General features: G+C 35.3%; 1 protein-coding gene across 1 annotated transcript; it reads left to right on the top strand.

Annotated features, from left to right (window-relative positions):
• The first annotated feature begins 39526 nt into the window (after positions 1-39526).
• LOC149537903 (nicotinamide adenine dinucleotide transporter 1, chloroplastic-like) lies at positions 39527-130334 on the top strand. Its single transcript, XM_089799315.1, has 9 exons — positions 39527-40209; positions 71740-71832; positions 74471-74577; positions 95512-95563; positions 95735-95844; positions 128800-128894; positions 128998-129086; positions 129198-129292; positions 129505-130334. The coding sequence occupies exons 1-9, from the start codon at positions 40134-40136 to the stop codon at positions 129868-129870; spliced, it is 1083 nt and encodes a 360-aa protein (XP_089655441.1). The 5' UTR covers positions 39527-40133; the 3' UTR covers positions 129871-130334.
• Positions 130335-144179: the final 13845 nt, after the last annotated feature.

The following is a 144179-nucleotide window of genomic DNA, read 5'->3' as shown; positions in this document are numbered from 1 at the left end:
CTCTTCCAGTGTCGTACGACACTTCTCTAGTAATGCGTGTGACACTTTTTAGTTTCGTGTGACATTATTTCTATGGGCGTGCGATACTTTATCAGTGTCGCACAATGCTGAACAAATGTCGCCCATAGAAAATAAAAACACTTAAAGAAACTCAAAAATGGGAAAAAATTGACACAAGAACCTCCACACCGGGGAGTACCGGATCCACATCTCGAGGCCAGAACACTTGAACTAGAATTGAGTAACTAAAATACAGAAAATGAAATCTAACCATCTATCAAACAAGGAAGGGAAAGTACAGAAAGGAAACATCACATTCAACTAAAATAAACATCGCAATAACATAGATAACATTGCAATGAGCAAAAATAACCAACTAAGTACGCGATTCCTCCCAACCGTCAATGGCATCATAGGACCATCGTGGGCCCTAGCCATCTCCCGCACATAACATCCCAAGCCACCGATCAAATCATTGGTGTTGTCGTAATAGGGACATCACTACTAAACATGCTACAATGTAAGTAAATAAAATCTAACATGCTAGTAGTAGGCATAAGATAAAATTGTAATCAGATAACACCATCTACTACATGCTAATCATCATAATGAGGAATGCATTAAAACTAACATCATCTAAACATGATAACATCATAATGAGAGCATAAATCACAAGAAGCATACTCCGTATATCGAAGTACCAAGTAACACATCCAGCTACAGTTGTACTAGGACAATAGACCGTATCTGTACACCGGTCCCTAGCAGTGGTGAGGGTAGCTACGCCTCCCAACCACGTGGCACCTGTAGGTCCACACCCGTCGTGCTGATGGAGATAGTGATCCAACCGCAAACACACAAAAACACAACAACCATGGCTAACACTCACGCCAAGCAGTATGATGACTGAAACCAAGACATAGACAATGCATAAACTACAGGTCCTGGTCAGACATCTCAATGGGCTTACTATGTAGGGGCTGACATCATGGAGAGTCGCTTGGCATCGACAAGCCCAAGCTCGGATCGTGTGTCCTCAAACTTAATTGGGTGTTCACACATTGTGTCCTCGAACTTAATCGGGTGCTCACACATTTTATTATCTTAAATTTTATTACCTCCCAGTGTTTTCTTTAGTTATCACTTATATAAAACTTCCTTTGCCAACCCATGACATCATGATCGTCGGGCTACAAAATAGAAGCCCCCTCCATATGCTACCCTACCCTACCCATGCTCATCCAATGATGAGTGCTCGTAGGCATGCAAATTCCCAACCCAACCCCAATGATCATAACTTTCGAAAGTGCTACGGAAGGTCGGGGCTCGCAAGACATCCGACTATGTACACGCACGTACTCGTGTGTGGCGCACCACCATCATGAAGATCAAAATAAAAGGACTGGAAGAGAACACAAAGCAAAAAGTCCCTCAACTATAAACAAAATCGAGAGGACGGATGCAACACGCATCCCAATGCAAAAAAAGATGCAAAAGTGGTCTAACTGGTATCCAAACAGATCACCTAGGTCCACGAGCCATAATGTGCCAAGAAAACTTGATAAAACAGGTCGGCACACAAAATGAGGTAAAAACCCCAAATTTTGGAAAAATTCCAAAATTAAAACCCATTTGGCCCTTGGGTTCGAAAACCCCAAAAATCCAAAAATAAATGAAAACGGACACCGTATGCAAAAACGGCCAGCATAACGGCCCAAAAACCCAAAACCCCATTTCAAAAACAGGGAAAAAAATTCATGCCCGACCAACCAAGCAAAACTAGCAACCAGAAACGGAGGGGAACACTAGTTCTCAGCCTCCTAACATATTGCTACAAGAAACGAAAGCTGAAATGAAGCAAAAACTATAAAACGGGAAGGCCCTACCTGAAGGAAAAAGAGGCAGAAACTGAAACCCACACAATAAAATAAACCACCCACCAAAACAGTTGAAAACGACAGCAAAGCATAAACTCCTTGAGCCGAATCCAACGAGACCAACCTCGTGCAGATCCCACGCTCACAGCTCCCAGAACGAGCAAAACAAGAATCCTCCAGAAGAGGATTTCCAAATTTGCTCTACAATTCTATTTTCAAATTGTGAAAAGTGATTTATGAAATCACTTTTTTCCAATACTTATTCACTTTTTGGGTGAATAGTCAATTCTGGAAAATAGCTAGCTGGAGTAGTTAAACTTCGAATTGATCCAAATGAAAATAGGTTATTATCCACAACGAGATTTCACCTAAGGCAAAGCTGCCAGAAATTAAATCAAAAAAGATTAAAATTCGAAAACCCCAAAAACATAGAAAAACACTTAACACTTTCGCGACAAATGCGAACTTCTAAATGCACAGACACACTCACTGGTCTAATCACATAATGCAAATGAGTTCGGATTTACTAATCACCGAAAGGTTTTGATCTAAACAATAACAATAAGGGTACGTCGACCATATAGGAATGACATGGGTAAATATGAATAGCTGAATCACTAACTCCATGTGCCACTGCCAGGGATATAATTCCTGCACACTAAAACACACGATCCAGTGCAATGGCAAATAATATCATAGCCGAAGCAACATGTATTAAAATACCTATTTAATCCATTTACATCACTCACATTCGTAGAAAGTGTGAAGATACAAGAATGAAGTAAATAACCAAAGCATAGAATCCATCTCATAACATAATCAACAAATAGGTCCAATACATCATATAACTAGATATCATCATAGATCTACTGTCATCTCAAAATGGCATCCACATGCAAATGTGATAAACTGAACAGTATAGTAGTAAAGCATCTATGGTACTGAATCCAAGTATAACATCCGACCCTCGAGTCATCATAAGGTACAAAATAATAAGAGTATCAAGTATCTCTCGAATCAAAATAGACAAGACATAGACTGCAAACATGAGAGGCACTACACAAATGACCACGTGTTAGATAAAGTGAGTTTTGAGTGTGATCTTTCCTTTGCAAGTTCGCTCTCCCACAAAGATTCTCCTTCAAACTCACAGTCGTAGGTTTGCAAAAATAAAATGTTTTTTAGGTTTTGTTGTGTGAAAATAGATGAGATGGTTGGGAGTATGTTGCCTATATTGGGATTGATAAACTTACAAACAAGGTTAAAAACCTAACACGCAAAGCTAAAGACACAATATGTCAATTTTTAGACTAATGAGCATAAGTGCAAATGATTAAGAATGACCCAAATGTGGGGTCCCACTAGGCATTCCAAAATGTATGGTGTAATATCCTAGAATGTAAAGAACATTAAAATTAATCTAACATTCACAAACTATAGAAATACAACAAACATATGAGAGGATGAAGGAGACACGTGAGGAGAAAGTAAACCAAGTATGGTGAGCTCCCCAAGTGTGACCTTGGTACTTAGATATGTCCAAAATGATGGTGGATGTGTGCTTAAGCTTTCCTCGAGCCTTCAATGGATGAGAACCTTCAATGGATAAAAATATGGTGTGTAGGGTGAGTGAGGATTACTTCATGGTAAGGGTGTGATTTAGTGGTTTTTTCTTCAAAAGGGCATTATAAGTTTGTATATGAGTTGATGATAATTGTGAGAGGGGAAGGATTAAATTCATATGCTAAAGGGTGGTGAGATGTATGGCTAGGATGCAAGAATGGATGAAAGATGAGGGAAGGCTAGGACTGAAGGAAGTGGGAGCACATGGATTTTGCTTTCTCAAATCCGATTGGATGAGGGAAGAGGGTAAAAAATGGGTGATCAAAGGGACTTATGAGGTGGAAGGAGTGTGGAAGAGGGATTTAGGAGGCTTTAAAGAGTCATTGATGCTTTATAAGAGTATTAAAGTCTCTTGGATAAGAATGCAAGAAGGATGGGATGGAGGTTTGACTTTGGTTTGGTTTAGGAAGTCTTAACCCTTGTTTAAAGTTGTGCACATGTTTACGAAGGGGATTAGGATGCAAGTGGATCAACATTAATGAGATAGGTTAATTAGTTGGTTAAGTGAGGTTAGAATGGCCTGGATTTGGCTAATGATAGGGTAGGGGTTGGGAGTTGATTTATTAAATGATTTATTTAATAAAAGGGGATGTGGATTTAAATTTAATAGGCATGGTGCATTTATTTAATTTAATAGAAGAATAGGGATTTAATTGATAATAAGACTTTCAGTTGTCATTTGATTTTATCAATTGGACTATAGTTAATTAAATTAATTAACTAATTAGGGGATGGTGATTAAATAATTAAATATTAAATACTTAATCAATAATGTCCTAGAAGATTACTAAATAATATTATTTAATGATGTAATTAGATTTAGGTGTCTACTTTCGTGGATTTGTATTGCCCAAAGCCTTCAATAGTCTTTACAGGATTTTGTAATCCTCGCATATCATCAACATTCAAAATTAGATGTGTTCTTAGAAAGAACATCTGTAGTCTTTGATCGAGCACCATTTTATATGTAGTAAAGGTTAATGGGTATATTACTCCCACCTTGGTTTCCATCCTCACACTGGGGGTTTCCACATATAAAATCCACGTGTCATTAATGTATACTTTCCTACGTGAGTTTATTTGGTTCTACAATGTTTCCTTCATTGTTATTTTGTTGATTAATCATCTAGTAGTTAAAGTGATTAAAGGGGTAGTTTAGCAAATCAATTTGAAAGCTAGTACCTGTTCACCCCCCTCTCACTATTGGTTTAGGACAGTAAATTACCATTAATGAGAAAAATATTATAGGGATTAGAAAGGCATGTTTGATTCACAAATTCATTTGTGTCTACAAGGACTTCCTATCATCCAGGTAACAAGAACATTGTTTTTATTTAATGTGTTCAATTTCTAGTTTGGTTACACAATTTAGACAATAAGGAAATTGAACGCAAAGTATAAAACATGAATGATAAGTGGTATGAAAGAACAAAGACTTTGTGGTGCTTACATAATTGTCTTAACACATTAAAATATGCAAGATTCATATTACATAAAAAATATTCATGTTACATAAGAATTGACCCCATACTATTTTTTATATTTAAATTGATCAAAAGAGGATTAATTTTTTTAGAATTGGTTATGTGTAAAAAATGGTTGAAAGCAATTTCTTTTTTAGATCTGTTTAATTAAACCAAAAATATAAAGTTGATCCATATTATTTAATCACCAAGGTTTGATGTTATTGAGAATGCATACCACTAAATATTAAGTACATTCCAAGAAAAATCTTCAAATAAGTTTTTGAAAGAGGAATCAATTTTTCTTCAAGATGGTGACTAGCAACTAAAATGGATTCCATGTGAGTTTTTTTCATGATTGGCATTTGTTTCAAATATATGTGAAACATTCATGAATATCAAGGATATCAATATTTTCAGGAAAATAGATTTGTTTAAAGTAATCACAATCAACTTTTGGTGAGTGGTTTCAAATGATTATTGGCTTGTATAATGTTGGTTCTTTAAACATGGTTTGAAGGAATAAACATGTTGAATGGTTTTATAATCAAAAGAGATGAATATTGACATGCTAGAAAATTAACCGAAAAGGTTTTCCATGATTAATTGTTCATTTGATTAAAGATATCGTCTTCTTCTTTTTTCCCGTAAGATGATGAGAGGAGGTATATATGAGAAACAAGATCAAGTTGATCTAAATGATAATTGTCAAACCTAATTTTGGGATCATTATCAAGTTGTTAATTTTTTTGATGAATATTCCTTTTCATTTAATAAAATTTACTAAGATTACAATTCACAAAAAAGGGCCGAGGGATACAGGATCACCCCGCGAATGAGTTCAATCAGCCGAAGCCAGAATAAACAACATGGCCGCAGCCAGAAACTATAAACTATTCATCAAAAAAATAAAAAATTAAACAACCTCAAGCTGCCAAGGCAGTACCAGCAGAGGGAGGAGGATCATCTTTATCAGGAAATCCCCGCGCATCAGTGGGATTGTGAGGTGGACTAGGAACAGTCTAGCCATCAGCAGCATTTGCAGGATCTGGGGTAGTTGCAGTCTCCACATCCTTCTTATCTGGCCATGGAGGAGAAATTGCCAAGGCCAGCCAGGGAAACTTGCCAGAGTGCGCCCATCCAGGGGGAGGAGCCAAAGGCCGGCCAGAAGCCCGCCCAGGGGGGGAGCCGGGACCAGCCAGAACCACCATGCAGTGGGGAAGCGGAGCGGCACCTCCAACCGCCATGACCACCACTGGGAGAGCGGTGGCGGGGACCCTGGGAGCGCGGCGTGTGTGAATGGTGGCTAGAGGACTGGCGTCTGGAATGATGACCGCGAGACGAGGAGGCATCAGCCGAGGCATCCGAAGGCACTCTGGCAATGGTACAAGGAGCATTGCCCTAGTGATTTAACAATTTCTGTAAGTGGGCAACCTCCAGGGCAACTTTATTAGCTTGCACTTGTATCTGCATAATGACATTGTTACAAATGCATGCCTTAGTGTACATTCCAATGTTAACATCCAAAAAACTATGAGTGAATAAAACTGCATTCCTATCTTTCCATAGAGAAAACAAAATTTTCATCCTGAAAGTGTGCCAAATCTGGGAAAACTTTCGAGGAAATCTGGGGGAATCACCCAGCAGGATCATGTGCCATGAAAAAGGTTCAGGCTTGAAAGGCTTGAAAAAATCATGAATCCAGTGCCAATAATTCTGAGCACGCTTGCAAAACCAAAAAATATGCAAAAAGGACTCAGGTTGGCCACAGAAGGGGCATCTGGGATCAAGAACCCCAATGTGCTTAAGCCGAGGCCCCAGGGGAAGGCCTTGGAAGGCAAGGCACCAAGAAAAGTGAGCAATCTTAGGTTCTGTGATAGAGGGCCACACCACCCTACCAACTCACAACCAAGAATGCAACAATATTAATACAATTTTATTATAATTGAAAAATTCTTACAACATCCACAAGTTGATATCATAGATATGACTTCTTCAACATAAGAGAAATCCTAAATAAGAGTCTTCACACCAAGAGCTTCTACTTGAAGAGCTACACCTTTAGAGCTTTCGCACCTTGAAGTCTTCACGCCTTCTAGCTTCTACTTCTCGAGCTTCTCCTTGAGCTTCTATTTCTTGAACTTGATTACAAATGATAATAAGCCTTTCTTAAATAGGCACTTCTAACCCAAGACATTACAAACACAACCAATGTGGGATAAAAGGTAAATACAACTACCTTTAAATAAATATTAAATTCCCACCCAAATACAACTAAGCACCCAACAAATATTAAATACATGATTTAAGGAACTTTTCACAAACTTCTAAAATGCCACCTACACACCTCGATTAATGGAATGACAACTATTTTTATTATTTTCTATTTATGCCACCCATGCACCTTGAAAATAGAAATTCCTCTTTTCTCCATTTTTCCTATTTTCAAATTTTTAAATTATTTTCTTTCTATTTTCGTCACTTTCTCTCTCCTCCACAATTTTTAGTATTATTATTATTATTTTTCAAAAAAAAAATTTCAACTTTTTTTTTTTTTTCCCAATAATTTTCCCATGCAAGATGCTCCTGCATCAGACTCCCCCGGTAGATAGAAAAGTGTGTCCCACACTTTGATGCCAAAAAGAAAGATCTACCACCATCTTCACCTTCACCAAAGGTTTCCACCTCAATAGGGATAACAAAACCACCATGCAAATCTTCCACATCTGCAGTACTCTATCAAACACCAGAATCTGAACCATCCAATCAACATGCTCACTCCCAGGAACAAACTGAACATAATGCTTCATTACTAAACTCCCATTCACATCAACAACTAGTGAATCCATACCAGCAATAACAAGCTCCACATCAGCAGCCACATGTAGATTTCCATCAACACATGCCAAACTCTCAACACCAACAACCTCATTTCTCACAACAAGATGCTCTGCAAAACATAACTCACCTCCAACAATTGGATCATCCACAACCAAGTGCTCCACAATCTCCATGTCAGATTCAACCAATTGATCATGAAAACCAACCTCTGTTCCAACATCAACAACATTAGGAATATCTTCACCAACAACCTCTAGTTGCTCTGCAGGTTCTGCATCAGGCTCCACAAACTGATCAGCAAAACCATCCTCTTCCACCTTGACCTTCTTAGCTTGATCAGCCAATCTAGCATCCAACCGAGAAATCATCTTAGAAAAATTCCTCTCCACTATATCATGGATTTTGGCAATCATCTTAGGGTCCAATCCTCTCAGGGCCATCTCCCAAGATCTTCATAAACCCTCTGCAACAAATCCTTCCCACGCTCCTTGTGACAACCAAATTGTTTGCAAGTCAGATCACAACCTGCCACCTCGCATGAACAATTAGGAACCACATCAAAAGTCTAGGACAACGGATTTTCAATCCACCAGCTCGCCACAATCATGCCTCAACAAGTTAGTCATCCATCTCTGCATCCATCGATCAATCTGCATGTCCTCCCAAGGTCCTGGTGCAAACTGCCTCACACTTCGGCGATCTGTTTACACGCTCAAGAACTCCTACTATGATAAACTTCACCCAACCAAGGTCCTGGTACAAACCGCCTCACACGTCAGCGATCTGCTTGTACACTCAGGATCTCCTGCTCTGATACCACTTGATAGAGGGCCACACCACCCTACCAACTCACAACCAAGAATGCAAAAATATGAATACAATTTTATTATACTTGAAAAATTCTTACAACATCCACAAGTTGATATCATAGATATGACTTCTTCAACATAAGAGAAATCCTAAATAAGAGTCTTCACACCAAGAGCTTCTACTTGAAGAGCTACACCTTTAGAGCTTTTGCACCTTGAAGTCTTCACGCCTTCTAGCTTCTACTTCTCAAGCTTCTCCTTGAGCTTCTATTTCTTGAACTTGATTACAAATGATAATAGGCCTTTCTTAAATAGGCACTTCTAACCCAAGACATTACAAACACAACCAATGTGAGATAAAAGGTAAATACAACTACCTTTAAATAAATATTAAATTCCCACCCAAATACAACTAAGCACCCAATAAATATTAAATACATGATTTAAGGAACTTTCCACAAACTTCTAAAATGCCACCTACACACCTCGATTAATGGAATGACAACTATTTTTATTATTTTCTATTTATGCCACCCATGCACCTTGAAAATAGAAATTTCTCTTTTCTCCATTTTTCCTATTTTCAATTTTTTAAATTATTTTCTTTCTATTTTCGTCACTTTCTCTCTCCTCCACAATTATTATTATTATTATTTTTATTTTTTTTCAACTTTTTTTTTTTCCCAATAATTTTCCCATGCAAGATGCTGCTGCATCATTCTGTAATGGCACTCCAAATGGTGTCGAACCATTTTCTCCATTGAGAAAGCGAAGAATGCAAACGCCACCATTGATTAAGCATGTCCACCATCGGAAGGTGGGGCAAAAGCCATCTGTATCCCATATTGGGCTTATAATTGGTAAATGGAGTGGCAGGAAACCACTTCCAATCATACCACCAAGGACAAACAGACTGAATCCCCACTTTATGAAGTAAGTGCACAGGGATGGAAGACAATAGAAGGTCATAAGTCTGGCGATCGACACGAACAAGGCGGTATTAAACTAGCATATCCTCCCATGACCTGAAATTCATGGTGACTCTTGAAAAAATGTCCTTGGTAGTGTGGATGCCACGTTTAAAGAAACACAGAGCACTGGCACCTTGAGTCTTGGCAAGAGGAATACCCTGGAAGGCAAACAGGGGAGACCACCAAATGTTCTATTGATTTAAGGACAGCCCATTGCGAAACTCATCACTAGCCCAACAAAGCCAAGGTTTAACAGCTTTCCAGATGCTCTTTATAATAAAAGAGCCCTATATGACCACTCGTTCACGCATAGTAAGAAGGGTCTGAAAACCAATCCCCTTCCACGCCAGTCTATTAATAGGGAAGCCTGAAGAGATGCAATGCCTGACAAGAATTTTCTAAGCTTCATCTCCAGAAATAGCTCTGATAATCCATTTAGCACAGAGGGCAAGGCCCTGCTTTCAAGTGGAAAGCAGGCCGAGACCCCCAGATTCCCTTGGGAGACAACAGAAATCCCAAGCAACTCTGTGAAAACCATGATGGTCAAAACCAGAGGCCCAAAGAAAATCTCTGAGCAAACATTCTAATTTGACATAGGAAGCTTTGGAGGGAGCCCAACAAGAAGAATAATACACATGGGTGGCAGCCAAAATCTTAGAACAATTCTGAAATTTACCAGCAAGAGAAAGCGGCTTAGTGATCCAATAATCAAGCTTTTTGCTAATCTTTGTAAGCACAGCATTCCAAAGTTCCACAGGGGAAGCCTAGAAAGCAAAGGGAATGCTAAGAAAGCAAAAAAATTCTCCATGGGTAACCCATTTCCATTGGAATTGGCTGAGCCAAGGTGGAGCTGGCAAAAAGACTGTCGGTAGCAAAGCGTTTTATGCCATTGAATGGCAGAGCCAGAGGCTTGACAAAAAGTGTCAAGACAATTTAAAGCATTTTTGATATTTTCTTCATCTTCAAGAAGAGTAAGAAAAGAATCATCAGCAAAATGACCATTGACTAACTGGGAGGAAGAATCAGGCAAGGAAATGCCATGGACTAGTCTTGAAGACACAGAGTGAGCAAGTAAATAACCAAAACCTTCAGCAACAAGGACATAAAGAGTTGGAGCTAACGGACAACCTTATCTGATGGAACGAAAAAGTCCAAAAGCTTCAGATTGCAAATTATTGATGGTGATGCAAGCATGAGCGTCACCAAAGAGCATCTCCACGGACTGAAGGAAATTGGGACCAAAACCCAGAGCTTGAAGCATAGCCAAAATGAAAGGCCATTCAATGTGATCATAGGCTTTAGCAAAATCTATCTTTAAAAAGATAGCCTGCTGCTTGGACTTACGGGCCCATTCCATACCTTCCCAGACATCAATGATGTTGTCAAGAATATACCTGGATTTGATGAAGCTAGTTTGTTCAGGTCGCACAATTAGAGGAAGCATATGGTATATTTTGAGAGAGAGCGCCTTAGTAATGATCTTATAAGACACATTCAGGAGGGTGATGGGCCTCCAGTTGCAGATGTCCTCAGGATCACCAGCTTTAGGTATGAATTTAATATTGCCTTTATTTATGATCGCTCCTAAGCTTTTAGAATGGTATGCTTCAAGATAGACTTTGTGCAGATCAGGACCAATTTGCTCCCAAAGATGTTTGTAAAATTCACAGGGAAATCCATCACACCCAGGGGATTTGTCATCCACCATGGAGTAAACTGCCTCTTTAAGGTCTCAGAGGGAAAGAAGTTGCTCACAAAAAGCGCGTTGCTCAATCGTGAGGTGGTTTGGAGTAACAGTTATACACTTTCTGAGAGCCTCCTCCTGAGCAACCGAATGACCCTGCGAAGCAAAAACGTTCTCATAGTGAAGAACAAAAGCTTGTAGGATGTTAGGTAGACTAGAAAGAACATCAGTTCCCTATTTTATCTTTTTAATCCCAACATTGGTATGATGAGGTCGGAGAGCCTGGAAGAACTCCTTCGAGGCTTTGTCACCAACCTCCAACCAGTGGAGATGGGCTTTGATTTGAGCTCCTCAGGCAACATAGTTATTAGCAATTTTCTTTTCATGGCGAAGCTTGGCAAGTTGAAGTTGAAGATCCACATCAAAGGGGTTGAAGGTGAGTGCTTCAGAGGCTTTTTTGAGGGCAAGGGTGTTGGCTTCATAAGACCGTTTTCTAAAAATTGCCAGCTGACGCCCGTAGATGCGCAAAAAATGAGTCGTTCTGGTAATGGCGTCATTCCACCATTGAATCCAACCTCGATGGGAATGTGGACGTGGTTCCAAATTCCAAACACGTTGTATGTGGGAGATGGTGGAGGTATACAATAGCACATACGTGTTGAGGAAGAATTGAGACTTGGCCACTTTGGGGACAACTGTTTGCCAAAAAATGCCAAAATAAATGGGATAGTGGTCTGACAACATCACATCTGTTAGGGGAATAACAAGTAGATCACGATCTTTAGAAAAGGAAAAAAAAAAATTGCACCGAGATCATAGCATGATCAAGACGTTTCAATATGCGATCAGGACTAGCTCGAAAATTGGACCAAGTGTGCCAGGCCCCATTATCATGACGGCGGCTAGTATTAGGATAAAAAAGGCCCAATTTATGACACATGTAAAACCAAGCTTCTCTTTCCCCAGCTGTCCAACGGAAAGGCAGAATGCCATCTTTGTCAGAGGCCACTTCAACCATATTGAAGTCCCCACACAGGACCTAAGTAGTTGGCGGCAGGTTGTCAGCAAGCCAAACCCACATTTGTGCCCTTTCCACAACATCATTGGAGGCATAAACATTAATGACTCCAAAAGAATGATTGGTAATGGAAAGCAAAAGCCAAATAATATGATGTGTGGGGTCAGAACTGTGCGAAATAATAGCAGAATGAAGGCGAGGTGATAGGAGAGTAACTACACCACCTCGGCCAACTTCATGTTGAGAAGAAAACATGACGCTATCCTACCAAATGATGCGACATGCAGCAGAAAGCATAAAACCAAAAATCTTAACTTCTTGCAGGCAAAGAAAATCTAAATTCCCAAGTCTATGACGGGTATCCCGGACATAGAATTTTCTGGGGAGGTCTGTAAGACCTCGAATATTCCAAGAGAGGAAGTTCATGAGAACTCTTCCATATCATCCTCATCCTCTAGAGAGGAGTAACTATTCTGCAAAAAGGTAGAAATCGGGTGAAAGTCAAACGGGAAATCCTCTGGACTTACAGCCTGTCGTTTGACCCCTGATATCTTCGCATGTCCACAAGGACTGCGAGAATGCCTTGTTGCTGGTGGTACTATGGAAGAGACTACAAGAGGAGAACAAGCCCTAGCCAAGGATGAGGCCCTGGTGGCCGCCTTAATCCCCTACGAACTAGCAGGGTTTGAAACCTGCGAAATCGAAACAAGTGCAACAAAAGCTGTTGGCGTCTCCACGCTAGCAGGTGCTAACACTTCAGTGGAAGTAGGAGGAATCGCAGTAACTATCGCATAGGATGGCTTGGGGGCCAAACGATTCAAGGCAGGCTTACCTTTGCGCCCAACAGTAACCCATTCTTCTTTTTTTCCTTCAACTTGTTTGACAAGCGTTGCTTTAGGCTGGGGTTTGACCCTAGGCATAGCCAAAGGGCAATCCCTAATCTTGTGTTCCGCAGACTGGCACCTATAACAGGTGTTAGGTAGGTTCAAGTAAAGCACCTTCTGTGCGAAGGTTTGAGCGCCAATCTAGATTTCCACAGAATCCTTGAGATCTTTAGAAAGATCAACTTCAATGCAAACACGCCACTGAGGGCGAGCATTAAAAAATTTCTCTGGCTCCTTGATAACAACTTTGCCAAGGGCTTGGGCAATAGACTCAATAAAAGGCCAGCAGGGCAAGGGTAGACTTGGGAATTCGACCCAAACAGGAACCCTAAGCTTTTTATCATCCAAGACAGAGAAGTCTTGGGACCATTTTTGAAAAACAAGCAGAGAGGAACGCATAGACCAAGGGTTGTTGGTAAACACCACATCTGCTTGCGACGGGTTAGCAAAGTGAAATAAAAAAGAACTTTTGGTAAGGTTTTGCACAGCGTCAAAGTGGACTCCATGAGGAGTCTAGCTTTTGTTGACCCATTCTCTGAGCATAGCTTCAGGGGGAGTCCTACCAAAAAAATACCCTATCAAGGTATGTTGCTCTAACCAGTCACATGCAACATCAAATTCTTGCAAAGGAAGGACAATATCAGGATTACCTTATGGAAAACCTTTGGGAAAAACTTGAGCGGGTGTTTGTTCGGTGGCGGCGCCATGGCAGTCTGAAGCAATAGCGTGAACACCAGAAACAATTGGTTCACCACTGGCCGGAGCCATTATATCCTAACCTAAAGCTCCTGCAGTAAATGCGGTATGACAAGTGCAGACAAAAGGGGAGTGCAAGCGAAAGGCCGTACGCAAAAAAAACTGAAAGTTCACATGAAGCAAGAAAACCCTAGCAGAGCGAAAAACTCTTCTCTTCTAGTTGTTAATTTTCAAAGATAAATGAACTTTGTAAATTATAAAGATGGTGTTGTATGCAATGCAGTGTTGAATGGAAGGTGGAGAAGTATATGATGGATTTGGTGCTAATAGATTACTTATAAAATGAAAAGTACTAGTGTTTGTGCAAGGCGAAGAAATGATCAAATTACAGATTTGAGTTTAATAACAAGTCAATTTGAAGAATGGTTATGGTCATAAAAAATGACAGTAAGACGAAATGAATATTAGGTTGCCAAGTCAATCAGGTTTATCCGATTTGAGATTTTTGTTTTAGATGTTTATAATAGATTTGATTTATTTTTTTAGTGACTAACTATTCAAATGCATTTAATGTTTTTATATAGTTATTTCAATACATAATCAATTGAATGTATTGCTTTGAAGAATGGGCAATTTGTTCAATTTTGATCAGCTTGGCTATGCTTAATTTTTTTTGAGAATCAATGGTTCAAATTTTGGTTGGGAGTTGGGAGTTGGATTCAACAAAAATACAAATCGGTATAAAGCAGGAATTCTAAATTTTATTTTTGTAGACTATTTATGTTTTTTTGGTGATGGGAAGTACAAATTGATGAGAAAATTTTGATATATTTTAAGTTGAAGTGTAGATTTAAAGATTTGAAGATTTTATGTTTTTTAGCTACAAGAACTTCAAAGAATACATATGCATACTTTTGATGTATGGATTGCAAATTGGTTTGTGAATAAAATGTGCATTTGAATGTTTTGATTTTGTGCATGTTTGTGAATGTAGATGAAGAACAAAAGAAATGAAGAGTGTATGTGTTAGATTTCTATTATGATACTTTAAAGTTAATGTTATGTATGCAAAATAAAATATTCTTCTTTATTAAAACCTATTTTCATTGTAATTTTGGGAAGTGGGTTTGTCTAAAATGCTATGTGAGGCAATATGTGTTATGTGAGGCATTACCTTGAATATGTGAGGCCATTATGAGATGTATGCTATGTGAGGTACAAGTTTTGTTAAGTGAGGTTTAATAATAAAAAAATGCGAGAAAGTGGTTTTTGACCCATAGAGAATTTACACTATAGAATGGTGTCAATGTGTGCATATGTTTTGTTATTTACACTCCCTTATGTTTTTGATACATGAACACCTTGTGTTTCTAAAAGTGACCATACATTATTTGATTGGTTCAAAATAAACATCTAACATTGTTTCATAGATCATTGATTCACCCCCCTTTCAGTGGTCCTGGTATTCCAATAGGTTAATCAATTGTGAGAAGATAAAAAAATTTAAACCATTCAACACATATCACATATAATCCAATTCAAAACAAGATAAACCATTATGCATAACACCAATATTTTTTTTTTTATCCTTTTATGTTAGGATCGATCGCTATTACATGTGAATGTTAATTATTACAAAAGTTTTTATAGAGGTCTTAAAAACATATTCAAAATAAATAAATGAAACTATAATTAACATAACACAATAATAAGTTGATGGAACTAGGAAAAAGAGAAGAGGAGGAACACAGAAAACATGAAAATGGATTACATAGTTCACCAACATGGCTATGTCTCCTAGTCCTCTAAGAAGAGTGATTTCTCCTTTGCTCAATTCCCAAAATAATTACAATAGCTTGACATCAATTTCTCAACATTTGGTTGCATTGAGCTTTAAGCTCTCTCCTAAAAAAGATTATAATCTTCAAAAGCCTAGAAGAGCACTCAGACAAATTTCTCTCCAAATCCAACACTAACTTTTTACAATCCCATACCCCTTTTTATACATGAAGTTTACTCAATTTGGTGTTTAACCGAATGATTTTACAATCTCCCATTTTTAACAACAAATTCCCTCAAAATAACATACAGCTTGAAAATACCACAAAAATAACCCTTAGAATATTTTGTGGTTAAATTTCAAATTTCATAGTTATTGGATATGAATTTGTTAAAGATAAAATCCATCAAAAAATAGCTACCACCAATTTTTTTGACTTGTTTCCAATCATGAGATCTTTGGGAATGGCCCACCATTTATAGTTATAGTAGCCACCATTGTTGTTTAAATGAAGTGAGTGCACTAAACATCTTGAAATGTGCTAGTGGTAAGTTGGTTAGAGGAACTTGCTAAGTGTGCATGGTGGGAGAAGGTCATGAGCTCAATTCATCACTACTCCCACTTTTTCAAGTATACAAAGCACCTGTTCCATATCAAGGTTAGAGAATGGCTCATTAGCATAGGTGCTAGAAACAAAAATTTAAATTCTTCTAGAGTCACTTCCATCATCAAACGAGTGTGTGTTGTAGTGGTGTAGTGGTGAGGAAGGTGGATTGGAACGAGTAGATCTAAGGCCAAAATCCTTTAAACAAATATTTGCACCAAATTTGCAAAATTCAACTAGATTTAGTCAATCTTAACCTTTTTTTCAAACTTCAACTGTCAATAACTTGGACAAATGAACTTTGATTGACTTCATTTAAGTTGTGTTAGGTTTGATTCATTGAGCACTTTGTTTTGGCACTATTTTTGGAAGCATTATGAACCTTCAAATTCTTAGTGGAGAAATCCACCTAGATCAATTCTCGAGAAAAATCTAGTTAAGGGAAAAAACTTTGATGGGTATCAAACCAACAAGATGATGTAATAGCACATATCAAATCTTATTAGAGGTGTAATGAGAATACACATGTTTTTAACCACTTGCTTAGAGTTTACTGCTCAAACAAAACACAAGACAACAATCATGATTTGACAATAATCTAATTACAAAAGGGCAACAATATGAAGATGGGATACAACCCAAGAAAAGGGACAAAAATCCAATATGGGCAATAATATACTAAAAATATGAACTAACTAAAAGCATGAATTGTGCCAATAGAGTTCCTTTGAAGCAAAACTAAAAGTGTAGTTACAGTCACTGTCCCGAGACTTTGATATTTGGCTCTTTTGGGTATAGGTCACCTCAAGTTTGATGCATTCCTCAAACATTCAAATTTTCATGGGAGAAAACTCTAGCTCTTAGGTTTCCAAATATCAATCTATTTCTAGTTTCAGTACAGTCTAGCAGGGTTTCTACAGTTCTAATGTTGCTTCCTCTACAAACTCTTAAGGTGATTCCACATTTCTCCTTCTCTCATAGCATTTACTTTTGGTACACTAGATCCACTACCTTATGTTTATCATTGCATAAGTATATATTATTATTTTCTTGCATACAAACCTCATTTCCATCTCTACATTCTTACATAGATGGAAAGGACCATAGAATTCACATTGATTTTTGCACTAGATCCTAAATTAGCACCCCTTCCTCTACTTGGGTTGTACTAATGAGATTTAGTGTAAAGGGGTTATAATTTAGGCCCCCATTCAATGCATGTGTAAAGTGGTGGTATACCATTGATTTGCATTTTCCATTATATTTTAAGTAACCATGACATCAATAAAGTAAGCATCTATGATATAAAGTAAGCATTGATGATATCAAGCAAGAAATAATTCAAGATCACAACATAAGAATTCAAGATCTCTCATACAAATTCACATCCCAAACATCAAAGGAATCTTTTCAGGGCAATCTTTCGCATTGTAACAAGTGTGTTTCCCTCATTGAAGGTGTTAGTGTAGTTTTTTATTTTTCCTATTTTGCTAGGTTTTTCCTACACTTTTAATAATCTCGCTTAGGTTAATAAAGCATGTCTTATTAGGTGAATGGTTGTGAGGTGTCACCTTCCTACATGTGAGCATCCATTAGCTATCTTGAGAAGATACTTTGCTATCTTTAGTCTGATAGATGGTTGCTCCTCATTGGTTGGTGTTGCCACCTCCTCCCTCTTCCTAGCCTATATAAGCATGCTACCTGGCTTGTATTTGCATCTCTTGTTTTTGCATCCTCTTAATGCTATTTTACTTCTAACATTTGCATTACTCTCTTGGAGACTAACTCTATGATGCTATTTTGATTTTGTATCATTTGCATTCATAGTTTAGACATTTACTCTTTGCACTAGTTTTCTGGGTTGTTAATCTTTTTAGATTCTAACATGGTATCAGAGCTTTTCTATGTGCAAGAGTAGATTTTAGTTTCCTTATTTGAGAGATTCGGGGAGGGGGGCTAATAAAATTTTTTGTTATTTTTTGAAAAATGAAGTATGCTCTTCTCTTGCATCTTTGGATGATCCTGAGAATCAAAAAAGTTTTGACAAAAACGATTTTTCTTTGGGGTTCCAATCTCAAATCTGACAACCAACTTGCATATTTGGAGTTTTCAATCAGTATTGCAGGTTCCAACATGCCATTGATGGACTTAGGAAGCTGATCCAACATTTGCATGTCATGTTTTGGTTGCTGGGGTCATTTTTTGATTTTTTGAGCCATTTTTTACTATTAAAGGCGTCTAATTTACACTATAGCAGTATCTTTTGTACATCAACAAGAAAAATGCTTTCTAAAGTTTTGTTCGCAGCCCCGAAAAACCATCTGGGTATCTTTTAGATTTTGCATGCAAGCTGTATATTTTGCAAAATCAAGCATGAAAGGCTACAACCATACCTCTCTCTGTTGGCAGTCGCAAATTTGAACGCAATTTTCAAATGTCTCATTCTTGCTCATACGGACTCCGATTTTGATGATTCTTGTTATGAACTTGGATTTTTTTTGTGCTCTATCCACTAGTGGAGTTGTTTTTTGATTTTCATGCATGAATTCTTTAGAAATTGTAGGTTCTCTACCGTGACTATGCACAGTTCTCATTTTGGAAACTTTGAAGGATCATAACTTTCTCATACGACCTCGTATCAAGGCGATTCTTTTTTTGAAAGTGCATGATTTTTTGAGTAGATCGCAATGGTGCTATTTGTTTCCTTGATTATTGTGCCCAAATTTCACTTCTAGCATATGCTCTTCACGAGGGTTTGTAATATATTGAAATCAAGACCACTAAGTATTTCTTTCTAGTGGTAGTTGTAAACGCACTAAAATAAAGTGCCAAATCATATTTCTTTGGGGGGGGGGGGGGGCATTGTCGTAGCTGGGTTCTTTGATTGAGTAAAAAGGGGGGGGCATTGTCGTAGCTGGGTTCTCTTCTTTTTAGCATTTATTCTCTGCATTTCTTCATCATGGATCAAACAAATATGCCCATCCTAACTCCATACAATTACTTTGAGTGGAAATCACGCATGACAATTCACTTAAAGAAAGCTGGATTAAACAGGATAACTATGGGACTTGAAACTGAACCTACTAAAGATGAAGACAAGCCTAAGTGGTTTAACAAATGTGATGAGGCATATGGAACATTGTGTTTGTCTGTTTCTCCTGACTTGCTATTTCACATTGAGTCTTTGGATACACCAAATGAAGTATGGACAAAGCTAGAGACACTATTTGGCACACAAGATTCAATGAGGGGTCATATGTTGGAAAATGAATTAATTAGTTTAAGTCCAGAAAATTTCAACACAATCCAAGATTTCTTCACCAAATTAAAATCACTAAGGCTGCAGTTAAAACAATGTGGAATTGAAAAGAAAGATGAACAATTGATTCTTAGTATTCTCTCTAAGCTAAGTTCAGAATATTCTGTGTTTGTCTCTACCTTCTATGCTACTAAGGGTGCACTTGGTACTCAATTCACCATGCCATCTTTAGATGATTTTGTTGTCAATCTCACTCAAGAACAGGACAAGCTAATCTAGATGGGCACTCTTAAGTCCTCTAAGTCGCATGCCTTGGTTGCTAACCAAGGCACAAAAGAACAACAAGGACAAAGTAGTAACAAGAATAGTAAGGACAAGAAACAAAAGAATAGCGAGGAGAAGAAGGATCAGATATCAATTTCTTCAAAAGCAACTATTGATACACCATCTTCCAAGGACAATAAGCCTAAGAAAGAAAAGGTCAAATGTGCCTATTGTGAAAGACCTGGTCATGATGAACATAAATGTTTGCAGAAACAACTTGATCACTTGACATACATTCTTGAGAAGAATAATATCAATGTTCCTGAGTCTATCAAACAAAGTTCTAATGAAGGGTCTAACAAGGAAAAAGAAAACAGCAAGGGGAAAGGAAAGGGCAAGGCCCTTTTTGCAGTTGCTTCCTCACCATCCACTTGGGTTCTTGATTCGGGTGCTTCACACCACATGGCTTCATCTAAGGAAGAACTTGCATCCTTGGAGCCGTGTACTATGCCTTCTATTTTGATGGGTGATAACACTCTTGTTGAGGTGTGTGGGAGAGGGTCTGTTGATGTCGGGGATGGCACATTCCATGATGTTCCTTGTGTACCCTCATTGTCAACTAATCTCCTATCGGTACACCAGATCACTCACACAGGTTTAGGCAAGCGGGTTGAGTTCACTCCTAATTCAGTGGAGATACATAAGTTGCACAATGATTCTACAGTTGCAGTTGGGAGAGCAGATCATCAGTCACGACTCTATATGTTTTCTCACTTTGTTCTTGATCCTCCTTTGATTGTTTCACTCACTCACTCTAATGATGTGAGTAGATTATGGCATGAGTGGTTTGGCCATCTTAACTTCTACTACTTGCATCAGCTTAACCAGCAGAGCATGGTCATAGGGTTGCCTTCTACTTTGACATTGGAGTCACTTGGAATACATGATAGATCTTCTAATGGGTCAGATTCACTTGAGCAGTCTTCTACCTCCACTTCTGATGCAGAGAGTGATTCAGAGGACTCACCTCCTTCCTCTCCTAGTCATCATTTATAGGTTGATGATTCTCCTCTAGATTCTCCATCTTCTGGTCCACTTTGGGCTAGACAGACCTTGCAGTTTGCAGGTGATTTGGTTGGGGATCCATCAGACACCAAGCAGACTCGTTCACAATTCCAGGATGCTCTACATATCTTCATTGCTACTACCTCAAATCCACAGTCCTTTCATGAGGCTTCTGGTATTTCTGAGTGGGATACAGCTATGCAGGAAGAGTATAGTTCCTTGATGAGGAACCACACTTGGGATCTTGTCCCTTTTCCTAAGGGAAGAAAACTTGTTCGATGTAAGTGGATCTACCAGACAAAATTTGCAAGCTTTGTTGGAGATACGGGATGCTTCATCTTTTGGGGGGCCCTCTTCCTCTCACTTGGAGTCCTAATTTTCTTTGGGGAGTCTCTTTTCTCTCTCTTTTGGGGGAATTTTATGTACATGGGTACCTCATCAGGCTTGACTTGCTGGGACCCATTTCTACATCCACCTAAGCTTCGCTTATGGGGGAGTGTTAGTGTAGTTTTTTATTTTTCCTATTTTGCTAGGTTTTTCCTACACTTTTAATAATTTCGCTTAGGTTAATAAAGCATGTCTTATTAGGTGAATGGTTGTGAGGTGTCACCTTCCTACATGTGAGCATCCATTAGCTATCTTGAGAAGATACTTTGCTATCTTTAGTCCGATAGATGGTTGCTCCTCATTGGTTGGTGTTGCCACCTCCTCCCTCTTCCTAGCCTATATAAGCATGCTACCTGGCTTGTATTTGCATCTCTTGTTTTTGCATCCTCTTAATGCTATTTTACTTCCAACATTTGCATTACTCTCTTGGAGACTAACTCTATGATGCTATTTTGATTTTGTATCATTTGCATTCATAGTTTAGACATTTACTCTTTCCACTAGTTTTTTGGGTTGTTAATCTTTTCAGATTCTAATAGAAGGATAAGAAGAGGAGACCTCAATCATGCAAGAAGACCGTTTTCTAATTACATGATTATCAATGCAAAGTTATTCCTTCTTAAGGCAAGAAACATAAAGCATAGCAACATTAGAGATTTGTAGAATATTTTTAGACCTAAGCATTTATGACAGGTGTTCTTAATTATTCCCTATAATCCAAGATCCAACAAGCACATTCGAGACTCTATCAATAATATCCATAAACTCTGTGACACCGTATTTTCTTGCGAAAGTATAATTATTACATTTTCAAATCTAGCCTTCGCTTCACATTAGCTCACTTTCCATTTATGGATATTTCATTTCTATTTGAAGTTTGATTCCTCAATTGGGGTTTGTTGAGGCAAACTAATCTCTACCACACATTTCCTCTCCTTTTTATGTGTAGGAATAGGTGGTAGCAATTATGGGATCAAATATGAAAAATACAAAATTTAAACTATAGTTTGCATCTAAAATCATTGGAAAGTGCAAGGAAGAAGTTGACCTAGTCAAACTAGTCTAAAGAAAAAGTTGAACAAGTGACCATATTCCCTCTAAAGTAACAAAAAAGTGAATCTATAGGTTGGTTACAATGTTTAGACTCTATTTCAAGTTTCAAATTTGATCTTTTTTCTCTTTGTTAATCTATGCATTCTTATATCTATCTTTTAGCCTTAAACCTTTCATTGTTCACTCATACTTACTTAGGAACACTCCATTGTAGTAAAGGATCATTGCACATGTTCAATGCTTAGGCCTCTTTGAACCTAGTGGGTCATCTTCCTTCCATTGCAATAAAGAGGATGGGACCTAAGTTCACTAGGTTGCCTAACAACCCCATAATGTTACACAAGTGGACTTCATAGTCCCCCTTATCCAAATTATTTCCACAACAAAACTCGTATCAATTCCTTTTCATAGACCCGAACATTCTACCATCACATTCTAATCCTTTCCGTAGCTATGATAATAAAGCCTCATTTGGTCCTTGAAATATTTATTTGTAGAAAATGACTTGATTTTACTACATAACAAATACATGCTAAATCATTAGAATTGCATGTTTCAAAATACAATACAAAAAAATTAAGGGGGATATTATGCTAAAATCTAGAGGTCAAATAACTTTATGTAATGGTCCTCGTGTGTAATGGTCAACAAGATGTGCTGATTTCAAACTTGTGGGTATGAGAAAATATCATTATATATACATTGATCTAAGTTGAAGCAATTGTATTCAAGAGTGAGAACAAACTACACGATATTCTTTTATTTCCAAATATATAATTCAAACATTACATAAGACAAGATTGGGACTCCACCAAACTACAATACATATTAATCTTCTTGATAAATCAAGATGGGGGCTGTCAACTTCCCCTTAATAATGACAAAGACTAACAATATGTAATTCATAAGTATTGATGATTCAAAGAGAAATACTTGGCATACCATCATTAATTAGCAAAGAATAATATTCATTATTGTATGAAGGGCATATATTCTTGGGGTTTTTGTACATGCCCCACATTCACATGCTAAAAATATACATGCATGTAGGATCATTCATATTTTTTACTACAAAAGTAAGAAGATGGACACTTAGATGCATTTTCAATTGAATCTAACTATCAAACTAGTAAGTATGGTAGTTATTCTGACATTTTATCTTCTCAAGTTTCCCTTATAAGGTGAATCTTAATCTCAATAGCTATACATTGCACACTATTTAGATTATCCAAGAAACAACATAAAGGAAACATGAGAGAAAGGGTAATATAATGATACCCACACTTACGTAATCATGACTAATGATCATGATGGGTGTTGGGGCAATGGGGAAGGGAAAATGCCTACTTCTTTTATTAGCTTAGATTGGTGAAATAAAGAGTGGGGATTGCACTTCCTCTCAAGATTGGTGTCAATCTTACTTCATTCCAAATATAGGGATCTTTAGAGTAGAAGCCAACCCCTCCCTTTGCTTACTTCAATCTCATGGCATTCTCACTTTCTTCCAAGTCATTTATATGAAGGATCGACATGCATATGTATATTTATTTTCTATTGATATATAAATGAATTTAAAAATATTTGCTATCATTTAGATGAAATAGTTGTACTAAATGAAAGTTAAACTATAAATAAAAGAACAAATCTTTCAAATAAATTTTATCAAATACTTTGCATCAAATTTACTTTAAAAAGGATTAATTCATAAAATTGAAAAAATATTTTTGTTTATTTATTCAAATTTGTTCTACATGTAAATTTGCCTTTGGTCTAGTGATGAAGTTGAATGGTTCTAAATGAGCCCACAGATCAAGTCTCGTAGAGTGTGTGGCTCTAACATCAAAAAGTAATGATCGAGGGATAGCGCCCCGAATGGATTATGTAGGAATGGATATTCCGTCAATCCTTAGCTCTTAGTTAAAGAATAGAAGTAACCTTCAACAACAACAACAAAAATGTTCTACCTATTTAATTTCATGAAAATTAAATTTCCTTTAAGAAAATTACTCACAAAATTATAATAAAACCTTGAACTTCTAAATTTTAATGATTTTATAAACCCATGGATATTTTATGATCTAGATAAGCTCATCTTAAAACAATTTATACAAATTCAAAACCATTAAATTAAATAGAAAAAACCTACAAAATCGATTGTAGATATTAAATACATGATAATATTGTTTTTTCCCCCAAATGATAAAATGAATCGTGATTTTCCTATTTAACTAGTCAACATTTGTCTTTTACTAGAATTCCATTTCCACCAATTATTTGCATCTTATTGATGGGGACGTCGCCTTCAATTTATAGTTGTACTAAATGAAAGTTAAACTATAAATAAAAGAAAGAATCTTTCCAATAAATTTCATCAAATACTTTGCATCAAATTTACTAAAAAATATTAATTCATAAAATTGAAAAAATAAATGTTTATTTATTCAAATTTGTTCTACATGTCGATTTGCCTTTGGTCTAGTGGTGAAGTTGAATGGTTCTAAATGAGCCCACAGATCAAGTCTCGCAGAATGTGTGGCTCTAACATCAAAAAGTAATTATTGAGGGATAGTGCCCCAAATGGATTATGCAGGAATGTATATTCCCTCAATCCTTAGCTCTTAGTTAAAGAAGTGAAGTAACATTCAACAACAACAAAAAAATGTTCTACCTATTTAATTTCATGAAAATTAAATTTCCTTTAAAAAAATTATTAACAAAATTATAATAAAACCTCAAACTTCTAAATTTTAATGATTTTATACACCCATGGATATGTTACGATCTAGAGAAGCTCGTCTTAAAATAATTAATACAAATTCAAAACCATTAAATTAAATAGAAAAATCCTATAAAATCGATTGCAGAAATTAAATACATGAAAATCTTGTTTTTTCCCCCAAATGATAAAATGAATCATGATTTTCCTATTTAACTATTCAATGTTTGTCTTTTATGATAATTCCATTCCCACCAATTATTAGTTCCTGCCATGGCATGATACTATTGCATCCATTAGATGCCATATTAGTTGCTATAACTTTTTAACTAGCCAATGAGAGTCAAGAATTTTTAACATATATGTCTATCAACTATAGTTTGAAATTTTCCATCTATTTAAATGATTTAAACAAAATAATTTATCTCTTCTTTGATTGGCTCAGAGCAAAAATAGTAGGGACTAAAATTAATTTTCTTCATAGAAAATTAGCATATTTTTTGTACACTCTACTTTTCATATATTAATTATAGCTTATGTCATCTTTGCATTAATGATAGTTTATGTTATCTTTGCATTAATTATTCATACAAATCTTCTTTTACCATAGAAAATCATTTTTACAACTATTTTAAACATAAAGTAATTATATCAATGACACGACATGTTGACTATTTTCTTTATATAAGAAATAAAACTTAAATCTTAATATTTTTCAATATAGCTTTTATTTTATTTTTAGTATTTTATATTATTATGTTCAATTTTCTATTTTACTTTTTCAATTATTGATTGTGAACTAGAATACTTATATAAATATTTAATCACAATAATTTAATATAAATATATGAGATTTTATTTTATTCATAATTATTTATTTATTAAATTTTATTTAAGAACATTATAAAAACTTGAATTTGGTGCTAATATACTAGGGCACCATCTTATCTCAAGCTAGATTTTCTATCTAATGCAAATAAGCTATTTTACACTGTTCAAACCATAGCAAGTAATTATCAATGTTTCAATGGGAACATTGCTTCTTCTATTTTGTTTAAACTAAAAATTCAAATGGCAGGAACTATGACGCTTGCGTCACTTGTTTGCATCTTATTGATGGGGATATCGCTTTCAATTTATAGTTATCACACAGATTTATTCTATTTCAAACTTTTGAGCAGTTATGGATTAATAATATGAGAGAGTTAAGCTTTAGAGTAAGGGCCAAAAAGCTCTCGTACAAGAACCATAACTTATTTTATTTTACTTTAAATGACATGGTTTTTATAAATGGGTTGGTATCTCTATCTATATATTCAAAGTAATATAGTATTTAAAATTAATTTAAAATAAGAATAGAAAATTGCCATTCTTAGTCCATGCCGTAAAGACAGGAGACTAAAGTTTTCAGTTGCATTTTCTATATTAGTTTAGATTTTTAAAGTCGTGCAACAACCATTTAACCTAAGTTTCTTTTCCATTCTATTATTAAAATGAATTTTGATTCTTTTATTTCTATTTTTTGATTGGCTAAGTTTATTTTTTCTAGTGGTATTTTTATTTTCTCCACTAAGAAATTGAAGAAAAACATAGAAATGACAAATGTCTTAAAAGGTTGCAATACTAAGCAATGTGTGTACAAGCACAGGTGCAGTTGAAATACTAAGCAACGTATAAGAAAACACACGTGCTTGGAGTGTGTTGTGTCATCCATGTGAAGAGGAACATGTCGATATTTTTGACAATTCTAGAATGATATACTTTTTAGTTTGTCTTGATGTTATGGACAATTGCTCATCGGGAAGGAGGGGACTTGCCTCTCTAGTATGTGTGTTTGGTGGGAAGAGGCTTTCTACACAACATGCATATAGGTTCAATGCATTCACTTGTTGAATTTTAGGACAAATTCATTCATTTATTTTTTCTCCCTCCGCTACTCTTGTAGGTATTTCCCATGGTCTTATTTTTTTCGTAGAAATAATTGCAAAGCCACCAAAATATTTTCCTCTTTGATAGGTAGTCTTCTTCCTTCACCTTAAACTACTTTGTAGGTCCTTTATATTCAAAGTTGAGATTTTTTACTTTCAAACATATTTTTCTGTTTAAAAAATATTATTACTTCTTTCAACACTCTTTAATTTTTAGAAAATGGTGTGCAAAAGTCATAGAACATCTATCATTCCTTGTCAACAGTAGAAAATTCTCAGTCTTCTTTTACTAGATTGTTTCATGATAGTAAATAGAACTATAACTACATCTACAAAGTAGTATCGACCTCTCAACAAGGTATTATTGAAGAGGAACTCTTAGGTTTTAATCTTTCAAATTTGCAATATTTATTGTGTACCTATTTGAAACTTGTATTTTACACTACTTGTAAGTAGTGGTAGATTATTTTAAAATATTTAGGCTTTGCTGACATTCATTTTTAGAGTTAAAGCCCTTCACACTTGTGTCTAGTTCCACAAAAAAACTCAAGCATGATGTAGTTCTACACAAACAATGAAGACAAAGTAAAAACACACAATATCTACAACTAAAAGAGAATTTCAATCATGTCCAATAATTGGTGGAATGGGGATGGTTAAAATCAATTGTAAGGATGAATTTCATTGCAATCATTCTCTAAATAGACAAGAATGTGGCCCTTTGAACATCTCTTGGAATTTCTTCTCTACCTTCTCCAAATTAAATGCTAGCCTGTAGTAGCTTCTCATAATTTTATTCAAAAGAATATTTTTTGGCTATTATAATATTCTTATACATGTTTTAATACACTTCCAACATAATGTGGGTTGTATTAGTACATCAACAGGTATAGAAGCATCATGAATGGGATGACCTCTATTAAATAATATAGCTAGAAACAAGAAAATATACCTATGAAGTTACAATGAATAAGAAAGTTATAAGAATAGTTTGATTAGATGCCATAGAGAGATGGAGTCTCATAGGAGAAATCCACAAGAACTACAGACTATGAATGTGTTTATAACAACTGTTGAAACTCTTATCAAATACAATTTCCATGTGTATCTTATTTTCTTGTGCCAAAATGGTAGCCTCAAAACATATAATGAGACATCCAATTAAGGCATTTTTGTCACATATTATGGTTCAAAATGCTTCAGATATGTGCACCGAAAATGTGGATTCATAGACAATGCACAAAAGATTTAACAACGTGGAAGCTTTTGACATTATTTTTAAAGATCCCCAAAACAAAAACCAAATAAATTTTAGGCAAAAAAGTTTGATGGAAATAAAACTTAAAAATGGAAACTTGAAATGGTGCCAAATCCCCAAATTGAAATTGCATACCAAGATTTATTTGTTTGAATTTGATTTATCTTTATCTACATTGTTGAATCAATTGAGTGTGAGTTCTTCAAACCTTTAGAAATAGAAGAAAGTCCTCATCCAAAGGGTAACAATATTTGCATTTTGAGAGACAAAGGAGGCAAATATTTAGAGTGAGTCTCTGAACCGAAGCAATAGAGGAGCAAAATCTTTGAAGGTGCAAAATATGTAAGACAGTCAAACTTTATGTTAGTACAACATAAAGGTGTCTAATGAGTCACTACAAGTGTGTCAATTAGTATAAAAATCTAATTGTCATCTATATGGACAAAACCATGTGTATGGGCAGCTAATGGCCAGCTATAAAAATAAACTCATTATATTTCTCTATATTATGCACTGGCTCTCTCAAGACCTCAACAAATGTAAATCCTATTTTAGTTGTATTCAAAATAGAACTACAAAAAATGAATCAATTAGTTCTTAATTATTATAAGTTGTTTTTCATACAAAATTTCCCTATAAGTTCCCTAACTAATTTATATTTTGCATATTCCTCAGTGTCCTGGATTATACAAATCTTATTTGCCACTATTTTATGTGTTTATCAAACATGACATTTGCTTTTTATTTCTTAATTATCTATTGAGTTTTATATGTTTATGGTGCTATTTATGATTATTTTGTATTCATTTGTGAATATTTTACATCAATTCCCTCTTGAATTGGTCTACCTAATAGGGGTCCATATGGAGGTTGTGACTTTAATCCATGCTAAATAAATTTAGATTGTTAACATGGCAATGAGAATGATGTAAAAGTCATCTCTACATTTGAGTCCCAAAACTACAATTTTGGTAGCAAACTATGTTTCCACATTGCCAAATCTACAACTCTTTTTTTGATATCCCCTTTTCCAAAAGAATACTTCTTTATGCAAGAAGAGAAATAGTCTATGCAACTGACTTAATTTACCAAAATCAGTTTGTGGAACTATCAATTTTACACTTTTATCAAACTTAATTTTCCCATCTACTTATTCATTCTCCTGTCTACTCATTCATTCTTCCATTTCTCAGTAGCAAGCTGACCCACTTCCAATTTTTATCCTCACACCATGGAAGGCAGGGACTACAGCTGCCCGCAACACTTGTTATAATGTAGAGATAAAACGTGTTTATCTTATATTTTATGTGTTTCTAAGTATTACTTTAAAATTAGTTTGGATTGATTTTTTATTATATATATTTACTATAATATTTTATTGATGAAGAGGATTTGGTGTTGTGGAGATGACATTTGTGTGTTCCTTCTCTAATAGTACAATTTTTTTTTTATGTGACATCTTTGGATGATCTATTACAAGAAGTTTGTTTGAAGAAGCCATGCTTTGAAAAACAAAAAAATATAGGATCTTGTCAAATGCAAAATATTTGGTGAATACAACAAATGCAAATAAATAGAGAACATTGTATTAAAAAATTGTTTAAATTCCCACTAAATTTGAGTTGATTTTAATAAAGGTGATATAAGTGTATGAACCCTAAATTAAACATTTATTAATAAATCATGCACCATCATATCTAGATTACATTTATTGTCTGGCCATTTGATTAAGGATTTTAGTTTATCAGGTAATGTGCATGAGTTAAGGTCATTCTTAACTTAGCTACTTTCAATACGGATCTACATTGTGTGAGGTTTCGTTAGGGTGCTATGTTTACTAATAGACATAATTCATTTATTTAACATTGTATTCGTCAAACTCCCAATTATTAGTCTTTGCTTATATAGGCAAGGTCGTATTTTTGTTGGGTTTTTTTAATAGTTTTTCTATTAATAAAATATAGAGAATAATCTCTAGGCAAACAAAGAATGAACAACGGAAATTTTTATTTATTTTAAATATAGTTTTTTTTATTTTTTTTATTTTTTAACCTTTCACATTTTTGTCCACATGCTTGCATCCACACAAGGATGATGCCTTACGTATCATCCTAAGATTGCATCTCTATGAAATTTGCATTTAGCTTGGCCCCATTTTAGCATTTATGGGCTCCCACATTGACTTTTAGTATTCTAGATTCCACTTTTCATTTAGCATCTCCTCCTTGATTGGGAAACAAGTAAAATTTTATAAGTTTTTTTGGGGGTTATAGGTTGACCTAGTAGACCTATTCCCCCATAAATCCTCTAAAATGTGAATAAAAGGTTTCTCTCAATAATTAAGTTGGAAAGCCAAATTTTTGCCTACCATCTTTGAGTTTTGTGCTTTGACATATTTATGAGGAGTATATAAACAACTTACCTCTCCTTTTATGAATCAACACATAAAAGGGAATTCAAGTCTCTACTACAAATTTTCATATCAAGCTTCCTACAATGGATCTCAAGCGTTCCAAGGCATCTCTTCAAGATAATCTTCTCCATGGATCAAGCTTCTTTCCTTCGACGTAGGCCAAGTGAAGGAGTACACTATCAAGAAGAACATCTTTGCATAAGTTTCTATTCAAAAACATCCAAACATTCAAGTCTTCAATGCATTCACCCTCTCTCCATCAAGCATTTTGGTAAACTACAATATCCATGGTGCAAGGCTTATATTTTCATGATTTCCTTCTAGGTTTTTGTGTAGAGTCAAATCTATTGCATTAATGCTTCTTATCACATTCAAATAAGCATTGTGTCATCAAGTTATAAGGTAATATATGTTTCAAATATTTAACTTATATTTCATACCAATAAAATTTCCTTTCAAGCATATTTCATTTTATTTCAAGATTAATTCTTTAACTAGAATTTGACTAAGGCAAGCCCTATTCTACATAATAGTTTCTCTCTTTTATGTATGCAAGGATAAGTGACGCTGATACTATGATTAGATATGGAAAATTTAGGAGCTTAGTTATAATTTGCAACTTGAACTGTCATAAAGTGAAAGGAACACACTGACCTAATCAACCTAGCCCCGGGAAGATGTTCAAAGTTACCATATTCCCAATATTACCATCATCCCTCCAAAATAATATCAAATTAATTTTGCAAGTCAATTACAACTTTTAGACTCTATTTCTAGTAACATAATTGGTTTGTCTACTTGATTTCAACCTATGCATTCTAAAATCCATCTTATCTTTCTTTCCAGTCTTTAATCTCACATTGTTTAATAAAATTTACATGATTAGCCCTCCATTAAAGTGAAGGATCACTACACCCACTTAATGCTTAACTCCTCTTAGGCCTAGAGAGTCATATTGCTTTCAATGCATATAGGAAACAAGATATAGGATCATAAATTTACCTATTTGACCTAGTGATTCCTATTTCTTATGTTACAACTTCATGCTTTCTCTTCAATGCAAATAATAGATTGCTTCAATCCGCCTTTAGACATTATCTTCAACTAGGCTTTTTATCCATCTCCTTGTCTTGATTGTTGCTTTTTTTAAAATTTCATTGTATGGTGGGTGGAATGACATATGACTCACTTACATCTATGCTTCTGCATTTTGTATTCCCATACACTAGGGTAGTTACATTGATGTCCAATATTTTGAAAAGAAATGGTTTGAAGGTGATTGAGGTGATTTGCTTGCCACAGTTTCAAGAAGTTTTTAAAATGAAGATGAATTATGTTTTATTTATTTCCATGTCTTACTTTGAACGTATGTTGAATAATTTGACAATGTTATTTACCTCCCAATTATCCACTTCCTCTCATTGTGATTTGTATACGATTTTCTTACAAATGTCATTTTTTTTATGGGCTTTATGTTTTAGGTTCTCTATAATTTTAGAACTATTATTTGAAAAAATATTTTCCCATTTAAAGTATCAAGAGGACCCCAAAAGTTCATGATATATGATGCTATAAAATGTCTTCCATAAAAAATCCCAAGTGCTCTTCATTTAAGGCTCTTCTTCTAGGTTTGGTTAATGTATTTCCCCTTACCTCTTAAGATAAACCTATCTAGGAATGAAAAACATTTTTTCTTGTTTATCTAGATCCCTTTGGCTTTTAGTTAAAAATAATTTTATTTTCCATTATATTGGACATGCAAAGGCCTCCAAGATGGAGCAAGATTTTGGTCATTGAAGCCTTTTGTTAAAGTTTATAGTTAGATAACTTTGGATGTGGAAGTCTTTTCTAGGGTGCTTTGATTTTGACATCATTGAAACTTTTCAAAGCATACTATGATCAAATGATTGGTTATCTTGATCTATTAGTAATTGCCTTATATGCCAAGTACATGTATACAACTTGTGTAATGCCCCGCCATGTGACCCAAAAGAAGTTAACTTAAAGTTTTACTAAGTTTGCCAAACTTTTTTTTTTAAAAAGTTAAAGAAATAACATAACAACAATAGTTGTAACATGGCAGAAGCAATTAACATTCTCATAAACACATACCATAAAAAAAATTATAATTCTTAAGGGTCCCACGATGTTGAATCACATTTAAGTTTAATTTAATAATAAATCTAATATATAATAAATCCACGTCAAATAATAATATACCAGTATGAAATCATTTACATAATATACAATTATATATGATGCCACTTGGCAATAAACATAATGCACAATCATCCACTATACAGGTCACAGGGTATGAAAGGCTGAAATAATATACATCATGAAATAAATTACATCATCTCTTAAGATCTTATGAAATCAAATACAATACAATAGTACAACCATCCATCATAGAAACACAAGAACATATAGAAAGGAACATCTGCACAAACACATCCAACAGTGGCATCTGACGGTCAAATCTCAATGGTATAAGAAAAAGCACTACCACCCAACCTCGTGGAACCTAAATGGCCCACACCCATTGTGTTGAGGAGATAGTCTCAGGTTCGAAACATGATAACAAACTCAAAAGTCAAAAACCAACATCTAGGTTCAAGGAATCACTTGAAAGCAAACTATCTCAAAGGGTACCAAGACATAAGTATCAAGTAATCCTAGAGGCAACACAAACACGTAGAAAATCTACTATGCAAGTGGGCAAGTGGCATCACACGAATCAATGGTAGAGTTACCCTGGCAGTCTAACTTAATCCCGACCCCCTAGTGACTCTATGTGGCACTAGTATCCTTTTGTACTAACAAGGCATACTAACGATGCATGGTCACAACCAAGCATCCTCTCTACTCCCATCCTCGTATGTACTAGCACTCGAGGCATGGGCGAGGAAATACAAAGACTCTTATTAAGTTCATTTTATTCCCATTTAGTGTAATTTTTTCACTTATTAAACAACTTACAATGGGTTACCTTGACAACCACTTTGGGCTCTGACCTCCATTGCAAGCCACTTCTCGACATGACATATAGATAACCTACCCTAAGCTCAATAAAATCAAAAGATCACAAAAGACCACAAACCATATATCAGTTCTTAAACAAGCAACTGACAAGTATTGAATAACACTGATAATAATCACATATTCCACCAATACAATCATCCTAACATGACTGATCCCAAAATCAAGTATACATAAACCAATCCATGTCATAACATGACATCACCAAGAACAAATCATACAAACACCTCAGTCCTATACAAGCGACTGAAAAGTAATCCAAATACAATTGATCGATGACTCAGAGGTTATATCAGATAGGTCACACCATTCACCTCAATTTCATACAAGAACATTGGAAAGCAATAACAATCAATGCATCAAAAATCTCATAGAGCATACCAGACACATTACCGTGGTTGAGTATAAAAGATCGAGATCAAAACATCATCATGACATCACAAGACATAACTCTTGAGCCTCTGGTAAACATCCTGATAGGCCAAAGCTAAGTCAAACCCGAAGACCCCAACACTAGTAAATCACATGTTACATAAAGTGCATACAAAAGTAAATCTCATAATTCATTAGGTTTTGAAAACCCTAAAGTTCAACATTTACTAAAAGTTTTCAGATTAAATCACAGACAATTCTATAATGGAAATCAATTTTCTCAAACAAGAGTTTCAACCCATAGAACTTCTAAAAACAGGAACACAACTGACATGAAGAAGACATGAATTCAAAGAACGAGCAACTACTAAACAAACCAACAAGATCCTACCTGGATATGATGCTAAAACAATGAATGCACGAACATGCAAGAATCTTCCTTTTCTTTCGAAAACCCTCTTTTTGAAAATTGGCTCTTCCAAACCTGTGTATCTAGAAATGAGCTCTAATTTCCTTAATAAAGAGTTTTTCCCCCAAATCAAGGCTTTGATCATGCAATCATGTGAATACCCTTTGTCTTTAATTACTATATTTTAAATTTCATACACACTTTATGGAATTTAATCAAAATAAACTTTATTAAATTAAAGCTTTCTCTCCCTTATTAAATCATGCGACATTTTTAATATAATATTTATTAATTTAAATAATAATATTATTTAGAGTTTATTAAAAATAAAACTCTTAAATAAATTATTATTAAATAAAATAAATATAAATACGCCTAAATTATAACTTTGATCAAATCTTTTAAATTTAATTCTTTCATGCACATTTAAAGAACTTTTTAATTAAAATATTCTTCTATATTTTCTTTTCCTCCACTTATTAATTAGTGTAAGTACTATTTAAAGCATAGTTTATTATTTAAATAAATAAGAATAATTAAAACTCATTATTTAAATGCAACTCTAATTTAATAATTATTAATTAAATAATCATAATAAAACAATATTAAATCTTTAATCTTTTAATATTTTAATTCTATATTTATCCAACTTCTTAAATTAGACTTTTAAAATAAATATTTTAAAAGTACATATTTAATTAATTTCTAATTAATCAAATAACATCATATTCTAATCTAGGCAAGAGCCTACAACACAACAGTGAATTGTGAGCCTCTTAATTAGGAGATCTTAGGTTGAACCTACTCAAGATTAACTAATAATTAAAATAATTAATCACAATTAATATTAATAATTAACCTTGGCTTTGGCCTCTTACTAATAATTTTTTTTTATCATATTCTAATCTTTCTTTAACCAATTTTCTAAATTTAGACCTCTACTTTAGACTTTTTATTTAAATCATAAATTTAATTAGTTTTTAATAAATCAAATATTCACATATTTTAATATTTTCTTTTTAATTAAATAATATTTATTTAGAGTTTATTATCGAAATAAAACTCTTAAATAATAATTATTAAATTAAATATATATAAATATGCTAAAATTAGAACTTTAATTTAATCTTTTAAATTTAATTCTTTTATTTAATTATTTTTTAATTAATTAAATATAATTAAATATTGAATTTTCTATATACAATTTTCATGCAACAACTTTAAGCAATTTAAATTAAAATATCTTTATTGAATTAATTTTCTTTCTCACTTTAATTAATCATGAGACATTTTTAATATCATATTTATTAATTTAACTAATAATATCATTTACAGTTTATTAATTAAAATAAAACTCCTAAATAAATTATTATTAAATTAAATACTTATAAATATGTAAAAATTAGAACTAGAACTCTATCTTTAAATTTTATTCATTTATTTAAATAATTCAGGAGACATTTTTAATAATATATTTATTAACTTAATTAATAATATTATTTAGAGTTTATTATTAAAATAACACTCCTTATCATTAAATTAAATAAATATAAATACGTCAAAAATAGAACTTTAATAAAATCTTTAAATTTAATTCTTTTTTCAATTAATTAAATATAATTAAATATCAAATTTCTTTATAAAATTTCCATTAAATTATTTTTTAATTTGATTTAATTATAACAGAAAATCACCACATACACACAAAACAAAAAATGACAACTCAATTGAAGACAAAGAACATAATCAAACTCCAGGGTCAAAATCATGAATTCACGTCACTTGACAAATTTGGATGGGTAAACTAACTCAGATACTTGTCCTATTTTCTAGGACAATTGGCTTACGATTTAGGATTTGGACTCAAGAGCCCCACTTATACCATTGAAATATTGCGATAGGGTACGCTCATCCTGGCAATTCAGGGAAGTTGATACTCAGTACCTACAATCTACATAAAATCCATGCATGTACAAACACAATATTCTAAACTAAATGAGCAATGGCAGGGAGTGGTTCATCGTGTAGATCCCGACTAGCAGGTGACTACGACTCCCTTCCTCAACCGCATTAGAAATGTCAAACATAGAGAAAACATATACGCACACCATACACATGTGGGTATGGAGTAAGTATCCCTAAAAACTGCATAAAAATCATTAGTCTAACTAACATTATTCAATAACTGAAATAATTGGCACTAAGTACCTCAACACACACACACACACACACACACACACACACACACACACACACACACACAATATATATATACACACACACACACACACACACACACATATACATATACATATATGTATATATATGTATATATACATATATGTATATAAATAAATATGTATAGATACATATGTATATACATATACATATATGTATGTATGTATATACATACATATACATGTATATGTATATATATCTATACATATACATATATGTATGTATATAGATATACATACATATACATGTATATGTATATGTGTATATATCTATACACATACATATGTATGTATATGTATATGCATATACATATGTACATATATATGTGTGTATATATATCTATACATATACATATGTATGTATATGTATATGTATATACATATGTACATATATATGTGTATATACACACATATGTACATATATGTATGTATATACATCTACATATACATATACATATGTATGTATATGTACATATATATACATACATAAATACATACATATATATATCAATTGAATATGAAATACAATTAATCAATTCCGGTAATCCAACACCGCTAATCATAAAAGATAACAATAGAATAGGCCTAAAAGAATGCAGTCAAAACAAATTAAAAAAGTCAAGTAGTGGTAGTCATTACAACTTGTCTAATTTAACTAAATCTAGAAAAAAATTAAATGTTAATTCTTAATTTTGATTTATTTTTCATTATATTAAGGTGCTTACTAATTGTTAATGCAGTGTGAATTTACTCTCTCTCTCTCTCTCTCTCTCTCACACACACACACACACACACACACACATCCCATATCTTTATCTCCCCCTCTTTCATTGTTGCCCTATTTCTATCTCCCCCCACTCTCTCCCTTACACACACCCTTTTCTATTTTACAAGTTATATCAATTCCATCTCTCCTTTATGTCCTTATTTCATCCTCTTTACATCCTCCCCCCCCTCTCCCTCTCTCTTTAAACCACTATCTTGCATTCTATCCCCATCACTCCCTCCTCTTCTCCTCTATCTTTAACACACACACACATACAAACACTTGCATGCATTGTATGTTTTTTCTGCCTATCTCTCCTTCTCTCTACCTTCTCCTTGTTCATCTCTCTTCCTCTATCCAAACCTTTTTTCCTTATCACATTTCTCTCCCTTTATCTCTCCCTGTCTCTTCCTCTCCCCCTCCTTTCGTGCTCCTTTCCATTTCTCCCCATACCCCTTATCTCTCCCCCCTCCCCCCTCTTATTCGCTTCTAAAATATGTCTATTTCTCTCTCTATTGACCTCTATTCTCACCCTCTTTTCATCTTTATCTGTCTTTTTCTAATTCTTTTTTCCCTTTTATATCGTTTTACCTCCCTCCCTCTCTCCATATCACATAATACTCTCTACCACAATATATCCCCTCTCCTTTATAGATCTCTCTATTAATTCGTCTATATCATCCCCACTCTCTCCCCCAAACATATCTATATCTATCTCTCCATATTTCTTCTTTCATCTATCTCTTTATCTCTATATTTCTCTCTAGTACTATATCTCTCCCTCTCTCCGTTTCTCTATCATTTCCTCTCTTTGTTTCTATTTTTATATTTCCATCTCTCCCTCCCCCTTCTCTAGCTCTCACTTTATTCATTTTTCTCTTCCATCTCCATCTACTCCTCTCTCGATAAGTATGATATATTTTCCAGTACAAGTCAAACTATGATATTGCTATTGGGATTTAACTGTGTAGTTTTTGAGTCAAACTCATTGACTCATATTTAATGAGTAGTGATTCACACATGAATCCATCTCTCATGAGAATAAATGGAGCACTTAACACTCATTGGATCTAGGGGATGCTCACAGAGGTGAAACACCAAGACTTCTTGGGAAGTCACCCATCTCAATACTACTCTAGCTCAAGCATGCTTAACTACAGAGTTTCTACCATGATTAAACCCACTTTGCTTGTAGCCCCATTAGAAAAACCTTCACCAAGCATTGTGCCTTATGAACCATTCATTAGAAAGCCTCTTAAGCTCATCAATTGATAAGTAGGAGATATTTTCCACAACAAGTCAATTTGTGATATTGCTATCATGATATAACTATGTAGTTTTTGAGTCAACCTCATTGACTCATATTTCATGAGTAGTGATTCACACATGAATCCATCTCTCATGAGATTAAATGTAACACTTAACACTCATTGGATCTAGGTGATGCTCACAGAGGTGAAGCATCGGGACTTCTTGGGTGGTCACCCATCCCAGTACTACTCCAACTCAAGCGCACTTAACTACAAAGTTTCTTACATGGTTAAACCCACTTTTCTTGCAACCCCATTTGCAAAACCTTCACCAAGTGTTGTGCCTTATGAACCATTAATTAGAAACCCTGTTAAACTCATCAATCGATAAGTAGTAGTTTTTTTCCATAGCAAGTCAAATTGTGATATTACTATCATGATTGAACTCTTGCTCCTCCCCCTCTGTCTCTCTCCTAAACATAACATGGGCATGTTGGTAATGAAACTTGAATATCTTATCATTTCAAAGATTTTATTTTAGTTATGATTGAATCCTTGCAAATGGATGCATAATTAATTAGAGACAATCACTTTTCCATTGAAGCCATTATTGTGCAATCAACATCATGACCTATCAATTGACATGCACTTTACACATTTATGCAAAAATAGACCATACTTTTCCATAATTAACTTTCCATACTTCTTCGACCATACCCATTACACACTCATATACAATTGCTGATTTAATATCTACTATTATAATATAGATAAACGTGGAAAAATGGGTACTAACTAAATATAAATCACAACAACGTGTGAAGATAGCTACAAATGACACTTGATCCCTTTTTCAAACTAATTAAAAAGTGAACAAATGAAATGTGTGGCATTTATATTTATTCTTCTTTAATTTAAAAGAAAGGGATCAGTCGACTTCGCGGATTCTGTCCATAACAAATTCCACGTTTATTTGACTAGAACGGCAAAATTGGACTTTTCTCATCACACCTGAGAAAGAAACCCGACGCCGTTAACGCTAACGCCGTCACATGACATCACCGTCTGTTCACGTTGGTTTCAACGGCACCATAGGATTTTGTTATCGAATAATAGTAATTACAGTACATTAGAGGAACAAGGAAGCGGAAGCAGAGAGCAATTTGGACAAGGAAGTCTGAAAATAAAGTATTCACATATAGTTCAGATTTCCTGTCCTTTTCATTTTTTATGGGTTGCAAGATTGTGAAAGTTCATGGTCACGACACCCTAATTTGACTCTCCCACTTTATGACCGCCGATTGTTCTTGAATTCATCTCAGAGGTGCTGCTTTCGAGTACCCAGAAGGCGCGCCTTGGCCATGCTACGCCAGATCGGCGTGACGTTCCTCTGGAGAGAGGCGCCTGTAGTTTCTCATTTCCATTGTTTTCAAGATTTAGAGAGATTGTTTTATTCTTTCGTAGTATATGAAAATGACGGGACAAAATCATGCGCACGGTAGCAGAGAGCTCCTTTGCAATGCCACCGCTGGGGCTGCTGCAGGTTAGTTTGAATGTTTACCCCTTATCTCTAATTTAATTTAATTTAATTTTGCTGTATTCCTTCAATGAGTTGTAGAACAATCGTAAATTATAAGGTTTTAATGCTATTTTCGCTTGGTGTGCATTGTTGGAAACCTTGCAGAATCTATTTATAAAATTATCTCCCATTTTTAGTTGAATTCGCGTTTCTCAGGTTTAATTTGTATATGCTAGGTTTGTTTCTGATTGATGAATTTTCACTGCCGTCCTTACGTCGGCTTAGATGCCCGAACCATATGATATATCTTTCCTCAAATTCAATCAGGTTGTTTGGTGTATACCACACCCAGAACACCCAGAATTGGATTGACCCAGGACTGTTCCCTTCAAATTTGTCCAGGTCTTATGCAGTATAGGCCTGCTCTGGTACACTGCACCGAAAATTGTATGTGGTAGTCTACCCGATTCAATGTTTAATGTCTGTGTAGACAAGCATGTAGCACGGGGACTAGGGATTTGAATGCGTCTCTCTACTAGAGAATCCCCATTAAGTTAGTACTTCGAGACAAATATTTACTTGTTAAATTCGCAGAAGAATAGGAAAATATTATCTTTAATGTAATTTTCTTAAGGTCAATTTTTATGTGTTAAACTAGAAGGGCAAGAAATCGTAAGACTTTGAGTTTGTGCTAATAGTGCTGGAATACTGGAAGAGTTCCAAGAATTATGAATACAGTAATTTTGTTTACCAACATTACTTGCAACAAGTTTTAGGAATTAAACCCTGGCGCTGCAAACTGTCTGTCTATTTGAGAATATGACGATGACAATAAATGTCATCTTTATGGGTAGGATTGTGTAGAATATATCATTAATGTGTTGTTCACTTGGTTATAGAAAATCTTAAATGTGTTGTTCACTTGATTATAGAAAATCTTATTAGGAATCAAACCCTAAGTGTTAGAAATTGTCTGAATGCTGCAAAAATGATGATGATCATATCTTTTACCATACCCAATAAGACTTATTGGAAATTTTGTGAACATCTAGTTCGTTTTATTGTAACAGATTCAAGGAGTTAAGCTTTTAAATCTTGAAATTATTTCTTCACTTGTGAAAATGACGACGACAATGGTTTGTAACTGTTGGATGAGACCTTGTAGAAAATTTTGGCAACACCTTGTTCCCTTAATTGTAGTGAATTTCAGAAATTAAATTCAGTACTCAAATTGTCCATCCATTGTTAAAAATGATGACAATCACTTCTTTTCAATGTCCTCTAAACGAAGTTGTTGTGTAAGACCTATCAAAGCATTTGAACAATGCAATTTGTCTTTAGTCTTGTAATAATGTTGGATCTAGACCTGTCATTGTTGATGCCAATCATCATAATTTTCTTATAATTGAGCCTCTCTGAGCTGAATTGTCGTGGCAAGGTAATGAGTTGTAAAGATTATATATCATTAAATTCTGCTGATTTCCCAATAATAGAGATGATTTCTTTTCTTCAAATTCCCTTCCCTAAATCCTCAATTGACTTAAGTTCCTCAACAGTAGAAGAATTGACCAGAGATTCTGCTGGTTCATTTTTTAGAGGAACAAAAAAATGGTTTACCTAGTTATTGTTCTCAGGATAGAAAATTGTTTCTATTTGTTATAATATTTTTATTTTTATTGTTGTTGATGATGGTGGATCTAAACATGTTGTTGTGATGAGCTAGGAGATTGAGTAACATCAAAGAGAAACCTTTATTCAATTTCTTGTAATTCCTTTAACACATAATTACTTTTGTTTTGTTACAAGAAGTCAAGGGTGATGATTTTTTGTAGAATGTGTACTGAAATTTATTTAGACTTTGTTGAGTCTGGATGTTCTCCATGTATTAGTCTTGCTTGGGTTAGGTATAATTTGTGCATGCCTTGGTGGACTTGAATTTTGGAATTGGATGGCCAGTCATTTGAAATAAAAATCTTCAGCTAAGTTGCTAGTATGGGAATGGGCATGGGCACAGGTACAAGAACTTGGTATGTGAGTGAGGGTAATTTTTTTGGGGTATATATACATTTTTTTAAAAGAAATGTAAACAAATTGTTTGATAGTATGCTACTTCATCATTGATCTGTGCCAAATGCCAAAAATAAATGTTAAATGCGAATTGATAGTTCAGTATTTCAGTAAGTCCTATATGCCATATCATATATGTCTAGGTTCATGATTCAATTGAAAATCATTATAATTTCAAAATTGACAATCAAAAATAGCATTTGTCTTTTATTGTCAATGTAGTTCACTAATTGTCAAAAGAATTATAAAAAATACTCTATCCCTTGCATATTCAGCTGCTGAAAGTACAAGATCAGTTGAACCCAAAACAGTGCCACTTTCACTAGCTGCATCATTGTAGATATGTCATCGCCACCACCCATAGTGACTCTAGCAAGATGTTCAATGGTTGCATCCAAGTTGGTACACTCATGGGCTACATCCCAAAGCTTTGTTGGCCCATCCTTGTATTGGGGTTCCTGACGTCATAGAAAACACAAATTGGGATGAACATAGACCAAGTTTTCTGCCCTTTTTGCAGCCAGCTGGCTACACTTCACTAGTGGATAAAGGAGTGCACACTCCAATTCCGTTCAGCAGAGAAGAACCTGCAAACCGTTGAAATTGGAGAGAAAACCAACAAAATTTTAAAATAAAAAATGTAAAACAAATAAAATAATGTAAGTACTAAATTTTAAAGTAGAAATGGTAAAATAAAAATGTTAAAAAACTTACTTGTGATAGAATCTTGTTTGCAAGAGGTTGGAGGAACATAAAATCTTGACCACGGAGGTACCGCCACGTAGTAGAATCTATATTGGACTTGTCATTAACAATACAAGGAACAATACTTCTTCTTGAGATGAACAAGCCAAGTTCACTCTTAACGATGTCCTCCATTTTTGGATCTGAAAAAGTCTAGCAAATGCCCGCTTATACCCAATACTTTTGCTTGCAGTCTCCATGGCAAAGAAAATACTTTGGAGCTATAGTACCTAGGACATAGTGCATATGCAAGGAGGTGCAATGGCGTGGTTATCTTGTTCCAATGACAAAGAATGATTGACTCCACCCTTTTGAAAAGAGTTTCTTTGGGGCAATTATCACTTTCTCTTATTGAGTTTTATTTTCTCTATCATTGTGTCTATGCTGTCATAGACATCCTCCAAACATGGTGCATTTGAATCAATAAAATTGATAGGCCCGATGAAATTTTATGCATACTCCACATGAGTCCACGAATTGTCATCCAGGATCAATGACTTGACCTTTTGGGCCGTCTTTGAATGACTGCTTCCAAAACATCCTATTGATTTCTAATAACCATTGCACTTGATGCCTTCACCATTAGAAGTCGTCTCATAAAAATTATATGAGACACCAATTGGTTATGAGAAGCCAATTGGGTCTCAACAACCTAGGATCATGTTAGTAACACATTAAAAATACATAAATAACACATTGAAAATATGTAAACAACACATTAAAAATATTATAAAACTATATACATGCTGAAAATGCCATAAATAAAATAAAATAAATAAATTAAACTTACCTTCAACAATTCCAACCTTGAGAAAGTCCTGAAAATCGCTTGTGACATTTGGTGATTCGTCACGAACATTTGGATCTTCAACTTCTTGGTACATTTCTTTAATCCACACTATTTGAGTGCCAATTACTTGCAACAATGAGTTAAGGGAGTGTATGGTATCCCAAAAATGTGCTCATATCTTTGCTCAACTAAAGCACGTGCAGCCTTACGATTCTTTTGCATTATCCATAATGAGTTGGACCACATTGTCATGACCCACCATCTCTATGGACTCAATGAGGATCTTGGAAACGATCTTTGCATCTTTGATGTGCGCCTCACAATCAACCACCCTAAAAAACAATGCCCTTTTGTGGGATGCTGCAATAGCATTTATAAATGGATGGTTTTTGCAATCTTTCTATCCAAGAGAAGAGATTTCCACAATCCATGATTCTCAACATTAAGAGTTTTTGGATTTGATTGTGTTGTTATGCTCATCTTGATGATGAATTACATAGTGTGAATTGAAACGTTGATGATTTTTTTTTAAACACAATCGATTTCAGAAACTCTTAATGTTGATCTTTGTATCCATAAGAAATGATAGAAACTCACGATTCAATCCAAGAATCTCTTAATGGTTTTAGTGACGTCTCTACAAAATTCTTCTCTCTTCTTGATAAGGTGGGTACGCCTTTTCATACTTAACACTTGTGAAATCTAGATGTGCGCTATTGGTTGCCAACACCATTTCCCGCCAATATGGTGATCTCACCAAGTTGAAAAGAAGACCATTGGCATAGATGCAACATGCAATATTTTGTTCTCAAATATCTCTTGCTTTTATTTTAAGTGCCTTGCACAATGGACCTCTTTTGTGGGTGTCAATTTCTACTTCATTTTTGTTGAGGGTATTTGCAAGAAGGGATGTTGGGAGGCCATTACTAAGGCAATGGGTAAATTTATTATTATTTTTTGCAGAAGGATGGGCTCTTAATATTGCTCTTGCAACCATTTTATAAACTTCTTGTTCTCGTCTATCTTGCTATTTGTTGAACAAGTATCCCCTTCCATTCTGGGTTTGGGCCTTCATACATTCTAATCCCTTTCCCAGAAGGATGAATAAAGGGAAGTTTCACTTGATAATATGAGCCTTCAAAATTGATTTTTTTGATTGATAGCTTTTAAAGTTGATTTTACACTCATTGCAATTCCAAAAATGTCTCGCCCCAATCATTTTGGTATGCTCCCATTAGACAAGACACTTTATAATTTTTGAATCTTTGGTTTCCTTCCACACCCTTAGAACCTAAACTAGTGGGCATTTGTGCAATTTGATTTTTTTCTATTATAAGAAATTATACAATTTTAAATTAGAAAGTAATAAATAAATGCAAGCATGCAAGTGCAAAATAAATACCAAACAACATTATAACAAAGAGTTAAACTTGTTTCTTATTTTTTGTTTTCTTTTTGTTTTGGAAAAAAATCATCAGAGACTTGAAAATTTCTTTAAAAGACTAAAGAATAGGGTTAAGTGCTTACCTTCGATGCTAAAATCTCCTTTTTGCAAGCTATCTGACACTCCATGATCAATCCCCTTCAGAAAAAATAAGTTGCCCTTCAAAATGCCAAAATGGAGACAAAGTTGAGAGCAAAGAGAAAAAAAAATTAATATGTTGTAGGTCGTAATGGCCTCATATGGGCTAAATTGTGTTAAATTATGTTTTTGTTCACTTTGTTGCCCCTCTCCCCCCTTCCCTCTCCCCCCATTCCCTTCGTGGGTACCTTGTGGGTATGCCTGAATATTGCTTGGTTACACATAGGGTGCATCCCTAGTGCCCTAGGTGTGCTCTAGGTATGCTGGTGTATACCAATAGAGCACTTGGGATGCACCCTGTATGTAACCATAGCGTAATGGGTGTGTGAACCTGCACACTGTGAGTCCTCTGCATGTACTTTGTATCTGTCTTTTGTATGCAGGCAATTTTAACATTATCAATGGCATGGAGGATGGATTTGGAGGCTTTCAATAATGACTGGAACGGTGGTGAACATTTTTTTGGTACAAATTGGAGGAGGTTTTGGGTGTGACTAATTCCATTTGCAGAGGAAAAAGGACATGATAATTGTTTTGATTTTTTTATAAGTAAGGTATTTATTTAATCACAGAATATATTACATGCTGATATAGAGCTCAAGATACAGAAATAGATAAAGATGTTAGGCCATGATGGGCCCACAACAATAAAGATTGTCAACAAGACCAACCGAGAACAGAGGCCTCAGATACAAAGGTTTTTGATGTGGGCTGAATGAGGATAAATTATGCTTTCATTGGTCATTTTGTAATTGGTCATTTTGTAAGCAAAGTGTTAAATCTACTAAGAACTTGTTGCGAGCTTATCCGGTCAAAATCTTGGAGAGTCCTAGAGACTTTTTTGCAGAAGCTGTAATTGGACTGATTTAAACTTATTTACTAGAGAGGCATTGAACTATCAACTTGAAATCTCCATATATACTAAGGCTCAAAGTTATTGGTTTGGATCCAGGTATGGATGTGGGTGCAAAAACCTAGTAAGGGGAATTTTTTGGTGGGTTTGGATGCATTTGAGTGCATCTGTATATATATATATATACACACACACAAAAAAAAAAAAAGTTATAGAAATATACATAAATAAGTTATTTGATAGTATGATACTTTATCATTGATCAATGCCAAATGCCAAAGATAAATATTTAATGCCAATTGATAGTTCAAAAACATTCAAACAAGCCATATCATATTTGTGTATGTTCACAATTCCAATGAAAAACAATACAATTCCAAAATGTAGTTCATGACTTATCAATCATCAAAAGGATTACTAAAAAATCACCATTTATTGGATGTACATTTCAGCTGCTCTAAGTTCAAGATCGTTTGAACCCAAAGTGGGTCCACTCACACTAGATGCACCATGTGTAGGGATGTCATCATCATCATAAGCCATAGTGAGTCTAGTAATTATTATAAAGGGCTGTTTTAGGGTTTTATGGGGAAAAAATATAAAAACTGAAATCTGTTTTGTACGTGAAAAGTGCTAATGGGACCTAGATGCATATTTGGGTGCATCCACAGACTGTGGATGTGCATCTGGACCAAATCCGGCTGTGCATCCACATTGGAGGGGGGGGTTGTCGGTGCGAATCTGGTAACACAGGCTTGTAATATTTTCCTTGATTGAAAGAATGAGACTAAAGTTCAGCAACGTTGTTGGAGGCCCGTCCAAAATTTATGTACAAGTCTAAAATTCTTCCAAAGGGTTTAGCCACAACACTCCAATAGCCAACAGTGCTATGATTGCCTTTAGAGGGAACATTGAAGTAGAGAGTATGATAGTTGAAGTGGGGAAGATGATTGGAGCTTTGCTAATGAAGTCCAAAAGATTCCATTTTTGATAAAGTGAATCTTGGCACTGCTTGGATTCAGGATTTGTTTCACTTCGAAAAAAATGTCAGCAATTTCCACCACGACCATTGGAATTTTCTGGATCAAGGTGCTTTGGCAAAGTATCTTCAATTTGTTTTTATTGATATCAAGCTAAACAAATGGCATGCAAAAGAAAGGAAGAGCAGAGCACAATGTTTTTATAAGTAGGTTGTTTGAGAGTGGGCTAGAGTAGCAACAATTCCAATGTTGGGTACTAATTGCAAGACTCAAATGATTTTGAAAGTGTAACAACCACTTTTCTCGGGTGTTAACTAACAACTAACATATCAAAGAAATACAGTTATTACTTCTTTTTCATAGGAAGATAGTTATATCAGTTACGTTCATGTGAATGAGATTAATGGTTACAATCAGTTAAACGGAAATTTCATAATTGACAATTGAAAACACCATCAATGAATTTACTATGAAAATTAAAATTTACATACCTTGGAATTTGAAACCGAAATCAATCTAGGGATGCTTTTGCAAAACTCAGGTTAGTCCACAAATACCACTTAGGATTAAATGACAATTACTATCAAATACCACTATATCAATTAGGGCATCAATTACCATTGGATCATTTAGGGCATCACATACCATTGTATCAATTAGGGCATCAATTACCATTGGATCATCTAGGGCTTCTAATACCACTATGTCATTTAGGACATCAAATACCACTGTATCATTTAGGTTATTAATTACAATTGGATCCTCTAGGGCAATAACATTCGGTTAGGAAAATATGCTCTTATTCATTATTCAAATAAATGAAGATAGAGATAACAATCCATCTTATCTTCTACTCGTATAAACATCATAAAGGTAAAATACTTGTTTTCATCAAATGTTTGAATGCTTTTTTTTTCTTTGTCTGATGCACGCCCTAACATCTTGCGGAGAGGGGAAACATTGTCAGGGGCTTAACCTCCCAACCACAGACCTTAGACTTATCCCCACACTTTCTCTAACTAGAAAGGCCCTCCCTACTTGGAATAGACATGAAACACCTTGTCAGTCACTAAACATTCTGGTATTGAATCACACCACTCGACTTGACAATAGAGAATGAATTGGACATGCATGAGCTACTAAATGATTCCTTTAAAATAATAAATAATTGTTATGTCACAATTGATTCTGTTTCATGTTATTGCAGATCTCTCTCTCTCTCTCTCTCTCTCTCTCTCTCTCTCTCCACTTCACAGTCTTCCTTGGCCATACAGCCGGGTGAGTCCCAAGTGTTAGAGTAATCCAATTCTTTTGCTGAATCTCAGTTGGTGTAAGAATATCACATATTCCAGTATCTCACAGTTTTTATGACTTGAGGAAAGTAATCTTAAGGCTTGCAAAATACCATTCGATTCTGACATACAGCAGTATGTCAAAATCGAATGGTATTTTGCAAGCAGTAAAATAAAGATGTGTAATTATATCATGAACAGTTGGTCTTGACTCAGCACGGGAAGTTCTGACTTATTGAGAGCCTATTCAATGATATCAAACAAAGGTGAAGTACAACATTTCATGGAAATGTACCTTACTGCTGTAAATACAAATGCAGTAGTAATTGATAAAATAAATTATATGTCAATCAGATATGGGAAGCCGACCACATAACTTGGTAAGTTTTAAAGATAAAAGAGCCTTGGCTGGATGCTATCAACTAGTTCCTTCACGGGAGAAATTTCGAACACAAATCTCAGAGTGATTATCAATCACGACTTTCAGCAAACGTAATAATGAAAAGGAAATAACGTGATAAAATTTGCAGAGGTAAATTGTGAGGAAGGAGAATTCAATTCCCGTGTTCTTGGTTTCTCATGGCTTTTATAAATAAGAGGCATTTGATATATTGAAGGCTTCCAAGAAGTCGTAACTCATAAAGATTTAAAAGATTTGTCTTCTTGAATCACTGATATCATTTGCCAAGTGTACATTTCATCCTCTCAAAGAAAATAAATAAATATGGAAAAGAACTTGAAGGTTATAAATCAAAAGGATAATTTATAAGCATATTTATTTACTTGCACGTAAATATATTTATTAAGATGACATCATGTTAAATGTTTATCCGAAGTCGTACCTTTTAAATATGTATATCTGGAAGATTATTTTACCTTCTTGTACATGTATTTAAATGTATGTATTAAATAGATAAAATCTTGTATAAAATAATACCATGGTGTCACCTTATTTTTATATTTGTGTACGTACATAAATATTTATTGTATTGAAGTGATGAGAATGTCAACCATAAATTATTAAATGTATGTACCTTGATTAAGATAAAGTGTTTAATGTTTTAAAGATTATCCAATAGCTCATGTGTGTCTAATGTGTGTATCATGTTATGCAGTCGCTAGGTCCTCAACCATGGTGATTCACGATTCATACCCATTTGCCTAGTGATGGTGATGCTCCTGTGCCCAATTCTTTTTTGACAATTCTTCCACCCCTTTGATGTGCTCCCTACAAGGAAATTCTCTGCAGTTAAATCATATTACCATAGCAAGTTATTAATCATAAATAATCATAACGGTTAACCGCCTTTTCAATTCCATGAATTCATGATAAATAATCAACTAGTATGTTATCTTCGTATGAAATTATAATGACTAACCATCTTACCATTTCGCAGGATTATAACAAATTTAAATGTCAATTGACTTCATGTGAACCTCAACAGCTATATGAACATTTTAAATTGGGTCAAAAATTTGGATGCAACACAGAGGGAAGGGGAGATTCTTATAGAAGAAGCTTCTTCATAGTTGAAGAACAAACATGATTGAGTTTCACAAGTCTTGAACCATTTGTAGCAAGTACGGGGTCCTATGATTTTCCTTTTGATGAGATTTTCACTAGTAAGAATGTTTTGGAATTGGGAGTAATGTTGTATTGCTAGATGCTACAGAGATATATCAATCAAGAGGTTCATCTTCAAGAAGAAAGAGAGCATCTTCTTGTCCAAATAATGGCTTGAGGAACATATATTTCCCCAAATGAGAAAATCAGCAGTAAGTAGATTAGTTGGTATAAGATCCATTTTTTTCCTTGATCCGAGTCCACTCTTTTCAATAGTCTTTAGTAAGGCCAAACCAGTGAGCCCACACATTTTTACCCTGCTCAATGAGCTGATATAATATTTGAGTCTCTAATTCCTTCACGGTGAATCTCTTGGCATAAGAAAACATGAAGGCTCGTGGTCCAGAATGAGATTCTTCCCACAGTTCATGCTAATACCATTACAAGGATACTGAGATGTTCTTCTCAATCAAATAAACAACTCTTAACAATTAAAGACCGAATTTCAGAGGCATCAGGTTTTTGCTTAAAAGAGTTGAACAAGTGCATACCTTCACTGTCACCTTTGTATTTATGAGCCAAGATTTGCTTCAAAAAGGTGGAAGGGAGGGCTCAGGAGAATGGAGACAAGCTCAGCACCCAAATTCTACTTGTTATCATGGCATATTTGATTACCAGGCTGTCACTTTGTTTACTTTGGCGATTTTAATAACAATCAACAAAGTGGGTTTTTTCCTTGGTGCTCCCTTGCCAAATATTGATGCAGGAGCATCTGGATGCATGAACAATCCTTCATCAACCAAACACTTTGCTTTACTTTTTTCTTGTTTCTTTCTTTCTTTGTTCAATTTTTGGAGTATTCTAAGAGGTTCATGAGCAAGTGATGACTTCATCTTGAAGGAGGACCAAATGGGTGTCTACATTCCAAATTTAGTGAATATCTGAATAAAATTAAGCTACATTCACTTTGTTTTGTATCTCTTGCTCTGTTTCATTCTGATGATGGATCACGTTGTGTGATTCAAAACTTTGATGGTAAAAATGTTTACACAATCGAATCAGAAACAAGTCACTGTAATACAATGGATTGTGGAAATTTGATCTCTTTAAAATTGAGCAAGTTATTTAACTATGAAGCTTTTGCCCACTACAAAGATGTGGAACTTTTGCTTACTGTGACATCCTACAGGATGTGGCAGAACTTTGCTTGCTACAAGATGTTGTGGGGATTTTGTGTGCTATAGGATATTGCAGACTTTTTGCCTGCTACTGGATATATCTTGTTTATCCTCAATTTTTTTGAATTGTCCTTGATTTTGATTTTTCTGTTAGAATGTCTAAAGGCACCAAAAAACTGACAAGAACCGGTTATAAGGTGTAATAATGACCCTTGATTTTTTTATAATACTACAATTCAAAATGAAATACAAGCAAATTCTTTTCCATTTTCTGATCACCCATATCATAATGGGCAAGGTGAGAGCATACAGTATTTAGAATTACAATTAACTGAAATGCGAGTAGTGAATGAAATGAAAAGCACCAGGTGATAAGCCAGCCAAAACCACTTATTCAGTGGAGTGCGTACGATTTATAAGAAAAGAAAATAAAGCATCTTCCACTTAATCCAGTGGTGACTTGTTGAGTGAAATTTGTGTACCCACTTATTAAGTGGAAAGCTTGATAAGCACTTCCACTTATCGGTAGGAAAGCTTATTACAAATGAACAACTTTATTAGTGGGGTTAGTACATCAGCAAATAACAAGAGCATCTCATTGGTGGTATTGCTATCCTGTGTTACAATTATGAATGCATAAAAGTGGTAAATGTTTGGCAATATAAACATGCAAAGGAATAACTTTAAATAGATAAGAAGCAATATTATTATAACAAGCCCTTGTAAATGCAATGGATTTGTACATGCTAGTTTTGAAGGTTATGACTAGCCAAATGTTGTCTTCAAGTCTTTTCAATCACACATAAATGAAACTATGAAATTAAAAGCACTGCACCATAAATCAGCAAATTCAAAACACTGCAAAAATCTTCTTCTTGGAAACCCATAATCTGAAACTTCGATTTGAAACACAAAAGTTTGAAATCATTTTAGTTAGCTAGAGGGTTTGCCTTTGAAATAATTTTAGTTAGCTAGAGGGTTTGTCTTTGAAATCAGCTACTCCAGGAGGATTTTCTTCCTCAAAATGCTTTGGAAGTACTCAGGTTCATTCTAGCAGCAGAGCAATATCATCCACAAGTCTAATTGTTCAAATGAGCCCACATCCTCCTTATGTGGTTTTTTGGAGAGAAATACTTAATATACAAATAAAATAATTTGTTCCCCTTCAGATTGACCTTGTAGGAGAATAATATCATTTTCACACAGTCCCCCAAGTTCAGGCATCTATCATGAAACATATTCTGATACCTTTCCAACGAGTTATTAGTCCAAGTAGATTAACTAAATAATAAATTAGTGACTTACTGAAGCTGCATAAAGTATTCAAATGACATAATTATTTAATTTTTATCTTGCCAAATTAATATCGGAGTTATAGGACGATGAATTGAAGCAACTAGACAACTTATAAAAAATAGCCTGTAACAACAAGTTTGGAGAGCTCTTGAAAAGTTGGAAATTGATTTCAAACATCATTAGTACTGATTGAGCTCACTGCCAACAACATTTCTGCGAGACCAATCACGAGCATTCCAAGAACTTTGGAGTTCTCCCCAACTCATGGAGTAGCTTATGGGAAAACCTGGAACCTGGGCTAAATGCTCATTAAACTGTTTTTTTTTTCAAATTTGGACATTGCATAATATTTTGGGAGTTGGATCAAGGGTGCCAATAAGTGCTTGACATGTGTCCCGACATCCCAGATTGTGGGGTGGTCGTGCCAAATCCTTTATGCTTCTTATTGTAGTGGGTATTTCTATTGATTTTTGAAGGAGTCTATTCAAGAGTTGAACTAGAGAAAATTAATGAAAGGCTAAGAAAGCTCTTTGGTTTCAATGTTTCAATGTTGTAAGGATTGAGAGCCGAGGCATCTATGAAGGCATGGTAGATTATTGAGTTGTGACTTCATTTTATCATCAATTCACTTCTACTGTAATAAGTTTATTGCAAATTTAACAAGAGCGTCCTTCAGCATTGTGTTTTTAAGCTCAAATTTGCTGCATGGCTTAGTAGTGTGTCAATATCTCTAGACCTTGACCTATATTAAATGGTATCAAAGAGGTTCAATCTCGAAGATTGTAGAAGGTTGAGCTCAGAGTGTTAAAGAGATTGTTGTAGGAAGAGTGAAGAGTGAAGAAATTGCAATGGCACAGGATCTAAGTAAACATGGCACAAAGAGGAAGGGTAGAAGAGTGGTCACACAAGCTAGAGACATGGCTATTGTAGAGATGCTAAGAGCAATCACAGCTAGGCTAAATGTGATGGAGAGAACACAACATAGAGGATGTGAGTGATAATGAGGAAGAAATCAATGTAGTAGTAAAAGAAGGGGAGATGAAGATGAAAGGACATTTTAGAATGCAATCACTAGAATTGCCAACAAACCTTGTATAGACACACCACAGTGGTAAATCTGGAGCCGTTGATAGACTAGATTTCAAGTCGGACAAGTAGTTTAAATTGGAATCCATTGACGATCCTAAGATGGTAACACTCGCAACCTAAGTCACAAGGTTCGAGTTTGAGTTCAAGTTCGACAACTATGAAGTTTGGATGAAATTCAACAAGTCAAACAAATCGAAAAAAATCGACATTAAAATTGTCTTATGTAATTTTTTTTTTCGATAGGTAATGGGCCGGAGCCTAGATTAATTATTATTATTTATTGAAATTAATTATTAGTATGTGTGAAGTTTAAGAAGACTTGAACCCAAGACCTCCCAGACAAGAGACTCATAAGTTACCATTATGTTGTAGGCTCTTGCCTTTGCCTTATGTAATTTTCAAAAAATAGAAGTATATGCTATTTATTTTTATATGTTTATGAGTTTCATGCAAATAAATTATCAGTTCAAAACTACAAAACAATTATAACGTTTAATATCTGAAAAGTTAACAATTTTAAAGTTTACAAAATTAAAAAAATATGAAATTTGTATTATATATAACATTTTAAAGTTTACAAAATTTTAAAAAATATATAAAATTTGTATTATAGCAAATCAAATTGTAGTAACATAATTAAACATAACAATAATTCAAATTAACATGTCTATCAACAGGATGAAAATATTTTTATTGTATTAATATCCTAAATATAATAGCAATAATATAAATTAAACTAAATTATAATAAACTAAAAAATAAATAAATGAAACTCTTATTAAAATAAACTGAATCCTAAAAACACAAAATTAAAATCTTATAACTATTCAAATTTTAGAGCCCAGCTAGTAGCCATCGGTGGAAGATAGAGTTGGAGAGACGATTAATGACAAACGAAAGTCAGGGGTTGTAGAGACAACGAACAAGTGTTTTGGATGTCTGCACAACAGAGTCTGCGATTTGAAGCCAAAAACGAGTCAGAAGGTCCATGATTTTGGCAGACAACTAGATATAGATGAAAGAGTTGCCATTGATGCTCATAAACTTTTAATGCATTCTCAGGTATGTAGATGGATTCATTTATAATAATAAAGAATTGGTTGAAAACTCTACAAAATAGGGTGATAAATTATTATTTCTGCAAAATGACAACTTTTTAACTTTTTGTACGAATTTCAGACAAACATTAATGGTTTTATTTGTTTTTTATGTTTTTGCCGAAATTCGAATGTAAAGCCACAAACTCGGCGAACCTTGTGACAACTTGCAACTACAAGATTGAAGGGGCATGCATCTCTATGGTGGAATCATGTGCAAGTTGAAAGATAGAGGAAAGGAAAGAACAAAATCAAAATGTGAGAGAGAATGGTCACAAAAGTGAAAGCAAAGTTCTTAGTAGTAGATCACCAAATCACCATGCCCAAAAATTTGCAAAGTGAAGGGAAAGAGAGTGCAAAGTTTTATAGGAACACATTAAAGATAATGTTGAGGTCTCTAGTTACGTTATATTCAAGGTAAGATTAGCATGGTAAGAGTTGCCAATGTAGATAAGATAAAATAAATTTATTAATGTTCAACAAGAGACCAGCAAAAGGGTCTAAAGGATTGAAAGCATACAACCAAGGAGACAACCAACAACAGGACCACTAAGCGGTGTCCAAGAAAGAGAAAGCAATAAAGCAAAAGAAAGACCGTCAAGGCAAGGACATGGGGTCCTTCCTTGGCGGGAAGAAGTCTAGCATTGATGGGTACCTTCCAAGGTGACGGAGAGCCCCAAATTGTCTTTTGAGTACTGTTAGAGGAGTGGCACTGTTGAGTGAACTCGATGCGAGGTCTCATGGATTTGGAGTGGCAGGTGGTAGGATCATTGGGCATCTGCTTCATGCCCCAGGCCAAAGATGTGGGCAAGAAAAAGACAGTGATGAATTGATTCGAGGCCTGGCTTTGGGGGGAATAAAAGTTGCAGAGTGTAGTTGCAGCATATTAATTTGCAAGAAAACAAAATAAAAGATCTTTAGAAGAAAAATAAAATAATAAGAGGAGGTAAATCCATAAGAGGTACAAGAAAGTACTTATGAAACTAATACCCAAGGATGTAGAAGAAAGATTGATTATTGTAGAGGTAGAGGGAATACTGTAAGAGGAAGAAGATTAAGTGGAACATGTTTTTAGTGTGAATAGATTGGACATAGGACATTTGAATGTCCTCAAATACAAGATAGCAGTGGGAAAGGAAATGAAACAAGGGTTCACATCATATTGTTAAGGAATAGAGTATATTTTCACCAAGATGTGGAGCAAAACCCAAATATGGAAAATCCACGGCCTTGAGAAGATTTCTAAAACATCAAAAGGTGCAAGGAGAATCAAAAGAGAGAACAAATTTGTTTAGAACAAGATGTAAATCTAGAGGGAAATGTTGCAAAGTCATTGTGGATAATGCTATCATTGATAATTTAGTGCCACAAAAGATGGTGGGCAAATTAAAGCAGTCAAGGCTGAAATATCCAACTCCATACAAGCTTCGCTAGCTGCAAAAGGGACATCAATTGTTGGTGAATGAACAATGCTTGATTAATTTTCATAGTGGGACTTATAGAGCTAAGATAATGTTATCAATTGTAAATTCAAGAAAGATGGGGAGGAATATATCTTGAATCCTTTGATGAGGTGGTTGAGAAAATTGATATAGTTTGTTGAGTGGTTGGAAAGCAATTATAAGGGGAGCATGTGGTTTCCCTTCTTTCCTAAGCATGTAGAGTTTAAGGATAGTAAAGGATAGGGGAGAAGGTCCCATGGAATTCCAAGAAACTTTGGATAACCATGAAGGTCGAACTTGATGGATTATCAACCATATGGAGCATAAGTCATTTCATGAATTAGGCGCAAGCCTGCCAAATAAGGTACCATACAAAATGACACTCATGGAGAATGGAGAGGTGAATAGACAAGTGCAATTCTTATTAAACAAGGGGGCGATTAGGGAGGGTCTCAGTCTAGGTGTTGAATTAGCTGTATTGGCTCCAAAGAAGAGTGTAGAATGGAGACTATGCATTAATTCAAGGGCTATAAATAAGATCACCATTAAGTATTGGTGTTTATTGCTTTATTGTTGCCAATGGATGACCTTATTGATTGTTTGAGTGGAGCAAAGTACTTCACAAAGATTGACTTGAAGAGTGGGTATGATCAAATTTAAGATTAGAGAACGTGATGAAGGAGAAACAATATTAAAGACCAAGGGTGGAAAGCAAGAGTGGATAGTGATGCTGTTTGGGTTGTCAAATGTACCCGACAACTTCATGAGACTTGTGAATTATATACTAAAACCTTTTCTTGGCAAATTAGTTATTGTGCATGTTGATGACATTTTAGTTTTTAGCAAAACAAAATAGGAACACTTGTTTCACATTAAGGTAGTGTTGCAAAGGTTGGAGAGGGAAAGTTAATCGTAAACTAAAGAAGTGTAGTTTCATGAAGATTGAATTAGTGTATGCAAGCTCTTTTGGTTTTAGAGGAAGGGTTGAATATGGACTTAGAGAAGGTCAAGGCAATTATAGATTGGTCCTCATCTAAGAGCATGTCTAAGGCTCGAAGTTTTCATGCTCTAGCGAGCTTCTATAGGAAGTTCATAAGAAATTTCAGTGGGATAAGTTTACCCATTATGAAGATGATGAAAGGTTCTAGGATAGAATTTCAGTGGATAGCTATAGTATAAACGAGTTTTTAGATTTTGAAGAAGTTGACAAAACAACCAATGTTGGCATTGCTAGACTTTGACAATGTTTTTCAAGTTGATTGTGATGCAACTTGACATGCAATAATAGGAGGGGATTTAACACAAGGAGGAAGATACATCTCTTAAGCAAGGAGAAAGTGCTTATTCCATGATCAAGAATTCCATGATATAATGCAAGCCTTGAAGGAGTGGAGACATTACTTGCTGCCTAAGTTATTTGTAGTGTACACATACCACTATATTGATATTCTAGGGAAGCTGAACTAGAAATATATGAAGTGGGTGAAATTCCTAGAGAGTTATTCTTTTGTTTTGAAAAGTAGAAGTTGTAGATCAAACAAGTTAACAAATGCACTTAGCAAGATATGCTTATTATTGAATGAGTTAAGAGTCAACGTTGTTGGCTTTGATGGAATGGAGTTGTATCTAGACATTCTTGCTTTTGTGAAATTATGGACAACTAGTAGAAGTCTAGTGGAAAATGCCAAGACTTCTTTTTTTGGAGTATTTCATTTTGGATGGCTTATTTTTCAAGGGTAAACATTTTGCATACGGGGTTTAATGAGAGAGGATCTCATAGTGTACTGTATAATGGGCAGTTTGGAATGGATAAGATGTTGGCACAACCAAGCAAACAATATTTGTGGCTTTGAGTATAGATGTGAAGAGGTTGCTTAATGGATGAAAAGTTTGCCAACATGCAAAATGAGTAAGACAAAATTCAAGGTTGTATTAGTGATTGCCTATACCAAAGAGACATGGGAGCCATAAGAATGGATTTGTTTTGGAATTGCTTCAAATATGTAGAGATAATGATTTCATTTTTGTTGTAGTGGATTGGTTTTCAAAGATGGTTCATCTCATACTATATTGAAAGACTAATGATGCATCCCACAGAGTTATACTCTTTTTTCAAAGAGGTAGTTAGGTTGCATGGATTGCTCAAGTGTATTGTCATAGATGCTTACCACATTTGCTGGTTGTTTTTGGTGTACATTATGGAAGAAGATGGGTGTTGAGTTAGGGTTCAACTTAACCTGTCATCCCTAAATTGAGGGGCAAATAGTAGTTTGTGAAATTTATTGAGATATTTAATGGGAGACAAACTATATTAGTAGGACCTTCTTGACACAAGTAAAAATTGTTTACAACAAGACAATGAGCAAAATGTAGGAAGGAACCTATTCCAAATAGTCTATGGGTGTTATTGAGTCAAGGAGTAGTGCAAATTTGAATATTAGTAATGTTGTGATAAAAGGTTTTGTTAAATACATTCATGAGTTATATAAGGAGGAGATAGAAAGTTGGAGAAAAGTGTCATCAAGCGCAAAGATTTTTCCAATATTCATACAAGGGAACAATAGTTCCACTTAGGCTACTTGGTTTGAAAGATAGAGAAAGATATTTGGTTTGATTATTTGAATGTTATAAGGCTTGAAAACCAAGGCATCTCAAAATTTTGAAGTGTAATTTTATTGTATCATCCTTTTACTCTTGCTTTAACAAGTTTATTTCAAATTAATAAGAGGATATTTCAACATTTTGTATTCAAGTTCAATTTTGTTTCCTGGTTTGGAAGTTTGTCAAAAACCTTGGACCTTGACTTGTATTATAAAAACTTCTTGTATTTTGAACTAGGAAATGAAGAATAGAATCTAGGGCATGGTTGGTAAATGGGAACACTGAAGATGACTAGTTTGGTCAAGATTGATTGGCTTGTGAGACTTAGTCACCCATTGTAAAGACTTTGGAGGCCATTGTGAAACTTTTAGAAGATTGAGCCAACAATCTCGTTAGCTTGAAACTCATTGAAGTTCCCAATTGATCGAAGATACTACAAATTGAAAAGTGTCTTTGAAACCTTTCTTTTGAGGAGCAAAAGTAGTTCAAATAATCCTTTAGTTTTCTACCATTTAGTTGGGAAGTTCCCTTAGCAAGATGGTAACATTTGCAAATTGCACATGAGTGATTTTCTTAACTATGTTGGCCACCTTGATTACCATTATTTTGAATCCCTGCTTTCAAGAACAAGAGATCTCTCATGTTTTCAACCTTATCTTAATTAAAGATAGTGGAGAGTGGATAACCTTATCTTAAAACTTTGTCGGCTTTGAAAAAACAAGCTAGGGACCCATTAATCATTGTGGCAATTGAAGGATTTGTAATGAATACAAAAATCCATTTTCTAAATGACACATGGAACACAAAGGCTTGTGCCAAAAAGTCGAGATCAGCTTTGTCAAAAGTTTTAGCCATGTCCCGATTCAACAACAATCCTTTTTCTTATTTCCTTTGTTGCTATTGTGCATAAAACATGATATTCTCATAATTTTGTTTGCCAATTTTAGATACACCTTTTCCCTCAAAGTTAACTAGACTTAAAGATTTGTTAATTTTGTTGGCTATTTTCTTTTATGATAATCTTGTTAGAGGAGTGGCCCAAACCTATTAAAGGAGGCATCATTCTTTTTTTGGGTATCAAAGCAAAGGAAGTAGAGTTGATGGATATCTTCAATCAAGTTGTGAAGGTCATAAAAAATTTGGTGGTAAAAAGAGTTAGAGAACCCATCAAATCTGGGTGTCTTGTCCTTGGTAGAGTTGAATATAGTCCTTGGTAGAGTTGAATATAAGCCTTGGAGCTTCTCCATGGGAACTGCTTGACAAAGATGATGTTTAATGTCCTTAGAGATGCCATTAGGAATGTTATTGAGGAAAAGCAGATTTCTTAGAGACTTTTGATAACAAGCTGCATAATGAGCATGGACTTGCCTTAATATCCTCATTGTTAGTAAGAGGGTTGTTATAACTCAATTTGAAATATCCTACTTAAAATTTACAGATTTATATGCCCAGATTCCCAATTGCTTTTCAAGTTGTAGACATAAAACAATAATGATCTTTAATAATAATTCCATTATCACCATATAAACCCAGTTCTTAGAGTTCAAAAGAATAGGGTCAAATAAGGGTGCAGATTGACATCTTTTCTCAAATCCTTGAACACATTATTAGACTACTTTTAGTACTTTAGATTCTTGCTATTTGTAGCCCGTTATTTAGAATCATAGTTAATGGTCACTTAGGCTTTATTTGTAGTTGTGTTAATCTATTCTATTTTTAGACATTGTCTTTATTTAAACAACTTTGCTTTTTAGTTAGCATTTTTTATGGTGTTTGTAAACTCTATATGTTTAGTGTATTGTGGATACAAATTAATTTTGTTTTTTAGAGTTTGATGATATCTGAGCGGGTGTTGGTTTTGATGTGACTCCCTCATGAGAGGGCCCATGATTATGAAAAAAATCATTTAAGTTTTTTTTAAAAAATAGTAAGAATTTCATAGGTCTTTGGTAGCTGTTTCTTTGCTATCCAGATAATTTTTTTTGAAGAAATTCAAAGGATTTTGTAAGAGCATTAAATTTTTTTGGGCAATTTTTTGTGGTGAAATTTGGAATTAATTTTTCCTTTTTTGCAGTATGTTCCTAACCCTTCTAGTGTTTATTGGAAATCCATCGGTGTTGGTTTCGACACATTTTGAAGAATTAATCTTGTCAAAATTGCATCTAGGATTTTAGATGCTGGTTCGAGAAACTCACATTAATTTTTTTATTTTTCCAAGATTTAAAAATTTCAATTTATAATCCACAACCTTGTCTTTGTATTTCTGGGGCTTAATATTGCCGCTAAAAATTGTGGCACTTGGGTTTATGCATTTTGGCACACTTTTTTGACCTTTTTTTTGTGTTTTTTTTAATTAGTAAAAGGTTGAAGCCAATATTTAATTCATTTTGGTAAAGTTTTACGTTGTTCTTTCGTTCAAAGTTGGCACTGGTAGGAAAGAGCGGAGTCGAGAAAATCTCTACTCTTGCTTAGGGACGTACGTTCACAGAAATACAAACAATAATATAGGGGCATTCCCCTAATTACAAATTTAAGAGATTGCGTGGATTAATCCTCACTTCACAATATTATATTTCTTAAATTCCTTCTCTTTGGTATATGCTATTGATTTCCTTAAAATTGGTGTTTTGCTTGCTCCTTTGCCTCCTTGTTATAGATCCTATTTAAATTTAGCTTTCACGCATATACCTTTTGGCCAAGATATTTGCTAGCTTTATAAGATTAAAACAATGAAAATTATTCAACTTTACTGAGCATACAAATATTTATATTCATCAAGATAAATGACTTCTATTCTTAAGATGAAATTTTAGAATAAACCTTCTTCGAATTGAATTGGCAATTATCTTATGAATGGGTTTTTGCAATAGCTTGAAATAAGAATAAACAAAATGCATTTAAGACAGAAAGGGGAAGTCTTCTTAATATATTGATTAATTTGATCGCTAAAGAGCCTAAACCTAGTAAGATTCCTTAGTAAACATGTCCAATTGGAGGGGTTATAAATTTTCTAAATTGGCTTAATAAGTTCAAACTTGGCTTAGCTTACTTATAAAATCCTCCACATATATAAGCAATAGATTCTATGGTTTCTCTTTGACTAAAAATAGTATCTCCAATGGTTGTAGTGCATATTATCACTTTCTGTATACTTCCTTAAATCTTTGTTGCCCATTATTCACATACACGTAGTTGTTTTTCAAAGATGTTTTAATAGAAGGTCTTGTTAAACAGTTATTGTGTCCATAAACTCAACATTACCTACTGAGGCAGATTCAAGTTTCGCGCACACTATTCATTAAACAAATTATTTTGACTCTTTCCTTGAATAGTATAATATGGTGATCTTTTATCGATTTGATCAAAATCTGCTATGAATTCCATGCTTAGTGATTATGTCCTAATGTTTATTAGACAGAGGGTATTCTATTTTATGACAATTTAGGTGTAAACAAACCATTCTCCTTATAGGTTTATTTTTAGATTAAAAATTTTTTTTTTTTTGGGTCCATCTATTTTTGTTCATTATCCTCCATTTTTGGCAGATGAAGATCTTTTTTTCAGCCCGTACAAGCACAGGTTTACCTTTGAAGTCTAGTTGCATATTTGGGTGCAATAATTGTGTTTTTTTTTGTGAGCCTCAAGAAGTGTTTTGATTATCTACTACTTGCTTGATTTTTTTCTTAGCCCTATGCAGATGAGCTTTTCATTTTTGAACGATTTTTCAGTAAAAATCATGGCTTGATCTTGTGCCTCCAAATCCATGTAGCTTGGGTTTTTATATTCTTTGTTCCTTTAAAAAATATTATTTCTAGGGTTTTTATAATTTTTCCAAAAAAAATCATCTTATGGGTTTCTATTTTTTTCCCTTGGAAGATTAGGCGAGTTTTTTAATAATTTTTTCTCCAAAATTTTACCATGTGGATTTTTTTTTTGGGCATATTTATAATTTTTAACCAAAAAATTAAGGGTTTACTCTTGTAAGACTTGTTTAGGGTTTCCATAGTTCTGGAGGGCTCTTTGTTTTCTGCAAAGGTTTTATTGTTTTTCCTTAAAATTGATGTTTTGTATGCTAATCTATGCCTCAGATTTTGTGCCAGTTATCTGTTTGGTTTTTTTGATTTTCTCATTAGAAATCGGTTATGGGATTTGTAATTTGTGAAGTTGTTTGTTTATGTGGTATTTTATGCAAGAGTTCTTGTTTTAGGGTTTACCTTTTTTTTCCAAGAAAAAGTGATGCTTTGTAAACTTTTGTTTTAAGGTTTTGTCAACTTTTCCACAAAAGTTAATAGCTTTTTGTGGGCGGTTTTGAGTCATACTGCACATTAGCAAAAGGTTTTTGGCAAATCATGGTATCTTGCAGTCTTTTGGGGCATCTTGCTCATCTGCAAAATTTTGAAGGGTTTCGTCAATTCTTCCTTTAAATTGTGGTATATGTTCTTGATGAGTCTTTAGCTATAGGGAGGGACATCTTTGTTATTCAACATTAGGTTGGATGTTTTGTGATGATTTTTGGTCATAAGTTTTGCAAATGCTAGTAGGGATAGTAACAGATGGCAGAGTCAGTGGAAAGCTCTTGTCTCTTGTTGCAAAGCATTCTGCATAAAGGAACACTCTTCTTTGTTCTTTTTTGGACGGATTTTAGTCCTCTCAGTCATTGACATGTTGCAGATCCAGGGAGGGTCTCAACGACAACAAGATGTTATATGGCCACATGATATGTGCAGTCTTTTGCAGGGTAGTTGATAGAATGACCATTAAGGGAGGGTATTAGATTGTTTTTAGTATCATAGATTCTTACAATTTTTAGCTTGTAATTTAGAATCTTATATAATGTTCATTTAGGCCTTTTTTTAGTTGTCTTAATTTGTTCTAATGTTTGACGTTGTCTTTATTTCAAAGTCGCTAAATTGGTCAAAAATCGAGTTATTTTGGCAAGTTGGTGAGTTGGGTTGGCCCAACCAAGTAATGTCAACCCAACTCACCAAGTTTTGGGGGATGACTTGCCCAAATCGTTGAGTTGGCATATCTTGCCCAACTCGTCGAGTTCGAGCATGTATAACTTTGCCGGTTTCAAGCATATGCTTGCAAGTTTACTCTTCAATTCGACACTTCGCTAAGGGGGCAGGAGGACTTATACAAGTATAACATTTAAGTTACATTCTTATACTTTAAGTTATAGGATTTATACAAGTATAACATTTAAGTTACATTCTTATACTTTAAGTTATATTTGTATAAATTCTGTCAAGATGTTGGAGACAGGTTTCAACTTCATAGGAGTTAAGATGCAAAATCTAGACTTTGAGGTTTTTCGAAAAATTCCAGACTCAGCCAAATTCCAAGATTCAAAATAGCTTCAACACTCTAACCCCCCATAACCTATCAGGTCTTTCTAAGGTCAAATGGAAGGTAGAACAAGGATTGTCTAAAGGTTTTAAGTTTGCAACTCATTTCATCCAAAATTCCTTTGCTTTCAATTCCATAGTCTTGGTAGACTTACCTACTATTTACATTTTACGTTTATGTATGTGATGACATATTAGCTTCTTTTTGATGATGTTATAGTGTCTTTTATTTATATTCAATAAAGGGTGCATGAAACAAGTTTTAAATTGTTAAAAATCTCTAAATTTCAAGGGTTTTTTCATTTTGCCGAGTCGTAGCCTTGTGGAGTCATAGCTAAGTTACGAGTTGAGTCGGCTTTGCCAAGTCTGAGTTTTGGAACTATTCTTTAATTTAGACAACTTTGCTTTTTAGCTAACAATTTTTACATTGCTTGTAAACTCTATGTATTTGGTATGTTGTCACCTTGGAAGTGGCACAACCAATCACCTTGTAGCGATTCTGTTGTGCAACTCAGCTTTCCAAGAAATACTTGTTCCTAACTAATATCACAAAGATTGAAACTTTTTTAACTCCCATGACTGGTGTGTTATGTTTGAGGCATTGCCTTCACAGCTGTTGTCTATCCTTTGTTGCATTGGTAGACTAGATTGGTTTGCTGCAGCTGGCTTAGACACAACAAACCAACAGTCTGACTCAACCTCCCTAATGCAGCCACACTTTCCGACCTAAATGATAGTGCGAATCAGTAAATAGTTTTGGCAACAACATAAAAAACTATGGAAACTGAATAATATATCAATGTGATTTCGTCCTATCAATGGGATATCTCCTAGGTTTGTGTCTGGAAAGAAGATTGCATTCATTTAATGTAGTTAATGACTAAATTCTTCGATGGATTCTCATGCAAAAATTTATGTGTGTGTGTGTGTGTGTGAAACCTTTCCAATGACTAAATTTTTCGATGGATTCTCATGCAAAAATTTAAAAATAAAATTATATGTGCGTGTGTGTGAAACCTATCCAAGGTTAGCCTCAAGAAAAACTGTCACAGAGATCGCTGAAGGGAAACTGTCACAACCTGACCAAGGTTGTGTATATATATATATATGGAAACTGTCCAAGATCGGCCTTAGGAAAAACTGTCACAAAGTTGGCCTAAGCAAATTACTGAATGATTTCATTTATTCATAAATTGGATTTAATTTTTATTTAAAACCTATTTATTTATACAAGAGAAACACACTAGAAAATAAAGGGACAAGACCATTCCAACCAGGGTCATTAAATTTCTTTGATTGTATTCCTTTGAAAGTGGAAGAATTTAGTCATTGCTAGTAGGTTTTTACAATCCATAATAGTATTCTTAATGCTTCTGGATTTTGATTGTATGTCCATTTTTGAGTCAATGTCTCGGGTCACACTCAGTGAACCATCATCATGGCAAGCAAGAGAGAGCACAAAGGAAGAATTTTTGTGTTAAATCCCCTTCATGAGGTCAATTCATACAAGATTTGAGTCTTTAGTGTTGCTCTTCCCATTGAGCTTCTTGATATAGGTGAGAGAAAAAAGATTCTCTTTCAAGCTTGAGAGAATTCATAAAGGGCTTCAGTTTCAATGATCTCTTTGATTTTTCCAAAGCTTACACAAAAGGGTGCATTTTGGTATAATAGAAGAAGAGCAGTCTTCTGACCATTTTCTGAGGTCAAATTTAGTTTGGAGATCTTAAGTTTCCAAATGTCATGGGCATGATTAGGCAGGCCCTTAGAATTCTAGCTATGTGCCAGCTCTAAAGAGAAACTAGGCAAATTAGTCTAAGCATTAAATTTTAAGGGAATAGGGCCTTAAATATTGCTGCACCCAGTGCTAAAAGAATTGGGTTGTGTATAGCCACCATGCTTTGAATTATTTTATTGGTGATAGTATTACAAAAAGCAATGACACAGAATGATTCACAAAATATTTGATCTTAACAAAGGAGTGAAAGGCTCCTTAAATAAGAGCTACAAATGATTTATGTGATGAGCATAAGATTGACAACTAAGAAAAGCAGATGACAACTAAAAGAATAAATAATATTTCTAAATTCTATTTTAAGAACTTAATATACCATTATATAACTATTTCTAAAATTTTACATATTTGTATGACTCAAAGACTTCGTAAGAATGTCTATAGTTGGGTCCTTGGTTGGAGTGTAATACAACATCAGTTATCCATCTTCTATGAACTACCATATGAAATGACAATAAAGCTCCACAGGTTTTGTATGCTTGTGGAAGATTGGATACTTGGCCAGCTTGAGCATGCTTTGATTTGTCACAATACAAGGGTGATGGCCCTACTTGAGTCAATGATATGTCTCAAAGCATCCTCTACAGCCATAATGCTTCACAAGTTTGAGTTAACAATTTCTTCACACTCTTGTCAAATGATTAGTGTCCAAATCAGTCAGCGTCTAAGCTTTATGTTTGTAATCGTACTCCGTGATCAACAACTTCCAGATCTTGGAATAAATTTGGCTCCCTTGGCATCTAGAATTTAGACATAAAACATTTAACTAAAAAACTTCAGATGACTCAGTCTTGGTGTCCTCCCAAGCCATGCTTGCTCTGGGGTCTTCTCCTACACAACTTGTGTTGGAGACTTGTTGAGAAGGTGAATTTTAGTATAAGCTACCTCTATGCAAAACGTTTTTGGAACACTTCGGGTTGCCAACACGCACCTGTTGATCTTCATAATTTTATGGTTACTCCTCTCAACTATGCCCTTCTACTAAGGTTTATAGGGTGTTGTGAATCAACACTTGATACTGTGTTTAATATAGAAGTTAGAGAATTCATTGGAAAAATATTCCTCCCCCATTATCAGATTGTTATGATTGCACATCTTGATTCTTTTTCGACTGAGGACTTGAACTTTCGAAATTCTTTAAGCACTTCTGATTTTGCTTTTAGGAAAAAAACCCACATTTTCATTCTATAATCATCTGCAATTAAAAGAAATACTTGGGTACCATCAATTCATGTTGTATGTGTTGGACAGCATACATTTGCACGAACTAGCTAAAGGAACTTTTGTGCTCTCTAAATCTTGTCATTGTGAAAATGGATTTCTATGCCGCTTCTTTGCTTGGCAAGCTCCACAAGCATTTGTATTTGTTGCCGAATCTTAATGTGTCAGCCATTTTATCTCAAGACAACTAAGATAGATAAAAGATTAAGACAACTCTCTATAGCCAAAGCATGCTCCTGATCCTTACTGTTGTCAACAAGTCGATACAAACCATGATCTCATATGCTGATGTGATGGCAAAGTGTGATGGTATTCTTAGACTCCTTGTCAACAATATGGCACTTGTGTGTCCTAAAGATGTCATCCAACTTGGGATGGTGGTGCATAATCTGATTCACCTAGAGTAGATTGAACTCCATTCTTGGAGCGTAGCATACATTAAGAAAAAACAAATATTTCCCTCTGAAGTGTATTTGATTATTGCCTTTTTTGGCAATTGTACACTCTTCACGACCATCGAAGATCACTCAAAAAAAAGCAGGTAGTATTCTCAATGAACCAATCCTTGTGCAAAAAATGGTTAAATGCTTTAGAATCAATGTACACGCAAACACTTGGAGTGATTTGCTAGTCATTTGGCCACGATGTCAGAGAACACATGAAACCCACGATTTTAATCAATAAAAAAATCAAACGAAAAATTGTGAAGCCTATTGCGTTTGCAAAAATCTGTTATTATGAGTCAAAATTCCTAAAAACCCTCATGATTTGATTAGAACTCTTGTGCAAACTAGTAAAAGTCACTTGTTGCACAATGTAGCACCAAAAATGCCACATGAATGTTTATTTAAATCTAGGATCACAATAGAAAAACCCTCACTAGTTTTTTAACAAATGATGTTTTTACCCCAAAAAATTGGCTCAATTGAAAAATGCACACAACTTGCTAGAAACCCTTGTGCAATATGCCAGGAAAAATGAAACCCACTAATATATATGGAAAAATCATTAGAAAAACTCCAAAAAAATTACCCATGAATCTATTGAAAGAATTTGCCAAAACCCTTGAGTGAATTTGTACAACTTCCTTTGGTTAATTCTCATTCACAAAGTCAACCTTGCATTCATGGATCCTGAGGTTTTCAAAACTTGATCTTTGATACTATATTGCAAAAATTAATGACAAAGAATGATTACGAAGATATTCAAGACAAACAAAGGAGTGAAATAATCCTTAAATAATAGCTATACATGTCTTATTTGATAAGATTAAGATTGACAACTAAGAAAAGTAGATGACATATAAAAGAATAAAGAATATTCCAATAGTCTTTTGTGATTGGTAACAAACTAATTGATCATTATAACTAAATACTACAATATTATTCTAATAGATGAAGGGGAAAAGGCTAATGTTTTTTTGAATTAAAAAATCTATCTAGACACTTAACAACAAAGCTATCCCAAACTCTTCTATTGGACTATGCAAATTTTTCTCTTGTTTGTTGGATATCATGAAGCCGTACCAACAAAAGAATGTCTTCAACATACTTTCTACACAGGTCATTGATATTCAATTTGCTTGTAAAAACAAGGTTGAAATCACTAGCCAAAACCAAATTGCAAGGCTTTGATCTTCAATTTAAGAGAGGATAGAGGCCCAATGTTATCTCTTGTTTATGAGAAAAATCCTCTCCGAACTGCGAGAGATAGTTGCCCATCATACGGCTCACCAACTTCACTTGCTCCTGAAGAATGGGTCGGCTCGGGCCCCGCCAACCACTACAAAGGTAGGGGTGCCCTTTTTTCTATAATTTGGGTATGCCCTAAGGGCTATGCAGGGTGGGAGGACCCCCCACCCTGCAAGGTGTTCATAGTAAGGAACATAACGGGTGGGAAGCAATAATCTGCCTATAGCCCATACCATACCTAAAATTATAGGGGGCATGAACATTGAAAAGTTTGAAGGAGAAAACCCCTTTCTTGAAAATTATAAGAAAGATAATAATGACTTTGATATCTATTGGTGTTATACTATCATCCTAAATGTTTCAAAGGCCTTAGAGGCTCAATTAGCATCCCCTTCAAAATTGTTCCAAATGGATTAACATGAATTGTCAACACTAGATTGGTTTCTTGAATGCATGTCATAAGAGAAGAGGGATCTTGATTGAGACCTTTGAGGTAATTTATCTTTAGGGAACCACCCAAACCTCAACAATTCCAAGGGTGCCAAAAGAGTCTGATAAAATGAGCCATAGTTGCATTAGGAACCTCCATCAATGGTGTGGAATCAAACTTAGACACAAAAGTGTATGGAGCCATTACAATGGATTTGCTGATTGTTGGAGCATCGATATAACTTGCTTTAGGAGGGAGCTTCCTTTTAGGATTGTCAATGAAAAAAAGAGGAGGGGTATAATAAAGATGAAGACCTACTTACCATAAAGATGAAGACCTACTTACCATGGCAATGGCCTAGGCACAACTAGGGCATGTAGGTAAAGTAGATGCAACGCTCCGCCATGTGACCCAAAAGAAGTTAACCTAAAGTTTTACTAAGTTTGTCAAACATTTAAAAAAAAAAGTTAAACATAATAACTAACAACAACAGTTATAACATAGCAGAAGCAATTATCATTCACATAAACACATACCATAAAATAGATTACAATTCTTAAGGGTCCCATGACATTGAATCACATTTAAGTTTAATTAATAATAAATCTACTATATAATAAATCCACATCAAATAATAATATACTAGTATGAATCCATTTAAATAATATACAATTATATATGATGCCACTTGGCAATAAACAGGATGCACAATCATCCACTGTACAGGTCACAGGTTATGAAAGGCTGAAATAATATACATCATGAAATAGATAATATCATCTCGTAAGATCTATGAAATCAAATACAATATAATAAGTATAACCATCCATCATAGAAATACAAGATCAAATAGAAAGGAACATCTGCACAAACACATCCAACAACGACATCCGACAGTCAGATCTCAAGGGTATAAGAAAAAGCACTATCACCCGAGCTCGTGGAACCTAAATGGTCCATGCCCACCGTGTTGAGGAGATAGTCTCAAGTCTTAAACAGATAACAAACTCAAAAGTCAAAACCAACATCTAGGTTCAAGGAATCACTTGAAAGCAAACTATCTTAAAAGGTACCAAGACACAAGTATCAACTAATCCTAGAGGCAACACAGACACGTAGGAAATCTATTATGCATGTGGGTAAGTGTCATCACACGAACCAACTCTAAGGTTACCCAACTAGTCTTTTAATCCTCCGGCCGCCTAGTGACTCTATGCGGCACTAGTATCCTTTGGTACTGACAAGGCATACTAACGAGTCAGCTTTAAGGTTACCCGACTAGTCCTTTAATCCTCTGGCCCCCTAGTGACTTTCTGTGGTACCAATATCATATTAATTCATTTAAAACCCATTTAATGAAATGTTATCACTTATTAAACAACCTACAATGGGTTAATCGTCAGCCTCTTTAGGGCCTCGGCCTCCATTGCAAGCCACTTCCCAACATGACATATAGATAACCTACCTTAAGCTCAGTAAAGCAAAAAGAGCACAAAAGACCACATACCATGCATCAATTCTTAAACAAGCAATTGACAAGTACCGAAAATCATTGATCATAATCACGGATTCCACCAAAATGATCATCCTAATAGGACTGATCCCAAAATCAAGTATACATAAACCAATCCATGTCATAACATGACATCACGAAGAACAAATCATACAAACACCTCAGTCCTATACAAGAGACTGGAAAGCAATCCGAAAACAATTGATCGAAGACTCAAAGGTTATATTAGATGGGTTATATCTTATAGAATATTAAGATATCAGCAGGAGATCCATTGATTAAAACAGAGAATTTTGAACTTTTGTAGCCCTCATTCTCATAGGGTTTTTAGTCTCCCCAAATTTTAACTTGTCTAACAATTTTTGTTTCAAGAATTGGTAGTTTACTTTTTCATATGCTTTATTAGGGTCTAGTTATCATAAAATTTACTAGCAAGAACTTTAATGTGGGCAAAATCTAACCTATACTTATTACATTTTTTTATCACAACTGAGATCCTTTTTCTGATGTGCTAATTTGCAATATAATAGTTAATTTAAATTCCTTTTACATGAGTAAAATGCCCATTATAGTCTTAATTCATTGCAGAAATTTAGTTCATAGCGATCAACATTTTTCACAAATTATACCCATCTCATATATTTTACAGTAGCCCATTTGTATGTACTGTGATTAATTGACCTTTTTTCAGGCTTATGCTACTAGAGGTATTGTAGAAATTAAATAGGGATCCATTTTTGTTGCCTTTAAAACCAGAACACTATCTACAAGCATCCTCTATGCAAACCACCTTTATTTCGAATTTACTTTGCACTCCCTATTGATCATATTAGAATTTTTTCATTGTTCTTAAGTTACTATTTCGCCATCTTCATTGTGTATTTCTTCTGAATCATATTTGCTATGTATCTTTTATTTATTTTTAAATAGTGCAGATAAACGTTCTAACATTTAGGTGAATTGTTGAAATGATAAATAATGCAGGAGCTATTGCTGCAACATTTGTGTGTCCACTGGATGTCATTAAGACAAGGCTGCAAGTCCATGGATTACCTAAACAGAGTCAGGCTGGTAAAGGTATGATGGTTAGTTATTTTCTCAGAATTGGTAAATTAGTTTTATTCTATCTGCAAAGGATGCCAATCTGTTCTAAGGAATCTGCTAGTCTGCTTGTTTGTCACTGCTGGTTTCCTCCCTGCAGGTGCTAATACAGTTAAATACTCATGGTTAAAATTTCAATCATAGAAGAAATTCGGACAATGTTTTGTTTGACTGTCCTTGTGCTAACACAAGTCTCACCTTTCAGATAGGATTTGGACTTGAGTTTGAGAAGCATTGCAAAAGTTAGGGCATATGACCAAAAAAATGAGAACTTTTCTCATCACTGCATGAAAGCTTTATCCAGCAAGATGAAGAATGACCTTACAGAGTGTAATCTAAAATCGACATTTGGCCTGAACCAGATTACACTTTTATTCAAGTGATCTATATGGCCGTAAAATATTGCACATACTGAAAGAAAAACAGGCATGGAATTACATTATCAGTTTTTATGCTAGCCCATGTGTTGCCAAATATTAAAAAATTATGTGTCACTGGATGGAATAAGTTGTTCCATAGTGTGGACTGACTGTTTTATATGAAAATGGTGCATATGAAGATTTGATTTTACTATTTTAGTAACTTACCAGCAACAGCTTTCATTTTCTAGTTTTGGGAGCTGATTGTTGTGGTGGCAATCACTGGCGGTGGGCTCAAATGCATTCTATCTAAAACCGCTTTCTCGCTTTAACATTTTCTAGGGTTATTGGTCAAATTATAAATGCTCAAAAATAACCAACCTGCCTTGTTTCTACTATTGGAGTGTTTCCTTCTCCTTATTGAATTAGGGTGTTCAAACTTTTGAATTATACTATTCACAAGTGGTAATTTCTGCAAATGATATATATGCCAACATCATCTGATGCTTGGACTTGTTTTTCCACAATGCTTTGTAGCACCAGAGATTCTTATCTTTCCTCACACTGAAAGAATGCACAGCTGAAAACGTATATGTTATAAAAGTTGACAAGATGCTTGTTTTGATGACACATGTGCAGGCTATTTTTTGATTTTAATCTATGTCACATGAAATAGGACCCCACTAAATGGTATCATGCCTTAATTTTTGCTAGGTACTATTCTATCTGCGAGGCAGGGTAACGGAAGCATTATGGTGGTGGGCCCCACTGGGCTCCATTAAAAATCAATTTCCCCCTTAACATTTTCTAGGGTTACTGGTCAAATTATGCATATTCAAAAATAACCAACCTGCCTTGTGTTACTACTATTAGAGCATTGTCCTCCTTTTGGATTGGGTGTTCAAACATTTGAATTATAGTGTTCACAAGTGGTAATTCCTTCGAATGATAAGTATGCCAACATCATCTGATGCTTGGATTTGTTTTTCTATTATAGCTGTGGCCCCAAAAGTCTTATTTAATGTTATTTTGCCTCCATTGATAGAATGCACAGCTGCAAAACATATATTTTACAAAAGTCGACAAGAAGCTTATTTCGTTGACACATGCATAGGCTTTTGACTACAATATATATCAAATGAAATAGGGCTCCACTATATGGTGTCATGCCTTAATTTTGGCTAGGGAGCTATTCTATCTGTCAGGCCAGGGTAAAGGGGGCACTTTTGTCAAAGTCAAGTGGAGAATTCCCCACTTCATTACTAGTTAGCATTCCATAAACCAAAAAATCCAGGTCTGCTTCTCATTCAATTTGAGGAGAAAAGGTGTTTTGCTGGGCATACTAAGCGTCAATATATTGCTTTTTGAAATTCTATGACCCATGATGGACAGAAAGTTTGAAGTTTTTTAAATGTTGCTAATAGAGGAGTCTCTCTCTTGTATTTGACAATCAATGCATTACACAGGCAGTCCATTGGTTCTCTATGCCATCATATAATAGGATATAGCTTTGAAATATGTTTAAGTGCAGTTTTGTGCTGACTGCTTAATTGTGGGATGATTTGCACATCAACTACCCTAGCTATTGCCTAATGATCTTGGTTTTCATATCATAATCACCGCTTCCTCGCACTAGTTGACGTTTAATCATGGCATATTGAATTTACAGGTGCTACTATGTATGTCATGCTTGTGACTGTTGATCCCTTTATACACAAATTATTACTCGTAGCAATGTTGTTCTGTATTCTTTAGTGTAACCTTTTAGTTTGCATTCCTTTTCTCATTCCTTATATCCATTTGTATTTTTGTTTATACTGCTTTCAAAATTTATCAGTTACCTCCATAAATGGAGTCTACCTGTCAAGTTTCTAAAATGATGTCTTGCATGCTTGTTGCAAAATGCCGTGTACATTGTCCTTGGTACGATGTGAAAAGTTTTTTCGCACTCCACTATGCACTATCTCTACTAGCAAGCTTTGCACTTCTAAGAAGCTTTGCATTTGAGCTGTATTTACCAGAATTTTAGGAGGAAACTCTGCACACAATTTTAGACTGACCTTAATAATTTGTATTCCCACCAAGGTTCTGTTACAGTAACTTTTACAGATAATGTGCACCAATACAGTTGAAACTTAAACTTCAATACATGTATTCAGATTTATTATTTGATCTTGCTAAAGCAATTATTTCTGTCTCTCTCTGTTTGAACTATGAAGTTGTATTGAATCTTTTTTTCCAATGGATGGAAGCAGGCAGCCTTGTTCTTAACAGTCTGCAGAAAATATTCCGAAACGAAGGTTTCCGGGGTATGTACCGAGGGCTTTCACCAACAGTTCTTGCACTGCTCCCAAATTGGGCGGTGAGTTTACTTGGCATGTTTATTGTCATACCTTTCATTTCTATTTTGCATATAACATCACATAAGTACTGTTATGCACTGGAGAGCCTCATAATTGAATCTGCTGATTTCTCATTTATATAGATACTTGGAAAAGAAAGTGCAATGTAAAATTTCATAGCTTCATGGAAGACAGTGATGCTTATTATGGTAAATGGATGTTGTTTTAATTTTTATTAAACAAAGGAGATCAAAGCTCTTTACATAGATTTACAAAGGTGATGTTTCAAAAAGAAACAATCGTATACTAAAGACAAAAATAGAAACTGCCCATTAAAATAAAGATTAACTAAGATGACCACCAAAGAAATATTATAATATTCTAAATTCTAATACCCTTCCTTAATTGTCATTGTCTAACTGTTGTCTTTTGGTTACAAATTCTTAAAAACATTCTGCTGTTGTTGAGACCCTCCCTAGATTTGCAAAATGTAAATGACTAGGAAGCCAAAATCCATCTAGAATAGAACAAAGAAGGGCACCCCCTTCTTTAGAAGGCTTTACAAAAATAGACAAGAGCCCACCATAGACTCTACCACTGAAATGAGTTTGCCATTAACCCTCCTAGAATAAGCAATTTTTTTGATCAGAAATTATCACAAAATCCCGACTTGATGTTGGAGCTGCCCTTCCCTGTAGCCAAAGACATACTAAGATAAGATAAGATTATGATATTAATGTCCAACAAGAGACCAACAAAGGGTATAAGAGACTGAAAGATACAACAGGGGAGAAAAATAACCCAACAAGAGCACCAAACGGTATCTAAAAAAAAAACGAACACGAGAGAAAAGGAAGGGAAGACCATCAAACAAGAGAAGAACTAAATATCCTTTCTCGATACAAAGAAATCTAGCATTGAAGGATAAAGCCCAGGGCGACTAGGGGTCTGGGCCTGTCCTTGAGTAACATTGGAGAAAGGATGTCACTGTTTGGTGAAACTGCAACAAGCTCCAATAGATTTGATGTGCTTGGAGATGGGTGTATCAAGCGACCGCTTCATGCCCCTGGAGCGGGACATGGGCAGGAAGAAGGCGATGATGAGCTGATTGAGGCCTGTCTTCGAGGAAACATATGTTGAAGAGTGAGGTCGCGGAGCTGTGAAGTCTCACGGAGGTAAAGCGCTAAACACTGCTAGTCAGAATAGCTGAAAAAGGCTGAGAGGGATCTACAGTCTCCGAATAAGCACTGGAATCTGCCTAAGAACAATTGCCGCGAGTTTGAGGAAAAATCTGCAAACCCTCCAAACTTTATAGATGATTAGGATGCCCCAAAACAGATTGCAAGATATTGTAATTTGATATTTACAAAGCATCATTTTGAGGAGAAAAATTGACGAAAGCCCAACACAATTTTTGAGGTGAAAAATTGATCAAAAGCCAACATATATTTGAGGTGAAAAATCATTAAAAATAAAACAGACTCAGAGACATAGATAACAAAATACAAAACTTTATTTTTGAGGAAAAATAATAAACCCAACTAATAAATTTTGAGGATAACATTATAAACCCAACAGATAAATTTTGAGAAAAATAAAAATAAATCCACTCGATAATTTTTGAGGAAAAAATTATAAAACCACTTTGATAATTTTTTCCCAACAGAAAATTTTTAAGGGGTAAAAATATGAAACTTGGGAAACCCATCAGATAATTTTGAGGGCAAAATTATAAACCCAAAAGAGAAACCTTCATGGGAAAAACACAAGACTTTGCGTGTTAAAACAACACATGCAAGAACATGCAACTTATAAAAAACAGATGCATTTAATGTGCAACCCTTGAAAATTAGAGACTTTTTCTCAAACCAAGAAATTAAGTGATCAAAACTTTCGACTGGGTCTGCAATTTTCAGCAAAAATCTTCGAAGAGAAACCACTATTTTCATAGAATACCTCGAATGATTTTTATTTTAAAAAATAGAAAAATAAATTTCTGGAAAAAAAAACTTGATCAAAAGAGGCTCATTTGTTTTTTGAAAATTTTGCCAAATTTTATGATATCCCATCGGCCTGCTCTGATATCATGCAATGGTAAACTAATGTTGTTGTTAAACAAAGAAAATGTAAGTGTTTAATCTAGATTTACAAAGACAATGTAAATGGTGAACTAAAGACGAAATAGAAACTACCTAATAAAATTAAGATAAACTAAGATGCCCATAAAAGAAATATTATAATATTCTAATTGTACTGACCTCATGTATAGATAGATGACTTTACTTAAGCAGGGTGATTTGATCTAGGCCTATATAAACTTCAGTCTCCAAAATTATTACAAAGTTTTTTCACTATAATTTTGAAAACCGAACATACTTTAAAGGAAAATGTGAATGTAATATTTTTAGCCATGAATCTCTAATTTCAGAAACTGACACTGTCCGCTGAACGATTTTCAATTCATATCTTGAGTCAAGTGGTTAACTTTTAGTTAAGACTAAAATTGAAATGGACTTTGACTTTGAGAGTCTTTTCTTGAATCCTAATTTTGCTGTGTTTTTTATGCCATTGTCAAATATAAATTTTTGTACTTGTATGCATCATTGGTCTTGTTTTATTTGTGTTCAAAATCAATTAGGAGCACTAGTAGTCAGCAGTTTTTAAGTGTTGATCTTTGTTATGTTGAGGCTTCTAAGATATCTATTATAAAAGTAGCTAGTAAAATATTGAATGAATTAAAGAATGAACGAATGTTCATTTATAGATTACAAAAGATGATGTTTCTATTATAAAACAATCAAATAATTAGAAACTATTTAATATTTATAGAATCTACAATATTGACTATTGAACAAGGAATAATAAAGATATTATTCTAATACCCACCCTTGATGTTCAGTCTATCAACTACACCAAGTTACCTCTTGAATGTTGCAAACTTGTTTGGGCTCATAGACGTGGTGAGAATGTTTGCTGTTTGGTCCACAACCACATTCGGAACATGCATCAAGTAAACTGATTTATCTTCAACCTTTGGATGAAATGACAATGAAGGTCAACATACTTGGTTCTTTCATGGAAGATCGGATTCTTGACCAATTTAGCACTATTACGATAATAGATAAGCTTCTATTATTAGTTAATGGTTATCTATTTGTAATCTATTGTAAATATGAGAATGTTTCTAATATTAGTTAGTTTCTAGTTATCTATTAGCTTTCTTTGCTTTCTTTAGCTTTCATTTAGCTAGAATAGAATGTTTCTACTCTTGACAATTTTTTCCTAAGGAAACATCGTTTCATTCTTTTGTATATATAGACTTCTCGGTCTCTGTTAATAACAAGCAAGTATTTTACCAATTACATCGTAATAAACACCCCATAATTGTGAAGTTAAGGGGAGTAGGACTTGCTTGAGACATTTGCATGTCTAAAAGTATCCTTCAAAGCCAAAATGCCTTGCAATTTACGTTAATTGTTCTTCAATACTCAACTCTTGTCAAGGAAAAAACCACCACCTACTACTTCTTGCTAGTCTATGTGAGTGTACTAGATCCCAAACTGAAAAGATACCCAAATGTTTATTTTTTGTCATCAATGAAACTTCCTCAAACAAAGTCTGTAAAACCAAAAGTTTAGGATCATGACTTTTGTTGTACAAAAGACCAAAATCAGAAGTGCCCTTCACATACTAGAGCACTTTCTTTGCTGCTACCCAGTGATCATTCTTGGGTGTGTCATAAAGCGTGAAATGTAGCTCATTGTAAAATTGAGACCGGGCTTGATAACAATAAGGTAGATGCGACTGCTCACCAATTGGCTGAATGCTTATTTGTTCACCATAGGTGAATCTGATTTGGTTGTCAACTTCATCCTTTTCTCCATAGGCATGGATGTAAGTTTGGAATCTTGCATCGGAAACTTGTTTAGTAGACTGCAGGCATACTTAGACTGAGATAGATAAGATAAGATAAGATGATGATATTAATGTCCAACAAAAGACCACCAAAAGGTCTATGGGACTGGAGGGTTACAACAATGAGGCTGACAACAAAAGGAGCACCAAAAGGTGCTAAAAAATAAAAGCATACAACAAAACAAGAAGAAGAAAAGAAACAGAGAGAGGCCAATAGAAACGACTAGGAATCCTTCAATCTGCCAAACTTCAACACCTAAACAATAGCGTGAAAGGCCCAAGTTTTTTATGTCAAAAAATCAATTTTTGTTTGATCTAATCAAAGGAAAGTGCGAAAGTACTAGTGATAATGAGGTTGTGTGTTACATCCCAAATTTTGGCTTAATTTTAAATGTTCCTTTATAACCATTGGAGCTTCATGCAAAGTTGAGTGATTGCTTAAATTTGTGTTTCGTTATGGTCTCATATGAAAATGAAGTAAATTACTAATTTATAAATATATATGTTGTTAGTAATAGGCATGAGGTAAATTACTAATATCCTAATTAATGCTAACATTCTTATTTGTATTTCTATATGTACTATGAGAGCTATTTGCCTTGATCTTTTTTTGAGGATGTTCTTGCAGGAAAAGAAAGATTGATATCAAATTTAGAGGGACTCTAACACTTCATTAGAGGCAATATTGAGTTAGGAGCTAAAAGATTAAAATTCAAAGGGAGTTTGAAAATCCATATGTGTGACTACATGATTTTAATGGGCCTGCCCCCTGTGTACATCATGATGAAGTGACGACTTCCAAATGATTATCACTTGTATTTGTAGAAGTTATTGAAAGATGACGATCTTACAATAACTTAATCATTTATTATGATGGATGTCTTATGATGTCTAAGTAGATCATGATAGATTATATCTTGCATGGTGGATTGAGCTCCTTAAATAGACCATGAATGTTCCTATTGTAAGTACCATTGAGGATACATGTGCACATACCTTATGAACATTTTTTGAGTACTTGGTGAATGTCTTGCAATTTAATGTTGAGGAGGCCATTGCTCAAGTGTACTTGGTGAATATCATGTGACTTGATGTTCAGGAGGCCATTACTTAAGAGTACTTGGTGGATATCTTGCAAAATCAACATTCGAGAGGCCATTACGTAGATACTTGGTGAATGTGATGCAACTTGATGTTCAGGAGGCCATTACTCAAAGTACTTGGTGAGTATCATGTGACTTGATGCTTAAGAGGTCATTACTCAGAGCACTGTAATGTTCCGGTCATAAAACAAATAATTAATCAAACCTTTGTTTATGGGTCGATTGATTTAGTATATCTCAGACCCATTTTTATTTTATTCTTTCCGTAGGTGTGGCCATCAACTATATTTGTAAACCCTCGGGAAGCTCCTGCGAAGGTTACTTAAGCACGACATGTAGGTAGTAGTTGGGATGCGATTTGGATTATTTTTCTTTGTATTGTGAATTTCAGTTGGGATTCTCTGTTGTTCACCATTTCGGAAGTGAAAGATCTTCCCCACTTGGCTATCTCGGTTTTGGTGGGATTCAACCCTCACCCTATTCTGTTGTGTTCTACTTTGCTTCAGGTCTGGCACATCTGGAGCGCCATCTTCGTTTGCTAATATACATTCCGTGTGTAATTATTGGTACTGGCATTTTGTCTATCATCTATATCTAGCAAATCACCTGCAGTATAATTGTTATTGGTAGCGATTTATCTTTCTTGCGTGGATGCATGCAATACCCCAGCAAAGTTATTACATCCCATCACCCTTCATTCATACACGCCACTGTATGGCCTCTAACATCCCATCACCCTTCGCTCATACACACAATTGTACGACCTCCACCAAATATTGGATTTACACCTTACGGATCCCCCTTCTTTGCTGAAGTCCCTCCCTACTTGCTCCAACATCATTGTACGACTCCCACATACCACCTTACGGAATAGTGCCTCCACTGTACGGTTGAGACACATCATTGTACGACATCCAGGCCATATGGCCTCCAGGCCAACACAACCATATGACATCCAAGACTATTTCTTCACCCCTGCGGTTACACTTTCTGTCCACTGTACGGACTTCTAGTGTCCATTGCGTAGGCTTTACAAACTAACATTTAATTGAGGGAATTGTTGAATCTGGAACCTTTGCTTACAAACGGGAAAGAAACATTACAGTGGTATCAGAGCTATTGATCTTGCCAGCTTGTGGACAGTGAATGAAAGTTTATAGCTAGAAAAGGAGGAGATTGATAGAATGGCAGATCAAGAACCCACTCTTGCCGAACTCATGGTGCTACTAAGGGATCTTTCGAGGAATCAGACTTAGATAAATGATACTCAACGACTTATGGAAGAAACTCTCAAGAAACTGGCAGACAATAAGATATCTGGTGAACAAAATGGTCATAGCACGAACTCGATGTCAGGTAAGGCAAACCCTCATTCAACACATTCTCGACCTTCCATGCTGACCTTCCCTCCATGGACGGAGGTGCCGCAAAGAGAAATGGAACCAACTTTCGCAAAAATACAAAAACAACTGAGAGAAGATTGGAGGAATGCCAATTTGGAAGGAGACATTTCATATAAAGATTACACGAAATTGAGAACGCTTTATTCTGGAATTGGAAATAGAGGATATTTTAATGATGATCTCAAAAAGAAGTTGAGTAAAGTAAAGCTATCGTCATTTGATGTATTGGGATCTATGAGTGCACAACCTAGGTAATGAAAGCGGACACTTACTTCCAGCGTAATCCAATGCCAGAAGAAGAAGTAGTTAAGTTTTCCGCTCTCCATTTAGAAGGAACAATGCACGAATGGTGGCAATACGGTAGAATCACACTCAGACATGACCAGATCAACACGTATGTAAAATTTACGGAAAGATTAATAGAGAGGCTTGATAACCAAGATTCAAAACTCAAATTCAAGGAATTGGCACAATTGAGGCAAAGAGGATCGATGGATCAATACATCATTGAATTTCAAAAACTTTCTTTAGTAGTCACTGATATTTCTGAACGGCGTCAGGTGGTACTGTTCATGGACGGATTGATGGAACCATTAAGGGATGGGTTAAAGGTTTGAATCCAACGACCCTTTTGGAAGCAATAAAAGGCTTGAAGCATGGCACTTTCGTCATCTTCTTCCGTCCAAAGCCACTTTCACTCCAAGCCTTCATTAACACCAAAAGAAAGTTGACCTCTACCAATGAAGCCCTCGATGCAAGAAGCCACTAGGCAGGATCTACGAAGGAAGATATTATGTTTTAGTTGCAAAGAAATGTGGGAGCCAGGACACAGATGTCTTGGAAAGGGGAAGGTACAGTACATTGAGGTCATGCCAGAAGACGAGCAAAAGGACTCTTCCACCGAAGATGAACACCAACAAGAGGTCAATGAAGACATCAGTCTCAACCGTACAGAGAGAGTAGTAGCATTGGTGAAACGTAGAGGAACCATCACCCTTGCCAACAACCCAAGATATACAGTTTTAAGGTACGAGGAACTCTCCAAGGTCAAAGGGTGATTGTAATGCTGGATAGTGGAGCTACCTTGAATTTCATAAGCTCATCACTCGTGAAGCGAAGGGGATTTCCCATCGAAGCTCACACAGTGTTCCAAGTCAGAGTTGCTGGGGGTCAATGTTATCATGCACACACCTTGTTCCCTAGTTAAGCATCACCATGGGTAACCACACAAGAACAAAATACTTCTTTGTAGTAGACTTGGCAGATATGGAAGTCATTTTAGGCATAAAATGGATGGAATCTTTGGACGAGTACACAGTTTCAAGTGAATAGATTTCACTTTTGTTGTCGATGGAGAAAAGGTGGTCCTGAGAGGGATGACGAATGAAGGTTTGAAAGAAGTATTCGCATGGAAAATGGAAGCTATTTTCCAACATGATGACATTGTGTGGGCTGCATGGTGCTTCGTGTCTACAGAGCTAATCAAGGGTCAACAAGTGTACCATCCAGATAATAAACTTTAAAACATTTTGGATAAGTATAAGTGAGTTTTTTCTGACATTCCGTTAGGAATACCCCCCTATTGAGGTTTTGAGCATACCATCAAACTAGAAATAGGAACGAAGCCGATTATCACCATTCCTTTCCGCCATCCAAAAAAATATTCAAAGATGAGATCGAGAAGACATTTTAGGAACTGCTCGAGAAAGGATGGATCCGTCCTTGCTCTAGTTCTTTTGCATCATCAGTAGTATTGGTTAAAATGGACGGAATGATGTGCATGTGTGTGGACCACCGTGCGCTCAATAAGAAAGCAATAAAAAATAGATACCCTATTCCTAGGATCGATGAATTGTTGGATGAATTGCATGGTGCGGTTTATTTTTCTAAAATAGATGTTCGTTTCGAATACCATCAGATCCGCATGAGGAAAGAACATGTGGAGAAGATGGCTTTTCGTTGTCACTACAGGCATTACGAGTTCGTGGTCATGCCGTTCGGATTAACAAATGCACCAACTACCTTCTTCCAATCTTGCATGAATTGCATCTTCAACAAACAATTGCGTAAGTACTTGTTGGTATTCTTTGATGATATCCTTATTTATGGCGAAACTTGGGAAGAACACTTGAGACATCTAGATGAAGTCCTAGGGATCATGAAGGCTCAGTCCTTGTTCGCCAAGCATTCCAAGTGTGAATTCAGGATGACAGAAATAGTGTACCTAGGGCAAGTTGTCAGTAAATTTGGGGTGCAGGTTCGTCAAGAGAAGATTCAAGCTATCCTTGATTGGCCCCCACCAAAATCGCTCTCTAAGTTGCAAGGGTTCTTTGGATTGTGCAATTATTAGCAGAGATTTGTAAAAGGGTTCTCTTAGCTTAGTCCACCATTAACAGATCTTACGAAGAAAGGCTATTTACAGTGGAATGAAAGAGTGCAACTCACTTTTGATAAGTTACAAAAAAGCAATGAGCACTTGCTCGGTTCTCACATTACCTTATTCCACTCGAACATTCATTCTAGAGTGTGATGCATCCAGAGAAGGCATTGACACAGTATTAATGCAAAATAGACACTTTAAAGCCTATGAAAGTTGGAAGCGTACACAAGCGGAGCATTTATATTACATTTATGACAGAGATGTTGGCCATTGTGTATGCACTCACCAAATTCCATCAGTATTTGGTAGGTACCAACTTTTTTGTCCATATCGATCATAATAGTTTGAGATATTTTTTGGAGCAACAGGATCTGAATGAGAGGCAACAAAAATGGGTAAGTAAGATTTAGGCTTTTGATTTCGACATTGAGTATGTGAAGGGAAAGAACAATGTGGTTGCAGATGCTTTGTCAACAAAACCACCATTTTCTTATTGTCTCAGATTTCAGTTGACTAGAAAGCACACTTATTGATGGAATATTCTAAAAATAGCTTTGCATGTAAACTAATGGATGACGACACTCAAGATGATCGATACAAGGTGGTGGATGACATCATTTACTATAAGGATCAGATATACTTATTACCTAAATCCAAATCGAAGTAGAAAATCTTGAAGGAAATACATGCCTTACCCTTGGCCGAGCACTCGGGGTTTCTCAAAACCTATAGATAGCTCAGGGAGAGGTTTTCGTGGAAAGGACTTAAGGAAGATGTATTGTAGTACGTATGGGAATGTGTAGTCTGTCAGCAAAACAAATCCGAACACATTTTACTTGTCGTGTTACTGCAACCCTTGCCTATACTAGAACAAAAGTGGGAAAGCATCTGCATGGACTTCATCACCGGAGTTCCTAAAGTAAACGGGAAGGATTGTATCTTGGTCGACAGACTGACGAAGTATGCACACTTTTTCACCATCTTAGATTTCTAGGCCGCACAGGTAGTTGACTTATTTTTCAGAGTAGTTTTCCGTCTGCATGGGTTACCTTGAAACATTGTCAGTGATAGGGATGGTCGGTTTCTCAGTACTTTTTGGACATAATTGTTTCGATTGGTAGGAACATAATTATCGCCAAGTACTAGCTACCACCCTCAAACAGACGAACATACGAAGATTGTGAACAAGTGGCTAGAGAGCCACCTCCGGAACTACGTTTCGACACAACAACGGGCATGAGTGAAATGGATGCATTTGGGGAAATACTTTTACAATACCACTTATCACATGGCCATTAGGATGGCACCCTTCAAAGCACTATATGGGTATGAACCCCTTTTATTTATCGACATGGTACTAGGTGACAGTCGTGCACCAAGGGCAAGGGACTGGCTTCAAGAAGGGCAAGACATCCTGAGATTCTTGAAGGAGAACTTATGAAGGGCGCATAATTAACAAAAAATCTACACTGACAAACATCGGATCGAGAGAAGTTTTGAAGTGGGAGACTTGGTCTATCTTAGACTCTAGCCATAGAGGTAGTCCTCATTGAAGGCAAAGGGGAAAGAAAAGTTGAAGGCACGTTTTTATGGTTCTTATCGTGTAGCTCGCCTCATTGATGATGTGTATGAATTGGAACTTCTTGAAGGAAGCCGCATCCATAACGTCTTTCATGTCTCTTGCCTGAAGAAAGCCGTGGGACAGAACATTGCTGTAACCACTGATCTTCTGTTGCTCCATGAAGAAGGGAAGCTTGTGTTAGAACCGACCGAGATACTTGATGTATGTGAGAAGACTCTATGGAACCACACCTTGAGAGAATAATTGGTATGTTAGAAACATTTGTTGTTGGACGATGCAACTTGGGAAGGTGAACACATTTTGTAGCATCCGACACTGCATTTGCTTGAGGACAAGCAAATTTTGGGACAGGAGGATTGTAATGTTCCTGTCACAAAATAAATAATTAATCAAACCTTTATTTATGGGACAATTGATTTAGTATATCGTAGACCCATTTTTATTTTATTGTTTTCGTAGGTGTGGCCGTCTGCTATATTTCTAAACCCTTGGGATCTCCTCCGAAGGGTATTTAAGCACGACATGTAGGTAGTAGTTGGGATGTGATTTGGATTATTTTTTTTTGTATTGCGAATTCTAGTTGGGATTTTCAGTTGTTCGCCATTTCGGAAATGAAAGATCTTCCCTACTTGGCTATTTCGGTTTCGGTGGGATTCAACCCTCACCCTATTCCATTGTGTTCTACTTTGCTTCGGGTCTGGCCCATCTGGAGCGCCATCTACGTTTGTGAATATACATTCTATGTGAAATTATTTGTGCTGGCATTTTATCTATCATCTGTATCTAGCAAATCTAAAGTGCTATTGTTATTTTTCTATGTGCAATCACCTATTGTTATTTTTCTATTGTTATTGGTAGCTATTTACCTTTCTTGCATGGATGCACACAATACCCTGACAAAGTTATTACATCCCATCACCCTTCGCTCATACACACCGTCGTACGACCTCCATCGAATATTGGATTTACACCATACAGACCCCCCTTCTCTGTTGGATACCCTCCCTACTTGCACCGTACAGACTGCTCAACCATCATTGTATGGCTCCCACAAACCACAATACGAAATAGTGCCTCTACTGTACAACTGACACATCATTGTATGACATCCAAGGTGTACGACCTCTAGGCCAACATTACTGTATGATGTCCAAGATTGTTTCTTCACCCCTGCAGTTGCACTTTTTGTCCACCGTACGGACGTCTAGTGCCCATTGTGCAAGCTTTACAATTGACATTTAACTGAGGGAATTGTCGAATTCGGAAACTTCACCTACAAACGGGAACAAAACATTACAAGCACTTGGTGAAAATCATGCATCGTAACATGCAGGAGACCATTACTCAGAGTACTTGGTGAATGTCATGTGACTTGATATTCAGGAGGCCATTACTCTTGATATCATGAGATGATATCTAAATGGTGGATATCTTCTGGTCAAAGATATTCTTAAAACTTGCCATTCTTGATTTTACAGAGGTAATATAATATCTTATGTTTATTCTCCCTAGCTAAGAGGGAGTGTTGATATTTGGTAGCTTGAGTCAGATAAACCTATGAGATAATACCATTATATATATATATATATATTCATTATATATGAGGTATAAGTTATATATATCTAAGTATTATTATTATGTTAGAGAGAGAAATTAATATAATAAGACTAAAGAAATACTATATATATATATATATATATATATATATATATATATATATATATATATATATATATGTCATTATACCCTGAAGGGACATGTCTCTCCATGTCTCATACACAATATAAATAAGAGAGAGATTGCTGCCTTTGAAAAATGCATACCGTATAGGCAGTGCTAATACATTTGCAGCAATCCTTATAAATCAACACAAGTGATAACAAAAAAAGAATACATAGAATTGCTATTGGCTAAAGTGCTGATTTAGATTTTCACGCTAAATATAAAAATTAAAATGCAGAAAAACAAAGTACATTGCTGCTCTGATTTTGCATCTGCCAACATTTCATCGAAATTAGTTGTTGCCACTTTCATGCTCCATTTCAATGCTTCTTTATCCAACGGAACCCTAACCAATCTCGGTGGTGTATCTTCCTCATCAATGTGGGCCATATTTTTAGAATCGACATCCCATAGTAAAGCTGGAGTGTGCCCATACTATCGAGTTTGACCCTTGAAGTCAAAGACCAATAAGCACAACCATTAGCATGTTTGCTTGTCTAGAGATAAGTCTATTCCTCTTAAGGGAGTGGATAAAGGTTTATCTAGACCATTTCCTCTCTGTGGTAGAAGAACTAGCAATTTGTGCAAGAGGGCAAGATGCAAGCACCTTCAGCTATGGTGTATCCCTCACATACTCTGTCTGCTAGCGAATATGATCTCATTGTGCTAAGGTGACTCTATCCAACCTCATGTGTGGTTTACTCAATGTTTGGCCTTAAGGTTTTGTGAGGTCAAGGAATTGTGTACGAAGTATGGAAGCCTCCTCCTCTGGAAACATCTTATTAATGGCTTGTGTGGACCCATCTAATACCTCTAGATCATCATATGGATGCACCCATCCATCCTTATTTTCATACTATTTTGGATTTAGAGCATAGGCTGCCATATGAAGCAAGCCATTCATTATTTTCCACCTTCATGGCATAATGACCCTACTATGTTGTTCATGTAACCCCAAAGTAGGATCCCTGCTAAAATTATTTTCTTTATCTTCCCAAGCATATTTGTCAAATTCTCACATATTTCTCCAAGACTACGAGAGTCTGTATTAGATAGATGAGATGATAGAGCAAAGATATCTGCAAAATGCTGCAAAATGCTTGAAAGAATTATAAATTTATAATGATTTTTGATATGAAAGTCAACAATCTAATGACTAATGTTTAATTTTAAATAAAGTCAACAACTTACCTCAATGTGATCACCAATTTATAATCAAGGACCTTTTGCTTGACCAATTTTACCTGAGAGCTAGAATTAGGTCATTGGGTCCACTTTGGATGCACCACCATCAATTGTCGAGGCTCATGCACCTCAAGCATCCTCTCTATTAAAATGTAGTGAGTGACATACCTATTATATATAATTATAAAGCTCAATGTAACTTGAAAACACATCTAACAATAATTTAAATAATTTATCAATTTGATAAAATGAAGTAATTATCTTACCTTGTCTCAATTGGTTGGAGGAACTCCTTTCAAAAGGACTTAGAAAGAGCAAGTGACGTGTGGTGGTTGCAAATGAACATTCAAACCTCTTTAGCTTTAGATACCACTTGCTTAACCCAATCTATCTTTCCCATGTCTTCCAATGCTTTGTTCAATGCATGCACACAAGGGGTCCAAATGATGTTCTTGTAGGCTGTAAGCATCCTCCATCATCAAACTAGCTGATTAGCAACCATGTGTTGAATTTGTGATCACTTGTACAATATTAGCAGGTCCAATCTCCTCTATGGTATCTCTCAAAATAGTGAATTGAACTTCACACCCTTACGCTTCCTTGAATGATTGACGACTTTTAGAAAATAAAAACTAGCAGGGGATGTGACCATGATGTTGATGAGTGGCTGATGTCTAACATCAGTCCATACAACCATCACAATAGAGCGGTCTATCCTCACTCAAGTTCGTCTCATTTCCTCCAACAACACATCAACCTTGGAGTACTCCTTGTCTAGATGGGTAGTTCACATCTTATGATCACCAAAGCTTATGAATGAGGGCCCCATAGTGACATCTTCCACCATTTGTTTGAAATAAGAGGAACAATCCATATGAAATGGGATAGCATTAGCGAATAAGAATTTAGCAATGGGTGACTTTGTAGCTTCTTGAGCTTGCGTATTAAACATTTTCACCTATTTCTCCCTTCACACCACCACTCACCTTCCTTTTTCCTGATCTCAATAAGATTACTACCAATAGTGGATGACATAGGCCTAGATGAGTGTGCACTTGAAAAGGAAGGTGCCGACATTTCCAAACCTTGTTTCCTATTTCAGCCTCCATGTGCAATCTATGGCACAATATTCTCTCCTCTTAAGTTAAATCCATACAAGCTATAACCCCATGTCATGCAATACCCAAAGAATGAGACTTCACTCTTGTATAGCTACCCCTAAAGTCATCCAAACAAACATGACAATTCCAATACCCTTGTCTCCCTTAAATTTGTTTCTTTTGACCCCTAGGTGTAACATTTCGGAGAAGAGGTTTTTTCTTGTTGAAGGGCCCTTTGCATATTTACCTATGATTTTTGAAGGGCTCATAAACAAGTCTGGTTGCTGCCCAACACTAGCTTGAACACCTAAGTTGTCGTATTTGCTCTGGCAGCTGAAAAATCACTTGTCGGTTTGTTGGAAATTTGAAGTCGGCTCGAAATCGATTCCAAATTCGAAATTTCCCTATGTAATTCGTTGTAAATTTCTACATGTGAACCTCGGTCGAATTTCCATCCATTTTGAGTGATTATCAAAATACATGTGCCAAATCAAGAGAAATTTCAGATGAATTAGAGTGAATTTTGAATTTGGTTGACTTTCAATGACAACATTGTTACTTTATTTTATTAATATTCTAATGTAAACCTAAAAGTAAAACACGATATTTGTCATTTTGTAAAACTAAAAACATGGACCATGATTTTGTCTTCCACGACATTTGGCTTCCATAGTTCCACGATGTCTTTAATTTATTGATTTATCGCTTAGCGCTCTCTTCCACGGTTGTTTGGCATTTGTCTCTCAGTGTGATTGGTTGGCATTATCTCTGAGGATGGCTACTTCCTCAATGTGGGTTCTTTCTTGGCGTAGGTTTTTTTTCCTTGCCTCATCCTGTGGTTCCTCACAACAAGTTTTTGTGTTGCATCAGCAACGTTTTTAAGCCTGTGGATTTTGAGCACTAGTGCCATCTCCCTCTCTATAGGTTAGCATTTTCATATTTTTTTAAGTGAACTATTTTTAAATTTTATTTAAAAATTTATACAGGTAAGTGAATCACAAATACATGCTCCATTTTAATTACTAATTCACTACCAATACATGATTAGCCCGTATTGTCATTTAGCCTTCATACATATTGATACATACATCAAATACCATGTATTATTATTGGTATATATCAGGAGTCATTTTTCTTTTTAAATTTTTTTCCCCTTGTTTTGTTCTTTCTAGATTCAAGAAATGGCTGCAAGTGGTTTTGGAGACGGAGACCCTCACTTCAAAATTGACAGATGCTCCCCATTATGGAAATATGTGGAAATGATTCAACCAATGTAGGGTGGAGGAGGTTATGTGTGGATTTGCGACTATTGCAAAGAGGAATCTAGTAGCTCCTATAGTAAGTAAAAGCACATTTGTGCTTTATTCCTCAGAAAGACATTAAATTTTGTACACGGAAGCCGAAGTAAACATAGTGCTATTTAAAACCTTCCTTCCAAACCACATTGTGACAAATACATTCACAAACAAAATCAAATAGATGAAGCTGCTGGGAGGGCAAATGCTTCTCATCCGTTGCAAAGTGGCAAGCCTTCAAAGAAAGGAAAATTGTCATCTATGTCTTCAACTTCCACTACCAATGAACCACGGGCAGAGGGCCATCCATTATTGCATTCTCCTAAACAACATACTGTAAGTAAGAGAGAAATGAGAGCCTTGGAAACATCATTTCAAAATGAAGCTAGAGACATTGCCAATCAAGCAATAGCGAGAAGTAACTATGTAAATAGATTATCATTTAATGTTGTTGTATTGGCAATTAATGATTAGAGCAGTTAATGAGGTTTCAAATGTGTTCAAGGGCCCTAGTTTTGAGAAGATACACACTACTGTACTATTTGATGAGGTGGCCCATGTAGAGGCTGCTATGCTGCCCATCAAGGATTCATTGACTGAAACAGGTGTGACAATAGTGTCAAATAGATGGAAAGATGCGAGCAACCGTCCTTTAGTGAATTTTATTGCAGTGTCTACAAGAGGTCAATGCTCTTAAGAGTTGTGGATTGTGAAGGACATGTAAAAAATGATGCTTTCATTGCAAAAATTCTCATACAAGCCATTGAGCAAGTTGGCCCTCAAAATTTTATTCAAGTAGTAACTGACAATGCCAAGAATTGTAGGGTTGCTGGCTTATTGGTTGAGGAATGATACAAACAAATTTTTTGGACACCTTGTGCTTTGCACTCACTCAACCTAATGCTGCAAAAAATTGGCACTAAGGTTGAATGGATAAAAAAATATGAAGAGGCACAAGATATCCAAATGTTTGTCACGAACCACCATATGACGCAAGCAATATTTAGACAATTCTCAAAATTGGAGCTCTTGAAGATAAGTTCAATTGTTTAAAGTTTAAACATGTTGAAAATCTAGTTACATTAGTTTAGTGAACTTTTTATGTTTTTAAACTTAAATAGATTACTTTTTAATTTTTTTAAATCTATTATTGTTTTGATCTTAAAATAGGTTGGTGAGACCCTTTTTGCCTACAACACTATTGTTTTGAGATGCCTTGTCAAGTTTAAAGAGGCATTGTCTAGAATGGTAACCAATGTTAATTGGATCATATGGAGGCCATCTAATAGTGCCAAGGAAATTGCCATTAAGGCATTGATGCTAGATGACTCTTGGTGGGATCGAGCCAAGTTCCTTTTGAAGTTCATCGAGCCTATAATGAGCATCACCCGATATACTGATATGGATAAGCCTTGCTTGGGTGAGGTATATAATGGCATTGACTCAATGATTGCGGATATTAGAACCATCATAAATGAGAAAGAGCAAGATCTTGATGAAAAATTATTCAAGGAGCTATGGGTAATCATGGTAGAGAGATGGAACAAAATGACTACCCCTTTGCATCTACTTGCCTTTGCATTGAGACCCAGGTTCTACAACCCATCAATCGTCAAGTGGAGTACCACTAGAGTTGCCCCATACTGAGATTCTAAATTTGCTCAAGGGTACAAGGTAGCCCTTTGAAGACTCTTTCCCGATCACCTACAATGTGCAATAAGGTCTGAATTTATGAGTTTCATGAGCACTAATGATTGTGGTTTTGAAGCTCTTGAAGACAAGAACAATGCTGATGCTCATACATGGTGGTACTTCCATGGACAAAGGTACCAACACTTGCAACCATCACCATCAAGATTTTATCATAGGTAAGTTCTTTAATCTTAAGATTCTAATTTCTAGTTTCTTTTTGATAAATATTCAAAACTCTTCACCCTATAATTTCAAATTTGTAAGTCTTGATAGGTTGCTAGTTCATCATCATTTGAGAGGAATTAGAGCACATACTTCATCCCTTGAATAAAATGCAACTTACTAAACTCCAAGATGGGAGAGAACTTGGTCTTTGTGCATTCAAACTTGAGGCTCACAACTCGCACACAATACCTACAAAAAAGGGGTGGCAAAACATTGGTTTGTTGAACTAGAGTTTGCAGAGTTGGAAGCCCACTTTGATGCACTTGCAATTGATGATGGTGAACGTGATGATGAGATACATAGTGATGTTGAAGTTGACCTTGAGGCTATGGTTGATATTATGATATTAGTGGCACTAATTGTGCTTCTAATCTACAACTGCCTAATGGTGATGAATTGTTTGGTGATTTTTTATGACATTTGATTATATGACTGATTAGTAATGTTGACATTACTGTTTTTGAACTGAAACATTGGTATAATGGTGTATTTTGACATTTTGTCATGCCATTAGAACTAAATCGTTAATATATATGGTGGTGTATGTTGCTAAATTGCTTTAATTTTAGGATAGTGGTGTATGAATTTATTTGCTATAGTATATTTTCACATATATATAATTTAAAAAAAAACAATTTCTTGTATGGACGAACCTGAATCCAACCCAAATTTTTTTTGAGCGAATGTCGAGCCTGCACATGAACCAGAATCCGAACCAGCAACTTAGCTCAACATCCATTTCCAATTCATCCTCATTACTACTACCCTCATGGCTGCTCATTTTGATTTTCTTTGAGATTGAACAATGAATAATAATACTGAAATAATGCAAAAGAATAAATAAATCAGATTTTTCAAGCTTTATGCTTTGAAAGAAATCGAAAAATAAAAGAATGGAAGAATCATAGTATGTGACTTACTTCTCTTCCTTCTATCACTTGCACAGTTGCAGCCTTCTCTTCTTTCAATTACACTTTGCTCCTGTTGCTTCAATGTTTCAAACCTTACAATATTAACTAATAGTAATGAGCCCCAAAACAACAAATAATACTTTTTTGTGTGAATTAGGGATGAGGGGCCCACATTGGAATTTTAAAAAAATTGCATTAAAAAAGTTCCTTTTTTGCCTACCATCACACATTTCTGTTGAGGATGGTCGAGGGATGGCTAAGCCATTGTCGGCTGTTCCTAGGATTTACGACAATCCCTGAAAATATTTTGTGATGTTCTTGGGTTTCCAGGATGCCCATTGCCAATTTTTGTAAAAAGGGGATAGGGTGGGGGCGTCCCTTGGCTGTCCCTGCATCCCAGAAATGTCTCCATACCATGGATGTGGGTTGTAAGGCTGGGGACCTGTCCTCGGGTAACACTGTAAAAATTAGATGAATAGCTCACACAGTAACAAACCCTCAGTAATGGGCATTGGTGTACTACATAATGTGTTCACAGCTTCATTAATTTCAAGAACTCAAGTTAAAACTTTCTATAACATTAAGTATAATTCCAGGGCCTCTTCATATGTAATCCAAAGGTTGCGGTATGTAGGCATGGTTGGTGAAAAAGACACTTGTGTGATACAAGTTCATAGGTTATCAGCAGAGATAAGGTTGGTTATTGGATGTCATTATTACATGAGAAGTGTTACACTTCCATTATCCAACTTGTCTACAGATTTTGCTTTAAGCTGTATCATGTATTATGCATTGTTGACTTGGAGCTTTTGTAAAATATGAGCCCAAACACTGATCAGATAGAGAAAATATTATTAGAATCAAGATTGACTCTACTGAGAAGCTTTCTCATTCAGCATTCACGAAATTGGTGTATGAAATCAAGTTTTTTTGAGTATCTGTAGAATCACCTTTCCTGTTACACTGATCTGGCATAGAATTAGGCATTCAATTTTCATGGTAACAAAAGTAGGCACTCGTCACCAACTCTTATTTTTTTGGTAGAATGTCTCCATCTGTCTATGGAAGAGCACAAGGTAAATATTTTGACAATGTCCAATGTCACCATTCTAATGGGTGATAGAAGATGCCTACCAACCATTGCTTAGTTCTTACAAAATCAGCCAGATTCTCTTGTTGACAAAAAAGATGCCTAAGTCTCGTGTATAACATTAATTTCTTCCTGGAAAATGAACAACTGGGCTTCCTGGGCACTACTGGCAACCTGCTGCACCTTTGTGCCTGAAGACAAAGGGCACTTGACATCATTGATCTAGTGCCTGATCAGTTTGGATGATAATTTTTCCGTTAGCTTCACTTGTAATATATGACAATTGTAGCCTGAGAGCAAAACATGTGCAAGTTTCTAGCCTTGCAGGTCTAAGGATGAATTTTCTGAATATCATCACCTCAGCATCTGGACGGAAGAAATGTTTATATAACCTCCTGATTGACACTGTCATTTATACTGAGAGTCTCAAACTCATAAACATGGTAGTCAGTCCGCGATAAAGTAATGGCTGGGGAATTACTAGAATTTGTAGATGGTACAATAGGTATTGCTCTATCCAAATTTGATAGATCAAATCTATGAAGAGAAAGTAATTTCTATCATTATTCAAGGAGGTTTTACACATTTTCTCCATGGTAACTGGGTTTATGAATTATAATCATAATTATATGTATGTATCTATGTATGTGTGTGTGTATGTGTATGTGTATGTGTATATGTGTATGTGTATGCGTATGCGTATGAGTATGCAATAATCAAATTGAAATTACACAACTCGAGTTAAGAACGATAATCATTGCATTATTCCTTTTACAATACCTGAACTACTTTTCCATGAAAGCAGGAAATGAAACCAACTACCATCCAGGGCATCAATTAATCAAAACCACTGTTTATTAAACCCAAATACCATCTAGGGCATCAATATAAACAAAACCATTGTTTACGAAAACCAAATTCCTTTGAGGTATCAATCTAAACAAAATCATTGTTTACAGAAACCAGATATCATTTAGGGCAATTTAAACAAAACATCAGAGTTTTAGTGGTCAGGTGGGATGTGATTCATGTTTATTCTTAGCCACATGATAGTAGAAATGACTCACAAATTGTTTTATTTACAATAGTTAAGGTAGAGAATCCAGAATTTCTTAGTCTTGTTTATTATTCAAAGTTGCATGTACTTCATTTTTGTTTATATCTTAATGTTTCATGGCTTTTTAGCTTGACAATCGTGACTATTAGGTGTGAAACAAACTGATAGGCAAGAATTTATTTGTGGAAAAAAAAGAAAAAAAAGAAAAAAATCATGAGGTGATGCCATGATGAGTGTATTATTGCATTTTAGTTTTAAATGGCTTCCAATTAATGTATATTTTTCCAATTACAGGTGTACTTCACAATCTATGAACAATTGAAAAAATTACAACACCCTCAAAATGGTAACATATATGCTTCCATCTGATTATATTTTGTTTATATTGAGATTTATGAATCATTTGCACTATAGATAACTAATATTTCCTTGAGCTGAGATAATGACAGTGAGTTTTTTGTAGTACATTTTATTATTTAGTCTTACATAATTGTTAATATGATTGTCATTTATTCAGATCCACATCATGAATTTTCAGTGGGAGCCAATATGGTATCTGCATCAGGTGCTGGTGCTGCTACAGCTATTGTTACCAATCCTTTATGGGTTGTAAAGACAAGACTTCAGGTATGTCCAATTACATGTGACTCACATAATTTGATGATTAATAATTGTCAATTCTTTTATTGACCAAATGTTCTGAAACTGAATCTATTATGAAGCATTAAAATCAATAGTTCTATATAAAACTTGAGTAAAATTTAGGAGAGATATATATCTCCATATATTTTTGTCCTGAAACAACTCCTCTGGTACATGCTTGTTATCTTGGGCAGCAGATCTTTATCAAAGAAATTCATATAAGCAGAACATTTAAAACCAATCATATTCATAGTCTGCATTTAAAATACAACAGTTAGGTTTGACCGCTTTAGCATGACTCCATTCACAATTTAAGTATATAGTATTTGAAGCTCTTCACAGGCTTGAGTTTGTTTTGATCTAGAACAACCCTATTGTAACTAAATGTACCTTCAAGTTCTTTTAACTGACATTAGTCACTTGCAGGAATTAATATAACGCTGTCCACCTTTCTATGAATGTAGTTTCCTTGAAGATAATATTTCTTAGGCGGTTCTCTTATGAACCTCCTTTTCTCATTGTTTGTTTGGGACTCATCTTAATTTTTTATAATTGTACTTGTTGGATCTTTTAGATTTAGATTTACTAGCTGTTGTTTTTGTTAGGAAAACAAATAAGAAATAAGTAGAAGTTAATATGTCACATCCATAGAAAAGGTTACCATAAGGGAAAGTAGCTTGTATGTCCTAGATTTCTGTTGGGCTTGGCTAGCCTATGATAAATAAAATAAATAAAAATGAATAATAAATGAAATTATTAGTTAAATATGGTAAGGAGACGTGTTGTATTGTAAACACATGCCCCATTTTAATTGGGTACTCCTGTTTTTTGGCTTTTTAGCTTAATTATCCTTTGGTTTGCAACATTTTTTTGGCTTTATTAGTGCCCTAGCTGTTAAGGAATGGGTGAGTCAAGTCAGAAGTTCCTAGATCAAAATTGGGAATGAGTAAATTGTCGGAGGATTGGATCCCAACTCTAAAATCCAGGTTTGAGGTGGGCGTATTTCCTTCAGGAAACTTGCCTATAGGTCAAGTTTCCTCTTCAATGCTTGCATAAGTTGATGTGATCAAAATTTGAAAATGTACTGCAGTTGGAGGTTTTTTAATTAATTGTTTTGAAGGTTTTTTCCTGAAAAACTGTGGTGAGATTTTATTTTAATTTGGCAAAGGCTGCAGTAGCTTTTTTCTGTCTGGACCAGAGAACCAAAAATCACGGCAATTCATCCGCTTTAGGCGATTCGATTCGGCTGGGCAATTTTTGCTGATCCAGTGATCGGATCAGTGATTTCTAGTCATGAATCGCCATGAATCACCATGAATTGCCATGAATCAGCTTGGAAAATTGGGCAACTTAAAAACATAAAAAAATACTTTTTTTAATGATTTTTTTTTCACATTTCCCTTTCTTATAACCCTAAAAGACTTTCTATTTGTTGAGTTTGCCAAAAAGAGAGGAAAGTTGAGAGATAGACTTGAGCTAGAGCTATACCAGATAGACTTGTTTTTTCATTTTGTTTATAGATAGACATACGTTTCATGGATTTTCATCTTACATACATTTATGATTTGATGTCATTGGTTTTATGGATCTTCATCTTACATACGTTTATGATTTGACAACATTTATAATTTTATATGTCTATGTCATATGATCCTAAGTTTTCTTTCTACTTCAGCTACAAATTATAGTTTACATTGTACGTATGTGATGGATTTATCATTTATGTTCTTTGTTTATGTCTGTTAGCTTTTATTTGATGTGTTCAAGTTAAATTCAATAAAAGGTGCATAAAATAAGTTTTAAATCATTAAAATTTCTAAATTTCAAGGGTTTTTTTCACTTTGCCGATTTGTAGCCGATTCATGAGCGATTCATAGCCGATTCACGAGTTGAGGAGGCCTTGTTAATTCCGAGCCAATTCTGAGTTTTGGTTCTTTGGTCTGTACCATTTTCTCTCAGCAGCTAGGGTCACTGCAGCGTGACCCTTGCATTGTGGGATTTTTCTGGCGGTCTTTTTGTGACAGCCTGTCTTTTCACAACTTGACAAGCAATGTTTTCTGTGTTTTTCAGTTTTCTGAGAATTACAAAATCTCAAAATTGCGGCAGTCCCACTGTTTTCCAGTCCACATTCGTCGGTTTCTGCATATGATCGTGCCCTCTTTTGAAGAAAAAAAACATGATTTTTGACTGTCTTCTTTGCTAGGGTTTCACGGGATGTACCTGTCTTTTTTAGCTCAACAAGAAAAAAAGTCAATGTTTATTTCTGCGTCTGTTATTTTTTAGACCCACACAAGAGTTTTTGTTGGCAGTTTTTCTGCTCACGATCTACAAAATTTGTGGCAGTGGGTTTTTTTCTGCTAGTGTGATATTGTTTTTTGAAGTCGACCCTTATTTTCTTTGCCTCATGTGTTCAATTTAAATTCAATAAAAGGTGCATAAAATAAGTTTTAAATCATTAAACTCTCTAAATTTCAAGGGTTTTTTTCACTTTGCCAATTTGTAGCTGATTCATGAGCGATTCATAGCCGATTCACGAGTTGAGGAGGCCTTGTCAATTCCAAGCCAATTCCGAGTTTTGGTTCTTTGGTCTGTACCATTTGCTCTCAGCAGCTAGGGTCACTGCAGCGCGACCCTTGCATTGTGGGATTTTTCTGGCAGTCTTTTTGTGACAGCCTGTCTTTTCACAACTTGACAAGCAATGTTTTCTGTGTTTTCCAGTTTTCTGAGAATTACAAAATCTCAAAATTGCAGCAGTCCCACTGTTTTCCAGTCCACATTCGTCGGTTTCTGCATATGATCGTGCCCTCTTTTGAAGAAAAAAAACATGATTTTTGACTGTCTTCTTTGCTAGGGTTTCACGGGATGTACCTGTCTTTTTTAGCTCAACAAGAAAAAAAGTCAATGTTTATTTCTGCGTCTGTTATTTTTTAGACCCACACAAAAGTTTTTGTTGGCAGTTTTTCTGCTCACGATCTACAAAATTTGTGGCAGTGGGTTTTTTTCTGCTAGTGTGATAGTGTTTTTTGAAGTCGACCCTTGTTTTCTTTGCCTCATAGGAAGTTTTTTGCGCTATGGAGATGGGTGTTCCAAAAGGTTTTGGACACTGACAAGGCCTTTTTGGCCCTGTTTAAGGGCTGCAACTAAATGTTTTTTGTATGGTTTTTTTTTTCCAAAAAAATATGTTTTAAGCTGCAAACCTGAGATTTCAGAATCTGAGAGCATTGGGGTTTCAGCATTGGCATCTAGGGTTATGGCTGATTTTTCCCCCAAAATTTGTGGTGGGTTTTCATGATTTTTTCCAAAAAAACCATGAAGCATTTTTCTATGTTATTTTTCTAATAATTGTGGTTTTATTTCGCTCTTTTTGGCAATTTTTCAAAACAAAATTGTTGGTTTTTTTTTTCCTTGCCTAGTTTTTTGACGATTTTCCTCAAAAGCGTGAGTGCTTGCTGTTGTTTCGAGTCTATGACAATATTCTGACAATTGTGGGTTTTTGCAGTTGTTCCCACAAAATTGTGCTGCAATGAGGGTTTGATGATTTTCAACAAAATTGTGGCATGGTTTTGCAGCCAGCTTTTTGACATTTTTGTCCAAATCATGGGTTTCTATTCTTTGCCTATTCTTTATCAACAAATATCAAAGTTTTTGGAGAAGCTGATTTTAGTTTCTGCACCTCTGGACAGTGGAAGGGATATCTTTATTACCCAACATCATGTTGGAAGGCACTTAAGAGATTCAATGACAAGTACTAGAATGCCTGGAAGGAGTGAATGCTCACATTTTTTGATTATTAGTGCCTAGGTAAGATTATTTTGGGTAATCTACTTGTCCCACAAGGGTAGGTAAAGACCGAGACTAGTTTGAGATGCTTCTAAAAGTGTTGCAAGCAAGAATGCTACAAGGATCTTGAGTCACCTAAAGAATTCTCACAAAACATGAGATAAAGGCAAAGCTTTCTTTCTTAAGAATATGTTGTTCTTGATTCTGATGAATGAAAAGACATCTTTACAGGTTCATCTCATGAAGATCAAAAACATTTACAATCAATTGAAGGCCATTGGTTGCAATATTGAATAAGAGGATATGATGGCTATCACATTGAAGAGCTTACCACGATCATCAAAATTTTCAATACTACTACAAATGTTGACTTGTGATTTGTGCAATAAGCTCTTACAACAAGCTAGGCGGAAACAATAGTTTGGTAGCAGCAATGAAATCACTATTATGAAAAATAGGCATTTATTGCCAAGGACAAAGGGAAAGGCAAGGCAAGGCAAGTCAACTCAAGAAAAAGGACAGCAAAAACTGTTCAAAGAATTTGAAACCTATCACATGTCGTTATTGTCGTGAATTTGGTCATTATAAGTTCTATAGAAAGTAGTTGGCTAAGAAGAAGTTCAACCAGGGAGGGTCTCAATGATGAGCTCTTGTTGCAAAGCATTTGGAAGAGGAGTCAGCCATCAATGTATTTGCCACCAAGTGACTAGCATGTTATCTCAAGTGTTTTGCAAGATTACCATTAAGAAAGGGTATTAATATTGTAATTTTTAGCTTATAATGGTCATTTAAGTCATTGAAGTTGTTTAGTTAGTAACTTTCTATTTTGCCTTTATTTCTTGATCGTTTTCATTATGGAAAGATTTTGTAACCGTCTATATAATGACTATTCCTCTCTATAATTTAATATGATGACATTCAATTATAATATCAATAATGTGATGTGGTGTGTACAACAAGAAGAGTAACCATGCACTCATTGGGAATCATGTCCTATATTTGTAAGACAAGGCATCACATGTAGTATTAGGACTTGTTATCCACTATAAGGATACATACACATGCATTGTAAACTCTCAAATAGAAGACATAAAATTTTTGTCTAGGTGGAGAGTTAGAGAACCGTCTAAGTTTACATCCCTTACATTAATTAAAAACTAGGAAAAATAGTTGTGTTACCACATAAAATGCATGTGTTTTTTAAAGAAATTTGACTTTGGGGATTTGGGACGACCGAAAATGTTTCCAAACTGTCCTTTGACATGCCAGAATATCAAATATAGTTAAGGAAACACAAAAACAGTCAATAGGAGTTTTGGAAATGTATGATGAAAGCTATTAAGCAAAGGACGATCTTGATACTCAATATCCTTCTTTGATTTGACAATTGAGAATATGCTATAATAGTCTTAATGCCTATAATGCTGAATGTTATTTCTGATCCAATATTTGAGTATATGCACTATATATGTATGTATGTATGTATGTAGCTAATATTATTGGTAGCGATACATTGCCGAGTCAATGTGGAGTAATATTCTTGTGAATGATGTTTTCAATGTAGACGATTTGCATTTGCAGCAATGCTGCTGTCTCTAATATTGGCTTTTGAACTATGCAACCGAAACAGGTCAAATATGCTTAGCAAACATGAAAACTTCAAAGCATTCAAAGAACACATCATAAAAATTTGGCTCCATTAAATTCAATATTCGGGAGGTTGTTGCTGAGAATGAGGAAGAGCCAAGTCAAGGCTGGCTTGATGAACATTACTAACTAATAAAAAATGAAGTCTATGAACTCTCTGCTCTGTTAAGGCTTCTTGATGAAATTGTAGCAAAAGCTTCTAGCCTTTCTGGTACTTAAGGAATTTCATGTAGAGAAACTTCTCTCTAAAAGAAGGGTAAAGTTTATTCAAAACAAAGAGAAAAACAAAGAAAGAAGGGCCAATTGCTCAATAGAGAAGAGATCACTACATAACCTTACATTTGTCCACTAACTAATCCAACATGTGAGACAATTCCAAAGATAATTGTCCCCTATCCACAATATTCCAACCTTGTATTTGATCAGAAATCCATTTGGCCAAATAGTTTGGTACTCCATTCCACTCCCTGTGAATGTGAATAAAAGTAACAGATTCCAAAGAGCCACACAATTTGAGAATTTGCTTAATAACCAAAACTAAGTGCCAACTAACAGCATCTAACTGTTGCTCATTCAACATAGTTACAACCACTTGAGAATTAGATATACTAATAATTCTTTTCTAGCTAAGAAAACGTTGCTCCACATTATATGACATGGTGAGGTTCTATGTAATTATTTGTACGAAGATCCTTATAAATAGAAAAAAATAAACTAAACATTTGTAAGACTATCAGGCTTGACTCTGCCAATACTAACATGACCAGGATTCTGACTGGGATTCCCCCGAGAAGAGTCATCAATTTTAATTTTCAAAACATCTTGATAGGAGGGATCTGTCAACCCTCCTGATTTATTTTCTGCAAAAGATGTTTGCATCTATTGCTCATGACCTGCTTGCCACTCCTCACTCCTCACACCAAGAGAAGGATCATCTCTATGAAGAGGAAAATTGAACTGATTGCAAATATTAACATCTCTAGGATTCACACCTCCAACAAATATACACTTTGCTAAGACAAGCTTATGAAAAGAGTATAATTTTTCATAGACGCTGACCAACCATCCTAGCATCGTGAAAAATCCTACGATTCCTATCCAACCAAATATGCCAAATAGTGAAAGTGGGTCCAAGGAACCAAGCAACATGAAGATAAAAAGGTCTTGATTAGAGGTATAATCCAATAGGCTCTAAACTTGGCCAAAGAGGAGAAATGGCAACAAGCATGATTCCAAACTCTCCACCAGAATCGCCAAGTTTCCCTAGAGAAAGAGCATTGAAAGAAAAGACGGGAAAAACTTAAAAATGATAAATTTAATTGCTTTATTTAATTGTCTTTGAATTTTCAATTATATTTTATTATTCAGTGCTCCAAGTCCTTAAATGATAGGATATTTAAATTAATGTTAATTATTTTTTATTTTATTTTTTGATCAATAAAAGGCTGAGGGCAATAATTTTTATTAATAATTAATAAGTTTTTTACATTGTTCGTTTGTTCAAATGGACACTGGTAGGAAATAACGGAGTCAAGAAACCTTAGTCTTGGCCAAGGACTTGTGTCCGCTATAAATATAGATAATAATATAGGGGCATTCACCTATTTATAATGCAATTGTGAGAATTGTTCCTTGTTTTACACAATATTTACTTCTTGATCTATCCTTCTTTTGACAACCCTTGTAGTTTCACTTTAATTAGTGTAATACTTGCTGCTTTACCTTCTTGTTTGAGTTCTTGTTTTATTTAGCTTGCAAACAATTACCTCTTGACCAAGATCATTGTTAGTATTAATCTAAGTAGCACTATAATAGTGAGCCTATTTACAACAAATAGAAATCATAAAACACTATAGTAAGGACATCCAACTGAAGTGTTAGGATTATTTCGATCCTTAGGGTAGTTATCTTATACTATCATACCATGAGCTGGATAATTGAGAATTATTCTTCAAGTATTAGATTAATTTTTTCGAGGTTATGAGTCTCAAATTACGTGACCTAGTTATTCCTTTGGAGAAAATCCTCACTATCTACTCCTTTGTTTGCTAATGTATTTGCTTCTTTGTTTCCTTCTCGATTTATATGTTTAATACTAATATCTTTGAATTTGTCGATTATCTTTAATGTGTTTTCAAGTTTGAAATTTAAAATCCAATTAGGAGTGCTTCTTTTCCTTAATGTGTTGAGAATAATTTGTGAATTCCTTTCAATGATTAACTTGTTAATGCCCATTTCCGGGCTAAAATTTAGACCTTTGATCAAGGCCTTCAATTTTGCTAGATTATTAGAAAGCACCCCTAAGCGCTTGGCTTGCTTAATTATCCAAGAGCCTTTGTTAGAACCTAGTCTAGCAGGTCATGGATTGCCTCTTGAGGCACCATCAAAATTAGGTTTTACCCATCCTACTCGAGGGCGTTCCCATTTACAATCCACCTTGGCTTGTATATTCGCTTTTGAGAAGATCATAGTGGGTTAATTAGTTTGAACTAGTTTTTGCGCATTTCTGCATTTTACTCAAAGAAGGAACCTTCTTCCTTTTGAGAGTTTATAAGATTATTATTTTCCACCCTATTATGCATGCTTCCACTTTACTGAGGAATGAGGTTAAGTCCATACTTTTGTTAGCAAATATTCTTCTATTTCTCTCTTTCCATATTTCCCATAAGAGTATGGATGGGGCTATTTTAAATTAATTGTTAATTACAAATGTTTATCTTGAAGTTTAAATGTAAATTAAATTTGCTCTCATTTAATATTTAAAGAATATGAATTCTTTATTTAATTTAAATCTGATTATTCTTAAACAATGTTTATATACAATTGGATTAATTATAAAAAATCTTGAAACTTTTCACTCCCAATACTATTTCTCTTAAATAATTAATTAATTAATAAAAAATAAGGTTATTGCTTCATAGTCAGGATTAGATGTATCCACTTCATGCAACATACCTAATCCAAGTTTTTCCCATATGTTGCTCCCAATACACGATAAACTCCAAGATACCTTACTAGCCTTTGGTCAAGCAACAATAATCCATGATAATCTAATTAATTATCATTTTATTTTATCTTAATGAATTTAAGATAGGGTTTTTGCTTTATAATTAGGCTAAGGTATTTATCCATTTTATGTCTCAGACCTTATTCTACCTTTCCCATTACTTCTAATATGCTTAATAACATCTGGTCAAGCAACAATTAAGCCAAAATAATCTAATTTTCTCATTATTTTGTTTAATTAATTAATTAATTAAAGACGATGTTATTCCTTCATAATTAGGATTAAATATTTATCCAATTCATTCACCAAACCTAATCCTGCATTTCCCTATAATGCGCTCGTATACGCCATAAACTCCAATATACCTGTTGTGAGGTTTTCATACCATCACCCTATTGCAAATGGGACCCCCCCTCTTTTTGCTTTGGCAATAGGAATAATTGTCTTAGGTGGTCTTATTTGTTATCATTTTTCTAGTCCCCAAGTCAATCTTCAAGTCTTTAAGTTGAAGAGATGAGTTTGGGCAATTGTTGCCTGCTTGGTAGTCAAGTATGTCAGGGGTTTGAGCGAGAGCTAGGCTACACTAACCAAGGATGTGGAGTTGAAATCAAAGGATTTGTGATGAAATAATTCAGAACTTTTGTAAATGCTTGTTTCGGTTTCAATTTCATCTTAGAAGGTCAAGGAAAGTTGTGGAGATAACATTGTTAGGGGAGTGCTGAATCTTGAAATTTGGCTTTTTTTTTGGAAACTCCCAAAATCTAAAATCTTTATTATAAATCCTATGAAGCTGAAACCTGTCTAAACATCCTTAATAGTATTTATATTAAATTTAACTAAGGTATAACCATAAGTAACTTATATTTTATATAGATCACTTCGTCCTCCGAGCTGACGAAAACTGAATTGAACAATTGGGAGTTAACTTGCAGAAGTAAATTCTCTAGAGGAGGTCGGAAACCAACTATGTCGCAGGATTCACAATCCCGACAACCCCTAAAATTTTGCTTCCAATTTAGACAAGTCTCAAGTGAGAATTGATGAGAAAAGCAAGTGAAGATTGCAAAATGTTGATTTTTGGAGGAGAATTTGTGAAATAAGAGCAATCCCAAGGAGGGTGGAATCTACCCTCTTGGAATTCTTAATTCCAACAAACATGAAATTTCTGCCCTCCAATCAGGAAACCAAAAAGAGATAACCTAGGTGTGGGGTGGGTTGAGGATCAAAGGCAAGAGCGATGGTTTAAAATCCGTAAAGGATCGGCTTTAAATCAACTGGAGAATGATAGAGTTTTGAAGTCCAAATTGGGCAAGTGAATAAGGCAAAGAGCAGTCCCAAGGGAGGGGTGGAATCCACCCTTCTCTTGGGATTCCCAATCCCAACTCCCTCCAAAACCCTGCTCTCTTTTTGAGTCATAATCCTAGATCTCCCTTAAAAACTCTGCCTAGGTATGAAGGCTTTGTGAGGCAGGATTTCAATGTTGCTTGGTTTATTGTGAACAATTCTAAGTAGGGAGAATGAAAATCAGTTGAGTTGTGAAGGGAAGATTGAAATGTTAGAAGTGAGACATAGGTGAGAACAAACTTCAATTATCCCTTTCACAATTCAGATTGATAATGAGAATCACCTTCAAAATCAGACTGAAATGCTAAGATGAAATGAAGGGGATGTGTGTTTGCCTAAGATGAAGCTAAGTTAAAAAAAAGAATCCTAAGGTAGGTGCAGAATCCCAAGAAGCATGAGATTTCCCCTCTCTATCAAAGAAAAGAATTCTTTCAACCTGAAGTCAGACAAAGATCAAGTGAAGGAGAAAGATGAGATATTAGATCAAATCATAGGGATTGTTTGAACTCAAAGTGTAAAATGTTAATCCTAAGAGGGATGTCGAGCCTGCCTACCCACTTGGGACTCCTAATCTCATAAAGGGGTAAAACTCTGCTCCATGATGATGGTGAAGTCCCAACTCGCAAGAGAATTCGTCCATGGAATTGATAGTGTTTGAGAGATATCCTTGACTTCCAATTAACATAAAGAGGATGTAAATGAAAGTCTAAAACAAATAGTGATGTGTTTTCTAGCAGAAGATGAGCTAGAATCAGACAAGAAAGGTCTGTAAAATGCATATTACAAGAGAAAAAAAGCTAAAACAAAATCTTGGAGGAAGTTTGAAGAGGGAAATGGAGATGGGAGGCGATTTGAGACGAATTAGAAACGTTAAATTAATTCTGTCCAGATTGGATCAGATCAATGGGTGATTAAAGTAAGTCACCTTACATACAGTTTCATAGCCTAAAACTTGACTTCCCCTCCAACCAAACAATTGAAGTCGGCCTGCATGGAATAATAATATTAAATTTAAACAAGAGAGCAGGACGACCAAAAATAAGGACATAACTCTTCATCTTTTGTGGATTGCCTATATAAGGGGAGGTGGAGATGAATAATTTTCTTCCTTACTACATACATATCTGCCTCTCTCTAAAGGGCAGCGACTTGCCTTACAAGTAGATCTACACACTAAGAGGCAGCGATTTCATCTTTAGCAGCATTTGGAGGACTTGGGGAGTGATTTTTTCGAGATTGTAAGGCAAAAATCATCAATGATTTTCTCTATAATCAGAGGTGAAGTACCAAAAGAAACTTAAATTTGGGCATGTAATAGACCTCAAACTCCTTTAAGTTCCAAAATTTAGAAGAAATTTTATGAGGTGATAGCACGGCCAAGTTAAAAACTCCGAAGAAGAGTGTATGTTACAAGACAAGCTCGAGGACTTCAAATGAGGAGGTTCAAAGTTAGGTTTTTAAAAACTGCAAATTCAAGGCAAGATCAAGATGGAGTTCAAGAAAGCAAGAAACAAGGAGAAGGAAATCATCGTCTACATCCATGTTTACTTTGAAAAGTTCCAGCTACATGAAAGTCTTGTCACTTCAAGAAGATAGAGGTCATGGCATCAAAAGAGACATCAAGTTCGCAAGTACAAGAAAGATCAAATCGTAACATTGGGAAAATTTCCAAGAAGGAATATGGTGAAAATTTGAGAAGATGAAGTAATTTGGGAATATGCCATAACAATCGAAGGCTTGATGATGTGAGTTATCAAGAGATACTTTCTCATCAGCAAAGCATTGATCAAGTCTATGAGATGAGAATGTTGAGGTGGCACCTGCATGTCTTCATCTAATCAGAAAATTCCAGTTACATGTATTCAAGTACATTTAGTTATTAGGTTCTATGGCTCTCAATGAATAGAGGAGTAGGGGCCTTGCTGGCCTACTTACTTTTAAGATTATAGACCTAATATGCCTCAGTTAGTTGGAACCTACCTCATTATTGCATAATTGGACCCTTGATTCCCTAGACAAGCATATGGGACAATTTGATTCCAGGTGTTCCCCCACCTCGATAAAGCTGGGAGAGTCAACGATCTAGCAATTAACTTAGTTGATCTGGTTTCGGGGCCATAGCCCGTTTTATAGCTTATTCCTATTGATTTAAACCGAGAACCACACCTGCTGGTTCACTCACTCGTGTGTGTGCAAACCACCTTGCTCTGAGTAGTGCTGGATCAATAGTAATGTCGTGGACCCATACCAACGGCCTCCCCACTGACCATTATTCATTCATTTATTGAGCCACAAAATGAAACATCTCTTAACCTTTATAACAATAGGGCTATGTTGAGGGTGCAGGGGGAGAGGAGAGTAAATTATTGTTGGAGAACTATAATCCCCCCATTAGTGGGATTGGGTCGCCCATAACTATATCTACTGCTATTATGAAGCAGGGTGACTAATGGCCCCTCTAAGCCCCATCCCAACCTCCTACTATTGATTTAAATCGAGTAATAATAATATAGCCCCTACTATTCTATGGGGATGTCATTATTCGAGCAAAGTTATAATAATACTATATCAAGCATGAATAGTTGTGTGTTGGGGGGATGTAACTTTAGTGCCCCTCCCTTCCTATCCAATTTGTACTCTCTCCTTTGCTCCTATAACAGGTTGGGGGTGTTACAGACTCCATAGATGGACAAGATTATTGGCCATGGGGTGGTGGCTTCAGGTAATTCGATGATAGTGTGACAACTCTAATTTGGGTTTGTAATGGATAAATCTTAGCCCTTCATTGTAATTGGCCTTCTCATTTATAGGGAGTTAGATTTTAGATTCATTAGAGAGGAGATTACTTAGAGACATGGTTACCAGGAGACCCGTCTCCCCCCTAAAAGTGGCGTCTCGGAGACCGAGACGCGTCTCGGAGACTTTTCGCGTCTCCGGAGACCTCAAAAAAGGTTGGAGACTTCATGACGAAGTCTCCTGAAGTCTCCCCGTCTCCTAATCCAAAAAGTGAAGTCTCCCCGAAGTCTCCTGATAAAATATAAATGTAAAATATAATATTAAATAATTTTATATATTTTAGCCCTCATTTAAATGTTTTTAATGCAAAAATCTAAGGTACTATATGAATTCCGTAACAATTGCTTGGTGATGTATGTCACCTACAGGAACACGATACAAGTCTAAGACAACATATTGGAAGCTGTACAGGATTGCAGTAAAGATCCCAAATCACATAAATTTATGCGGCTGAGGAATTAGGGTGCAAAAACTGTTGTTAGTGCATTAGAAGATAGTATTACGTATGTTACAGAAACCTGATATGCAAATGCTTGATAATAGTATTATTCCTCATGAAAACCAAGCATCTATTTGCTAATAAAGACTCAGCGATAACAGTGATAGACTAGAGGTTTTATGTATGTTAACATGAATGTATTTGGTCCCATATTTCTGTTTTTTCAAGAGGATATCATGTTTCAGTTTGATGTATAAGTCGTATTTATTATTCGTACCTGTTTATCTGCTGTTGGCAATATCCTAGTACCAATATAGGAATCTTTGTTAGTTGAATCTGTGTAACTGAAAAAAAAACACTATTACAAAATGATTTACTCCCTTTTAAACTAAGCAATCCTAACTCTTAGTTAGAAAATAGAAATCCTAAGTGTGTCTCTATGCATGCATCAATGTTGAATAATTCAATAATTTTCACAAATTTTTTGTAGCAATGCCAATTTGTCAGGTTTTAAAATCTATTTCAGTAATGTACTTCTATATCTAACCGCTTATTATTATTATATCTTTGACAGTTTGACTCTATGAATCTATTTTAATTTTTAATGTGACAACACTAGTATTATTAATTTATTATTTACTTTAGTCTTTTAGTCTTACGGTATTACTATTTTGAAATTTTGAAATTTTGTATTTACTTTTAGTATTAGACTCTTTAAGTTTAAACTATTAAAAATTTATTTAAAAAAAAAAAAAAAAAAAAAAATTGCCGTCTCCAAGTACCCCCGTCTCCTATTTGAAAAATTGCCGTACCGGTACCAGTACCAGTACCGGAGACCTCAAAGTCTCCCCGTCTCCCGGTGACCTTGCTTAGAGAGTATAGTAGGAGGAGACTTGTTGATTTGTTGCCATAATGCTATCAAAGTGATTCTTGATTCATTGTTAGTCTTCATGGTGGATTACTTGTGTTGCTTTGGAGTATTGCATGGTTTCTTCTATTCCTCACTTAGCGTAGATTAGAAGTGGTGTTTAGTTGAATGGAAGATATTTTAGATTTTTCTTTGGTGAACTCACTTAGACCAAACCATTAGTTGCTTGCTGATTGTAAGTTTTCCTTGGATGGTTGAATATCATTTATACGAACTTAGCTTTGTTTATTGCTTGCACATTGATGTGGATTGATGGATGGTGCTAATGGAATGGTGGTAGTTTGAAAATCTTACATTTGCCTTAGGAGATTGCACTATCTTGGTTGATGTTGATGGCTAAACTTAGTCTAGTAGAGTCACAAAGACATCCACAATTTCTTGCATTCTAGGAGTAGATTAAATTTTCTAAATCCTATTCTTTGCAATTTATTTGATTGAAAGTGATTGCAGAAGTTAAGTTCAAGTTGATATCCATTGAATGAATAGCACGAGCCCCTTTGTGATAACCAACATATCACATCATTATAAATTTGTAAAAGTCCACAATAAGAAGAATCGTTGAGGTTGTCTTATTTGATCATACAATTCATTTACATTGTTTAGCATATGAGCATCCTTATTCAAGAGAGTTAGAGATTTGTTTCATCCTGAGATACTAAATATTTCATTTTGTATGTTGTAGTGGAACAAAACTCACATCAACAATACCTTTGTAGCTTTTGGTCAAGCAATAATTGTCCACAAAATCTAGTATTGAACAATCAAATCATAAATCAATCCATATTTAAACATGCTGATCAATAATCATAAACCAAATGATTATCAAAGAAACAATGACTATCATGTAGCATAATATCAAATTAATTAGCATGATCCTGTCCATATTACAATAGAATGGGTAAATGAAAAATAAATGAAAAGATCAAAAGTAGTCTAAAGTCGGGATATTATAATTCAGTGGTTGAGGTTGTTGGGAAGAGTGAATGGATCAAAGGTGTGGTTGAAGATGCTAAAAACATTACAAAACTTATTGAAAATCATGCTTAGGGGCTTAAGTAATGAAAGAGGACACCCAGGGCAACGAGGTGTGATTGGAGATGAGAATTTGCCTCAAACTAGTGACTTTGTAGACTATCATAGGGGTGCTGCATTCTTTCATGTAAATGTCCTTGAGCAACTTATGGTTGGAATCTCTATATTTTAAAAGGGCTGAAGAGTTCACAAAGATAGTGTTTGATGAGGTGCTCGCCAAGATTGTAACTTTAGAAGAGGTACTAGATCCAAGTAACAAGCTTAATGTTTTAGAGGGATTTTTTGTTTGCTGCTTTTTAAAATTTTGTATTAATTAAAATATTTGTTTTCATAACTAGCGACGAAGGCTTTGATCAAGGAATAACTTTTGGTTTATGGGGATAAAATATTGATGGGTTGTCTCTAGCATAATTACAAGACATGGGGTTTGGATCAGATTTATTTGACTGATTTTAGCTCAAATTTGAACTAAACAAAAAACTTGACAAATTGAAAAATTAAAATACAATGAGATGTAGACGTCATGTAAGAATTTAAAGCTTCTATTATGCACCATGTGGAAAACATGTTCATATTTGAGGAGGATCCAATTCTAGATTATTCAAGTTATTTAATTAGCCAACTTAGTTGCTATGACTTGTTATTGAGGACTTCCTCTTGACAAAGCTAAGACACAAAGCAAAAATTTGGATTTAAAAATAAGATGATCTAATGTTTTAAAAGGTAGGATTTGAATCTTTTAATAAGTAAGATGAATGATTTGTTTCATATCTAAGTAAGATTTAAAGCTTTCCAAGGTTACCCTAAGTTCTTGGGACATGCGGATGAGGGAACGAGGGGATGCATTTCTAGGATGCCAATTTTTCAAGCCAGTTTTGGGGACGGCTTGGGGACAACATTATAAAAATAGGGAAAAATAGAGAAATTTAAAATAGTCACATGAAAACATTTATAAAGCATGCACACACGTAGAACATTAACATATAAGAACTAGCGAAATTCTAATGGCAAATTTGTGTTAAATTTGGACTCAAAGTCAAATTGCTTATAGAATTCATTCTGAAAGTTAATGCAGAATCTGTAGGGATGCCCCTTAAGCATCCCCATGTTGGCAATCTGGCTAGGGTAGATGATATAAGCTTGTCATTTATGGCAACATGTAGTCAGGTTTGAGTGAGCAAATCATGGAGATAAAGATTTGATAGAAATACTTGGAAAATTGTCTAAGTCTCACAGAGTTTATCTATCAGCACAGGCACTAGTTTGATCAGTGCAGTTCACAGAGGTATTTCTAGCACGTGCGCACTAAGGTATGGATAGAATAGATTATGAGTATACTACAACTAAGAGCGCAAGATTGTACGATCAATACAAACGAAGTTATTGCAGATTTTCCAATTGTAATGGGCTGACATAATAGGATAATGACAAGGAATCAAATATTTTAATAAGGAATTATTTTGTTTATAAAAATAATCACTTGATTAATTAGGGACGACATCCTAGATGTTAACCCTAAGTCAACAAGAGTTAATTTTGTATTTTGGCAAGCGTGTAAAACTATGAAGGCCGATAGTATAAAGAAATATAGTATAAACGACATAACTTGAAATGCGAAGTGGTGTGAGTGTGAATGTGGATGTGCAATTATAAACGATTGTAATATTGTTTTGAGATGCGAATTCTGATGTTACATCAGATCAGTACGAACATATGATCAATTTTGTGAAGAGTGGCAAAGGCAAATCAATTATTGAAGATATAGGCAGCAGTCAGAGGTTTTATACTTATCTCTTGTATTGAAGAATGTTATTGTATATTGCATGTTTGGGAAGTGGGCTCATCTTGCATACTTTATGTAATTGTAATAACAACTCCTAACAGTGTTGAGGCTTCTAACAAGCTTAGTCCTTTAACAAGGACCGAGACACTATACGAATGTAATAGACTCCTAACAAGGTCAATATCTTTCACAAGATACTTTTGATTAGTGGATCATTTTGTGGGTACCATTCCCACTGGGGTTTTCCCTTGGCCAGGGTTTCTTTCATTAAGAAAATTTGGTGTTATGTGTTGCAGTACGTTATGGTTGTGTTTACTGTTAAGCTTAATCAGTTTATTTTCATATGCAAGTTATAAGATTGTTAATGGTATACATAATTGGGCAAAAGTTTGTGGAATATTGATTCACCCCCCCTCCTCCACCCTCTCAGTATCTCCTATTTCTATCAATGGGATCAGAGCACACTTACTCAGAGAAGGCCTAACAGCTTGAGTAAGGTCTCTATGGATATGGATTGGTTACTGAAGAACCTAGAAGAAGCTCTTGAGCAACTTGATGTGCTTATAGAGGAAAGAGATACTTTGAAAGACAAGTGTGAAGATGCTAAAAACTACATTGAAAAACTGAAGGACAAGATTGAACATATTAGATCGAAGAAAGAGTTTAAAGACTAGACCAAGGATTGCAATGAAGTTTCAAGGCTTCAGAAAGAGATTGAGATCCTTAAACATGAGCTAGAGATTACAAATCTAAAGTTGAGCTTGAAGGATGATGATAAGAAGATTGAATCAGAGTGAGATTTGAGAATGCAGATCTAAGATCTAAACTTGGGAAGATGACATCTGAACCTGAATCATCAAAATTGTAGTATGCAGAACTCAAGAAGTATAATGCAATTGTGAAAGGAGAGCTAACACAGTCTAAGCTACATCTTGAAAAGTTGTACTCGAACACTAAGAAACTTGATGGGTAGATCTATGTACAAAGACCACCTTTTGATAAGACTGGTCTTGGATATTTTGAAGGAGAATCATCTAAGAGAAATGAAGTTGCAAAAGAATCAGATACTATGATCCAACGTCCTGAGCAAGAAAAAGAAGATCTGAACAAGGTTGAGTCAAATCAATCTGAAAATGTACCTAAGCAACCTAAACAAATGTAATCACCTAAAAAAGTAAGGAACCAACTCAGAGGAAGATGCTATGCTTGCAATGAATTTGGTCACACGAAGAAGGATTGTGCAGGTAAGTCATTTAAACCCCTTTCTGGTTATTGTTATAATTGTCATGGTTTTGTCATAGAGCTATTGAATGTAAGAAACCTAAATCAATAATGATAATAGTAGAATGTTTATAGGTACTAACACTGTAGGTAATAGACCTATTGGAGGAACCAATGTTATAAGGAATGACATTATGTGTTATAAGTGCAACAACTTTGGGCATATAGCTAGAGATTATAGAGCATAAATCAATCAGTCAAGACCTAGATATGGAAATGATGTCATAGTTTGTCAAATTTGTAACATGGGTCATACAACGAGATTTTGTAGGATGAACAATATGAGAATGCCTAACAACATGAGTAATAACATGAGAATTCCTTTTAAATTTGCTGAGTCAATTGATAAAACTCAAAGAAATTTCCTATGGATTGGCTTTGAGGAAAAAAGGAGAATGCCTTTAATTGCTTGGGATCAAGTTTGTAAACCTCGCAGTGAAGGGGGATTGGGAATCCGAAAAATCAGAAGTATGAATAAAGCCCTTTTAGCCAAAAAGGGGTGGAGAGTTTACCATGACAACAAAGAGTGGAGTACAATTTGGAAACATAAGCACCTCTTCAATGCTAAATCCCTTCTTGATTTCTTCGCCTCTCTTGATGTTATTCATTCTTCCTTCATATGGGGAGCTGTTCAGGGGACCAAGAAAACTTTGGAAAAAGGATGCTCCTGGAAAATTGGTAATGGGATAAAGGTAAAATTTTGGGAGGATATCTGGCTTAAGGACCATCCCTTGATTGAAGACTTTCATGACAAGGCTTTAGTTGACGGATGCAAGCAGAGATTTGGCTTTCTAGTAAGTCATTATTTGCAGAATGATTCATGGGTGATTTTAACTGATGTTGATCAAGGTTTTAGTAATATCCAACTATCCCTAAATGTTGTCTCTCTTTACCCTTATCTTGAGGATGAGGTTATCTGGCATGCTGATCCTAGTGGTCAATTTAAAGTCTCTTCTATCTTTGCTTCAAAGGATAAGGGTAATCAACCTTTTTGGTCACATGCTTGGATTAAGGGTCTCATACCCAAAATTAACATATTCTTTTGGATTCTTGTCCAAAACAAAATTCTGACCCTTTACAACTTGCAAAAAAGAGGTATAAATGTGGTTAATAGGTGTACTTTATGCAGAAATGGACTTGAAGATAGAGATCATATGTTTTTGAGTTGCTCTTATACCCAAGAAGTCTAGACTGAGATTTTGAATTTTTGGGGCATGACATGGGTCCATCAAAACAATGTGGATCTTTCTTTCAAAAGTTGGAGCTGCCCCTCAAAGGATCCTGATGCTCAATTTTTTTGGAAATTAACCCTCCCTCACCTTTGGTGGGGCATTTGGAAAGAAAGAAATAATAGAATATTCAGAAATAAAGATCTTCCAGGATGGGTGCTTGGTCAGAATATCATCAGAGCCTTCAAGGAGAATTTTAAATCCCAGAGGAAGTCTAGTCAAACCTTCCAACTTGATAACCCTTTACGATCTCAAGGATCTAAGTTGAAAATTGATAATCCTAGATCGATTATAAAATGGTTTGTTCCTCCTAATGGATGGATCAAAGAGAACTTCGATGGAGCTGCTAAGGGAAACTCAGGAAGAGCAGGATGTGGAGGTGTTCTTAGAGATCATGTGGGAAATGTTATTGATGCTATAGCAATCCCTATTGGTCACTCGAATAGCCATATTGCTGAAGCTATTGCAGCCCTCTATACCATTAAATTAGCTGTTGATTTGGGGTATTCCAAATTATGGTTGGAAGTTGATTCTTTGAATATTATTAATACCCTAAATAATAAAAATTCTATCTCATGGTCTATAGAGGCTACGGTTATGGAAATCAAAACCTTATTTCAAAAATTTGAAAAAGTGGTCATTTCCCATACATATAGAGAAGCCAATGGGGCCGCTGACTGGATAGTCAATCATGCAGTTCAAACGGGGCATAAGGTGAGGTGGCTTGATGAATTAAACAAGCAAGTGGATCTTAAAGCGATTATTAATTATGATGCTATTCATTCCAAAGTGGGAAAGATTTGCTTGGATTAGAAATTTAATGATTTGGGGGAGTGGCCTTACGACTATCAGATTACCTTCTCCCAGGAGGTACATTCATGTGAAGGTTATGTGCTCTCTTCACACATCATTGAAAAGGTGACCTCGATTTCGAGTTACAAAAAATTGGTCTCATTTCAACCTCTCTGCTATCGGTATCTGGTTGTCTCTGGTTTTTTGTTTGCTTTGTAAAATGGGGGGTGAATTGAGGAAGCAGGAGCCCAAAAAATGTGATGACTGGAAGGCTAGGCAGGATGTTTGGAAGATTCTCCAAAAAGGGAAGGTGGTCAGTTTTTTGGAGCGTTTGCATGGATTCAAACCCCATGTCACCACCGCCTTTTTCAAAAATTGGGTTGATGACAAAGTTACTCTACACAGAGTCACTGTGAAGTTTATTGAGGAATTCATTGCCGAGGTTACTAGGCTCCCCATGGAAGGTATTAAATTCTCAAAATAGACCAGCATTTCCAATGCGACCTACAAAAAATTCTTGAAGACGGATGCGGAGGAGAAGCAATTGGAGAAGAATGGAGACTTCTTTGATGTGCAACAGACTTAAGATATTTGGCGTGATGTGCTTGGCTGTATCCGTGAGTACTTTATCCTTGATGGTAGGAATAAAAGAGTGCACAAATTCCACTTTGTCTTTCTTAACCATTTTAGGTATAAGGACAGAATTTCCTTCCCTTTCTATTTGCATTTTTCTTTGCTTCAAAGCTTGTATGCCCATAGAAAGAAAGAGTCATGACCCATCTTACATGAAGGTTTGATTTTGCTCATAGAGGGTTTTTGTAAAAATAAATCCATTGCTTTGTCTCCCTCCATTGGCAAACATAAGGATTCTTAGTCCATAAAATGTAAAATTGCTGAGAATGTTAAAGAGAAAGATAAGGCAAAATTGAAACCCTCTAGCTCTCGAAGACAAATTGTTGAAGAGGATTCTGAGGCGGAGAGTACTGAAGGCTCAGATAAGGATGTCCTAGAGGAAGAGGAAGGAACATATGTTGGGGAGTTTAGCTCTAACCTGGAAGGTTATCCGGGAACGAAAGGCAAAAATGAGAAAGGGAAAAAGGAAGAAACAATTGAGGATAACTTGGAACAGAGCAAGTCTGATAATGAGGGTACTCAGACTGTGTCCGGGGAAGGTGATAAAGATAAGGATAATTTAATTGATGATCTAGCCATTATGAGTGAGGAGGAAAACATGGGGAAGGCTTCCACTCTTGCAAAGGAGACTAAGGGACAAGATAAGGAGGTCCCTAGTCAGCATGACCCTGTGGAGACTGGAGAGGAGCCGTTGGATGGGGAGGAACAAATTGATAAAGTTGTGTCCCCGCCACATTCCATTGCTGAAGACGTGGGTGACTCCCCAGAGAGGGAAACCAAGCTTTCCTTCGTGCATTCTGCCAAACTTAAAGCTGATTCTTTCCTCCAAGTCGATTCTTGGATTTATAATGAAATAATAGGGTTGAAGAAGAAAGTGGAAACTTTGCAACATAACTAGGTGGCTGACCGGGCTATTATCAAAAACTTGGAGGTGCAAATGGGAGACATCCCAAAAAAACTTAAGGATTATGAGCAGAATCTTAGAATGCTTATCAAGGAAAGTGGAACAAAAATGGAGCAAGTTACTTCAAGCATCTGTGTTGCTGCGGCAAGCCTGGGCAAAAGAGTAAATGAAGGAACCATATCTTCGGAGAGTCCTAGCAAGAGGACAAGACAGAGTTCGAGGAAGAAAGACTTGATTGTTGCTGCTTCTTTGGCTGCTAACTCCATCCAAGATACGGCTATGATTGGTAAGGAGGCAGTTAAGATGATCACGAAACTGCAATAGTTTCTTTGGGTCTTCTTTTCTGGTTGGGTTCCTGTTTAGGTCCTTTTTGCTAGTTGTCACATTTGGTTCCTGTGTTTGGTCCTTTTTTCTGGTTTTTAGTTTAAAACTTTATTGGAGGTTCCAGGTCCTTGTAAAACCTGGGTTCTTTAAGTAGTTTTAGGTCCTTGTAAAACCTGATTTTGGTGCTGCTTCTAGTAGGTTTAAGGACTCTTTCCTTGATGGCTGTCTTGCTTTTTCTTTTTTGAGGATGTGAAAGGGTTTCGGGGTCCCTTCAAAACCTGTTTTTACTGTAATCTAAAACATGAGAAACCCAAATCCTAGATGGAATATAAACAACAAAAGGAATGAGAATAACAGTAATAGACAGAAAGAGAATGTGAAAGATATTGTAGGAAACCTTGATGAATCATTTGTTAAGGTTAAGGAACCAACAAGTCCATATGTTGTGTTGAAGCATTTGAAAACAGATTAAAGTCAGTTATAGTCAGCAACCAATCACAAGTTGATTGAGCAGTTCATTTTATGAATTAATATAATTGAATTAGCATCAGAATGGTATAGAAAACCATAGGATAGGAATTAAGACTGCGAAGTTAGTATGAGCTACAGAAGGATGTAAGGAAGCTACGGTTAAAGTGCGTGAAGTAAAAGAAATTCATTGGTGAACAAAAACAACTTTTGTCACTTGCGTACTTGTGCAATTAATGTAAAAGTTGATTGGAAGTGATTTTGAGGATCAAAATCAGATTTTTGAGGATCAAAATCAGATTTTTGAGTACCATTTAATGTGCAAGAAGTTAAGTAGTCCTTGGAGCGAATTTAAGAGCAAAGTTGAAGTGTTTTGGAGCAGAATTAAGAATGAATTCAGCAAGCCCTAATTTCATGAATTTGAGGTGTTTATCACTTGCGCAATCATAAATTGAAGTTTAATTTGAAAAGAATGGCAACCCTAACTGTTTGTGATGTGAGTGAGAGGCCTAGATACAAGCTTAAGAAGCACCCATACATTTCATTAGAGGATGACCCATCAGGATCATTTTTTCACAAGTACCGAATAGGGTTTTGCATGTAAAAGACACTCGTGCCTACATTCATTGCAAATTTGACTCAATAGGAGACAATGATATACATAAAGACATGAATGTAGTGTAGAACGACGACCTAACACTGAAACAAGGATTTGAACATTTGGAAAACCTTGACATCACAGGGCATATGTTCTCTACGAAATTTGATAGGACAAGGATAATTCTGAGTTGTATACATGAAGATATGTTCTCGGTAGGAGACATAGCTGTCATGATCGATGATGACATGATTCAAAAATTAATTGGATTGAGCAATGAGGTCAGAAACCCTATAAATGTTAAAAATGTTAAGAAGCTATTGGAAACCAACCTGAAAACAATATGAGATGGAAGAAACATGAAGTTGGATATGATCAAGGAAGTTGATGTTAGACTTGTATGCAAGATAATTGGATACAAGATGAATTACAGTTCTAGATTGAACTCAGTTCCTATAGGATTCATTCATGCAACATACATGATGACAATTGAAAAGGAAAAAGTCAATGTGTGAGATTTTGAAGCAACAAATACTAGAGAACATAGATAGAATAAAGAACACCAAGAATGCAATATTCATATTTGATTCATTAATACATTTTGTTTTCCTAGTAATAGGAAAGTTCCCTGGTATGCCAATTTTTGAATGGAATTCTAACAGATGCACAATGGACCTAATCACACATTATTATAGAAAGCAACCAGAGGATAGAATGACAGGAGGATAGGACGATGAAGAGTTTCCAAACAAAAATGAAGCAAAGATGTAGAATACCACCATCCCTAGTTGAGAAGTACAAGGATACAATTTGTTTTATGATTGAAAGTGATGTTACTTGCATGGAAGTAGTAGAACCAAGAGTGAAGTTCATTGATCCTATGGGATATGAGATGACAGAGGAATTAACTGAAGGTTATGTGAAGATCATTCTAGAATTAGAGAAGGATAAGGAGTGCCCTAGATGGGGCACCTATGAAGAAAAGGTCAAAGAAGCTGACAGCGAACTACATAGTAAGGATATCAAGAAGAGAGTTGATAAGAAAATAGACAGTATATTGAAGGAATCAGGTATGAACAAGGAAAAATTCAGAGAAGCTGTGGGAAATGCAATGGAGATGAAAGCAAGTGAGCAATCAAACATTCTTATTGCCAAACCATTAGCCATTGACAGAGCAGCAGGAGTAACAATAGTAGTACCATTTGCGCAAACTCCTATTGTGCCTTATGCAGCAGTTGCACCTGTGCAACCACCATTTGTACCACCAGTTCAGTCAAAAGATGAGGGAGATGTCAGTATAATTAAAGTTCAGTCAGCTACTCCACCTTGCACCAGAAGGTCAACCAGATTTGCAGAAGTAAAACAGGAATCAGTTGAGCCACCTAAGCACAAGAGAGTAAAAGAAATGGTCAATAGTCTAGGGAAAAAGAGAAAGACATCGGCTATTTCCATGGGTAAGCAAAAGAAGAAAAGCATTGAACAAAATATAGAGAACACATATTCAGAGTATGACAGTGCAGAAGAACCTAAGAGAGAAGCAAAGAAAGGAAAATCAGAGGTAACTACTAGAGAAAGGAAGAAGTGGGAACCAAAAGTTGAAAGATTGAATTGTATGATAATTGATAATGGAGATTTTACATAATTTAGCAAATTTTATGATTTATACAACAATTTTGAGACGTTTAAGCTAGAGAATGCCGTTATAAGACATGTGATATTGTCTAACAGGAAATTTGAAGATATACAAAGACAGATACCCAAAGATCTATATGAGAAGTTAATTAACAGAAAGAAGAGAGTTGTTGAAGAGGACAAGAGTATACAAGAAAGATTGGTAAGGAAATTATGCAAAGTAAATAATGAAGAACATTGAACCTTTATTGAGAAATAAGAAAAGAGACATATTGATAATGGGAGAAACTATGAAGAGTTTAACAAAGAAACACAAGAAGCTATTGTAAAAGCTTCTATGGAACTAAGGACAAGAAAGGAAAGCAAAGTGATAGGGGGAGCAATCCCTACAACAGAGATACAAGCAGAGCAACAAGATACATTAGTGTATACACCAGCGACAACAGAGACCAAAAAGGATACAAAAATGAAAGAGGCAGCAGAGACATGAGATGCCACAAGTAACTATTGGCACAAACACAATGCATGTGGACAACACAAGCATTACAATGGACACAACAAAAGATCCTTTTAAGGGTTTTGGCCCCTCTATTGTTGACAATTTGGTAGATTACACAAGCTCCAAAGATGAAGGGAAGGAGGCAGAAGAAAGGAAGAAGAGAGAAGAAGAAAGGAATAAAAGCTTAAGGAAGCGAATGAGAAAATGAAAATCAGTTGGAAACTTATAGTTCAAGAAACTTCCAACTTCAAACCTCAGCTAAAGCATGTTGAAACAAAGGAAGCACCCATGCAAACAGAGGCAGGAAGGCATGAAGCAGAAGTCAGTGCACTTGTTCAGCAAACTCCTCAAAGGGCAAGTGAACCAAGTTCTAAAAGTTCACCACTTGAATTAGCTTTGGCAACTCTATCTTGAGAGAATGATGATCAAATTGAGTTGATATCCTCTCTGAGCAAGATAATTGAGAAGAACAAAAGAGTAAAGAATCTGCAAAGTTCATTGATGGAAGTCATTGACAAATTGCAGAGTATCATATCAGTTAGAGTTACTGAATCTGACCCTCAGACAAGGGCAAAGGAAGGGATCAAAGTTTTTGATAATGAGTTCACATAGTTATTAGAAATTTCTACTACAAAGGCTTAGACCCTTCATGATGCTGAAATGTTCAGAAAAGTTTGTTAGAACATAAGAGAAGACTTGAAGGGTCTTGATGTATGCATCAAAGAATTAAGGAGATGCTTGAGTGAAGCAAAAACATTAGATATGACAAATGTATTTTGTCAAACATATTAGATGAGCTAACAATCAAATTGACGGAGTTGAAGACCTTTGTTAGTTACTGAAGTACAAAGTCCTAATGTACAGATCATGGACTTAGAGAGTAGAGTTAGTAGAATTCATGATGACATTGGGCTATTAGAGCTGAAAAAGGGAAGGATATTGGAAAGATTCTCACTATTGAGAGAGCACCTTACCTTACAAATTGACTATGTGTAGAAACAATCGGATGAATGCCCTTCAGCTAAAGCATCATATGACAAGTGTGTGTATTCAGATTTGAATGTAGTAGACATTGCATCGTATGGGCTATGTGCATTAATCAACATATCTGAAGTGGTCAAGGAAAGGTTTGATTAGGAATTCTCTATCTTGAAGAAAAAATTTTGCGGATTGCTTCACACTAATATCCACTCAACAATCTTAAAGGTAGAAGTTCAAAATTTTGATTTGTATATAAGTTTTGACACCACCTTTGTCATTGATGTCAAAGGAGGAGTATAGTAAGGAAAATTGTATAAGGGAATAATAGTAAGAAAATTGTATAAGGGAGTTATAAGTAAGAGCATAGTCAAAGGGGGAGTATCCTTATGTAAACATGGTATAAACAAGATAATGATCCACAAGTTTTTGAAAATTTTGTAATGGCCATGTGAAGATTCACAAGTTTTGTAATTTTGTTTTTGGGACTTAGCTAATTTTCCCATATGTTGCAATCAATGCCAAAGGGGGAGATTGTTGGCAATTTGGCTAGGGTAGATGATATAAAGCTGTCATTTATGGCAACATATAGTCAGGTTTGAGTGAGCAAATCATGGAGATAAAGATTTGATAGAAGTACCTAGAAAATTGTCTAAGTATCACAGAGTCTATCTGTTAGCACATGCAATATTTTGATCAACACAGTTCACAGAGGTATTTTTGGCACGTGTGCATTGAGGTACGGATAGAACAGAGTATGAGGATGCTACAACTAAGAGCGTGAGGTTGTACAAATAGTATAGACGAAATTATTGTAGATTTTCCAGTTGCAGTAATGGGCCAACAAAACATGATAAAGACAAGGAATCAAATATTATGTTAAAAGAAATTATTTTGTTCATCAAAATAATTACTTGATTAATTATGGATGACATCCTAGATGTTAACCTTAAGTCAACAAGAGTTAATTTTGTATTTTGGCAAGTGTGTAAAAGTATGAAGGTCGACATTATAAAGGACATAATTTGAAATGCGAAGTTGTGTGAGTGTGAATGTGAATGTGTAATTATAAGCGATTGCAATATTGTTTTGAGATGCAAATTCTGATGTTAGATCAAATCAATACAGACATATGATCAATTCTGTGAAGAGTAGCAAAGGCAAATCAGATATTGAAGATATCAGCAACATTAAGAGGTTTTGTACGTATCTCTTGTATTGAAGAACATTTTTGTATATTGCATGTTTGGGCACTAGGCCCATCTTGCATACTTTCTGTAGTTGTATAACAACTTCTAACAAGGTTGAGGCTTTCAACAAGGCCTAGTCCTCTAACAAGGACCGAGACACTGTATGGATGTAATAGACTCCTAATAGGATCAATATCTTTCATAAGATACTTTTGGTTAGTGGATCATTTTGTGGGTACCATCCCCACTGGGGTTTTCCTTTGGGCAGGGTTTCCCTAGTTAACACAAGATGGTGTTATGTGTTGCATTACTTTATGGTTGTGCTTATTGTTCAAGCTTAATCAATTTATTTTTATATGCAAGTTATAAGATTGTTAATGATATCCATAATTGGGCAAAAGTTTGTGGAACACTGATTCACCCCGCCCCCCTCAGTATCTTGTATTTCTAACGCCCCAATTCTTGGGACTTTGTGGGGACATGGATGAATAAAAAACTTGAGGTCGTACCCCTAGGTAATTCTAAAGATTTCATTATGCACAGAATGAAACTTAGTTTCAATATAAATGTAACCAAACATCATTATATGATTTCCATTTATGTTTTGAAGGATGGACACTAAATTTTTCTTCAACTAATGTTTTTGTATATGAGGTCTCATTTATAATAGAAGCTGTTGTTTCTCCTTTACAACTAGGCTGTGCATTGTTATCTTGTGACTTGTAGTCAAGCATCCATTTGTTGGTTGTTTTATTTCGCCATTTTAGGTAGACAACAAAGTCTTTGCTAAGTTCTAGTTTTTGGAATTCGTCAAGGCTTGCTCTCCTTTGGCCTTGATGTTTATTGTGATTTTCCAATGTTGTTTAACATTTGTCTCTATGAGGCCAAGGAAACCATATAGCATTATTATGGTGGGAAGAAGAGAAAATATCAAGCTTTCACATGGATGGGTTCTCGAGCTTGAAATTGTTGCCCCAGTCCTCCATGCCATTTTTGAGATGTAGGACTTTGGGGATCTCTTGGCCATCCCTATTATTTACCAAATCTTTGATATAGCTCAAAAATGGCATTTTAACCTAGGAAATGTTTGTAAGATGTTTGATCATCCTAGGGATGGTGAGGATGATTGAAATGTCCCTCTATATGGTGAAATGGCTAGGGAAGTTGCTTGGCTGTTCTTGAAATCGCTTGGTTCTAAATATTTTCCAAATTGTTGAGATATTGCTAGAATGGCATGAAGAAAAAAGAAACATTGACGAGATATGAAGCCATTGTTTTGATATCCAAGCACATGTAAGTTATCCCTCAATCATTTGAGGAATGTATAGGCGTCTTAAACATGAAAGGGACAATGTAGCATATTTATGAATCAAACTCTTGCAAAAGTAGTTTGGTGATACCACAAAATTCCATAAACTATAACGTAAAATATTTCTATTGATTTGCTTGGTATTGGTTAAGAAGATTTTTTTTCATTTTGAGTTCTTAGTATCTCAAAGACATTCACATTTTCTGATTTCAGCAGTATTTTTTAAGAAGAGGAAGGAAAAGGCAAACAATATAGAAAACAATAAAGGGAGAGGGCTATAGTTTGCAAGACATTTCCAACCATTGCAACATAGGTTGTACACTACTACAATCATACTCATCATGCTTGCATATTAATTTACATCATAAAGCTTAAGATGTTTTTATTTGCTTATTAGTTTTAGCTTCTATACACAATACCTTGATTCTATAGCAACTTGTGGAACATTCTTTGATCTTACATCTTTGACAACAAAAATGAGCAATATTGATGTCAATGAGATGGATGGGGAAGAACTAAATATCAACTTAAGGCCAAGGGAGTATGGGGGTTCCCATTCTTATGAAAATCCTCCAAGTTGAACAAGAGCGTCAAGTTTGACAAGGGTACCACAATTTTGGATGATACATTAAATGAACAAAGGCTATGCAATAAGACAAGACTTGGTTATAAAGAAGAACATATAGACATTAAATAAGACTTAAAAAATGCCCCAAGAAGTCAAATAAAGATGAACCAAAGAGGCATGTTGAAGCTCCTATATAGCCCTATTAAAAGTGAAAACAATGAGAAGAAGAATCAGGGTCCAAAAAAGATCAGATCTCCTCCAAAGGTTAATAAGAACAAGTTCAGAAAGTTCTTCCCAACAGACAAGTTTCCTTGTAGAACCTAAGGAGAATGTGGAAGATAGCATAAACAAGCAAAATATGAGATAAGATAAATTTATTAATGCCCAACAAGAGACCACGAGGGTCTAAGGGACTGGAGGACTATAACAAGGCAACAACTTGCAGGGAGAGCACCGAGGGGTGAATGTGAAAGGAGCCAGCAATAAAACAAAAGGATAGAGCTAGAAAGGTCTATGTAGTACTCACAGACAAGTAGATTAGAACCGAGGGATAGGGTCCAGGTGAGGCTGTGTCATAGAATGTTTGGAGGGGCCGCTGGAAGAAGGCCGAAGCTGTTGACCGCATTGCCTACGAGGCCTCACAAATCTGGTGTGACAAGAAGAAGAAGCATGGTCAGGAGGCCGCTTCATCCCCTGGGTAGGAAACCTATGCTTGAAGAAAGCGGCGATGAGATGGTTAGGGATCTGCCTTGATAGAAACAAGGACATCAAGGTATGATCATGAAGCTAGAGATACAAGGCAACACACCACTGATCAATGTAGCTGAAGAAAGAGTAGAGAGACTTGTACTCTCTGAATAAGTAGTGAAACATCGCTCTGATCTCATTATAAGTGGGGTACTAAAAGATAAAACGAGTCTTAGACTCCACCTTCCCAAGGGAGCAGAGATGACAAGTCCCATCCTCCCTGTCAATTTGGTGATCTGTCTGAATATGTAGCCAGTGAGAGCCCACCCTAAAAGATCCTAGGGCATGAGTCCAACAACGAGTGAGGTAGCAGGGGTGCACAATAACCCCATCCTGAATGGTCATGTAGTGCTTAGCATAGAAAGCCATCCTCGGGTGGAGCCCCCCCAAAGGGTTACTCCATGTTGTGATATTATACTGCTTGTAGATATCAAGCTCAATGTGCTCATTCAACTCCCGCTAGGAGGGAAGGAGGTGAGTCAGAGCATCCAAAGAGAATTGAAAGAGGGGGAGGTGGTCCATCACAACCCCAATCGAGCCTAGAAGAGTAGAATCTTGGGAACCCAACATTGGGCCCTGCTGACATGATAGCACCCAACAACCATCTTAGAAGAGCAGTAGGCAAGGTAAAAATATTTGTGACAACCCTCACCGGAGTCCGTGAAGCCATGAAGCCACTTGTGAAACCAAACCATATCAAAGATAGTCCCAAGTTTGAAAGGATGAGCTCCAAACTCGGCCAAGATAATACTGTGGAGAATGGACCAATGACTTCTAATAATACGTTGAAGGAGGGTCTGAACTCTCTCGACTGAAGCCCGGTCAGACTCCAAGAGAGAGGGCCCCCATGCAATATAGTTGTAGAGGATATTGGGCTTGACCAAGGAGTCGAAGAGGGACAACTTGGTAGTGGTGTCTTGAAAGTGATGTCTAAAGGGAAAGTTTACAAAAGTATGGAGACGGAAACACAAGGAAGATAATGAAAAGAATGAATAATCTTCGTTTGCAAAATATACTTCATGCACAAATTTGAGGAGAAGCACGAATTCAGGCTGAGCTAATCATTGTATTATTTTTCAACTTCGTGGAGAAGACTACTCAAAGGATGAAAACTCATAGAATAATTAAGAATAATAAGATGCTTCCAGTGTTCTATTTGTGGACAAAAGTAAGTGGGCATCTTATTGCCATTGATTTTAGAATAGGGAGATTTATTGGAAAAGGGAAAATGATGCCATTGATGTCAAGGGGAAGTATTGTAGAAAAGGGGGAGATTCTTTGTAAAATTACTAGACATCCCTTTGGCATTGATTTCAAGGGGGGAGAGTTATAGAGAGGGGGAGCATTAGGGAAGAGAAGTACACTCTGTCAGTGCTATATTCAAAGATGGTTTCACAGTAAGGTTGACAGCAACGACAAAAGGGGAGCTTGTTTGAAATACTGTCATTGATATCAAAGTGGAATGAAGAAGGTTGCTACGATGTCAAAGAAGGAATTAGTTGTCAAGCAATATTGTCATTGATGTCAAAGGCACACAATTGAGATTATTGGATGTCATTGCTGGTCCAAGAAGATTGTTGTTGATAAGGAAAGCATTTGTTCAAGAAGGAATTACTGCTTGTGGATATGCCAAAGGCCACTATTTGATTCATTCCTTGAGATCTTAAGTTCCCTAATTTGTAGCAGTCATTTTGAGGTGACTTATAGCAGATTTAAGGCAGATTTGTAGCAAACCTTTGAAGGAGATTTGTTAGAGCTGACAAGAAATGCAGTAATGATGGAGTGAATGGAATATATCTTAAGATCATTTATTGAGAAACAAACAAAAGTGGAGCAATAATAACAAAGAGATATTTGAGATGACAATTGAAATATATATTATTGTCAAAGGCTGATTCATGGTGACATTCGCTCCTAATACCTTGTTCTTTATTTATTATGGGCGAATTCAAAATAATTATAAAGTATTAATCCGCCTACTTCTCTATATGGCTGGCCCTCCTAATCTTGTCAACTTCTTATGAAGCAAATAATATAAATTGAATTATGTTTGGTTGATCCATGCTCTCATGCTAGTTGACCTATGTCTTTATTAAAGTGGGTTGACCAATCTCTAACATCCCAATTTTGTGATTTAAAAATGCAAATAAATAATCTAAATTGGGCGACCTAAATCTAGCTCTTTTAAGATGTTCCTTCTTTTCTTGTGTGATTTTGTTTCGATCTTGAATTAATCTTTTGCCGAGTCCTAGACATTATGTTGTGAGATCACTACCCTTGTATTTTGAATAATGAAGTCCATGGGCAAATGCCTTAGGCTTTTTATTGGGCTAAAAGCATGGAGTCTATGACTATACATATTGTTTCTAAGGTGGCAAAGAGTTTGTGCCAGACATGAGTATGGGCATTGTCTAGCGTGATAGAGGATTGGCCAGTTGATGTCAATGAGCATTGCGTGAACGATTCTCATCAGCTTGTACTTTCTCTCTTATACAAAGTGAAAACCGTCGAACCCCTGAGCCTGCATTTAAATATTAAAATTGGTCTTTTCAAAGTGATAATTAACAAGTAATTAAATGATGACCAAGACAAGGAAATTCTACCAATGCCTCACCTCATACTGAACACTAAATTATTCAGCGGAAACTGATTATTCAGTATTAAAGTAAATAACAACTTGATGTGATCTAGGCCTTGAATGCTTTCTATGGTGGGCCAACATTTTATTATCATTATAAACTTTTTGGAGAGGATTTGACAATGCAGATTTGCCACACATTGATTATACTTATTTTAATTTCTCTAATTATCTGTTTTGCCATATCTCTATTTTTCTCTTGAAAAATTGCTTCATGCTGCATGCATGAATTGCTTACTGTTTGTTCAGCATTTTGGATCCCTCTTTTACTCTGTTAAATTGAAAGGTATCATATGGTAGTCCAACGTATATAGCAATTGGTATGAATTTTATGCTCATTCAGAACTATAGTGAGGTTTTCTGATAACCCCATTAACAATTGATGGATTTTCAGACACAAGGAATGAGGCCCGAAGTAGTTCCTTACAAGGGTACTCTTTCTGCACTCAGTAGGATTGCTCAAGAAGAAGGAATCCGGGGTTTGTATAGGTCAGTATGCAAATTTTATTTTATTTTGTTTCCTTCGTTCATTGATTCTGATCTTTAGGCTAATCTTACTATCGCTAAATCATGTAACAAATTTCCTGGACAGTGGACTTGTGCCTGCGTTGGCAGGAATCAGTCATGTTGCTATTCAATTTCCTGTGTATGAGAAGATGAAGGCTTACTTGGCAAGACGGAGTGAGATATCACTCCAATTTTATTGATGCTCAATTCACTGAATAATATTTTATTCATTTTGTGTACCCCAGCTCATTTTTCTGCTTATTGATGTGAGTTATAATGGTACAGGTGGGATAACTGCAGACAAGCTTGGGCCTGGTGATGTTGCTGTCGCTTCGTCTGTGTCAAAAATAATGGCATCAACATTGACTTATCCTCATGAGGTAAATTATTGACATCGGCACAAGGCCTGTTTTTTGGTCAAATTTATTATGAGTTGTTGCATACTACTATAGGCATATGTTGATAGTTTTCCCTTTAAAGATTTTACTGTTTAGATTTTTTCCCTAAATTATCTATTTGCCATCTGTGTATCAGCACCAAAACGTTCTACTGTATTTTTGACTCCTGTTTGCTAGTTTTTGGTTTTCAATAGGTGGTAAGATCAAGGCTTCAAGAACAAGGTCATGCCAGGGATTCAAAAATTCGATATACAGGCGTAGTTGATTGCATCAAAAAAGTGATTCATAGGGATGGTATTACTGGTTTTTACCGTGGCTGTGCGACAAACCTTATGAGAACCACCCCAGCTGCGGTAATAACATTTACTAGTTTCGAGATGATTCTTAGGTTTCTACAAACACTAGAATCTAGTCCATCAAATACTGGTAATTCTGAACAACAGCCAAGATCTGCTGGAATGGAACAAGAAGATGATTCTGTTTTCAAATCTCACCAGGCAGCATCCAAGATGGGATCTTTGGCCTTGCCTAAGAAGGATCAATTGACTGCAAGACATTGATTTAGCTTCAATTTCTTCTAAGATTTTCTGGTCCAATGACTTGGCATTGCACCAAAGTTGCTGAGTTGGGATATAGTATTGGGCATTTATTTGTATGATAATGGCCAGCAAGCATTACAAGGCCTTTTGTAGCTCAGTGTCAGATGTACCTTTTTTTCCTCTTTACTAAAAATTGAGTAGAGGAGGATGGTAATCATATCACATCATTTTTTTTGATGGCATTGTAAACTGGCTTTTTCAATTGAATGAAGTTATTGAGCACTATTTTTTTCACTAGAAGGCCGAGGAACCTCATTGTAAGTGAACTGTGAAACTTTGTGCTTCCATTCAAACATACTGATACTAGTATAGATATCTCAAATGCATGGATCTCACCTGTTTCAAGGTGCCTATCTTATGTAACACATTTAAATATGCGCCTATCTATTTTTTATGTAATGGATATATGCAGGGTGTTATATGTATCTTATGCAGCAAATTTAAAATAAACTTTCTTTTTATAGATGCATTTTATATATCTATCTATTTTATTTTTATGTAAACAACTACAATTTTTTTTTACATTTTTCATAAATTAAATGGAAAATTTTTATCAACCACATTATATAACTATTTTAGGGTTGTAAAAGTTATTAAAAATTTAAAAGAACATAACGTATACAACAAATTTGTCTCCTTTATTTATAAATCATTTTATCTACATTGGTTACTGTATTTTTGCTTGAAAAATTATTTCAATATTTCTTAATATTTTAAAATTAAAAATAAATAAGATTTCTAATAAATTGATTATTATATTTATTAAAATAATCAGCCATTTCGATAGTTTTACACAGTGTTCTATTATCTATACTTTTTTTTCTGTTGGGTAAAAGGCAAGAGCTCTGTTTTATAAATTTGTACAAGTCCTTATTATTCAGACTTAAAAAGAAGTTAAAAGAAGGCATACCTTATTTTACATTAAAGATAAATTGTCTTGTAACAAATTACAAGAATTTACATTAATATCCTCGTGGATGACATCCCTCCCTTACAATAACAAGGAGGGTATATTTTATTGATGAAATTCAAATAGCCCAAAGGCCTTTACATAAATCAATATCTGGTAGCGACTTTCTTTGTAATGCTGAGATCCCTTAGTCGACAGTCTTTGTCCACCTGTACCAAATAAACATCCAACAAATATGCAGACTACCACATAGTACATGATGTTAGAAAAAATTAAAAAGAAAACCATAGAATTGTCTTGAAACCCCATATGGATTAATAGTCCGAGAAAAAACTCTCATAAAAAACATAGTGGCTCAGAGCCCTGGAAAGAAGAACTGATGAGTCTATGCAAAGAAGAAAACCTTCCCATCATAGTGTTGTCCACTAAAAAATTAAATAAAGATTAATACGTAAAGATTGAGACCAACGATACTTATTTATAATAATTTTTTAAAATACTAACTAGTGTTTTTCCATCTTTACTACGTTTACTCCCAAAATAGGAGATAGTCATATTCAAAAGAAATCAGAAGAAAATTACCAGCCAAACCAAATCTGAAGAAACCATACAGAGACAAAGGTCCATCTTCCAAATCATCAATGTCATATGAAGATAATACTGTAACAAGAGACCTTCAAAATATCCTACTGTATTTTAAATTTTGACCATTAAATCTGCCACCCTCATTGTCCATTCAACCACCATTAGAAACTGTCTAACCATAACCAAAAAGATGTTGATCTCAAATTGGTTTTGACAATTGAGTGTCAACACACTTAAATTTTTTTTAAAGTTGATGTCGAACATAATATAGATGTCGAGTTACAATATGTGTCGAGTCAAAAATTCATCAATTGCCGAGTCATTCAGATGCTGAGCAAATAGATAGTGTCGAACAAGATAGAATTTAGTATGTGCTGAGTACCAGTAATCATTAAGTGCCGAGTAACATAGAATCAACATAAGAGTTTGTGCCTTCACAAACTAAGATGTAAACCGTTTTTGAGTTGACATAAGGATAAATCTCAAAGGATTAAAAGATAAGATCGAATCTATTTGATTCCCCATGCAATCAACATGCAACCAATCAGAAAAATGGAAAGATTTGAGCGAGAAAGATGGATGAATCTTAATCGTAGATTCATACTTAACCCTAAGTCACAAAATCCTTTTAAGGAGGTCAAAACCCCATAATTCAGTAATGCATGAGAAAGTGTGGGAGAAGAGAATGCATGCAAGGAGATAAAACTAGCGAAGTTTGAAGGAAGTGAAAGGGGTGAATTGACTTAAAAGAAGGAGGACATTACAGTATCAATTAGTGGAACAGAGAATCAAGGTCACAACAGTTTCATACCAGATCAGTGAGGATCAGATTGGATAGAACAAGGATCTGAAATTAGCAATAGCAGATTGCAAGTAATCAGGTCAAACATGCTACTTTACTTTCTAACAATTGTATTAGCAGAATGAAATCCTATGGAGATAGGTTGGTTTAACAACCATTGTCTAAAGCCTTTAACAGGGTGACATTCCAAGTAAATGTTTTGTAAATCTTTTAGCTAAGTACACTTTTGATAGTGTTAAATTTTTTTAACAGGTAGGATCTAACAATTCTTGTAAGCTTTTAATAGGGCAGATCATAAGAATGGTCAAAATATGTAACCTTAACAGGTGAACTTTATTGCTGTAGTACTGAAGAGTTGTGGGTGTCATCCCCACCCCAATTTTACCTTCTCATTGAAGGGTTTTTGGGTAATCATATTTGGTGTCAAGTGTTTATGTGGATGCATTTACTTTACATGCTATTTTCATATGTTTATGCATGCAATGTTTTTAAGAGTTAAAAGTTTTATTGGTTAAAGTTTAATACTTCTGATTCACCCCCCCCCTTAGAAGTATACTTTCCACTTGTTAATTCCCAACAATTGGTATTAGAGCTAAGTTCTCATCAGGAGAAGCTTTACAGCTTGGAGAAAAGATCTTGAGATGAAAGTCTACAAGTTGGGAAAAACCATTGAGAATCAGGAAATTGAGATACACCTTTTACTACAACAAAGAGGAGTTTGCTAAAGAGAAGGAAAGAAATTGCCATAGCTAAGAATGACACTCAATACAAGGAGATTGACACTACAAAGTTATTTGCAGATGGTAACTCATATGAGTTTGATGCAGCAATTGCATATCTCATGGATAAGAATAGAGCACAAGCTGAAGAGATAAGAAATCTCAAGTTGGAGCAAGAATCACAAGCAATACTACTATGTGAAGTAACTGAACAAAATAAGAAAGCCATTGAGGATAAAGGCATGATTGAAGAAGACAAAAGAATTTTGTCAAATAGATTGGAAGAAAAGTTAGTAGAGTTGTGTAGGATCTCAAACATGCAGTTGGATACCTTGGGCCAAATGATGAATGCCCATCATGAGTTGAATGTCAATGACATTGAAATAACTACATTGAAGTTGCAAAATGAGCAACTGCAAAATGACCTAAAAAGAGAGGAGTTTGCTGAAAGCTTCAACAAGCCAAATGAAGCCATTGAGTACTTTGAGCAACTCTTGAAATCCCCTAGATCCAGTAAGGACACATCAGGTTTGGGCTATACAAGCACTGATGAAGATGAGTCATCCTAGACTGCTGAACAAAGGATTGACAAAGGTAAACTCCAAATCTACTTGTCATCATTGTGGTAAGAAAGGACATACAACTAATGTTTGCAGGAACAAGAATGCTAACCCAAAGAATATGACACATTGTTACAATTGCAACAAACAAGGTCATTAGGCACATGAATGCAGAACAATGACAATGCATGCACCAAGATTTGAAGGACACTACTACAATTGTGAGAAGTATGGACATAAAGCTTTTGAATGCAGATCCAAGCCCACATGGTCATCAAACAAGGGAAGAAGCCATGCAAATTCCTATAATTGAGATTACAACACAAGACATCGCTGTCACTACTGTCAAGAGCATGGACAGATTCTTGAAAAATTGCATAAGAACACATTTCAGTGGAAGCTACAACAGATGGTTGAGCTAAACTACATGCTTTAGTTATTTAGGGACTGGTCACATCAACAAGCACTGCCCAACAAGGACAAAGGCACCTAACTCTAATTCAAACAAGGGAAAAGGTAAGGTAGATGTTGAGCATATTAGAGGAGAGACGAATAAAACATGGAAGAAGAAAGATGGAAGCAACACATCAAATGAAGGGGTCACTTCACCTAAAGGGTCAAGTGGTCACACTTCATCAAACTAAGCAAGAAGGTATGTGGAACTAATATTTAAATGCTTTGTCATACATCAGTTCCTAGAATGAGTTAGCATTGGAAATGATAGATTAGCATAAATAAAGATGCAAGGTTAAATCTTCAAACTTTTCATACTACTGCCAAGTAAGGAAAGTTGCCTTTAGATGCCGAGTAAAATCCTAGTGTATGCCAAGTTGTCTGCCAAAGTCAATACAAGTCGAGTGTGTAATGGTTGCCGAGTAAAAGGGAAAATTCTTATTAAAGCCAAGTAAGGGAAACTCTAGTGGATGTTGAGTGTTGGAAAATCAATAAAAGTCGAATGAAACAAAATTACATAAGGAGTCGAGTGGACAACTGTACATGCACTAAGCATTAAATGCTATGAAATAAAGGGTATAAGGTCGAGTTTTCAATCATTTCTCGTCATTGCGAACACAGAGCAAGAGTGCGAAGAACACATAAATGATTCCCAAGCAGAGATTGATGCTTTTGCAAAGATTCCAGCTAAGATTCAACATTGTTTCGATGATCTAAGGTATTTACTTAAGTGCCGAGCTATGTAGTTACGAAATTTTTATACTTTGAAACCCTAGTTTTTGGAAATGGCATCTAGCTCTAGGAATCCCAAAGACAAGGAACCATTTGAGGTTCAGTTGGTTAGCAATGAAGTAAAACAACCGGATTTCATACCAATTCCCAAAGTGGCTTACAAAAATGACCCTGTTGGAGCTTTATCTATTATCCCACCTAAGGTTGTTATGGTACAAGATGTCAGAAAATGTTACAATTGTAAGGTTGGAGCAATAGGTGACATGGAGGTTAGGGAAGCTTATGACAAACTTTGTGAGAACGGGGTATTGAAGGAGGAATTCTAGATTGTTGAAAGAAAGGGCTTAACCTATGCCTTATATTTCCCTGCAATTTTCAAAACTAAATGGATAAGAATAGTGTTCAATAGAATTCATGACGAATGTCTATGGTTGGAGGATGGACCTATTAAATTATCAAAGAGAATCATACATAGGGTAACAGGGTACCCAACCTTAGAATGGCCAAAGACATTGATGAGTGATTCAAAGGAAGCCATAGAGAAGAACACTGGGGCTAAGTTGAACAAAAGGGTCATGACAATAGATACATTTAGAGATCCACTTGTGGAATTTTCTATTAGGATTATATCCCATAAATTCTACCAATCAAGCCAACTAAACAATGTCCCATGCATTGCAGTCGATATAGGATATAAACTTGTCAAGAAAGATCATACATATGATCTAGTAGAGCTACAACTGCAACAGATTATGGAGAATTTAGGAGCAATAAGGAGATCCAAGAGTGCTTAGTGTAAATTCGGATCAATTTTGATATGTTTATTTTTCTATGTTCAGAATGAATTCCCCTCTTTTGGTAAAATAAGTTGTAAAACAAATAGGTCTATAACAGTATAGGTTAATGAGTATATAGAGCAGATGGGAGCCAATTTTGAAACCTTAATGGAAAGCTATTTTGAAGACTATAAGAAGTCTATGAAGCAAAGGCTCAGAATACCAATCTCTCTAGTAGATCAACATATAAATGATATTTGTTTCTTAGTTGATATTGATTATATATACATCCAAGCAGCAGTACCAAAGGTAAGATGGCTAAGGCCACTTGGATATGAAATTAATATTGATGAGGCATCAACAACAATCACAACATTGCTTGTAGAAGACATTGATAAAAGTGAAAAACCCTTTGCCAGTTTTGACATTGTGAAATCTAAGGTAGGGATGGAGCTGAAGACTGCTTCAACCCTAAAGAAGAAGGATAAACTGGTCAAGAAACTAAAGACCAAATTTGGTGAAGGGACTACTGAAGCAGAAGAAGAAGATGATGAAGAAGAAGAAGAATAGGGCTAAGGGCCACTTGCCTTGACACAAGACATGGGTGAAGATGCTGAAGAGGAAGAAGGTGTTGAGGAGGAAGAATAAGCCGAGGAGGCACCTGCCAAGCCAAAGCAAAAGAAAATAAAAGCTTAAAAATAGCCTACGGCTTAGGCCAAAGGCAAGAAGATAGCCAAACCAAGCCCAACAAAGCCTACTACAAGGGCAAGTACAAGAGCTATAACAAAGGAGTCTAAGGAGCAAGAAAAGAAGAGGGCTATTGAGTAGGAAGGTCCAACTAAGAAGAAGCTGAGAAGAAAGTATGTTGTACCTCCTGAATCAGACAAGGAAATGACTGAATATAATGACAATGGCCAATTTAGAGTGGTAAGTCACACCACCAAGTTTGATTTAGAAAATAATGTGATAACATTAGAGATAATGCAGACTTGTTTGGCTTAAAAAGTATTGATTTTAACAAATTGAATACAGAAGAACATAACATAGTTGAAGAATCTGTCTACACTATGATGGCCAAGTTCAAGAACACTCGACTTGAACTTGACAATTCAATGCCCAAGGAGTTATATTCTATTGTAGAAAATAAATGACATTATTGCCTTAATATGGAGAAAGAAATAAGAGAGTTAGGATTGGCTCTAGTAATGCCCGAACTCACTAAAGGGCAAATAAGCAAGGCAAATAAGAAGCATCGGAGAAAATTTGCACCCAAATATAGAACATTCAATATTCTCCAGAATAAGGTTGAGATTGTCGTGAAAAAGTCCACACAAATGTGGAAATTAATCTATGGCCTCACTATTGTAAAAGAAGGAGAAGAAGATCCCTTTGAAGGGAGAAATAATGGAGAAGAGGATGAAAATGAAAAGGAAGGTGAAGGAGAAAAAGAGAAGGTAGATACAATAGAGAAGGAAGCACAAAAAGATGATATGGCAACTGCTGAAGAGCAGCAAATAGAATAGAGTGTGCAAGACACGCAATTGCCACCTCCAAGTCCTCCACATGACACTTCTACACCTACATAAACTATAAAAGTAAAAGATGTTCCTGATAATTCTGGTCAGAACATAAATCCATTGACTATAGAGGATCTCAAAAAATTCTTGACCAAACAACTCTACAAGCTTAATTATGCAACAATCTAGTGTTGGTCAGTGTAGATGAGTTGCAAAAGGCAGTAGCTGATTTGAATAGGGATAAGATGGCAACACAAAAACCATCTTCAGTCATTCCTACAACTACAAGTGAACAACCTAAAGAGCAAGCTGCACAAGATACATCAGCTAAGGTTGACTTCACAGTAACAGTCACTACAACTGCTGAGGAGCCAACAAAGGATAGAACATGACAGATGGATACCTTTGTTCCTATTGCACAAGCACAAGGTGCACCACCTCAGATAATAATCATTGATCAAGGAAGATCAAAGGAGGAGAAGGAGACTCCAAAAGAAAAGGAGCAAGCAACAATTCAAACTTTGGTCAATTTGCCAACCTCTAGGACTCTAACAAAAATGCAAAAAAATTCGAGCACTAAAGTAGTACCACTTCAAATATCAACACTAGGCTCAAGCTCTAGAAAGGTTGCAAGGGTACTTCACTATGGAGACCTTGCACTAGATGAAGAAATAGTCATTCCTAAGTATGACTATGAAACTATGAACATTGATGAGATCAATGAAGTGCAAGAGGCATTAGAAAGGAAGAAAAAATGGAAGATACTCAGGATGAGTATAAATAGAGGCAGACATTGATTGAAATAAAATACATCTTTTTAGATGCACTTAGGTTGCAAAAACCTGATGAAACAAAGCCCATTCTGGAGCAACTTTCAAACATAGTGGACTAGGTGCAAAGTGAAGACCATGATACTAATGCCAAACTGATAGAATGGTCAAAAAATAAGTTTCAAGCAAAGGTGAATGAAAGAATATCTAGTGAGATAGCACTATCTCAAGTAGAATTGGTTAAGAACATTGAAAAGGTGAAGCAAGTACTTAAGAACATATTCTCATTGTACTCAAAATTGTGTGATCCTTTTATTTTCACATAGGAGACTAGCCAGAGAATTATGAGCTTGGAAAGGAACTTGAAAATATCAAGCATGCAACTACTTAAAGATCTAGCTCAAAGTGATAAGTACTTCAACACAATGCTTCACACTCAAAAGGAATTAGCTATATTAACAACATAAGAGGCTAACAAAAGAGCCAAATTGGTACAGATACAAGCCTCCCTCACCCCTCACACGAAAATTTTGCAGAAGGAACTAGCTTATGTAGAGAATGTGATAAAGAAAGATCCCAATCTTTCTACATTAGATGGCTTAGTTCACCTTGTAGTAGAGACAAACATCCAAACTAAATCCCTAGAAGCTGCAATACAAAATTGGGATGTTGCTTTGAGAATTGTAATGGAAGTGAATAAGAACTTCTTAGCTAAGTATTCAGTCAGTGTTTAAGACCCTTCGACATAAGTGTCAAAAAAGGGGGGAGATAATGTTGATAAGGGGAGAAATTAAATTAAAAGGAGAAATTCAAGGCACATTAGGAGAAATTGAAAAGCTAGAAGGATACTTAAACTGCAAGGGAAACATGTGAAAGGGGGAACAAAAATAAAAGAGGGAGTAATAAACAGAGAAGGAGAAAAATAGAGCATAAAAAGAACACATCAGATAAAGAGTATCAGAATTGAAGAGAAGGAGTATTAGCTGAGGCACATCAATCTATTCAGAGATATTTTGGTTACAAGGATATGGTATATCAACTCAGGGGGAGATACAAAATTTTGAGGTATATAGTCCTTCACAAAATTTTGAACAAATTTTGAAGTTTTGTATATATGCCAAACATAATGTATATTACACTCGAGGAGATTAGTTTCATTATGTATAGTTAAGTGTTTTTGACACTCATGTCAAAGGGGGAGATTACTGATCTCAGATTGATTTTGACAATTGAGGGTCAACACAGTTAAGAAATTTTCTAAGTTGATGCCAAGTGTAATATAGATGCCGAGTTACAATATGTGCCCAGTTAGAAATTCATCAAGTGCCGATTCATTCAAATGCCGAGCAAACAGATAGTGCCGAGCAAGTTTTAGATGTCCAGTGACTAATAGATGCCAAGCAAAGTTCAAGTGTCAAGTAGGACAAAATTTAGTATGTGCCAAGCACCAGTAATTAGTAAGTGCCGAGTAACACATAATCAACATAAGAGTTTGTGCCTTCACAAGCTAAGATGTAAACCATTTTTGAGTTGACATAAGGATAAATCTTGAAGGATTAAAAGATAAAATCGAATCTATTTGATTCCTCATGCAATCAACATGCAACCAATCAGAAAAATGGAAAGATTTGAATGAGAAAGATGGATGAATCTCAATTATAGATTCATACCTAACCCTAAGTCATGAAATCCTTTTAAGGATGTCGAAACCCCATAAGTTAGTAATGTATGAGAAAGTGTGCGAGAAGAAAATGCATGCAAGAAGATAAAACTAGCAAAGTTTGAAGGAAGTGAAAGGGGTGTGTTGACTTAGAAGAAGGACAACATTGTAGTATTAGTTGGCAAAATAGAGAATCAAGGTCATAGAAGTTTCATACCAGATCAGTGAGGATCAGATTGGACAGAACAAGGATCTGAAATCAACAATAGCAGATTGTGAGTAATCAAGTCAAACATTCTACTATACTTTCTAACAATTGTATTAGTAGAATGAAATCCTATGGAGATAGGTTGGTTTAACAACCATCGTACAAAGCCTTTAACATGGTGACATTCCAAGTGAATGTTTTGTAAATTCTTTAGCTAGGCATAGTTTTGATAAAGTGTTAAAATCCTTTAACAGGGTAGGATCTAACAATTCTTGTAAGCTTTTAACAAGGCAGGCCTTTCATAGGGCAGATCAAGAGAATGGTCAAAATATGTAACCTTAATAGGTGAACTTTATTGTTGCAATAGTGAAGAGTTGTGGGTGTCATCCCCACCCCAGTTTTACCTTTTCATTGGAGGGTTTTTGGGTAATCATATCTGGTGTCAAGTGTTTATGTGAATGCATTTACTTTACATGCTATTTTCATATGTTTATGCATGCAATAATTTTAAGATTTAAAAGTTTTATTGGTTAAAGTTTAATACTTCTGATTCACCCCCCTCTCAGAAGTATACTTCCCACTTGTTAATTATCAACAAAAAACAAGCGAGAAAAGCAACATCCCATCCAAATTTTCAGAAAATAAAGATTAATTAGTTTAGTAAAGCTTTTCTTGATCTTCTAAAAAGAAAGAACATTATTTATATTAGCCATACCATATTTATCTTAAGTTATGATTATATGAAACAACCGTAAGTATCAATAGATTGTATGAGTATCAGATCACTTAAAGAGAAAACCTTAGCTACTATAATCCCCGGTTGAATAAATGAAGTTCAAAACATGGACCAGAGGGCTAACCTACGATAAGGGTCACTCAATTTCAACCATAATAGCTTCCCTTAAATCAACAATGGCCGCTTGGAGTGGCCATTCGTCCTGGATGCCCTACTCCAAATACTCCTTTAGCTAGTTGTCCTCTACAGGGTCCATGACATCGAAGAAGATCAAAAGCAAGCAAATATTATGCTTGTATATTTCTCTATCGTGCTAAAACCCAACCAAATTTTTAGAGAAGATGATGGTGTAGGTAGGAACCAGTTCCCCTCGGATATATAAGACATCATACTTATCCGCAAGAGGGACAATGAGATCACTCTTAATATTCACCATTATTCTGTCCAAGTCGCTCAATAATTCTTCTGCGAGTAGCTTCCTACATAGTTTAGAAATAAGGTTCCTATCATCACAAATATGCAGAGCAATGGCAATAAACATTGCCACATTCACTCGAAACCTGTTTGCATAGTTAATTTATTGGCCTCCCAAGCTACGATAAACCGGCCTCCAGATGACTCCCTTCAGATGACTCTATTCCTAATAGGAACAAATTGCTGAACTCTATCCAAAGTAATGGGAACATCAAAAGACATCAACCTATTAGGGCAACTCAATTTGATGGGAGTATACATTTCTTATTGTAACAAGAGCTCTTGACGAGCTGGAGTCTCTGCCTTTTGGAATCATAGTGAACGTGTAGCTGTTAACTTTTGTACACAAAAGACTGTTTTTTATAATATTTGTGTGCAAAACAAAATGCTTTGTAGAATGATCTAGCTTTATAAGATTTACAATTAAATAGAAGTTTTTAGTTTTTGTTATTTTTATATGGAAAACAAGTGTGATTAACCAGCAACAACATGAGTGTTGAAGCCATTTATTTGCTAACAATTTTTACTGAGGATTTAAAAATAGATAAATATGGATAATAAAATTAAAGTTTTATATATTAAATTAAATCAATTTTCAATTTTTTTACAAGATATTGTAAAAAAAATTAATTTGACAAATATTTTACAAAATTAAATTATGAATTACTACATAACTGTACAAATGACAAAAGAACAGTAAAAAATGCAGACCAAAATTATAAATTGTCGTCATGGTGGATGTGTAGGAAGCTAAGGTCTTCAAAAAATATAATATAAGAAATGATATTGAGATCAATATTTTTTTACAACTAATCTAATACTAATATATTTTTTATAATAATTATTTTTACAAATTATTCTATACAAATGTACTTAAAAAAATTATAAATTTTAATTGATACATTTCAAATTTATTAATGATTTTTTAATTATAATTAATAATAAAGAGATTGAATGAACAACCATTAGAAAATAAGCCTTGATGGAACCCCTTTACCTATAGCTCATTCAATAAACCTAAAAAAGAAAAAAAAAAACTCAAACTCCTTTATTTAATAATAACAAATATAAATTTCCACAATGTACATCATAGTATCTATTTCATAACAAAATACAATTCAAGCTCATTTAATCTTAATACTCTATTAGATCTACCTTGAAAAAATCAACATCCTAACGTTATTACTTTTAATATTAATTATATAAATTAATACACAATATAAAGATTCCATTATCCTAATGTATAATTGATTAACTGGACCTTGTGCCCTCCCGTTTGAAATCATGGCTTTTAGCATGTAAAGCTTTAAAATCATGGAATTTTTGCTTTAATACGTAGATCCCACAATTCACGTAAATCAACAAAAAATATGGAATCTCTCGCTTTATAAGGTTTTAAACAAGGTTGTTAGAGAATACATTCGATCAAACTAACTTCCTCGACTATTAATGCGATAAGGGACGACCAACTGTTTAGGGATACGTCAACCATCATTCTCCAAGCGATTAAATGCTATCACTTCCATCGTCCCATACATAGATCTATTTGCTACGTTGTCACTTCTAATCTTTTTGTGACAACGTTTTTTTCGTCATTTTCTTGTTCCCAATAAATCGATTAATCCCCAGGAAATTAGCCATTGACCAATCGAAAATTAGCATTTTTCATCACGAAAATAATTTTTAAATATAACCTTTACGTATTTGAAATATGACATATGCTTAGCCAAAAAATTAATTGCGAGAGGGACCACCGAAAACATTAATCCCTGCCTTAAAAGGCAGGGACTAATAACTAATTGGTCACCCTCCTACAAATAAAACATAAAACATTTGTCAAGGATCGGAGTACCAACTTACCAAAAACATCATTAATATCATAAAATAACAAGACTAATTTAGCAATTCAAGGAGTTATTCGAGCGTGAGAAGGAGTATTAGCTTTTCCAATCTTGCCAAATCTGTCACCCAATCTTTAATAATTATTGGCAAATACAATAAGTTAAGTGAAAGGAATGACACCACTATATATTTCAAGGAATAATCATACTAGCTTTTAGGTGGAAAGGACACATAAAATAAACGTTTCATTACTTCCATTGAATCCTACATTTGCTAAATTATACGCTAAATTGTTACCCTCTCTATAGAAATGATTCATTGTTATTTCCTTAAAAGACTTAGACAATTCCAATACTTTATAGAGTAGTGAACCCAATTTCCAATTTGGTATTGTTTGATTCCTAAACACATTAATAATGATTGAGTGTCTCCTTCTATCTCAAATCTAACAATTTTAAACTTAGAATGTAACCTTAGACCTTCCAATAGAGCACAAAATTTAACTTCATTGTTAGAAGCATAACCAATTGATTTGGAGCACTTTACTAAGATTAAACCCCTATGATCCCTAATATAGCAACCAATTCCAACAATGCCTAGATTGCCCCTTGAAGCCTTGCCATAATTGAGCTCAAACCAACCCTTAGGAGGAGGCTCCTACTTACACTCTTTCCTTTTTTTAGTATTGTCTTTACCACCCAATCTCACAAATGAAGATAACTTCAACCTAGGCCATTTATTTCTCATCTCGCGATCCCAAGAAGTCATAGGGAAGGTACTCCATTTTTCCTAGATAGTTTACTATTTAAAGTTTCAATTTTTAACACTTCCATTTTTAGAGTTAGTTGTTCAGAGTTCATTTTAGAGTTTTAAAGATCCTTCTATTCTATTCTTTCCAGATTTTGCACAATATAATGGATGGGGAAACTGTCCACAAGTATTTGAAGAAACTATAAGAATTTATCCTCGACCAAGTTTAAAAAAGGCTAGTGATAGTATTAGGCATTGTCGACTTAGATCACATCTTTTAGATGAGCCAAACCCAACATTCATAGGCATAATTATAGTTTAGAAGAATGTGGTTTGTGTTTTCCGCTACATTCTCACATAGTGGGCATCGACTAGGCCCTTCATAGCCCATTCTTTTAAACTTATCCATCATTAATATTTTGTTTTACAATGTTAGCCAGGAGAGGGCTCCTTCCTTAGGAATCTAGAGAGTGCCTTGACATAATGATTAAGGGATAGCCATCTCCTTAGGGTTATATTCGCCATTCTTAGAACCATCCCACACCAAGACATCCTTTTGCTATGAGAAGGTAATCCTTTTTTCTAGGATATTATTTAAAATGGAAAGTTCACTCGAGGGGATGTTGAAATCAATGAAGGATTTCCAACTCCACCCTTCAACGCCATCCTTATTAAAGTCCACATAATCCTTAACATATAATCCAAGGTCCATTTCCAAGATCCTTCTCAAGTAATGAAGGTTAGCCATTTTTATTATGACTTGATGGCCTCCCCAA

This window comes from Cupressus sempervirens, chromosome 9, assembly GCF_028749045.1.
Source record: "Cupressus sempervirens isolate cs-2001-9-10 chromosome 9, ASM2874904v1, whole genome shotgun sequence".
In the NCBI taxonomy this organism is placed as follows: domain Eukaryota; kingdom Viridiplantae; phylum Streptophyta; class Pinopsida; order Cupressales; family Cupressaceae; genus Cupressus; species Cupressus sempervirens.
Note: the sequence above shows the minus strand (reverse complement) of the source record. Positions and strands in the feature narration are given on the sequence as shown.

Excerpts from the sequence above, each read along its gene's own strand:
- LOC149537903 (XM_089799315.1), top strand. The coding sequence starts at position 40,134 with ATGAAAATGACGGGACAAAATCATGCGCACGGTAGCAGAGAGCTCCTT. Across the intron at positions 40,210-71,739 it reads CACCGCTGGGGCTGCTGCAG|GAGCTATTGCTGCAACATTT; the intron begins GTTAGTTTGAAT and ends TAAATAATGCAG. Across the intron at positions 95,564-95,734 it reads ATTACAACACCCTCAAAATG|ATCCACATCATGAATTTTCA; the intron begins GTAACATATATG and ends TCATTTATTCAG.